This window comes from Schistocerca americana, chromosome 9, assembly GCF_021461395.2.
Source record: "Schistocerca americana isolate TAMUIC-IGC-003095 chromosome 9, iqSchAmer2.1, whole genome shotgun sequence".
In the NCBI taxonomy this organism is placed as follows: Eukaryota; Metazoa; Arthropoda; class Insecta; order Orthoptera; family Acrididae; genus Schistocerca; species Schistocerca americana.
In genome coordinates, this window is record NC_060127.1 from 103,870,874 (window position 1) to 104,015,052 (window position 144,179).

The 144,179-nt window shown below is 43.1% G+C and overlaps 2 protein-coding genes and 1 non-coding gene across 3 annotated transcripts; all 3 read right to left on the reverse strand.

Annotated features, from left to right (window-relative positions):
• Positions 1-5,605: 5,605 nt before the first annotated feature.
• Positions 5,606-62,718, reverse strand: LOC124550705 (cysteine-rich, acidic integral membrane protein-like). Its single transcript, XM_047125427.1, has 3 exons — positions 62,687-62,718; positions 28,287-31,545; positions 5,606-5,719 (listed from the first exon to the last, which is right to left on the reverse strand). Exons 1-3 carry the CDS (start codon positions 62,716-62,718, stop codon positions 5,606-5,608), a joined length of 3,405 nt encoding a protein of 1,134 aa, XP_046981383.1.
• Positions 62,719-111,500: 48,782 nt separating this feature from the next.
• On the reverse strand, positions 111,501-111,575 carry Trnap-cgg. The gene has a single exon. It is a non-coding gene; the product is annotated as a tRNA-Pro (tRNA).
• Positions 111,576-117,719: 6,144 nt separating this feature from the next.
• Positions 117,720-124,888, reverse strand: LOC124551345. The gene is made up of 2 exons (XM_047126376.1): positions 124,813-124,888; positions 117,720-118,819 (listed from the first exon to the last, which is right to left on the reverse strand). Exons 1-2 carry the CDS (start codon positions 124,815-124,817, stop codon positions 118,078-118,080), a joined length of 747 nt encoding a protein of 248 aa, XP_046982332.1. The 5' UTR covers positions 124,818-124,888; the 3' UTR covers positions 117,720-118,077.
• Between the last annotated feature and the right edge of the window lie 19,291 nt (positions 124,889-144,179).

Genomic DNA, 144,179 nt, shown 5'->3' on the forward strand with positions numbered 1-144,179 from the left:
TTCCAAGGATTCCCTTGTTAGTGATTGAAGCATTTCTGTAAAATCCGCATGTCAATCGAACCTTCTTCTTCTGTCAGGAATTTAATTTGTCGAGACATTTATATCTCTTTGTAAGACAAAACATATTGTGAACTGTTTGTCACATGTACGACTGTGACTTGCTACAAATCGCTGCTTACTGGTGTGATTCACGACATAAGAAAAATGATGCCGAAACCCGGGAGATTTCCACGACTGCTGCTGTGAGAACACGATTTATAACATACTTCACGCCATAATACCATGAACAGCTCGCTGCAGCGATTTGTCACGCGACGCAATAAACTCTCTGGTGACAACCGCCTACATACACTGTTTAGTGCAAGTGAATTATCACGCCACATATTTTGTAGTGCCGTTTGTAAAGGTAACTCATTACATTATTGCCCCTCTATACTGCTACTGTAGCTGTTCGATTGGCTCTTTAAACAATTGTCAGATTTTGCGCTATGCCTGTAGATTTTTTTATGACTTGTGCTGCCATCTGTTACTTGTTTATCAGACAACGTACTATCTTGATCCGCTTAGATGACTGCAATCACTTCAGGATGTCAGATAAGGGAAACGCCGATAGCAACCATCAGTTGAAAAGAGTACAGGTGAGAGCAAAAACTAATATTACACGTATTTCGAACAAAGTACACAACTTTAATGACAAAACTACCACTGAAGATTATCAATATTCCAGAGATTGAGTAGAGGACCTATTGTGTACACTATCAGATCTTGATGACAAAATACACGATCTTCCCGATGACACTGCTGATGCGTTAAACCTGACGAATACACAGACGCAGCCAAGCGCGGTGTTGTTCGCACGTCACGGGAAACAGAGGGGAAACTTACGAATTCCATGGCTCCAGCTACCATCAGTGATAAACAACATGATACGACAGTCACTTCAGCTGTTACACCGCCTAATATAAGACGGCCCACTACAAAACTTCAGACTTTTCTGGAAATGTTCAGAAACAATTCCAGCGATCAATTAATCAAGATCCCACGATATCCACCATTCATAAACACATTTTTCTGCGTGGCTAATTGGAAGGGGAACCAAATTATTTAGTTGATGGTATTGGTGTGATCTCTGACATATGAAGCAACCTAGAGAGTGCTCACAGCACGCTGTGGAGATAAAAATAGAATTTATAAGTTCACCTGGATTATTTAGAATCTATTAAAGCCATCGACTTTCCGAATCCAGAATCCCTTAGTTTTGCATTTATGGAGTGCAACCGCCGAATCCAAGCTTTGCGCACGCTCGGCGAAGACTTAAATGCTTATGGTCACGTGCTAGCATGAAAAATCGTCATAACTGTAGCGGCACCACCGTTTAGGATAAGAAAAGTTAGTTTTGTGTGATTTTCGGAGCACAAGTTACAGCCAGGTGCGGGCTGGATTGTAGTGAAAAAAAAAAAAAAAATAGTTCAAATGACTCGGAGCACTATGGACTTAACTGCTGAGGTCATCAGTCCCCTAGAACTTAGAACTACTTAAACCTAACTAACCTAAGGACATAACCCACATCCATTTCTGAGGCAGGATTCGAACCTGCGACCGTAGCGGTCGCGCGGTTCCAAACTGGATTGCAGTGAGTTATGCATACCAGCAGTTACGAAGCCAAATAAAGGCCACAGGGGCGTAGAACTGCCGGAGAAGGCGCACACAGCAGTTTTCATGGCGCAAGTCGCAGGCAGAAGGGGGCCACTGGCGAGCCTAGCATGTTATGCGTACGTGACTCAGAGTGGCGTGATAGCAAAACAGAGGGGCACAGGCGAGTATAAGTAGGTGACGTTTCTAACGAGATTCATTCAAGTGTGGCAGCTTTCCTGGCGACGGCGAGACGTGTCATACCGCCGGGCTACAGGGAGCAACAGATGGGGAGACAGCAATCCACGGTGGGTCGTCGGTTCGACCCTCTGAGGCCCACACGGGGTCCACAGCCAGCCAGCAGCCAGGGTGGGCAACTCTCTGGCTGGCTACTGTGGGCAGTCATCTCAGCTGCCGACACGTGCCGGAGACTTCCGAGGCGAGGGGGCTACAGATTCGGACGCCTGATCACGGGCAGTCATTGTTGCCACTTTCTCAGCTACGCCAGCGAGAAAGAAGCAGCAGCAGGGCCGGCCTACGGCTCCCGACGGAAATGTTGTGGTATCACACGCCAAATGTGGCATATTGACACCAAATGTAGTGGGTGGTTGCCAGGAGGTGTCATATTAAAAACTTGGCGAGAACTTTCCAAATGATTTATTTGTGTCCACTACAGTGCTCCGCTCACCTCGGTCTGCGTCACATGGCCCCTGCAATGCTGAGGAAGCACCCCAGTGGCCTGTGCAACGCAGCGCTGTGTCGTGCCAGCCTTGTACGCCAGCTGCAGAGTTCCGATTATGTCAGGATGGCAGCACCAGCAGCCGACTCAGCGGCCACCATCCTCATTGACTCCGTGTTGCTATCAGGCCTCTACCTGGCTGTATCTTGTGCTCCGAATATCGCACAAAACTAACTTTCCCTATCCTGAACGGTGGTGCCACTACATAACTTTTCCTGATGATATCTGCAGACGCTGGCTCAGCCATGTCAATCAATCTGGTGTTTCAAAAAATAGTTCAAATGGCTCTGAGCACTATGGGGCCTAACATCTGAGGTCATCAGTCCCCTACAACTTAGAACTACTTAAACCTAACTAACCTAAGGACATCACACACAGCCATGCCCGAGGCAGGATTGGAACCTGCGACTGTAGTGGTCTCACAGTTCCGGACTGAAGCGCCTAGAACCACTCGGTCACACCGGCCGGCAAACTGGTGTTTCAGAAGGGGACTTACTTCAGTTGACGGAATTTACAGGAACAGAAATAGACGCAGTGCTTGCTTCGCAGAAGATCTGCTGTGAGAATAAAGCGTTGACTTACACTCCCGTAGCTGCTGCCCTTCATGTCTACACTAATCAGCAACAACAAAATACGGTCCATTTTGCGTCTTTTGCGGAGAACGAGGCCACTGAGGCCAAGAATGTAATAACTGAAAGAAAACAGAAATTGAGCCGGCCAAAGTGGCCGAACGGTTCTAGGCGCTACAGTCTGGAACCACGCTACCGCTATGGTCGCAGGTTCGAATCCTGCCTTGGGCATTGATGTGTTTGATGTCCATAAGTTAGTTAGGTTTAAGTTGTTCTACGTTCTAGGGGACTGATGACCTCAGCAGTTAAGTCCCATAGTGCTCAGAGCCATTTGAACCAAACAGGAAGTGAAAAGTGCTAACCGATGTTTTCTGTACCTAAACAGAAGACATAAAATGTCAGATTGTGCGAAGAAGGGTTGGGAATTTTGTGCTAACTGTAAAAAACCACATCACAAGTCGATATGCGTCGAAGGTACGATGTGTAAGAAAGCAGTACAAAACAACGTCACTTCTGCTAGTAAAATACATGTAACTACACCCACCTTTACCTTCTTGCAGACTTCTCAGGTGTACATCGTAGGACCAACAGGACTAAGTAAACTCACTTCATGTGTGCTAGGCAATGGAAGCCAAAGCATGCTTCATAGCAAATCTGTTAATACAATATTTGAAATTGTCTGCCCAGGACCAATGGCAACTTAGTGTTCGCACATTCGAATCTGCTAATAGCTCCTCACAATGGCGTAGCCTTGTAAGTTTCCAAATTAGAAGAGTGTGGACTAATTCTACGACTTGCATCAACGTGTACAAAAGTGACCACTATTTCACACCTCAGCCCAGGCTCCCACAAGACACGATGGTAGTTCAATAAGTAATTCCCCACATTTTTTTTAAAAAAAGCCGTTAAAAAACATAGTGAAACGTCCTTGCTGGTGCTTCACATTTTGTGTTTGTTCTGTGCACAGGTGAAGTATCGAACCGTACTGGCAAATGGCAGAGCCGTAGTACAGCGTCAAAATGGCGTCTACATAAGACTCATGTTACAAGCAGTGTACTGTTACTGAATTCTTGGGTGCAGAAAAAGAAACTGTGGTGAACATCAATAAACGTTTGTGTGCAGTGTATGGCGATGCTGCGGTTGGTAGGAGTACAGTTGGGCGATGGGTAAAGAAAGTTGCAGCCTCAGAAAATGCAGAAACAGAGCTCCATGATCAGCCACGCTCGGGACGTCCTGTCACAGCCACTGCTCCAGACATGCTGAATCGTGGGGATGCCATCATTCGTGTCGACCGGCGCATTACAACTCGACAATTGGCTCAACAATCGCCGGTCAGCATTGGGAGTGCGTCTGCAAATATCAGGACTGTCGGATTTTCAAAGAGCTGCTCACGATGGGTTCCACGAATGCTCACAGCGGACCACAAGATTCAAAGAAAGGCGATTTGATTTACATTGTTGGAGAATTTTGAGACCAACGGAGAAGCCATTCTGTCACAGATCGTTATTGGGGACGAAAGTTGGGCGCACCACTTTGCTCCGGGAACAAGAAGGCAGTCCATAGAGAGGCATCATCCTCATTCACCACAAAAGAATAAATTCGAGACAAACCCCTCTGCCGGAAAAGTCATGGTGACAGTTTTCTGGGATTGTGTTGGGGACAGTCTCGTCGATGTGATGCCAAGAGGCTGAACCATCAATTCAGAGGCATACGTGAAGACGCTGTATAAACTCAAGAACCGTTTTCGACGTGTTTGAGCGGACAAGAATCCAGCAGAAATCGTGCTCCAACACGATAATGCACGCCCACACACAAGTTGGAAAACACAGGAACACATTGCCAAATTGGGTTGGACATCAGTCCATATTTGCCACCGTTGGACTTCCATATGTTTGGGCCACTTAAATACTCTCTACAGGGAACACACTTTGAAGATGACGAGGGTGTTAGCCATGCAGTGAAAACATGGCTACGCCTACAGGACAAGAGCTTTTAGCAGCAGGGAACACACAACGTTGGCGTACTGCCATAGAACGTGATGCAGACTACGTAGAAAAATAGGATATGGACTAGGCATGTTGATGTATGTTGTTACCAAATTCTGACTCTTAACACTAAATATCTTCTGAGAAAACAAATGTTGGCCATTACTTATTGAACGACCCTCGTATTAAGAATGTAACATATGTTTGCACACTACAGTTATCTGATCCACCGACAGATTCCCAGGAAGATATGCCCATCGAGTTATTAATTGGTAGTGACCATTACTGGAAGATTGTCACCGATGATCTACCTATCCGTATTTGTAAATCCATTGTTATCTTTCCCACCATATTCGATTGGATCTTCAGTGGCTGTAGATCTACCGTCTCTGCCGGCCGCGGTGGTCTAGCGGTTCTAGGCGCTCAGTCCGGAACCGCGCGACTGCTACGGTCGCAGGTTCGAATCCTGCCTCGGGCATGGATGTGTGTGATGTCCTTAGGTTAGTGAGGTTTAAGTAGTTCTAAGTTCTAGGGGACTGATGACCACAGATGTTAAGTCCCATAGCGCTCAGAGCCATTTGAGCCATCTACCGTCTCTGCAAATTTAGCTGTTGTTAACTTTGTTCTTCAGACTCAAATGCCCACAGATGACCAATTCAGACGATTCTGGGGTCTCCATACTAATGCCATAACTGCGCATCATGATGCGGTAAAGACAAATAAAGGTTCTGCCCTCCTTCAAGAATTTCAGGCATGTAGTCTTGTGCAGGATCGTCGAAGAGTCGTTCCTCGTCCTAAGAAACGAAATATTATTTTATATTCTACTAACCGACTGAAAGCAGAAAGTAGATTTCGAAGTTTACATGAAAGACTTCTCAGCAACAATTTGTAATGTCTCTTGCTGCGGTCTCTCCGCGATATTTTCAGAAATTTTTTAAATTACATAACTCAGTACATGTCTCGAAATATCTCTTCTTATCTTACCGATTATCAATGCAAAGTAGTTTCAAGCCCAATTATTCCTTGGAGCGTCCATTTACTCCATGGAGTAGCTTCTCTGCTCTCTATGTTTTCTCTTATGAAAAGAATGAAGGAATTCTTGCGGATTAGTCGTGAAAGAAGGAGGATGTATATGTATGTATTGTTGAGCTAGTCGCCATCTTGATGAGATTCTGTATGAGAAGGAATTTAATACATGAACTAAACTAAAGTAAGTGTGTTCGCGTATTATTTAACTGATTATTATTGACAGTGTCTGCTTACTACGCTGTGTTGCACGGGATCAGTGGGGAACGTCTGATTTACACTGGACGAACCTGCCATTTTGTATGCTCAAGATATCAAATTACTTCAAATAAATAGGCTAACACGGTCTTACCAGCAGATCTCCGGTCTTCCCCATGTGATCACCGAAAGTTAATAATTATTACAAATGTTTCCAGGAGATCGACTGACAATTTTCGTCGCACCGAGACTTCGAAATTGCTTCACTGCCTTATGGAAATGAAGTTAACCTCAATTTAATCAGGATAGAATAGTATTGAACTGTGTGAATGTGATAAGCCTGCTTTGTGAATGAATATTCCTTTAACATACGCATGTTTTTACTATCCTGATCAGTGAAGCTAAATCAGGCCGGTGTGAGAGAGGTTTTTAAAATTTAGATTCCACAAAAATATTAAAAATTCCTTAAAGGACAGTTACCACAGTCTTACGTTGGAGTACATTACAAAGAACCATGTAGACAGTGGCGGCTCGTGAGTATACATTCTGGCTGTTCACAAATTTTTAGGTTCAGATACATTTGGGAGTGTGAAATTAATAGCAGCTGATGTATAACAGTTATGCTTGCCAACAAATTTATACTAGAGCCATGGCGAATAATAATAACAAGAGTAATAATAATAATAATAATAATAATAACAATAAGATGAATAGCTTATTTGACAAAAGAATGAATTGTTCTGTGGAGCCGGCCCGTGTGGCCGTGCGGTTCTAGGCGCTTCAGTCTGGAACCACGTGACCGCTACGGTCGCAGGTTCGAATCCTGCCTCGGGCATCGATGTGTATGATGTCCTTAGGTTAGTTAGGTTTAAGTAGTTCTAAGTTCTAGGGGACTGATGACCACAGATGTTAAGTCCCATAGTGCTCATAGCTATTTGAACCATTTTGTTCTGTGGAATTTTGTTGTTTTGTACACAATTAAGAACAGTTTAGAGCAATAACGAAATCATTTTTAAGCTTTCCCGACTCTCCGTTTCGCATTTCTGTGTAAGCGATAGCTTTCGTGGTTTTCCATTTTTTCGGACAAATGTACACGATGCCTAACAGGTTTATTGGTTCACGAATTTACTTCCAGGCTGAAAATCAGATATTCTTACGCTGCACCCACACACAACAACTTGTCCTAACTGTACACTTCCTTGTTAAATGTTCGCTTGTAGTCACGCTTATTTGATTTCGTCATTCTCTCAAGCAAAGGATCTGTTCTCGGAGACCCTAATTCCTTTGTGGCTAATTTTTCCTTTACTGTTATGTTCCCAGAATGAGATTCTAACTCTGCAGCGGAGTGTGCACTGATATGAAAATTCCTGGCAGATTAAAGCTGTGTGCTGGACCGAGAATCGAACTCGGGGCCCTTGCCTTTAGCGGGCAAGTTCTCTACCGACTGAGCTATCCAAGCACGAGTCACAACCCTCCTCCCAGCTTCACTTTTCTGTTAACATTTAAAATAGATTCAACAGAGTTCAAGTTTACACTGCACACGAAAGCCGATCCCCGCACAGTAAACAATTAACTCCAAACACAAAGTGGCGTTTGTGAAAATGATTGAACTCAAGAAGTAATGTCTACCATCAGGTCCCTTGGCTAGATTACAAATGAGAGGTTGAGATCCATAAGGGCCTGAAGCACACTGCCCTCGATGCCCTATTTAAGTGAATATCAGAGAAACCTGTGATTCAGCCTTTTGCGATTTTTCGTATATACCATGTGACCCTACAGCACAGATAAACCCGACTCACCATAAGATTGGCAAATTTCAGAAGCATGAATAAATGCTACAATGTCACAATCGATGGTCATATACTTTGGGTCCTTATGATTCTTACTGCCTCAAATGGATCACAGTATGATAAAATTCATAACTTAACACTCTATAACTAATTCAGGAACCCACAAAATACACTCCTGGAAATGGAAAAAAGAACACATTGACACCGGTGTGTCAGACCCACCATACTTGCTTCGGACACTGCGAGAGGGCTGTACAAGCAATGATCACACGCACGGCACAGCGGACACACCAGGAACCGCGGTGTTGGCCGTCGAATGGCGCTAGCTGCGCAGCATTTGTGCACCGCCGCCGTCAGTGTCAGCCAGTTTGCCATGGCATACGGAGCTCCATCGCAGTCTTTAACACTGGTAGCATGCCGCGACAGCGTGGACGTGAACCGTATGTGCAGTTGACGGACTTTGAGCGAGGGCGTATAGTGGGCATGCGGGAGGCCGGGTGGACGTACCGCCGAATTGCTCAACACGTGGGGCGTGAGGTCTCCACAGTACATCGATGTTGTCGCCAGTGGTCGGCGGAAGGTGCACGTGCCCGTCGACCTGGGACCGGACCGCAGCGACGCACGGATGCACGCCAAGACCGTAGGATCCTACGCAGTGCCGTAGGGGACCGCACCACCACTTCCCAGCAAATTAGGGACACTGTTGCTCCTGGGGTATCGGCGAGGACCATTCGCAACCGTCTCCATGAAGCTGGGCTACGGTCCCGCACACCGGTAGGCCGTCTTCCGCTTACGCCCCAACATCGTGCAGCCCGTCTCCAGTGGTGTCGCGACAGGCGTGAATGGAGGGACGAATGGAGACGTGTCGTCTTCAGCGATGAGAGTCGCTTCTGCCTTGGTGCCAATGATGGTCGTATGCGTGTTTGGCGCCGTGCAGGTGTGCGCCACAATCAGGACTGCATACGACCGAGGCACACAGGGCCAACACCCGGCATCATGGTGTGGGGAGCGATCTCCTACACTGGCCGTACACCACTGGTGATCGTCGAGGGGACACTGAATAGTGCACGGTACATCCAAACCGTCATCGAACCCATCGTTCTACCATTCCTAGACCGTCAAGGGAACTTGCTGTTCCAAAAGGACAATGCACGTCCGCATGTATCCTGTGCCACCCAACGTGCTCTAGAAGGTGTAAGTCAACTACCCTGGCCAGCAAGATCTCCGGATCTGTCCCCCATTGAGCATGTTTGGGACTGGATGAAGCGTCGTCTCACGCGGTCTGCACGTCCAGCACGAACGCTGGTCCAACTGAGGCGCCAGGTGGAAATGGCATGGCAAGCCGTTCCACAGGACTACATCCAGCATCTCTACGATCGTCTCCATGGGAGAATAGCAGCCTGCATTGCTGCGAAAGGTGGATATACACTGTACTAGTGCCGACATTGTGCATGCTCTGTTGCCTGTGTCTATGTGCCTGTGGTTCTGTCAGTGTGATCATGTGATGTATCTGACCCCAGGAATGTGTCAATAAAGTTTCCCCTTCCTGGGACAATGAATTCACGGTGTTCTTATTTCAATTTCCAGGAGTGTAGGTTTACTGTCAGTGCAGTTGTAACATGTACTGACGTCCTATCTAATTTTACTACAGCATATAGTGAGCGAATTAGCGTACCTGAGGAGTGTGATATCACCTAGCAGGATTTATGCCGAGCGAACGGGGATAAAAGTCTGCCCCAATCTGCTACCACCTGGTGGCACTGATGTGAACTTCTTGTTAATTGGCAAGGGCTAGCTGTGCACATCGTGAACTGTGCATGCTGTTCATCAAATCCGTATGCATTTGCCCTGTAAGGCAACTACGTCACGCGAGTTGCGCATGCGCAAAAGCTCTTTAAATGTGCAGAACTGAAGGTGCACTCACGACCCTGATGCCATGTTTCACGAAGTCTAGAGGAGCAGCAGTGTGGTGGATTTAAGTCCGGTATCTTTCAGACTGCAGCATCTATGTTACGTTTAACAGCATTTAAAGAAAAATAACCAATAAATCGGCAAGGTGTCGAAAGTTAGGTGGACACACGCTCCTGGCTCTTCCAAAGCAGCCGCCACTGCATGTAGAACTCGCTGCTCCTGATGATCCAAGTGGCACCATATTGTACCTTCCACACCATGCAGTTAGGAAGGAGAAACTGTACCAAGAACAGACTTGCACCTGTCGAAAGGATAACACTACCACGTCTCGAACGTGTAGGTGCACTTGTGGGAGCACGATTACTAAGATATTACTGCTACACGGAACGATGCAATGTAGTAGATGAATGCTTCAGTAGTCTTACGCTGAATACGCAGAGATGAGAATCAATGGAAGACTTTCATCTGTATCAGAGTGACAGAATTCATATACATACATCCCTAGATCACCTAACACGGGGATTTCTTGGCAATCAATCCAATCTGCACGTCTTTGGTGGGAAGGACCGCCATGGCTTGCACACCCAGGAGAACGTTGGATATCTGGTACTCCAAATATACCTCATGACCTTCTGTAAGAAAGAAGAAATGTAAAATACGTCACGGCAGTTGCAATACCTCCCAGCATTATAGACATTTCCAAATGTTCCTACCAGAGACTAATTCGTACAACTGGTAAGATCCTTCACTTCAGACGTAAAATTCGTCACAAACATAAACTTGCTGGAGAACTGACAGCAGCCGAGTTCGCAAATGCAAGCACTTACTGGATCAACACAGTCCAACGTCAGCGCTTCATGTGGGAATTCCACGCACTCCCGAATGGTAAACCGATCCCGCAAGACTCTAGAACTGGATGCTTTCATCCATTTATTGAAGATGGACTCATTCGTCTGGGAGGAAGACTACAGTTTGCAGACCTCACCAGTGAGGAACGACATCCATTAGTTATAGATGGTTTACACTGCTTCCCGAGACTCCTCATATCTCAAACACATATTGATCTTCATCACCTCAGTGTCCAACTCGTGTTATCCAAACTTCGGCAAGAATTTTGGATACTGAAAGGTCGTCTAACCATTAAAAGAGCTCTATGTACATGTTTACCATGCAAGATCATGAAGATCTCAAGAGGAAAGCAAATTGAAGCTCCACTACCCACAGCCGGCCGGCGTGGCTGAGTGGTTCTAGGTGCATGACCGCTACGGTCGTAGGTTTGAATCCTGCCTCGGGCATGTGATGTCCTTAGGTTTAAGTAGTTCTACGTTCTAGGGGACTGATGACCTCAGATGTTAAGTCCCATAGTGCTCAGAGCCATTTGAACCATTTGAACTACTGCCCAGAGATCGAAAGAGACCACCTAAGCCCTTTACTGTCACCGCCATAGACTTTGCTGACCCTCTTCACATCAGGACAGGCTTGAGCATCGGAAAGGCCTATATAACACCCTTCACTTGCTCAACAACACATGCAGTATATTTTGCAAAAACAGACATAATGTCTATTGGGATAACAGCAATCAGTGATTTTATGTTACTTTAAATCCGTCTTGATTGCAAATTTTTTTTTATTATTATTCATATGACCGGTTTCGGTTCATTCAGAACCATCTTCAGATCTGATATTTAAGTTACAGGAGTAACCCGTCCAATTCAGCAACATGTGACGTAGCATGTGAAAGTTGCTGAATTGGACGGGTTACTCCTGTAACTTAAATATCAGATCTGAAGATGGTTCTGAATGAACCGAAACCGGTCATATGAATAATAATAAAAAAAAATTTGCAATCAAGACGGATTTAAAGTAACATGCAGTATATCTAAGCTCTGCTCCAGTATGAATACCGACACATTCTTGATGGCTGTATAGAGATTTGCTAGTACACGTGGATTGCCGCAGACCATCTACACTGACAATGCAAAGACTTTTCACACCGCTAATCAAGAATTATCGGAACTATGGAACTCACTAACCACCTCACAGACCGATAGCTTCCTCGCCGAAAACGGAATCACTTGGAACTTCATTGCGCCACAGGCGTCTTAATGGGGAGGATGTTGGGAGAGGGTGGTGGGCACCGCCAAGTGATACTTACGGAAAGTGTTGGGACGATCAAGTGTAACTGCAGAGCAACTCTGTACCATCTTGGTCAGCATCGAAGCTGCAATAAGCTCAAGGCCAATCTCTCCAGATGACGCAGAACCTCTGACACCAGCACGCTTTCTGGTTGGTGAAGGCCTGTTAAATGTGCCCACTAAACCAGAACCTACCGTCACCCAAAATCTGATCAAAGAATTTAAACTACAGAAAAAACTAGCAGACGACTTTTGGAAAAGATGGACCAAAGAATATTTCATGGAGTCTAGGAGCTTCCACGAAGTTACAGACACATCTGCAAGAGGTATTGACTTCCGACCTGGTGCTCTGGCTTTGATTCAAGAGGATGGACGACCAAGAGACATGTAGAAGAAAGGGAAAACAGAAAGATGTGCAGGGAAGAAACGATAAAGTAAGGACGATAATACTGCACATGCCAGGACAGCAGACAGCACGTCCGGTTCAGCTGGTCAGCTCCCTGGAAGTAGGCCAGTGTGGAGAGGATGTCGGGAATTGGAAGTCATCAGGATGTTTATGTCTCTGATTATTGATACTCTTTGTAAGACAGGACATGTTGTAAACTCTTTGTTATATGTATGATCTTTAACCTGTAAATAAAGTGTTGTGTAAAGACTACAAATCGCTGCTTAATAGTACACGATTCACGGCATCTTCATCATCATCTTCTTCTTCTTGTTTATTGTCTGCGACTGGCACCGGTTCTTCGCTCCCAGTCTCCATGTTTTTCTGTCTTGACTTTCCTCCTCGTTCACATCCCGTGCTTTCATTGCCTTCTCTACATCATTTTGCCAGTTGCGTCATGGGGGACCCCCTTGTCTCCTGCTGTGATGGTATCCATCGTAGTAACGTATTTGGAATCCCCGTCTTCATTCATCCCATTCACATGACCAAACTGCACTAGTGTTTTTATTGGATGTCGTCAGATATACAACTATCCATTTCATACTTTGTCGGATTACGGAATTTTTTGTCCTATCCATCCTAGTTCAGCTGAGCTTCGTCTTAAGTAATCCATCTCAGTGGCAAGCAGTTTATTCTGACTTCATATCCATAGAAACTACACTCTATAATACAATACTGTTCTTCTTATTCTTTTTGTTCCACAGAACAGAGTTCATTGCCCTTGTTACAGCTCGTCTCTTATTGATCCTACTAGCGATTTTATCGTTACTTCTGACCTGTTTATTAAGTAATACCCCAAGAAAATTTGCCTTTTCCACTACTAAAATTCCTTCTCCAGCTACCTCCACATTATTTACATTTACCAATCCAAAATTAAAGTACTCACACTTCTCCATGTTCATCTTCAGGCCAGCCTTACTAAATTCCTCTTTAAATGTTCGTATCACACAGTTCACGTCATCTTCACTTCCTGCAGGTACAATCTGACCATCTGCAAAATACGGTTCAGATGGCTCTGAGCACTATGGGACTTAACAGCTGAGGTCATCAGTCCCCTAGAACTTAGAACTACTTAAACCTAACTGACCTGAGGACATCACGCACATCCATGCCCTGCAAAATACGGGGTAAATGCTTGTACTGTACTATCAGTCCCATAACCTCACATTTTTTGTGCCAAGCCTGCATGATTGCTCCTGGGTGTAGTTTAAACAGAGCCGGTGACTGTCCACATACCTGTGCAGATCCCTATTCACTTGAAATTCTCCTGTCAAACTATTCCCAATCATTACTCTCGCTGTGCTATTTTCATATAAACTGGCCATTAAAATTGCTACACAAAGAAGAAATGCAGATGATAAACGGGTATTCATTGGACAAATATATTATACTAGAACTGACATATGATTACATTGTCACGCAATTTGGGTGCATAGATCCTGAGAAATCAGTACCCAGAACAACCACCTCTTTCCGTAATAACGGCCTTGATACGCCTGGGCATTGAGTCAAACAGAGTTTGGATGGCGTGTACATTTACAGCTGCGCATACAGCTTCAACACGATACCACAGTTCATCAAGAGTAGTGACTGGGGTATTGTGACGAGCCAATTGCTCAGCCACCATTGACCAGACGTTTTCAATTGGTGAGAGATCTGGAGAATGTGCTGGCCAGGACAGCAGTCGAACGTTTTCTGCATCCACAAAGGCCCGTACAGAACCTGCAACATGCGGTCGTGCATTATCCTGCTGAATTGTAGGGTTTCGCAGGGATCGAATGAAGGGAAGAGCCACGGGTCGTAACACATCTGAAATGTAACGTCCACTGTTCAGAGTTCCGTCAATGCGAACAAGAGGTGACCGAGACGTGTAACCAATGGCACCCCATACCATCACGCTGGGTGATACGCCAGTATGGCGTTGACGAATACAAGCTTCCAATGTTCGTTCACCGCGATGACGCCAAACACGGATGCGACCATCATGATACTGTAAACACAACCTGGATTCATCCGAAAAATGACGTTTTACGATTCGTGCATCCAGGTTCGTCGTTGAATACACCATCGCAGACGCTCCTGTCTGTGATGCAGCGTCAAGGGTAACCGCAGCCATGGTCTCCGAGCTGATAGACCATGCTGCTGCAAACGTCGTCGAACTGTTCGTGAAGATGGTTGTTGTCTTGCAAATGTCGCCATCTGTTGACTCAGGGATCGAGACGTGGCTGCACGAGCCGTTACAGCCGTGCGGATAAGATGCCTGTCATGTCGACTGCTAGTGAAACGAGGCCGTTGGGATCCAGCACGGTGTTCCGTATTACCCTCCTGGACCCACCGATGCCATATTCAGCTAACAGTCATTGGATCTCGACCAACGCGAGCAGCAACGTCGCGTTACAATTAACCGCAACGCGATAGGCTGCAATCCGACCTTTATCAGAGTCGGAAACGTGATGGTACGCATTTCTCCTACTTACACGAGGCATCACAACAACGTTTCACCAGGCAACGCCGGTCAACTGCTGTTTGTGTACGAGAAATCGGTTGGAAACTTTCCTCATGTCAGCACGTTGTAGGTGTCGCCACATGCACCAACGTTGTGTGAATGCTCTGAAAAGCTAATCATTTGCATATCAATCTTCTTCCTGTCGGTTAAATTTCGCGTCTGTAGCACGTCATCTTCGTTGTGTAGCAATTTTAATAGCCAGTAGTGAGTATATAGGACATTCGTAAATTCCATTTATAAACTTCTAGGACTTGTAGATCAATGTGAGAAAATGACATTTTGAATTCAAATCCATGTCCGGTAACATAGCATTTCCGCGCTACATCCATTTGAATACATGTTGGTAACGCGACGACTGTTTCAAGTAACTGATGAGGTGTGACCCGGTACATCACTTGTTTTACAGTTCCACTCGTAATAGCTAAAGAAATTGCTCGTTGACTTATTGACGGGTTCCCTTCAACATGATGCAGTACGCCCTCTTCCAATTCTGGTGTGTGGCGTCTGCTTGGAGCACCACAGTCGCACAATTTCCTCGAATCCGTTCCGTGATTGAGCGAAAAGCGTATGTCATGGAGTAGGACGTTGAGGCGATCGATCTTAATATAGGCGACGAGCAGCTCTTAAATTACCATGAGCTTCGTCATTCAGAAGGATCATGCCGGTGTATTCTGCAAACCTGTCCTCAACCATCTTGCTCTAACACCCACAAACGCGTGAATGAGGCTCGAACCAGATCAGAGAGCTAGGATGGACGTCAAATGATATCAACCAATCTGACGTAATCACTGCTTGACTACCCTGTGTCCTACTTACCTAGCGAATAGATTTTCAAACGTTTCCGCGCATGGGTTCCTATTCAGAACATTATGTACTCATTCCTATCTACAAGTCCTGTGCGGTACCGTTCTCGCTTCCCACGCCCGGGTTCCCGGGTTCGATTCCCGGCGGGGTCAGGGATTTTCTCTGCCTCGTGATGGCTGGGTGTTGTGTGCTGTCCTTAGGTTAGTTAGGTTTAAGTAGTTCTAGGTTCTAGGGGACTTATGACCACAGCAGTTGAGTCCCATAGTGCTCAGAGCCATTTTTTTTACAAGTCCTGTAAGTTCGTAACATTTCCGAACATTCTGTAATTTCATAACAACCTTTAGCAATCTTTGAACCGACTCCATGTGTTTCAACTATTCCTATAGTTTGTTGGTCGGTACATTATCGTAAGCTTCTTTAGGTCAAGCAATGAATCCCACGTCTTCAATCTTACCTTTGTGCATCTTTCGTGTACGCTGATGAAAAAAAATCGCAATACCAAAATAATGTAGTGTAATGAAATTTCAGAACCCATTATTCTAGGTAACATACTTAAATGATTAACACTGCAAGCTGCAAAATACTAACGCGAATTCTTTACAAACGAATGGAAAAACTGGTAGAAGCCAACCTCGAGGAAGATCAGTTTGGATTCCGCAGAAATGTTGGAACACGTGAGGCAATACTGACCCTACGACGTACCTTAGAAAATAGATTAAGGAAAGGCAAACCTACGTTTCTAACATTTGTAGACTTAGAGAAAGCTTTTTACAATGTTGACTGGAATACTCTCTTTCAAATTCTGAAGGTGGCAGGGGTAAAATACAGGGAACGAAATGCTATTTACCATTTGTACGGAAAGCAGATGGCAGTTATAAGAGTAGAGGGGCATGAAAGGGAAGCAGTGGTTGGGAAGGGAGTGAGACAGGGTTGTAGCCTCTCCCCGATGGTATTCAATCTGTATATTGAGCAAGCAGTAAAAGAAACAAATGAAAAATTCGGAGTAGGAATTAAAATCCATAGAGAAGAAATAAAAACTTTGAGGTTCGCCAATGACACAGCAAAGGACATGGAAGAGCAATTGAACGGAATGGACAGTGTCTTGAAAGGAGGATATATGATGAGCATCAACAAAAGCAAAACGAGGATAATGGAATGTAGTCGAATTAAGTCGGGTGATGCTGAGGGAATTAGATTAGGAAATGAGATAATTAAAGTAGTAAATGAGCTTTGCTATTTGGGGAGCAAAATAACTGATGATGGTCGAAGTAGAGAGGATACAAAATGTAGACTGGCAATGGCAAGAAAAGCGTTTCTGAAGAAGAGAAATTTGTTAAGATCGAGTATGGATTCAAATGTCAAAATGGTTCAAATGGCTCTAAGCACTATGGGACTTAACGTCGGAGGTCATCAGTCCCCTAGACTTAGAACTACTGAAACCTAACTAATCTAAGGACATCACACATATCCATGCCCGAGGCAGGATTTGAACCTGCGACCGCTGTAGCCGCGTATTTGTGTGGTGTGTAGCCATTTATGAAAGAGAAACATGGACAATAAATAGTTTAGACAAGAAGAGAATTGAAGCTTTCGAAATGTGGTGCTACAGAAGAATGCTGAATATTAGATGGATAGACCATATAACTAATTAGGAGGTATCGAATGGAATTGAGGAGAAGAGAAATTTGTGGCATAACTTGACTAGAAGAAGGGATCGGTTGGTAGAGCCTGTTCTGAGGCATCAAAGGGTCACCAATTTAGTACTGGAGGGCAGCGTGGAGGGTAAAAATCGTAGAGGGAGACCAAGAGATGAATACACTAAGCAGATTCAAAAGGAAGTAGGTGCAGTAAGTACTGGGAGATGAAGAAGCCTGCACAGGATAGAGTAGCATGGAGAGCTGCATCAAACCAGTCTCAGGACTGAAGACCACAACAACAACAACACTGCAAGATCACAGGTTAAAGTGGGCACGAGGCAAGCCATTGCGAACGTAAAATGCTGATATATTAATAACCAGTATAAGGCCAGAATGTTGAATGTAAGCAAGCAAACGTGCGTGTTTTGTGCAATGTGTTATGCAGGTGCCGAATGTCAGTTTGAGACATGGAGTTCCATGCGTGTTGTACTTCGCTAGTCAGTACTGAAGTTGTCGTCCGTTGACGTCCCATATGTGTTCGATTGGAGACAGATCTGGTGATGGAGCAGGCCAAAGCAATATGTCGACACTCTGTAGAGCATTCCTGGAATGCTGTTCATGAGTGGCAGCCTAACAGATCGGCTCACCATGTGACGCTACAACGCAGTCCTTGGTATGAATTTTTTCGCTTGCTTAACACAGGCAACTGTTTGTTTACGATGTATTGTCTAGTGTAAATATGTACTGTAAATACTATGTTTGAATTATGTAATATTTAACACTTCCAAGTCAGGGCATATTTAGTTAACGCTGAAGTCAGAGAGATTGTTTTGTCGTGCCGCTGGGCGCGGGAGCGCGCCAGCGGGCAGTAGTAGCAGTGACGCCGTGCTCGGGGTAAGACGTACAGTCGAGTGCTGCTGGTCCTAGCTGTGTTACATCTAACGGCTAGTGTGTGGATCTAAGTACGACGGGAAAGTAATGGTCGGCATATCTGGAAGTTATTATGGATTAATGGGCATAGTGCTGAAGAAACGAGGACTTAAATGTGAAGCGCACTGTGGGCCCGAGTCGCAACAGTAAAAGCTCGATGCCACATTGTGTCGCCGCCGTGGACTTCCGTCGATCCACCGACAACGAGGGAAGTAAGACTACGTAATTTTCGTAGGATAAAATTGTAGGAGGCTTGCCAGTGACTGTGCTTTTGTCTGACAAATTTCTCTTCTTCAGAAACGCTTTCCTTACCATTGCCATTCTACATTTTATGTCCTCTCTACTGCGACCATCATCAGTTATTTTGCTCCCCAAATAGCAAAACTCCTTTACTACTTTAAGTGTCTCATTTCCTAATCTAATTCCCTCAGCATCACCCGACTTCATTCGACTACATTCCATTATCCTCGGTTTGCTTTTGTTGATGCTCATCTTATATCCTCCTCTCAAGACACTGTCCATTCCATTCAACTGCTCTTCCAGGTCCTTTGCTGTGTCATCGGCGAACCTCAAAGTTTTTATTTCTTCTCTATGGATTTTAATTCCTACTCCGAATTTTTCTTTCGTTTCTTTTACTGCTTGCTCAATATACAGATTGAATAACATCGGGGAGAGACTACAACCCTGTCTCACTCCCTTCCCAACCACTGCTTCCCTTTCATCCCCCTCGACTCTTATAACTGCCATCTGGTTTCCGTACAAATTGTAAATAGCCCTTCGCTCCCTGTATTTTACCCCTGCCACCTTCAGAATTTGAAAGAGAGTATTGCAGTCAACATTGTCAAAAGCTTTTTCTGAGTCTACAAATGCTAGAAACATAGGTTTGCCTTTCCTTAATCTATTTTCTAAGATATGTCGTAGGGTCAGTACTGCCTCACGTGTTTCTACATTTCTACGGGGTCCAAACTGACCTTCCCCGAGATCGGGGAAGAGTGTATTTAAAGAGAACCTGATTTGGATCCTCATCGTTACGCTACTGGAGCCACTCTTATGCGACTAGTGCGACATTTTTGAACAGACGTCATTTTCAGATGTAGAAAGACGCCTACCAACTTTCGTCACACAACTCCCTCATGGTGTTGCGACTTTGTTCCGTCAGTGCATTACTTCCATTTGTGAAGACGTTGTCCATTACAGACCTTCATGCTCGCAATCATGCTTGTTCTTCTTACTGCATGTGACTTGTCCCTTTCTCTACTAAAGGGTTAATGCGGCCATGGTGGCTTTACTTCATAAACTGCGCTCTCCCCCCTAAACGTTAAGTTTGCGAACTATACTATGGCACTGCTTCTCTTGCCGCGTACAACTGGCAACGCAGCAATCTCCTGCGTCTGGGCGGGCATGCGCGAGCCGCCAAGATAAAATAATTGAACTATAGATCTTGAAGTATCTTCGTGTACGGTCTTCTAATGAATGGCGCAGCTGCCAGTCTCCTAAAATTACTTGTGTACTACGTGACACTTCCTTATGCATCGATGTTAAGTAACATGTTTTCAACTATGGCGGAACATCTTCTCCATTTAACACTTTTTCAAACAGCCTCCTTAGCATCTCCAACAATTTCGGTGGACCAAACTTCATCAGCTGTGTGTGTATTGATCCACAGTCTGATGCCTTCTTCATCTTACAGCTCCTCACAGCCTGTTGAAGAACTTTTATATGTAAACGTCATGACTCCACCTTCTGCATCCTCACGTCACATCTATGTGAAACTTCACGCCGATTTTCCTAGAACAAAAAATACACTAGTGACCATTAAAATTGCTACACAACGAAGATGACGTGCTACAAACGCTTAAGTTAACCGACAGGAAGAAGATGCTGTGATATGCAAATGATTAGCTTTTCAGAGCATTCACACAAGGTTGGCGCCGATGGCGACACCTACAACGTGCTGACATGAGGAAAGTTTCCAACCGATTTCTCATACACAAACAGCAGTTGACAGGCGTTGCCTGGTGAAACGTTGTTGTGATGCCTCGTGTAAGGAGGAGAAATGCGTACCATCACGTTTCCGACTTTGATAAAGGTCGGATTGTAGCCTATCGCGATTGCAGTTTATCGTATTGCGACATTGCTGCTCGCGTTGGTCGAGATCCAATGACTGTTAGCTGAATATGGAATCGGTGGGTTCAGGAGGGTAATACGGAACACCGTGCTGGATCCCAACGGCCTCGTATCACTAGCAGTCGAGATGACAGGCATCCTATCTGTATGGCTGTAACGGATCGTGCAGCCACGTCTCGATCCCTGAGTCAACAGATGGGTCGTTTGCAAGACAACAACCATCTGCACGAACAGTTCGACGACGTTTGCAGCACATGGACCATCAGCTCGGAGACCATGGCTGCAGTTACCCTTGACGCTGCATCACAGACAGGAGCGCCTGCGAAAGTGTACTCAACGACGAACCTGGGTGCACGAATGGTAAAACGTCATTTTTTTTGGATGAATCCAGGTTCTGTTTACAGCATCATGATGGTTGCATCCGTGTTTGGCGACATCGCGGTGAACGCACATTGGAAGCGTGTATTCGTCATGGCCATACTGGCGTATCACCCAGCGTGATGGTATGGGGTGCCATTGGTTACACGTCTCAGTCACCTCTTGTTCGCATTGACGACACTTCGAACTGTGGTCATTACATATCAGATGTGTTATGACCCGTGGCTCTACCCTTCATTCGATCCCTGCGAAACCCTACATTTCAGCAGGATAATGCACGACCGCATGTTGCAGGTCATGTAAGGGCATTTGTGGATACAGAAAATGTTCGACTGCTGCCCTGGCCATCACATTTTCCAGATCTCTCACCACTTGAAAACGTCTGGTCAATGGTGGCCGAGCAGCTGGCTCGTCACAACACGCAAGTCACTACTCTTGATAAACTGTGGTATCGTGTTGAAGCTGCATGGGCAGCTGTACCTGTACACGCCATCCAAGCTCTGTCTGACTCAATGCCCAGGCGTATCAAGGCCGTTGTTACGACCAGAGGGGGTTGTTCTAGGTACTGATTTCTCAGGATCTATGCACACAAATTGCTTGAAAATGTAATCACATGTCAGTTCCAGTATAATGTATTTTCCAATGAATACCCGTTTATCATCTGCATTTCTTCTTGGTGTAATACTTTTAATGGCCAGTAGTGTACTTTTTCCACTGACAATGACTGGTAGTACTATGATGGAAATTATCACTAGCAGACGCTGGCATTGACTTGATTGTTCTCCATGCCTCACCACTACGAGCCCCATCAATTATCCTCTCTACATATTCACATATTTCTTCCTACAGCTTGTTTCAATTCTTTAACTCATCTCTTTTTACCTCTCTATTTAGTGTCCTTAATCTATCTCTAGTTTGACCGCCATTTACACTCAGGAGAGACAAAGAATCTTCTTTTTTCCTTTCGATCATCTCTGCTATTTCTACATCCCACCAAACTGGTCCCATTTTCTTTTCACAGTCTCCAAATGCTCCTTTCGCTGCTTTGTCGATGCTTGTCTGGCCCTCTTCCTATGCTCATATTCCTCTTCAACTGTTCTCTCCGGACTCTCCAACTTATTTGGCAGTCTCTGTTGGTGTAAGTACTTAGTACTACCATCCCATAAACCAATGATTTTCAACCCTTTTGAATACTTGACACCTTTCGCAATTAACAGCACTACCCGACATCTAGGCTAGCAAAGTGGCCATAGATTTGCTTTTAAATGACGTTTTGGGTTGTCAGAAATGTCCCGTCGGTTGTTTTAACTTCTGTGATAATTCTTCCACGTCTTCGATTCGGTTCGCGTATGGTATGATTATGGATGCTTCTTCACCACAACCAGCACCCTGCGTTCTCGTATGTATTTGGAATCATTGTATCTGTTTTCTTCTCTGAGCCAAAATTTTTGGATTTGATTCGTTTGGTCGGAACATAATTTCCAACGACAGAGGCGTACACTTTGTATAGGTCCCGCAGGCACTGGAAATAAAACTCGGCTGTTTTTCTGTACCAGAAACTTTTCTCCCGCGAACAGCCGATCATTTTCCTCAGTCGCGGATTCGCTCATTTTAGCCACCAGGTCAGGGAAGAATTGTAGGAAGTAAACTTCCTTTCGCATTCCTGCCAAGTTTTGTCGAAAAGCTCGTGGCATTCGGTATCTTGCAAGTGTGCACCGTTAGCTTCCAATAACTTCTACCGCGGTAGGTGGCCTTTTTCTCCATATTAATTCTGCATATAAATGCAGCGTCGTCAGACTTCTGTGTGCAGGATATTAGTCTTTAAGCTGATAGATACGTATGCCCTACCAAAGCGACTTGCCGAGCAATCAGTAATGAACGTAAAAGCAGGCGTGTCACCGTCTTTGTGTTCCCACGTGTCAGTTAAATGGAACTCTTTAATTATGCATTTTAATTCAGCAAACGAGTTGAGATTAGGGACTCGATCTTTGGGACACAGGACACAGTTAAAAATCTCCCGCTGAAATGATATTATGATAATGAACTCCAAAGAGATGGACAATTTTATATATAAAAGCTATGCTTGGTTGCGTCGTTAGCTGCCCCCACATGGAGCTTGTATACACTGGAGAGCCAAAGAAACTGGTACACCTGCGTAATACCGTATGTGGCGCCCGCGAGCACGCAGAAGTGTCGCAACACTACGTAGCATGGACTCGACTAATGTCTAAAGTAGTGCTGGAACGAACTGACACCATGAATCCTGCAGGGCTGTCCATAAGTCCGCAAGAGTACGACGGGGTGGAGATCTCTTTGGAACAGCACGTTGCAAGGCATCCCAGATATGCTCAATAATGTTCCTGTCTGGTGAGTTTGATGGCCGGCGGAAATGTTTAAACTCATAAGTGTGTTCCTGGAGCCATCCTGTAACAATTATGGACATGTGGGGTGTCGCACTGCCCTGCTGGAGTTGTCCAGGTCTGTCAGAATGCACAATGGACATGAAGAGATGCAGATGATCAGACAAGATGCTTACGTACGTGTCACCTGTCAGAGTCTTATCTAGAAGTATCAGGGGTCCCATATCACTCCAACTCCACACGCTCCACACCATTACAGAGCCTCCAACAGCTTGAACAGTCCCCTGCTGACATGCAGGGTCCATGGATTCATGTAGTTGTCTCCATACCAGTACACGGCCTTCCGCTTGATACAATATGAAACGAGACATGTTTCCAGTCATCAATACTCCAATGTCGGTGTGGACGGACCGAGGCGAGGCGTAAAGCTTTTTGTCGTGCATTCATGAAGGGTACACGAGTGAGCCTTCGGCTTCAAAACCCCATATCGATGATGTTTCGTTGAATGGATCGAACGCTGACGCTTGGTGATGGCCCAGCATTGAAGTCTGCAGAAATATGCGGAAGGGTTGAGATGTTGACTGCCAAACACAAGCATCCCATTGCTAGCACTGTTCACATTATTTTGGCTATCTCCTGTAGAAACCAACGAAATCATCACAAACTACGATGGTCACTCCAAAAGAAATGCACACTATTTTTTTTTTTAAATCCATCTTTTATTCTACATGTTTGAAAGTTTTACAGTGTGTAGATACATCCTTTAGGAACAATATTTTCATTTCTCCACATAATTTCCATCCCTCTCAACTGCCTTGCGCCATCTTGGAACCAGCGCCTGTATAGCCGCACAGCAAAATTCTGGACCAACCTGTTGGAGCCACTGTTTGGCAGCGTGCACAAGGGAGTCATCATCTTCAAACCTTGTTCCACGAAGAGAGTCCTTCAGTTTCCCAAAGAGATGATAGTCACATGGAGCCAGGTCAGCATTGTAAGGCGGGTGTTTCAGTGTTGTCCATCCGAGTTTTGTGATCGCTTCCACGGTTTTTTGACTTACGTGTGGTCGTCCATTGTCGTGCAACAGCAAAACAGCCTGCTTTTGCCGGTGTGGTCGAATTCAACTCAGTCCATCTTGAAGTTTCTTCAGTGTCGTCACATATGCATCAGAATTTATGGTGGCTCATCTTGTCGTGATGTCCACAAGCAAGAGTCCTTCGGAATCGAAAGACACCGTAGCCACAACTTTTCCAGTAGAAGGTGTGGTTTCGAACATTTTTTTTTCTTGGGTGAATTTGTATGATGCCACTCCATTGATTGCCTCTTCGTCTCTGGCGAAAAATTATGGAGCCATGTTTCATCACCTGTCACAATTGTTCCAAGAAATTCATCTCCACCATTCTCGTACAGTTCCAAAAGTTCGCTGCATACCGTTTTTCTTGTTTCTTTGTGAGCGACTGTCAACATCCAGGGAGCCCACCTGGCACAAACCTTTTTTAACACTAACACTTTCAGTATTCTGCAAACACTTCCTTGCCCTATCCCAACGTAGCGTGACAATTCGTTCGTGTGGGCAGTACGAGGCCTGCCGCTGCGAGGACAATCCTCAATATTTCCGCGCCCGCTTTCATCACATAACCTGCTCGCCCACCGATTAACTGTAATGCGATCGACAGCAGCATCTCCATACGTCTTTTTCAACCTCTTGTGGATGTTCCTCACTGTCTCGTTTTCACAGCACAGGAATTCTACTACAGCTCGTTGCTTCTGACAAACGTCAAGTGCAGCAGCCACCTCGAAGACGTGCTGTGACGGCGCCACTCACGGGAACAGGTTGAACTGAGTTTTTAAAACAAGCGGGAAGCATGTATCTACACACTGCAAGGCTTTCACACATGCAGAATGAAAACTGTATTTTTACAAAAATAGTGTGCATTTCTTTTGGAGTGACCCTCGTAAAATCGCAGATTCTCCAAAAAGAGATTCAAATTCATAACAGTTCGGTTTAACATAGCTTCAAGCTGTTTGCTCTATTTAAGTTCACTCATACTTGCATCTTCCTGTATTCTCGAAAACACGAGTGCTATTGCGGAAAGCCGAAATAAGCGGTCAGACTTACCGCAGGCTAGCGAGATGGCAGCAGCTCGCAGCAAAGGTAGCCGGTGGGAGCAGACTATGAAATTATAATGAAATCCAGCTGCTTACTGGCGCTGATAGATCAACGGAGAAAATTGAAAAATTGTACCCCGACCAGGATTCAAACCCGGGATCTTCTGCTTACATAGCGGATGCTCTAGCCGACTGAGCCACTCTTTTTTTTCCTTTTTTTTTTTTTTTTTATTGCAGAGGACTGCCAATCCTCTGACCGAACACGCTGAGCTACCGTGCCGGCATCTGGACACAGAGGATAGTGCGACTGCAGGGACTTATCTCTGGCACATTCCTTGTGAGACCCACATTTCCAACTCATTGTACACACACTACGTTTGTAGTGCCCCTGCCCACTATACTCATTACTCTGGCCAGTGTATGTGCCGAATCCCGTAAGAGTTTGAGCAGTGTGAGTGCATCCGCACTGAAGACGACCATTGGCCGGTAAGTCTCATCTACATGAATCTTCATGTAGGAAGCAGACTACGCTACCCGAGGACGACTCACGGCCAGGCCCAACTTCCAAATGTCTCAACCATGTTTCCACAACCTGTACTCGTACGCCCAGTACGTATATTCCAGTACAGAGGAGACATTTTACTTCTCCACGAGACTCAGAGGGCCATAGACTCGGGTTCACAGGTAGACGCCGTGTTTCTTGACTCCCGCAAGGCGTTCGATACAGTTCCCCACAGTCGTTTAATGAACAAAGTAAGAGCATATGGACTATCAGACCAATTGTGTGATTGGATTGAAGAGTTCCTAGGTAACAGAACGCAGCATTTCATTCTCAATGCAGAGAAGTCTTCCGAAGTAAGAGTGATTTCAGGTGTGCCGCAGGAGAGTGCCGTAGGACCGTTGCTATTCACATTATACATAAATGACCTTGTGGATGACATCGGAAGTTCACTGAGGCTTTTTGCGGATGATGCTGTCGTATATCGAGAGGTTGTAACAATGGAAAATTGTACTGAAATGCAGGAGGATCTGCAGCGAATTGACGCGTGGTGCAGGGAATGGCAATTGAATCTCGATGTAGACAAGTGTAATGTGCTGCGAATACATGGAAAGAAAGATCCCTTATCATTTAGCTGCAATATACCAGGTCAGCAACTGGAAGGAGTTAATTCCATAAATTATCTGGGAGTAGGCATTAGGAGTGATTTAAAATGGAATGATCATACAAAGTTGATTGTCGGTAAAGCAGATACCAGACTGAGATTAATTGGAAGAATCCTAAGAAAATGCAGTGCGAAAAGAAAGGAAGTAGGTTACAGTACGCTTGTTCGTCCACTGCTTGAATACTGCTCAGCAGTGTGGGATCCGTACCAGATAGGGTTGATAGAAGAGATAGAGAAGATCCAACGGAGGGCAGCGCGCTTCGTTACAGGATTATTTAGTAATCGCGAAAGCGTTACGGAGATGATAGATAAACTCCAGTGGAAGACTGTGCAGGAGAGACGCTCAGTAGCTCGGTACGGGCTTTTGTCAAAGTTTCGAGAACATACCTTCACCGAGGAGTCAAGCAGTGTATTGCTCCCTCCTACGTATATCTCGCGAAGAGACTATGAGGGTAAAATCAGAGAGATTAGAGCCCACACAGAGGCATACCGACAATCCTTCTTTCCACGAACAATTCAAGACTGGAAGAGAAGGGAGAACCGATAGAGGTACTCAAGGTACCCTACGCCACACACCGTCAGGTGGCATGCGGAGTATGGATTTAGATGTAGAAAGTCGCTTGCCTGACATCGGCTGATAAATACGATATTGCAGTGCCTGTGTTATTCTGATTAAGACCCAAACATGCACATAAGTCCGAAAGGCACTTTGCATCATACTTCGGAATAACACAGGCACTACAATATACTACTTCCAGGTACATGTCAACGATAGACATGAGAAAAGAAACAAAACGAGCCCTGTTTATATAGCATTTATAGGTTCTAGGTTACATCGTCCATACAGCAGCATTAAATATGGTACATTAATACGGTTCTTATCTGTATCTACAGGCATAATAAAACTCAAAATACAAAGTCATTTTATTGAAATATTTTGTTGGAAAGGTTATAGGTAGCAATGACTAACGCAACGTATCTACAGTAGCAAGGCTTTAAAAGCAAAGTTAGTGCTCAAAATGACCAGAAGACCCAAAGAAACACATTTGTGATCTCTCAGGTTTTCGCGGTGTCATTGATTACACTGTGCTTCCCCGTGGCCCGCAGCACACTGTACCTGCTTTCAATGTTTTTCCACTCAGACCAGCTGCTGGATAGCTTTTCCGGGTTTTTACATTGCCCATCTTTCCATTTCTCCACACACTGGCACAGTTCTTCGCATGCCCTGTTTGTTTCTTCAAGTCCAGGACAGCCTAATAGGTGCTGGAGCTCCTTGCAGATGTCTTCCTTTATTTGCTCAACGTGCTTTTGGCCACAATGAAAGAAGAAATGCCCCACAAAGTCGCGGTCATCTTTAATTGCCTTCGGAACCATCGCACCCACTTTGAGTTTGTACATGTCGCCGCCCAAGTCTAGCAGCTTGTTTCTCTCAACAATGTCTGAACATGGCGCAGCAACCGTGTTTGCGACTATCATCCTTGAAAATGGACCTGCACTTCGCTTCAGGGGGGCGTTAGTTAATAACACCAGTGCATAGCAGCTGTAATCCTGTAGTTTATTTTTAAATTTATTGAAAGATTTCCAATAATTGATAATGGCGAAGGGGTATTTCTTATAGGACGTATCATTGGAGTTGTCATTGTAATAGTCATTGGAATTGTCATCGACATTATCGTTCTCATTGTCGGAGAAACAGTCATTAGCATAGCAGTTGGCGTAGTTGTCAGCATGGTCTGTGTCACAGCTGTTGTCATAGTCATCACCATCGTAGTCGGCGTAGTAGTCGACATTGTTGTCGTCACAGTCGTCAGCATAATCATCATCGTCGTCGACATTGTCGCTGACATAGTCGTCGGCATAGTCGAAGCCACAGTTCTCTGCGTACTCAGCAGTATAGCCGTAGGCATAAATGTCGGTAGAGTTGTCAGAATAGTCATTGGAATAGCTGTCAGCATAGTAATCGAGATAGTAATCGGCATTTTCTTCAGTGTCTTTGTTGCCGCTGTTGTCAGCATAATTGTCGACATTGTCGTCGGCATAGTCTTCGGCATAGTCATCGTCATATTCTTCAGCGTAGTCATCGGCATTTTCTTTGACGTAGTCATCAGCATAATTGTCATCACTTTCTTCAGCATAGTCATTTGCATCATCGACACTTTCATCGGCATAGTCATTGACATAGTCATCAACACCGTCTTTTGCAGTGTTATTGGCAGTGTCGTCGGCACAGTCATCAGTGCTGTCATCATTACAAACATTGGCACTGTCTTCGGCACTCTCACTGACCCGGCAATCAGTCCATTCATTATTCCAGTCATGAGAACAGTCATCAGAGCAGTCATTAGCACTGTTATTCGCATAGTCATTGCTATGCTCATAGATATAGTCATTGTCACAATCATCATCATTGACACTGGAACAGTAATTGGCATTGTCATCACTATAGTCATTGGCATAGACATTGGCATAGACATCGGCATTCTCATTGGCTTTCTCATTGACACAGTCATCAGCCCAGTCTTCAGAACTGTCACTGGCAGTGTCATTGGCGCTGTCATCAGCACAGTAACAGGCACGGTCATCAGTCCAATAATCAGCACAGTCATTGACAGAATAACAGTCACATTCATCAGCACAATCATTGGCACAGTCATTGGTACTGTCAACGGCATGGTCATTGGCCCAGTTGTCAGCCCATTCAATGGCGCATTCATCGCCACAATTGGCAGAGTCATAGGCGCATTCATCAGCCCAGTCAATGGCCGAGCCTTTGTCACAGTCATCATCACTGTCATTGGCACAGCCATTATCACTGTCATTGCAACAGTCATGAGTCCAATCATCAGGAGAGCCATCAGCACACTGATTGTCATATTCATTGTGACAGTCATTCCCACTGTCACCAGCACATCCACTGGCCCAGTCACTGAGACAGACCTCAGCCCAGCCATCAGCACATTCATTAGCAGAGTCACTGGAACAGTCATAATTACCATCGTCAGCAGAGTCATTGGAACAGTCATAATCATTGTCACCAGCACAATAACTGGCGTAATCAACAACACAGTCATTGGCATAGCCATTTGCACAGACATTGGTCCATTCATCAGCCCAGTCAATGGCCAAGCCTTTGTCACAGTCATTGGAACTGTCATCATCACTGTCATTTGCTCTGTCATCATCACTGTCATTGGCACAGCCATTATCACTGTCATTGCAAGAGTCATGAGTCCAATCATCAGGAGAGCCATCAGCACACTGATTGTCATATTCATTGTGACAGTCATTCCCACTGTCACCAGCACATCCACTGGCCCAGTCACTGAGCCAGACCTCAGCCCAGCCATCAGCACATTCATTAGCAGAGTCACTGGAACAGTCATAATTACCATCGTCAGCAGAGTCATTGGAACAGTCATAATCATTGTCACCAGCACAATAACTGGCGTAATCAACAACACAGTCACTGGCATAGTCATTCGCACAGACATTGGTCCATTCGTCAACCCAGTCAATGGCCAAGCCTTTGTCACAGTCATTGGAACTGTCATCATCACTGTCATTTGCTCTGTCATCATCACTGTCATTGGCACAGCCATTATCACTGTCATTGCAAGAGTCATGAGTCCAATCATCAGGAGAGCCATCAGCACACTTATTGTCATATTCATTGTGACAGTCATTCCCACTGTCACCAGCACATCCACTGGCCCAGCCACTGAGCCAGACCTCAGCCCAGCCATCAGCACAGTCATTAGCAGAGTCACTGGAACAGTCATAATTACCATCGTCAGCAGAGTCATTGGAACAGTCATAATCATTGTCACCAGCACAATAACTCGCGCAATCAACAACACAGTCACTGGCATAGTCATTTGCACAGACATTGGTCCATTCGTCAGCCCAGTCAACGGCCAAGCCTTTGTCACAGTCATTGGAACTGTCATCATCGCGGTCATCACCACAGTCATCAGCAGAGTCATCAGAACAGTCATTAGCACTGTCATCAGCAGAGTTATTGGCCCAGCCATAAGCCCAGCTGTCAGAACAATCGTCAGCACAGTCATCAGAGCATTTATTGCCACTGTCACTAACGTGGTCATAAGGCCACTCCTCAACCCAATCAGCAAAGTCATCAGTGCAGTCAACAGGAAAGTCATTTGCACAGTCATTGCCACTGTCATCAGCACAGTCATTGGCACAATCATTAAGCCAGTCATCAGCAGAGTCAGCACAGTCATCAGAGCATTTATTGCCACTGTCACTAACGTGGTCATAAGGCCACTCCTCAACCCAATCAGCAAAGTCATCAGTGCAGTCAACAGGAAAGTCATTTGCACAGTCATTGCCACTGTCATCAGCACAGTCATTGGCACAATCATTAAGCCAGTCATCAGCAGAGTCAGCACAGTCATCAGAGCATTTATTGCCACTGTCACTAACGTGGTCATAAGGCCACTCCTCAACCCAATCAGCAAAGTCATCAGTGCAGTCAACAGGAAAGTCATTTGCACAGTCATTGCCACTGTCATCAGCACAGTCATTGGCACAATCATTAAGCCAGTCATCAGCAGAGTCAGCACAGTCATCAGAGCATTTATTGCCACTGTCACTAACGTGGTCATAAGGCCACTCCTCAACCCAATCAGCAAAGTCATCAGTGCAGTCAACAGGAAAGTCATTTGCACAGTCATTGCCACTGTCATCAGCACAGTCATTGGCACAATCATTAAGCCAGTCATCAGCACAGTCATCGGCCCAGCCATTGGCGAACGCGTTGGTCCAGTCATTAGCAAGTAAATTATCATTGGATTTGTTTTTCTTCTTTGGAAACAGGTCAGCTTCCGTGAGTATTTTATGTTTCTTAGACACCTTATGTTTCAACTGCACCAGCAAGATGTATTTTTCACCCAGATTGTCCACGCTGTTCCATGTAACAACGATGTCGTCAAATATGTGCCAAACACTGCGGTTATCGGACGCCAGCTCGAAGTTTGGCAGCTGTTTTGTGAGGCAGCGGAGGAAGACCAGTGCGATGACTTGCTCTTCGTAGCGGAACCCGTGCCCTTTCCTTCGTTTCCTTCGTAATCCTTTGTCTGGATCCCTGCAAAACACAAAGAAAAGTCTTGTTTCAATCAGTCTCTTAGAAAGCTACCAATCATTAGAAAAGTTCAGACCTGTAGACGTTTGATCAGCCATGGCTGCAATTGATTATGGTGTCCGGTTGCAATACTGGAGTGTATCATTTATTTATTGAACACGATCTGATGGGGCATTCACACTTTCTCTAACAACAGACCATGAAGTGCACACATGAAAATTTCTACAAAACACAGTTTGTCAAGCTTCTCAATGCAACGAGGTGTTAACTTCGCTGCTGTTTCCGCTTCAGCCGATGTACAATTTCTTAAGGAGATCGTATCTCAATACTAACTCATCTACAGAAGTTTTATTCTTAATTGTGGCTTATAATTACATCATTTACACTGTTTCCAAACACCTGGAGTGCATACAAGAGATCTAAAAGGAATACTGAAAATGCCTTAGAAATAGTGGTGGGCAGGAAATCGCGTATCTGTTAGAAATCACAGTGACTGAGAAGTCACAGATATCACAGTAGCAACTTTACAGAATCTAACTGCGATTTCAGTCACAGTTTGCAGTCGCAAGTAGTATTTCACATTGAAAGACGTGAGCTATCTATTGGTCGAATTTAGCACTGCTTTCTGCGATTTCCGTGACAAGTCGCAACTAAGAGTCGCAAGTAGCAACTAAAAAGCGCGGTTAACAGTGGCATCTGTTGGCCGGAGTTCGTACTACGCCCATCTCTGCGGTACGCTATGGAGTCTAACTGCGATTTCCGTGACAAGTCGCAACTAAGAGTCGCAAGTAGCAACTAAAAAGCGCGGTTAACAGTGGCATCTGTTGGCCAAAGTTCGTACTACGTCCATCTCTGCGGTACGCTATGGAGTCTAACTGCGATTTCCGTGACAAGTCGCAACTAAGAGTCGCAAGTAGCAACTAAAAAGCGCGGTTAACAGTGGCATCTGTTGGCCGGAGTTCGTACTACACCCATCTCTGCGGTACGCTATGGAGTCTAACTGCGATTTCCGTGACAAGTCGCAACTAAGAGTCGCAAGTAGCAACTAAAAAGCGCGGTTAACAGTGGCATCTGTTGGCCAAAGTTCGTACTACGTCCATCTCTGCGGTACGCTATGGAGTCTAACTGCGATTTCCGTGACAAGTCGCAACTAAGAGTCGCAAGTAGCAACTAAAAAGCGCGGTTAACAGTGCTATCTGTGGGTCAAAGTTCGTACTACGTCCATCTCTGCGGTACGCTATGGAGTCTAACTGCGATTTCAGTGACAAGTCGCAACTAAGAGTCGCAAGTAGCAACTAAAAAGCGCAGTTAGCACTGCCATCTGTTGAGCAAAGTTCATACTACGCTATTCGCTACCGAGTCAAACTGCGATTCCTGTGACAAATCGCAACTAAGAGTCGCAAGTAGCATCTAAAAAGCGCAGTTAACATACTTTTCCTAGTGTCATCTGTTGACCGACGTATGTACTTCGTTATGAGAGCCTTGTGCCTCACGAGATCAATGTGCTGTGTGTGTATGTGAAGGGCTTATTTCAATAGTGGTACAAGTCCATTTTTGTTAATTTTGAGGTATAGAGTCGTAAAGTTAAATGAGTGCTGAAAAATCTGCAGTTGAGATACCAGAAATATTCAAGCATATGGCTTCTTGCTAGAGATGAACCTTTATTTATGTTTGTTTGGATCACTAATTTCAGAAGCATTATAGACAGAAAAGTGTAGGTAATGGACTTGTACCACTATTGAAATAAGCCCTTCATATTATATGACGACATGCACATTCAGCATCAGTTATGGTTGGTCAAATACTGCTGTGACTCTGAATGTATTATATTAATAAGAAGCGACATTGCCTTTTTCTCCTGAAAATATCAAGTAACGTAACAAATGTGTTTGATTCTGCTTCCAATATGACAGTTTTGGTTAATACTCCACATGCCTACAGGACTTTGCAATGTTAACACAGCAGAACTCAGACATCTGTATAAGTGTAGAGAAATGAAAACAGTCATATGAATGCCTCACTTTTGTTCCGACACAGTTCAAGACTCGGGAGAAAAGTTTTACACCTGGTGTTCTACATGGCAACTTCACACACAAGAACTTTTTGCCGACACTACTACCACCTACATAAGTAAGCTTTTCTTGTGTCACTTTCAAGTAATGCACTTAAGCTGTTCCTGATTTAACTGGAAGATCTGTACTTCCCACTTTCATATCAACAGCCTCAAAATGCATATTGTAGACTTCGAGTCTCGCACTGCACTATGTTCATAATGTTTTGCGTCATCGCTTTAGGTACACATCTTGTTATTTAGCAGTAGGAAAGTGAAATTCAATTGAAAATATCGCATATGATGACTTGCTAAAAGCCCAGATGGCGATGGTCAGGCTGTTGCTAACATGAAGAAAGTGATGACAAAGATTACGATGATTTTGATGCATCCAGCAAGTCTTTGAGGTGACATCACAGTAAATGATATGTGAGTAGGAAGAAGGAATAATGAATGGATGAGTGACAATAAGACAATGGAGACAAATGGGTCATTATGCCTTGGTGTGTGGGGATTTGTAGGACTCAGAGAAGGGTGTGTAAATGGAAGTTGGAGCACCAAGGAGTGAAGGTGGGTCAAGAGCCTGGGAGCACATTGGGACTTGGACTGTAGCTGATAGGACAGGTAGATATCAGGATGGATTTCTGGATCGGAGAGAGGGAATCTGTTGAAGTTTTCTTCTTGTAAGACATGGACAGTGTGGAGGTGGAGGGATGGTGAGGTGTGTTTGGATAGGTGTGGCAGTAACCCAGGATTGGAGGTGATTAGGTAGATTAGAGCCAGCTCTATTTTACTTTCACCCTGCTGCAGAAATTTGTTGGCAATGACCAAATTGTTGCTCTTTAACCATGCACTTGAAAAGGTAAAATGAGTGATATTAATGATATAATGATGGTGATACGATCTAAAATTATTTTATAATAAGGATAATATGGCACGATATCCTGCTAGCTGTGGATGGTGGCTGGGAAGTAGTAAATATTGAAGGGAATGTTATATTGAAAAACATTCAGGATATCTATATGGGAAGGAACTTACGAGGGTAATCCCAAAAGTAAGCTCTCCTATTTTTTATAAGTACATAGACCCTGTTTATTTCTACAATGGTTTACATCAATTTACAGCTTGAACATTTAGCTGTTTTTCGACACAATCACCATTTCTGTCGATGCATTTTTGTAGACGCTGTGGCAGTTTTTGTATGCCCATGTCATACCAGCTCGCCGCCATGTTCTTCAGAGAATTATGAGCCTCTTCTTTCACCTCGTCGTCGGAGCTGAATCGCTTTCCGGCCAAATGTTCTTTTAACCTAGGGAACAGGTGACAGTCACTGGGCGCCAAGTCAGGCCTATAGGGTGGGTGGGTGATTATGTTCCACTGAAACTGTTGCAGCAGAGCAACGGTTTGCCGAGCAATGTGTGGACGAGCGTTGTCACGGAGAATTTGTACGCCCTTGCTCCACATTCATCTACATCTACATCCATACTGCACAAGCCACCTCACGGTATGTGGCAGAGGGTACCTTGAGTACTTCTTCTCCGGTTCTGAATTGCCCATTTGAGTTTTTTCAGAGTCTCACAGTACCTGTCAGCTTTAGTTGTGGACCCAGCGATTCAGCTCCGACGACGAGGTGAAAGAAGAGGTTCATAACTTTCTGAACAACATGGCGGCGAGCTGGTATGACATGGACATACAAAAACTGCCACAGCGTCTACAAAAATGCATCGACAGAAATGGTGATTATGTCGAAAAATAGCTAAATTGATGTAAACCATTCTAGAAATAAACAGGTCTATGTACTTATAAAAAAAATAGGAGACCTTACTTTTAGGATTACCCTCGTATAACTAACATTTAGATATTAGGAGATGAGTGGGCTGCCAGTTGGGCAACCAAAAAGTGGATTGGTGTCTTCAGTTGGTATAGACAGGGTAGACTATGGTTGAAAGGAATAGTAATTTCACAGGGATGCATGATCTGGGAATGAAAAGTGATTGAAATTACACTGGGAAATGATGTGGAGAGCTTGTAAATGAAGGGAAGGTGGGATGTATAGATAGAGGCAAGTTTCTCAGGAATGGATCACACAATAACGTATTGGCGCTCAAGTTTATGGCAAACGTAGAACAAGTGCAAGTGTTCTAGGCGTATAAGATGGTGTGGGAAGTACATGAGCTGGTACTAAATATGACGAGGAGGAGGTAATTGGACATGGAAAGTGAGGTGCAGAGAAAGTAATTCCGGATTTGGAGGCAGCGATGGAACTTGGGAGAAGCCAAGGTAAGGACAGAGGTGACGAGGGTTTTTTATTTGTGGATGAAAGGCTGGAATGAGTCAAGCTGGATGCGTCAGGACAATAAATCCTTCCGAAATGCCTCTGCTTTCTCTCAGCAGCTCTTCCAGCAAATCGTACTCCCATGCCCACAAAGGTGAAAGCCTCATCGCCCCTGGACAATGCACTCTATCAGAGAGTAGCAAACTCAGAGAGGGTGCAGGGCGAGCGCTCATAATGCAACTGGGGGACTCTTATTACTGAGAACCCTTGGAGAAAAGCATGGGATAAAAGGACTGTCAACAAGTATGACGACTGGAAACGTAAACTGTTCAAGAGATTTGGAACCAAAGGTCGTCTGAGAATGGTGACATGTCATATAAAACTGTGATCAACAAGACTGAACCTCTACTGACAAAAGCTCAAAAGATTTAGGAGAATACTCAATGATTTATAGTCGAGTACCATAGGAATCAAGAGCATCGGCAGAAGTAGGAATTCTTATAAACAAAAAATGGAAAATGAAGATATAGTCATACTCATACCATCATTGGAAATGACAAATATAAGACTAGTGCAAATTTGGGATTAAGACAAGGATGTACTTAGTCTCCGATTCTTTTTAAAATCTACAGGGTGATTCAAAAAGAATACCACAACTTTAGGAATTTAAAACTCTGCAACGACAAAAGGCAGAGCTAAGCACTATCTGTCGGCGAATTAAGGGAGCTATAAAGTTTCATTTAGTTGTACATTTGTTCGCCATTTCAGCCAATAAAGTTTTTGGTCCCTTTTTCTTCGAAGGTGCTACTGTAACTGAACTACAGTATCTGGAGATGTTAGAGAATTGGCTGTTCCCTCAGCTCGAACAAGAAGCACAACAATTCATATTTCAGCAGGATGGAGTACCACCACATTGGCACTTATCTGTCCGCAACTACCTGAACGTCAACTACCTGAGGTGATGGATCGGCCGCCAGGCAGCCCGTGACAGAGCACTTCATCACTGGCCTCCAAGAAGCCCTGATCTTACCCCCTGCGATTTTTTCTTATGGGAGTATGTTAAGGATATGGTGTTTCGGCCACCTCTCCCAGCCACCATTGATGATTTGAAACGAGAAATAACAGCAGCTATCCAAACTGTTACGCCTGATATGCTACAGAGTGTGTGGAACGAGTTGGAGTATCGGGTTGATATTGCTCGTGTGTCTGGAGGGGGCCATATTGAACATCTCTGAACTTGTTTTTGAGTGAAAAAAAACCTTTTTAAATACTCTTTGTAATGATGTATAACAGAAGGTTATATTATGTTTCTTTCATTAAATACACATTTTTAAAGTTGTGGTATTCTTTTTGAATCACCCTGTATATTGACGACATGAAGAGGCAGTGGAGAAGTAAATTAAGTTTTTCTACCGACGATTTCAACGAAAGGGTGTATTCTATGTCATTTCTCTTTGCTGATAATAGATTTGTGACTGCTGATAGTGAGCTGTGGCCGGCTCGCGTTGATGCCGTTTCTTCTTTGGCATTTTCTCACAATCGAGTGGCGTCTTATTTCTCCCTGAGTTACTACCATAACGAGTTGTTGACTTGCCTCTGTCAGTGGCAGCAGCAGCGTATATCGATACTAGTAGTGCTGTACTATCTTTGGTGTGACCGCTACATTTCCGTGTGGTGGTGTGTGTGGCAGTCGCAAAGACCTTGTAAAAAATAACTAGACTCACTGATGGCGCTGCAGTCGCGGAATAATTTGAACCTTCGGCTGGACGCCATTATAGTGGTTGTAGTCTGATGTGTTGTGTAGTATTGTTGTTTATGAAGACCCTGATTCAACGTTGTATATTTGTTGGGGCGTACATACAGCATTCGTTACTCGTAATTCTACTGTCTGTACGTTCCAATCAAAAGAAGTACAATGGTGAAGAGTTGTGCAGCGATTAATTGTACAAATAAATTCGAGAAAGGAACGAATATTACATTTCACAGGTATGTGAATATTTTAAGCTGTTTTGTATGTCAGTGCACTTGCTTAATAAATGTTTTTGTAACACGGTATTAGCATAATGTCTGTGCATCTATTTGCAGGTTTCCTTTCTCAAAACCACAGCTGTTACAAAAATGGTTACACGCTGTCAGGAGGCAAGATTTCCGACCGACAGAATACCATTTTATATGTTCTGATCATTTTGAAGAAAGTTGGCTGATCGGTAGTGTTTTCATGGTCTAGGTTAGGCTGACACTTGATAATTTGGTCTTGAGTTGCCAAAGCACTATGCCATATATAACGCACTTCTCGTCATAAAATTTAAAGCAAGGTAGAGTCAGAAAATATCTATTAATATAATGGGTAAATCTTCGAGTATTTTAATGCATTTTGCGTACATCTATCGTAAATGAACAACGAAAAATGCTAGGGGTCCAGTACATAACTTTTAGCTACGGCAGATTCCATGTAGTACGTAAGATAAATTCATAAACAGTGACTAGTTGCTTCCAGAATGAGATTTTCACTCTGCAGCGGAGTGTGCGCTGATATGAAACTTCCTGGCAGATTAAAACTGTGTGTCCGACCGAGACTTGAAACTTGGGACCTTTGCCTTTCGCGGGCAAGTGCTCTACCAACTGAGCTACCGAAGCACGACTCACGCCCGCTACTCACAGATTTACTTCTGCCAGTGACTAGTTGCTGTTTGTTCATAAATTAAAAAGTATATTGTAGTAACGTATTTAAATGAGGCATTATGTTTGCGACCTAACTCAAGGGAAGGCATTTTATAACCAAAAGCGATGTATAAACATTCGAACTCCGCGCGTCAGTTTACCACCCTAATGGCCGCCGGCCAGCTATTCAATTTGTCCGCTCTTCACAGTCGACCACTCGTGCGGTTGTGGGGGCCTGGGCAGTCGATTTGTTGTGACGCAGCAGCGAGGAAGTCTCTGCAGCATAAAGGTCCGGGTGGGACCGCTGTTGGTGTGCACGCATGGTCGGATTGTGAGGCGCTGGCTGCGAGAGCTACAAAGTCCGTTGCCCACCGAACCTGGACACTGAAGTTGAGTGATCAGTTAACCTGTTATGAAGCATCAACTGCTGTGACATCTTTTCCTTCATTGCCTGTTGTTGCTTCCTGGCCCGTTTCAGCTAGCAGCATCGTATGGTGTGTTGCAGTTGGCGAAATTTTGCAGCCGTCTTCCAGCATGGTCTTTAACTATTAAATTGGTTGTTACTTATCAGTGAAGTGCACATGTGGTATTTTCTGCCTTGTGGCCGTTAATGCCACAGTTACCTGCCCTGGTCGTTAGTGTAGCTTTCCGGCAGTGCTTTTCCTTGCCGTGTTGATGACGTCCAGTATGGCGTGTAGTTCGACAGCCTTTTAGTTGTTCGTTCATATTTTTTTCTTAGAGTGATTATTGTGCCTTGGCTGTTTTTAGACGCCAATTTGGAAGATGTAGTGCTACTGGTATCTTTGTGCTCAGCTAATACTTTCCATTGTCGTGCCGTTGGTCGGGTGGAAGGGAATTGATTAGGTTGTTGGTCAGTCTTTCAGCCGTCCCTGGGTTGGGTTGCCATCCGGTTATTTAACCTTACGCTTGGCTGCCTGTCTCACCTCACCTTACATTAGAGCTACCTCCTCAGGCCGACCCTTGGAACACTTCTGAGCACCACTGTTCTGTTGGTTTCAGATTGTGATTTTCACTTTAGTCTGAAGTACTGAGCGAGGCCTTCAGCCGTCTATTAACTTAGTTTGTTTTAATTTTAAAATAAGGCCTTCAGCCGACTTAAATTAAAATTTGAAGATTGATTTGTTTAAAAACTAAATTATGAAAGTTTGTTTTATCCGAAATTCTTGTTATTCAGGCCTTAAGCCCTGAGTTGTTCAATGTCCAGTGTGTGGCCTTCAGCCGAGCCTTTATGTGAAATATTTTTAAGATAAGGCCTTCAGCCATCTTAAATTAAAATTTGAAGATTCATTTGTTTAAAACTTTTTTTTTTTTAAATTTGCTGTATCTGAAATTCTTGTTATCCAGGCCCTAGGCCCTGAGTTGTTCAATGTCTTGTGAGTGGCCTTCAGCCTAGTACATACGTGAAATTTTTTTTTAAGTAAGGCCTTCAGCTGCGTGTATTCTTTAAAGCAATTTTTTATAACTTCAGGCCTTCAGCCATTCTTTTTTTTGGTGTGGTTTTGGGCCTTCAGCCCAGGAGGTATCTCAAGTTTTCTTAACTAGGCCTTCAGCCATATTGTTTTATTTTGATCCTTTTAAGGCAATTTGTAATTAAGTGGTTCTTAGGAAAATAAAAGTTTGTGTGTTTTGTGCAACTGACAGTAACTGATTACGGACCCCCCTCCACAACCATAACCTGATCCACTCTACCTTGCAAAACCAGATTTCAACTGGTAGCAGAGCGTGGGTATGATTGTGATATTGCCATTCCAGTTACTGTTAGTTTGAATTTTATTTCTGTTAGTGTTGCACCATATTGTTTTGGTTGTTGATTGTTTCAGGTGACTTATTTTAATGACGGTCAGGCTGTGCCTGGGGACTGACCTGTTGAGGAAGGACCACCTTGTTTATGAGTTGGCGATAAGGCGCCAGCCTATTGAGGGCAGTGTTCCGGACTTAATGGCCCCCTTGCGTGCTACCGTTCTTCACATGGTTGACGTCATACTGGAGGCAGCCTTTGAATTCTTGCTTAAGGCTGTTAGGGGCCTTGAGGGCACCATTTGTGTTTTGGAAGGCATTCAACCTGGTGACAGTCATTTGGACAGGATGTGGGCACAGTTAGTGCATTTAACCAATTGGATAACTGATTTAGGCATGTTAGGTTTGGAGGATCATAAAAAATTAACCGTCGATTTGGGGTCTTTGGTTAATGCATTCCAGTTTAAGCTTGCATGTTTAGAAGAGGATTGAAGAGTGGGACTTGCTATATCAAGGGCCAGCCTGGTGGGTGTTGTTGTTATATCCTCCGTGAAGTTAGACACAGTATTTGCCAAATTGCCTAATCCTCTGGCGTATTTCTTTCGAGATATTACTGAATTAGTTGTAGATGAACTTGAGCAGGTCAAAAACTTATTATGGTTGTTGGTTCATCTTGAACAACATGCTGCTGCCTTTCGCGTTCTGTACCAAGTAGTTTTGTCACTGTTGTACCCATTAGCTAGAGGTGAGTTGCGGAACCTCCTATCCCAAACCATGGCAGAAGGGTTTTCCTTACAGCAATGACGGGAGCTTGTCATTAACCAGTGATTGACCACAGGAGTTCGGAAAGAGCTTTAGTGTCGTTACATTTGGGAGATGCAGCAGGATAAACTGGAGTTACATCAGTATGTCGACAGAGTTCAGACAGCCTGCTTGTTGATTGATTTGCCAGAACGGGAGTTGGTGTCTTGTTCTTAGGGGAATGCGAGTGGCAGATAAGTGGCACTTTGTTTTTAGTGTTCGTCCTTCATCCCGGGAAGAGCTCCATTCCACTGTTGTAGCGATATCTGCGTTTCCGCTTGTGAAGGATCAGGCCACGGGCGTTACCAAGGGAAATTCCGAATTGCCTACATCGGCTGAGGCTGTTAAAAGGGATCCCTGGCGTTGCTTCGTGTGTGGTAGCAGGGCTCATTTAGTGCGCTCTTGCATTCAACCTCATGCACCCAGAGCCAATAAATGACGCCATGGTAGGGCAGCGACCTTGGGATCGAGCCTTTAAACCTTGGTGTATCCGTTTTGTCGCTCTCTCATCGCTCTTGCCTTATATTTGTTCTCGAGTAGGTGGGGAACCAATTTGTGCTCTTTTGGATTCTGGTAGCTCCCTTTCACTATTGAGCTTCGAATGGTTTCTTGAATTTGGCTGGCTGGCTCTGAGAACTATGCGACTTAACTTCTGAGGTCATCAGTCGCCTAGAACTTAGAACTAATTAAACCTAACTAACCTAAGGACAACACACACATCCATGCTCGAGGCAGGATTCGAACCTGCGACCGTAGCGGTCACGCGGTTCCAGACTGAAGCGCCTTTAACCGCACGGCCACACCGGCCGGCTCTTGAATTTGGTCATCTTACAAAACTTCAGTAGGTCTCTTCTCCGGTGCAGCGATGTCGGGTGGCCAATGGCGAGGTGTTGCCTCTGGATGGTTGCATCCGAGGGAGTATATCGGTTGGGGATTTCTCCTGGCCCTTGTCATTTCCCTTGGTCAAGGAGCTGCCGGTCGATTTAATTTTGGGGTGTGATTTCATCAATAAAACTGGGTTAGTCTTGGATAATTTCGGGCACACCTTCTTCTTTATGTTCGCTCCTCGGAGAAGTTTGGTCTCTTGAGTGTGTTAAACGTACTGTGCATCGAAATGCCGGCATCCTGGCTGTTGAGGCTGTGCCTAATGAGTTCGATGTCGTCCCACATCAGGCCTCTCAGTTACAGGATTTGCTACAGAGGTTCCCTGAGCTTGTCAGTAATACGTTGGGCGTTACTAATGTTCTTAATTACCATATCCGTCTATCTAACGATATTCCTGTTAGGCAGTCCCCATATCGCCTCTCACTCCCTAAGGTGAAGGCACTAAGAGCTAAAATATCCAAAATGCTTGAACTAGGGGTTATTAGGCCTTCGACATCTGCCTATGCTTCCCCCGTATTCCTTGTCCCCAACGATCAGGGCGGCATTTTTGGTCACTTGTTGACTACCGGCGCCTGATCACTAAGGCTGTCCTCGAGTTTGTTCCTCTACCTGATGTTCATAACTCCTTTACTTAGTTTGCTGGTGCTAATTGGTTTACTGTTCTTGATTTGAACCAAGCCTATTATCAGATTCCCTTAGCTGAAGAATGTAAACATGTTACTGCATTTTGTACTGACTGGAATCTGTTTGAGTTTAACAGGGTTTCCTTTGGTTTGGCTACTGGTGCAGCCGTTCTTACTCGTTTTCTGGATAATATCCTTGGGGACTTGAAATTAGTCTCTGTGTACAATTATCTGGACGACTTAGTCATTTACAGCCGTTCATTTCAGGACCATTTGGATCATATCCAGCAAGTTTTTTTGAGGTTGCAGGGAGCCGGGTTAATTGTCAAACCCAGTGAATTGACGTTAGCCAGGCAGCAGGTGTCCTTCTTAGGGCAACTAGTATCAGGCGAGAGTATTCGCATCGACCAGGAACGAACTAAGGCATTAAAGAGCTCTGCCTCCGCCCACTGATAAACGTGGAATTGCTAGGTTCATAGGCATGGCGAATTATTTTAGGCGTCTTGTCCGTAATTTTGCTCAGTTGACTACTCCCTTAAAAGAACTGCGCCGGAAAGGAGTGCGTTTTGAATGGGGACCTGCCCAAGAGACGGCGTTTGACCACATTAAGGCAGCTGTAGCCAACCCTCCAGTTCTCGGTTTACCGGACTTCAATAAAAGGTTTATTGTCCAAACTGACGCATCTAACGCGGGTATTTCGGTTGTCCTCCTCCAGGAGTTCGAAGGTCTCAGGCAGCCATTAGCGTACGCGTCTCGTCGGTTCACCAGTGCCGAACTTAAGTATTCCGTCTGCGAGTGCGAGGCGTTGGCCGTTTTGTTCGCTGGAGAAGTACATACACTCCTGGAAATGGAAAAAAGAACACATTGACACCGGTGTGTCAGACCCACCATACTTGCTCTGGACACTGCGAGAGGGCTGTACAAGCAATGATCACACGCACGGCACAGCGGACACACCAGGAACCGCGGTGTTGGCCGTCGAATGGCGCTAGCTGCGCAGCATTTGTGCACCGCCGCCGTCAGTGTCAGCCAGTTTGCCGTGGCATACGGAGCTCCATCGCAGTCTTTAACACTGGTAGCATGCCGCGACAGCGTGGACGTGACCCGTATGTGCAGTTGACGGACTTTGAGCGAGGGCGTATAGTGGGCATGCGGGAGGCCGGGTGGACGTACCGCCGAATTGCTCAACACGTGGGGCGTGAGGTCTCCACAGTACATCGATGTTGTCGCCAGTGGTCGGCGGAAGGTGCACGTGCCCGTCGACCTGGGACCGGACCGCAGCGACGCACGGATGCACGCCAAGACCGTAGGATCCTACGCAGTGCCGTAGGGGACCGCACCGCCACTTCCCAGCAAATTAGGGACACTGTTGCTCCTGGGGTATCGGCGAGGACCATTCGCAACCGTCTCCATGAAGCTGGGCTACGGTCCCGCACACCGTTAGGCCGTCTTCCGCTCACGCCCCAACATCGTGCAGCCCGCCTCCAGTGGTGTCGCGACAGGCGTGAATGGAGGGACGAATGGAGACGTGTCGTCTTCAGCGATGAGAGTCGCTTCTGCCTTGGTGCCAATGATGGTCGTATGCGTGTTTGGCGCCGTGCAGGTGAGCGCCACAATCAGGACTGCATACGACCGAGGCACACAGGGCCAACACCCGGCATCATGGTGTGGGGAGCGATCTCCTACACTGGCCGTACACCACTGGTGATCGTCGAGGGGACACTGAATAGTGCACGGTACATCCAAACCGTCATCGAACCCATCGTTCTACCATTCCTAGACCGGCAAGGGAACTTGCTGTCCCAACAGGACAATGCACGTCCGCATGTATCCCGTGCCACCCAACGTGCTCTAGAAGGTGTAAGTCAACTACCCTGGCCAGCAAGATCTCCGGATCTGTCCCCCATTGAGCATGTTTGGGACTGGATGAAGCGTCGTCTCACGCGGTCTGCACGTCCAGCACGAACGCTGGTCCAACTGAGGCGCCAGGTGGAAATGGCATGGCAAGCCGTTCCACAGGACTACATCCAGCATCTCTACGATCGTCTCCATGGGAGAATAGCAGCCTGCATTGCTGCGAAAGGTGGATATACACTGTACTAGTGCCGACATTGTGTATGCTCTGTTGCCTGTGTCTATGTGCCTGTGGTTCTGTCAGTGTGATCATGTGATGTATCTGACCCCAGGAATGTGTCAATAAAGTTTCCCCTTCCTGGGACAATGAATTCACGGTGTTCTTATTTCAATTTCCAGGAGTGTATGTGGCTGACAGAGCGGTAGCCCTTTTCTTTGGCTCTCACATGACGTTGTGGCACGGTAGTGCTACGCGCCTTACCAACCTATTGCTGGAAGCCCTTGCACCACACTCTCTCTCGACACCTATCCAGCTTTCGCCCTTCTTTTACTTCCGCCACTTTTTCCTCGAACTGAGCTGCGTCTGTACTGTGATACTGACAGTGCACTTGATATCCACGAAGGTGATCTATGGTTTCCTTGAGCAGCATAGGTTGAGGGGGAGCATCCCCACATTGACTGGCGTGCCGTCGGGCTCTGGCGTACCCACTGGCATGGGCCTCCATTGGCCGCCATATTCTCCGGAGCTGACCACATGCGACTCCTTTTTTTGCAGTTACATTTAAGACAAGGTGTACAGCAATAACTTCAAAACCATTGCTGAGCTGAAGACATAAGTGTCCAAGGAAGAGAAACGCAACTGAAATCACTCAACAGAGGAAAGTCCACTGGACCTGACGGGATACCAATTCGATTCTACACAGAGTACGCGAAAGAACTTGCCCCCCTTCTAACAGCCGTGTACCGCAAGTCTCTAGAGGAACGGAAGGTTCCAAATGATTGGAAAAGAGCACAGGTAGTCCCAGTCTTCAAGATGGGTCGTCGAGCAGATGCGCAAAACTATAGACCTATATCTCTGACGTCGATCTGTTGTAGAATTTTAGAACATCTTTTTTGTTCGCGTATCATGTCATTTCTGGAAACCCAGAATCTACTCTATAGGAATCAACATGGATTCCGGAAACAGCGATCGTGTGAGACCCAACTCGCTTTATTTGTTCACGAGACCCAGAAAATATTAGATACAGGCTCCCAGGTAGATGCCATTTTCCTTGACTTCCGAAAGGCGTTCGATACAGTTCCGCACTGTCGCCTGAGAAACAAAGTAAGAACCTACGGAATATCACACCAGCTGTGTGGCTGGATTGAAGAGTTTTTAGCAAACAGAACACAGCATGTTGTTCTCATTGGAGAGACGTCTACAGACGTTAAAGTAATCTCTGGCGTGCCAAAGGGGAGTGTTATGGGACCATTGCTTTTCACAATACATATAAATGACCTAGTACATAGTGTCGAAAGTTCCATGCGGCTTTTCGCGGATGATGCTGTAATATAAAGAGAAGTTGCAACATTAGAAAATTGCAGCGAAATGCAGGAAAATCTGCAGCGGATAGGCACTTGGTGCAGGGAGTGGCAACGGACCCTTAACATAGACAAATGTAATGTATTGCGAATACATAGAAAGAAGGATCCTTTATTCTATGATTATACGATAGCTGAACAAACACTGGTAGCAGTTACTTCTGTAAAATATCTGGGAGTGTGCGTGCGGTACGATTTCAAGTGGAACGATCATATAAAATTAATTGTAGGTAAGGTTGAGATTCATTGGGAGAGGCCTTAGCAAATGTAGTGCATCAAAAAAGGAGGTGGCTTACAAAACACTCGTTCTACCTATACTTGAGTATTGCTCATCAGTGTGGGATCCGTACCAGATCGGGTTGACGGAGGAGATAGAGAAGATCCAAAGAAGAGCGGCGCGTTTCGTCACAGGGTTATTTGGTAAGGTTGATAGCATTATGTAGATGTTTAGCAAACTCAAGTGGCAGACTCTACAAGAGAGGCGCTCTGCATCGCGGTGTAGCTTGCTCTCCAGGTTTCGAGATGGTGCGTTTCTGGATGAGGTATCGAATATATTGCTTTCCCCTACTTATACCTCCCGAGGAGATCACGAATGTAAAATTAGAGAGATTCGAGCACGCACGGAGGCTTTCCGGCAGTCGTTCTTCCCGCGAACCATACGCGACTGGAACAGGAAAGGGAGGTAATGACAGTGGCACGTAAAGTGCCCTCCGCCACACACCGTTGGGTGGCTTGCGGAGTATAAATGTAGATGTAGACAGCTGTTCAGGAGGTCATCGACAGCATCGATGTTCCGACAAAAGGGTCACGAAGAATTTTACTAATCGCCTGAACCACATCATCGCCAATGATGGCAGGCATATCTAACATGGTATAAGCTAAATCCGAATATCTGTAGTGACGTTTATGTGTTGAATAAAGTGTGTGCTCGCCGTAGTTTGCAACTAATTTACTTTTTTTTCTTTTTTCTTTTTGATGGAGTTCAATAACTGTAAACCTGTATGTGAGTTGCTCGAAAACTTCTTAAAAATAAGACAAGAGACAAGAGTATCATCAGGAGTGCTCCAAAGAAAATTTAGAATAGCAATAAATATAATATTATTTTTAACTGTCATTAAGTCTATCCTGAAGGTTTCTGTCTGGAGTATAGCCTTATGTGGAATCAAAACGTGTATGGCAAACAGCAGAGGTAAGAAAAGAACAGCAGCAAATCAGATGTGTTGTTACAAAAAATGCTGATCTTTAGATCCAAAGACCAGGTAACTCATGAACACATGTGACATAGATTTGGGGAAAAGAGAGCTGCATGTTAGAATTAGAGGAAAAGATCTGCAAATCACAGTTAAGTGCCTGGCAGAGGGTACACTGAACTACTTTCATCACCATCACCTAATAAGGAACTGTAAATATGGTAGTGCAGTAAAGTGTCGGGAGTAAAAATTGTAAAGTGACAGCAGGGGGTTGAATGTAACAAGCTAGTTTAGTTACAAGTCGGTTGCTGGTTTCCAGACGAAACGAATGTTACTGGGGGGGGGGGGGGGGGGGGGGGCGATGTAACACCTACAGCGCCTCTCGCTGTTGAAATAACAAAAATAGCTCCCAAATTAGCTCCCATGTCCTTAAACTATCAATTCACAAAATGACCCAAGTCCCTCCACAAGTAGTAATTACGAAAAATAAATAAAAAACAAATAGAGGGAAATATCTAGTATAGAAAGCAAAAGAAAAGAAAAGGAAAATTTAATTATAAATTTTAGAAACATGGGAGGGGGGGAAAACAGTAGAAAATATTAAAATATTAGTTATTCCAATACGTAAGAAAATCAATATTATAGTCATAGAACGTAGGTCTGGGATACCAAAGATAGTGTTTATTAAAGTATAAATAGCCATACGTTATAATTACGATACTCCAGTCTCTAGTCTGTTCTAGTTCGGAAGTTATTTAGGACGTACAGCTTTAGAGAATAACAATTGGGACTTTATTAAACAGGGATCAAGAATAGATGGTGACGAGATTGTTTTTGAGGATTGTCAATTCAAGACTTTAATTTGGACGTTTATCAGATTAGATAAACGGGAAGGTGAATACTAATCTCTTTGGCTTTAATGTCAATTCATGTGAATATTTAAACGTTTTACTGAATTGAAAATTTTAACCAGGTTCGGGCTTTGAATTGTGATAGTGGGAAACTTTAACTTCACGCGACTAGTGATCATAGTTAATGACAGTTTGCGGATATTAAATAGAAATAACTTATTTACCGAAAGTGACAGGATATTATCTAACATCTCTGATGCTAGCGGGTATCCTACTTAGGCATCTAATTAAAGAACTTATTTGAATGAGATCGTATGAGTGAACTTATTTATTAATAACTCTTGTCAGTAAACTGACGTTGTTAATTTGAAACATAATACAAATCTTGAACATTAATTTAACTTAGATTAATAAACGTTAAGGTTTACGTGATCTATGCCAAGAACAAACTAGCGATTCGTAACTAAAACAATTGAACGAAAGGTTAAAGTATCGTCGTCTGTAAACATTGGTAGTTATGCTACTAAAGATTTTTTCTCTCAGAGTTGGGAAGACTATACGTGTAGTGACCCACGTTTAACATTGGGTTTTAAAAGTAATCAAACTGATACTTAGCAGGGACAATATTAAATAAAAGTAAAACCCTTCAATGACAGTCAATGTGCAAAAAATAAAATCAAACTTGCACCTATTAGACGAAAAAGCGAAAACAGAAAAAGGGCTGCTACAGGAGTCATATAGTTTACGTATCTCCAGAAATAGTTACCCAACGTGACGATACTTACTTATTATCAGAAGGTGAAATTGTTGCAGGCGAATTCTCTAAGCACGGCATCCTGAAAACAAAAAAGTAAGAATAAATCATTGCTTTTGCATGCAAACTAAAGCGTTGCCATTTGCACTTTGACAATCCCATCTTGCAACAAAGGGCTGCTCTACTTCTTTGAGCAGTACTTAGTTAGGGTGCTTCTAATCACTAGTGGTTCCTATTTCCATAAATTTCTCGGTGTCCTCTCCGCTGTTTTAGCTCTCAGCGTTTCAACAAAATGAAGTAGTATATCTACATATGACTAGTTTAAATGAAATGGACGTGTGCACTGCTGAAACCACTACTTAAAGACAAGATTTACTGCTGATTTTATGGCGGCGTACATATCTAATTAAGAACTGAGGGGGCCAATTTTCAAGTTGTCACAGAAAGGGTTAAATAAAAACATTTTAGGATAGACACTGTTTTATTATTTTAAAAATTACATCTAGATCTACCATGACTAACTTGATGTACATGACTACTGTGCAAATCACAGTTAAGTGCCTGGCAGAGAGTGCACTGAACTACTTTCAACATTATTTCTCTACCGTTCCACACCCTAACACTGTGCGGGAAAAAATAACGCTTAAGTTTGGAATTTTTATGTTTATTATCTACCAGTGTCGGTTGTTACAATCATTTCCATGGAGAAAACTGTGAGGTACAAATAACAACTATAGAATATATGCAATCATCATAGCAAATTGAGGAATTAAATAAAGTCGTTTTTAAACCACAGTACTTACACACTGCGCATTAACGGATTGACCATACATTTGTCATATTTGAGCCATAGAAGTGTAGAAAACATATAATTGTTACTGGTATTTACGAAGCGTGTCACTTAAGGTTGTTAATTAAAAGTTACATAACGGATTACATTTATTCGTGGAAGCGCGCTATTAAATAATAAATAAATTCCAGAATGAGATTTTCACTTTGCAGCGGAGTGTGCGCAGATATGAAACTATGAAACTTCCTGGCAGATTAAAACGTAGCGCTGGACCGAGACTCGAACTTGGGACCTTTGCGTTTCGCGGGCAAGTGCTCTCTCTACCAATTTTTTTTTTTTTTTTTTTTTTTTTTTTTTTTTTTTTTTTTTGCAGACGCTCTATCCATCCTTTATTCCAGCAATCCAATTTTTGTTTAATCACTTTTGTTTTTTATTTATTTATTTATTTTTAGGATGGGCAGGACGTGGTACACGCCGCACTGGCAGTGGGGTCTCTTCACGGCACTGCCATTGCGTCGAGGCCCAAACCCCTCCCACCCCTTTTTTCATGTTCCCTTTTGGGTCATAGCACTAAGTGTGCAGAAATCTTAACTCAAAATTCCCATTCTCCGATGTAAGAAAGACAAAGAAACCTCTTCTCTGAGTAGAAACTGAGCACTGATAAAAACTTAACAATTCTTCTCGAATCACACAAATACGTTGGAAGTCGAACACGAGTAATTTTGAAAAAATGTTTTGAAAAAAGAAAAAAAAATGTAATGGAAGCAAGATAATAGTAAATAATAATAAGAAACCAAGTGACTTTTAATTTTCTTCTGTTCGTTCAAGGTGTTGTACTGGTTCCACATATTTAACCACACCCATTCTTTCAAAAATGATCTTGAGCATGTTGCCGTAGTGCTTCTTGTGGTTGCGATATGTGCTGATTTTTGCATATTCACACTTCATGTAAACGCAGAATTCTATCTCCGTTGTCTGACCCAAGTTTGTGGATGACATAACTAACAAATTTTCCCAGTAACCAACTAATGGCGTTGGTTTTTAATTTCGGGAAGTATGTCATGTCTGGTCTCAGGAGGAGTGATGGCGTTATATATTCCGTAGAGGATCTGGTGAGAAAGGCGATTTGTTGTCTGATCCAATTCCAGTTATGCATATTGCCACCGCAGGTGAATCTGTGGCTGAGTGTATCCACCAGATTGCATTTTCCACAAAGGTGTGTCTGGTTTAAACCGATCCCATATAGTCTCTCGTCGGTGCTGATGACATTGTTAACTGTTTTGTACCATGCGGAAATAGCGTCTGTAGATAGCCCGGCATGGTTGATGTTCCGCCATACAGCTTTCCAGTCACAATTTGGGAATTTCGCTTCAATTTTGTTTCTGCCCTCATTTAACTTGCTTTCAAGTATGATGTCGCGCGCTGTGATACGTGTGTTGCTTCTGATTTCGTCACTAAGATAACTTGCTTAGAGGAAAAAGTTCCTCACATACTGCAGACGGGCATTAATCCTTCGCACATCAATCGGTGCTTGCAGGCTATGGGGTGTCACAGCCTCAAAGAGCTTTGCGATTATACATTGTGGAAGTTCTCTGAGTATATGGAAAGTCCGTTTGAAGAACAGAGTAGACGCTTTATTGCGAATATCCACCAAACCGAGGCCCCCGTTTCTGACATCCAGTATAACGGTAGTCGCACCAACCCTGAATATGTCTCCTCGCCATAAATAATTGGTAACAGTGGACATGATCCCTTTCGCTACTAGTTTAGGGATTGGAAATACCTGTGCAGTGAAATACGCTTTAGACAGAACGCAGGAGTTGATGAATCTGACTTTTTGCACCAGGTTCATAGTTCGATGGATGTTCTCCATTACAGCACCATGAACTTTCCTCCTAGTTTCCGTCCAGTTAAAAGCAGCCATCCTCATCGGGCATGCCATTAAGGTCATTCCCAAAGTTTTATGTTTGTTGTCTTGTTTTGCCCATGCCAGTCGAAGGTGATCTAGGCCCCGTAGATTCAATATTTGAGTTTTGTTTTCATTTGTTGTCGCTCCCGACGCTAGACAATACCTTTGGATTTCTCTTTCCAGTGTAACTGTCTCCTACTTATTCCTTATTACAACGCCCACGTCATCAGCATGAGCTCGTATGACAGTTTCCTCTCCACTCAATGTTATGCCTGTTAGTCTTGCGTGGACACTGCGGAGAAAGGGCTCTAAAGGTACGGAAAATAAAAACATAGATAAGGGACTGCCCTGTGGAACCCCTCGCCTTATCTGTATGGGTTTAGATGTTTGGCCATTGATTGCTATTTTCGCATTTATACCTGTTGCAATATTTCTTAGCATGTTGACAATCTGGGGGTGGAAAGCCATTCTTGGCAGCGTCGCAAAGAGGTATCTATGACTAACACGGTCAAAAGTTTTGCTGAAATCTATAAAGATTAAAGCACATTTTATACTTATCACTGAGGTAATTGCAATGACGTCTCTGTATGCAGATAGACTTTCGAATATCGTTCTGGTCGGAGAAAAAGATTGATGATGATTCAATATTTTGTTGGAAAAGGCAGAGAGTCTTTTGTTGACAATACGCGAAATTATTTTGTAATCAGAATTTAGTAGCGAAAGAGGCCGAAAATTGTTTAAGTTGTTTTTGCCTTTACTCCTAGGAATCATTACTATTTTACTTTCCTTAAGCTCTGCAGGGACCGTTTTTCCCTTCAGGGCCTCGTTTGCCATGGAAGTGATCTTGTCCCCAATTATAGACCAGTAGCGGGCATAAAACTCCACAGGGAGGCCATCAAGTCCCGGAGATTTTTTGAGAGATGAGTTACGCACTGCCTCATGCACTTCATCTTTAGTAATAGGTGACAGAATGTCAGCGTTGTCTGTTCCCGACAACTGTGGACCTAAAATAGTGAGAAAGTCCTCGAGAGCTGCATCTTCCACTGTGGTAGGGGCATATAAGGTTTCATAGTACCTGTGGACTTCGTCCAGTATTTCTTTCTGGCATGTGAGCCTCATACCAGCATGCGTCTGGACTTCATCAATAAAAGTTAGACGTCTGTTTTCAGCATGCCGCACCAAGTGATACAGAGAAGCTGTTTCATCTGCTACGACTGATGTGGCTTTCGATTTAATTTTGAGTCCCTCCATCTGTTGCCGTTTAATGCTTAATCACTTGGCTTTTATTTTTTTGATATCATTCAGACGAATTACGTCATGATGGGCCTGTTGATATAAGTCTCTTAAAACTTTATAATAAAACTCCATGGTATTCCTCAACTCCCTGTGCCTCGCCTGCATGACAACTTTCCGCAGCCTTGGTTTAGCCCTCCTAGTCCACCAGTCAATGACTGTTCGGTGCTTGTCTACTGTGCGGAGGCACATAGTCCACGCTACTCTTATTTCCTGTTCCAGTTCTTCGTCAGTTAAAACAGAGATATTTAAATTCCATTGGCCTCTGAATCGACGGGTTGGCTGTACACTTAAATTAAAGCAAGTGAAAAGTGTACTGTGATCGCTAAAATACACGGGAATAGTTTCAACGTTTAATAAATAATTTTGCAAATTCGGTGACACGTAAATTCTATCTAGTCTGCTGCGGGAATGGCTGGTTATATATGTGAACCCGACTGACGACGGGTGCTGAAGTTCCCAAACATCCTTAAGGTGTAGATCACTTATTAACTTTTTTAACTGTGGCGAGTAGTTGAAATTGGGTTGTTGATCTTTCTGGTTTAAAACAGTTAAAATCTCCACCTGGTATAAGAGAACAAGGATTTTTCCTCAATAAATAAATCAGTTCATCTTGAAAAAACTTCGCACGATCCAATTTGTGGGAATTTCCTGATGGGGCGTAAAGGTTAAGCACTGTCACATCGAAAATTTTTATGCCTATGGCTCTTCCTGATTCTAGTCGTTCGATTTCAGTCACCGGAATGCCTTCCCTTATAAGAATGGCTGTACCGATATTGGCTTCCGTAGAAACATTAACAATTTCAAAAAAGCCTGGTACCCGAAATTTCGTTATCGCAACTTCTTGTAGCAACGCGATATCTGTCCCAGACTGGTACAAGAATTCTTTTAGTGTTGCCAATTTCAAGGGTGACTGTATTTTATTAATGTTAATAGTAGTAATGTTATAACCTTGCATCACAGACATACCAGAAGATGCTATTTGGGATGAGGATCGGTATGATTATAGCAGCAACGTGCTTCTCTACAAGGCACGATCTTTACAAGCTGTGTGCCCATTACATGTACTAACTTCCTAGAAAAATTTGCACTGCTTTCAAACAAAGTGAATGAGAAGAAAAGTATCCTGAAATCCTGACAATGCATTGCTATAAGTCACTGTGGCCCTTCTCTTTCTCCTCTTCAGTGTAGGCCCTGATGACTTCATATTTAATGTTCTTTTTCTTGATGTCTTTTTTCTCTGGTGTGGCTTTCGCTTGATGACGCGTGACAGCAAGACCCGGTGTCGGTCGCAGCCGCCGGCGGTGGCTAAATGGGGCAACGGCCGTGGCTTGCGAGTCGTCAATTTTTGGTTGCGGGGTGGTGTCTGTTGTGTTGTCTTGCTGGCGAGGCGGTGATGCTTGTTTATTTCCTCCTTCGGCGCGGGGTTGCGCTTCGGAGTCAGCAGGTCGTTTACTTGGTACTTCCTCGTACTGTTCGCACTGTATGGGCTGTGCACTCGATGCGGTTATTGCAGCTGTGACCTCAGGCTCAGGGTCACATTTCCGTGAAAGGTCACTACCAGCTGCGTCACTATCTGTTCGTGGCGGTATAAGTCCTTGTGCGGAAGTGGGAGCCACATCGACCCGCATTCCATCTCCTTTTTCCACTTGCAACAGATCTTCAGGACTGGGCTTCGGCCTCCTGGCAACGGGTGTTTCACAGGAAGAGTCCTCATCAACATTTTTTTCAGTGTCCTCTAGGGGACGCTTTTTAGTGGGAATCTCTCTGTCACGGAAAGGAATTTCAGCAGTTAATGCAGGTTTTGAAGACGGAAAGTCATTAACATTAAGTGCAACATTTTCAGAGGCAGTAACAAGATCCACGACAGCCGCCGGCTCTGTTGTGTTACTGGCTGGCAACAAATCGTTGAGTGTTAATTTCCGGCGTTGCGTAAGGTTATTTGTTAGCACAAAAACACGGCGAGGGCAGTCCTGACGGAGGTGACCAGACTCGTTACATACATGACATGTAGGGGTTTGTCCTGAGTACATAACATGCGCCTTGTGCCCGTCAACAAAGATGTGGGAGGGAATGTTTGCCTTCACTCCCATCTCCACGGAGCGAATGCCGTTAAAGCACTGCAGCTTGAAATGCGAAGCCCAACTTTCGTTGACTATTTGCCTGACAACCCCATACTTTGAAAGGACATCTTTAATTTTCGAGTTGTCTACTTCTGTGGGAATATTCAAAACCCTAACATTCCTAATTACAGACTCGGAATTTCGGAGTTTTACAGTACTTTTAGTACCATCGCGGTGTATAAATTCCGTTTCATAACGAAATTTTGCCAGAAAGCGGTCTACACTTACGGAATCGTTAAACTTTACAAAAATGCAGTATTCATCAGAGTCTATCTGCATGGTATGAATAGATTCAGAATGAAGGCCAATTACCTCGGTAATTCAGTCGTGTATTTCAAGTGCAGATGGCTGTACTCGACGGGTGTACTTGTCGAAGGTGAAAATCACGGTGTTTTTTCTCACGGAGTTTGCCATGGTGTTCTGCAGTGATGAAATCTCGGACAACGCCGAAATCCCAACGGCACTACGTAGAAAGACGACACGAATGAAGACCAAATGCTCAATTGATAACGCTTAATTCACGTGCAAAACGCCAATAAACGATCACGAAACACGAAAACACTGGTGTAAACACTGAACGTTCACGGAGCAAACTTGAGGAGCGTGCGACCGCTGCGACAGCTAAAGCCAGACTGCTGAGCTACCCATGCACGACTCCCGACCTGTCCTCACAGCTTCAAGTCTGCCAGTACTTCGTCTCCTACCTTCCAAACTTCACAGAAGCTCTTCTGGTAGAACACTTTCCCGCGAAAGGCAAAGGTCCCGAGTTCGAGTCTCGGTCCGGCACACAGTTTTAATCTGCCAGGAAGTTTCAATAAATAAATTGCATATGCTAACTTCAGTGACCCATATGTAAAATAGTACCCATAACATCCAGACAGATATGTCCAGAAGTCTACATGTGCCTGACATAGATCGGTCTGTAGAGATTTTACTGTCAGCTAATGGTTACCACAAGGGCAAAACAGTTCTTTAATGAGATTAGTTAGCCACTTTTAACACAATTTTAAGCTTCTCATATTTTATTGCCTTTTTGATCTACGTACATAATAACTCCATCGCCAGTTATCACTGTTATAACACTTCTTAATATTCTGCTCCGTTACAGCTCTTTTAATTGACTTCTTTCACAATGTTTAGTGTAAATAAATACATTCTTTTTCATTTCTGCAACACTAAAGTAGATATACCGCACTATAACCGGTTTTATACTTACGTTGTTGGTCAGAAAAAGGACTCTACGTCATTTCTGTTGCTGTAATCTTGAGCTAGACTAAATAACATTTGTAACCTTGTAGGCATTCACACTGCACATGTGTTTCAACTTGATTTTTTCGACGATCACATAGTTTTTGTACCTTCCACAGTTATAGTGCATCAGTTATTAAGTGTGGAGTTATCACCATATGTACACTCCTGTTATTGTTCGAAGACATGATTGTAAGAGTCGAAACCGCTAGATAAAAAATATTAAAATTGTACAACTGATGAGACAAATATAATTTTTCCAGATTATTTAACAACTAATCACGTCCGAGAAGCTCTTTGAAATCTCTCAGTGCGATCTCTGATTTCTCTTATTTTATTACGAACATAATTTCTGTCTATGTAGGTGGGCTTCAACTAAATATTTTCGCATTTGGAGTAGAAAGTTATTAAAGCTTCGTCAAGAGATCTTGGCGCAACGAAAAACGCTTTTATTTTAATGGTTGCCCTTCAACTCTGCCTCCCCTATATCGCCATAATACAGAACGATCTGCCCTTCTCTGAACTCTCTCAATGTCGTCTGTCATAACTATCTGGTAAGGACGTGACACGACAGTCACTTGTTGTCATTTGGAGAGAGAAGTTTGATCCCGGATCGCGCTTTAAGGGCGCGCGTCGGGGCCCGTTGAGGCCAACCCAACCAGGCAGCGGGAAAGAGCGAGATGGAAGACGGCGGCGAGCGAGTGGTCAGAGGCAGATCGCCCCACGTGGAGCTGTCAGCTTCAAAGGCCTGGCAGTTACCTGACGTCAGGCTGGTTCATCCAACACCGACTGAAAGGGTGCCTCGGCGCTTGTTGGTGACGTCACGTCAGCTAGGCACGGCGTACGCCAGGTCTGCTGCAGGCAGAAACGCCTAGGCGTGCTTGTCACTACAAATCTCTTATTTTTGGACAAAATGTTTGGTATTGTTTTGGATTCTGCAGTTTTATTTAGACGAAAGATTTTCTTACTATCGTAAAGCTACAAATGAAGATCATAGTTCTGTATTACTGAGTCCTGTCGAAACAAACGTAGATCAATATGAGAAGATGCTTTGCCCCATTGCAAGCTTCGGAAATTTTTCATTCGAGTAACTATATTTACTTGATCCATTTCATTATCTAAACTTACTTCAACCCCCTTACAATGAACTCGTTTCTTTTATTTATTTATTTTCGTTTGACATCGTCACTGGAAATGTGAACTAATTTACATGTGTAAATGTCCAACAGTTGCCAGTCATTAGATTACAGTCGTTTTCAACTAAAGGAATTCTAAAAAGGAAACAAAATAGCTTCATACATTAAAAATACTGCTGAGCTTAAACTTTTTTAAACATGCACATTAGAAAAGATAAATATTCCCCTCTGGCAACTGAAAGGAGAAACTTTATAATATAAAAAAATTTTATTTGATAAAACAAGTATCTCTCTTTTGCCTCTTATTCTGTCCCCCATCCCCTCCCTCAACGTGTACAATCGCAAGATATTTCATTAACATTCAGTGCTCCTCACCCCATAGTCAACCAAGATACCTAAAGAAGAGCAACAATATGTTCACAGTTTCTTGTAAAAGCAACCCACTACAAACGTAACTTCCTCAGATTTAGAAATAATGTAAATAAGCACGAATTCTGTTGCTGCTGGACCATGAAGTTGTTTTTGTATGTCAATCCTTAAAACAGATGGAAATGTAAGGTCAGGAGTACACTATCTGTTAAGAAGTGTAATGAATTGCACAATTAATTGATTGCAGAAATTTCTCAGAAAAATGTGTATTGGTCAAGTACCGCCAATAGTTTCACATTTTCCTGTGTCAGAGAGGGAGACACCACCATTAAGAGTATGCCTGAAACAGACATGGCGTTCGCCGTACCTAGCTGACGTGACGTCACCAACAAGCGCCGAGGCCTTTCTTTGAGTCGGTGTTGGTTTATTCCGTTTCAGCGCTCGGCTTTAAGACAATGCTTTGTCCACGTTTGCGTTGATTACATACAGATGTGAAATACTACGACAAAGTACGAGACGGCAAATGAAAGAGAAGTTTGAGACGTATTAGCGGAGACGCTGACGCGATTTATAAGATTTTTATATCGACAGGTATTGAATAAACAAAACTGCTATATGTGCAATTTACTGAATAGAACTTTTGAAACACTACGGGTCCAGACTAGAGCGAGTCACGGGCTTCAACAAAGGACATTAAACACTTTCTGTCCTTCTGGACATCGACCGTGCCCTTGAAAAACTGTGGCACAACGGGTTGCTATACAAACTATTTGAAACAGAACTATCAGCAAAAATTATAAGAATAATAAAATCCTGTCTAACAGACAGAACTTGTATCGTACGCGTAGGAAAAGAAAAATCTGGAGCTTTTACACCACAAGCAGGAGTACCCCAAGGAGAAATACAGCCCCCCTTACTGTACACACTACACACTACATACTGCTGACATACCAACACTTGAGACACAAACGGAAACCGTAGGTCTGTATGCAGATAATACAGCCTACTGGTGCACAGAACTAGGGACAACCACTGTAAAACGAAAGACAAAAAACTACCTTAAACGAGTAGAGCAATGGATGACCAAATGGCGAATTCGCCCCAACCCCAACAAAACACAAACAGTTCTCTTCCAACACGGACATTTGACAAAAAAACGACAGCAAGACAACGACATTCAACTATCTCTATGGAACACGCCCCTCACACTCAGCAGCTCAGCCAGATACCTAGAAGTACATCTAGACAGACACTTTAACTGGAAAACACACCTGTATCACCTACTAAACACAAAACGACTCAAACAAAATTTATTAAGACAGGTACAAGGACGCTTCCGTGGCTGCAGCGACGAAACAGCTCTACATACTTATAAAACATTCATAAGACAATTGCTAGAGTACGTAGTCGCCCCACCCGGGGAAATACAGGCTCACAACGCGGAAAAACTCTTCAAAACAGAGAGAAGACTAATTCGCAGCATCACCAAATTACCTCCCACAACACCCAGTAACGAAATGTGCACAATCACAGGTGTAGAACCATTGGAAACCAGAATGGCCAAGCTCAGGGTGAGATAACGGCAAACACATACTCTACACAAGGCCAATCTTGGACGATATACTCACTATAAACGACACAGAAAACCGAAAACCTAAGGACAAATAGATACCACCCTAACAGATAATAGCCCAAAACACAGCCAAAACTTTCCCTGACCTCGTGCCAATCCTGCAACCGCTAATCGAAAACACAACACCAACCTAGGTAGACGAATGAATAATGGATTATCCACACACACATCACAACGACACAGACACACACACACACACACACACACACACACACACACCAACACAAGAAACCAGCAAACAGTCTAATCAACACAGAACACCTGACAATACCGAACACTCGCCCCTCAAGGATCAATTACACTTGAAAATACCTAAGGAAAAGACGCGACATCACCTATAAATGAACTCTACTGTATTCAAAACATACTGTATAGCAACTACGCTCGGAATCTGACATCTACTACAAATTGCCAAAATATATGTATAACGATTACGAAAATCAGCCATGTAACTTACCACATCAATACTATCAAATTGCTTATATATTACATCCCATCTATACATCTTCAATTTGTTTGTACATGTCTGTACTTATACTACCCATTATTATTATCCACGTTATATGTTTTTTTTGTTTTTCATTGAAACCTATCCTATAATAACCTTTCCTTAAAAAGAAAAGAATATATTGTAATAAAATTGCAAGCCATATATGACGAATGCACTTGTAAGAAAAATAAATTGTAATAAAAAATAAATCGTATGTAAAACCCCTCTGGGGTTACGAAAATGAACCATGTAACTTTCCACATCAATACTATCAAATTACTTATAAATTACATCCCATCTATACATCTTCAACTTGTTTATACATGTCTGTACTTATACTACCCATTTTTTATCCACATTATATGTTTTTTGTTTTTCATTAAAACCTATCTCATAATAACCTTTCCTTAAGCCGGCCTGAGTGACCGAGCGGTTCTAGGCGCTACAGTCTGGACCCGCGCGACCGCTACGGTCGCAGGTTCGAATCCTGCTTTGGGCATGGATATGTGTGATGTCCTTAGGTTAGTTAGGTTTAAGTAGTTCTAAGTTCTAGGGGACTGATGACCACATCAGTTAAGTCCCAGAGTGCTCAGAGCCATTTGAACCATTTTGAATCTTTCCTTAAAAAGAAGAGAATATATTGTAATAAAATTGCAAGCCAATATGACGAATGCACTTGTAAGAAAAATAAATTGTAATAAAAAATCATATGTAAAACCCCTCTGGCTGAAAAGGGACGCAAGCATGCCCTAAAACAACTCCAGGACAGAGTTCTGCGCGCCTTTGCCACGCCGGACCCGTGTTGCTCGAAGTCACAATGTTAAGGACTTCGTGGCCACTTCTTGATAAACTGGCTGTTGGCTTCTGTGTCGGGTTCTTCGGCCGACGTTCGTCTGATGATTTTTCTGACGTTTCGCCGGCACGGGTGGCTGGCACTGTCAAAGTTTCACCCTCCATTGCTGGCGGTGGACTGCGTCATCTTCGTCCGTCTCCTCATCCTGCTCCCTCTCTTTGTCAATCACCACCTCCCTCCCTCTCTGTTCACCTTCTCCTCCCCCCTCTCCATCCATCTCCTCCTGCCCACTCTCAGTCTACCACCTACCCCCCTCCAACTTTCTCTGTCCCTTCTTCCCTCCCTCCCTCTCTCTCTCTCTCTCTCTCTCTCTCTCTCTCTCTATCTATCTCTATCTCCTCCTCCCTCCCCTCCTCTCCTCTGACCACCATCTTCTTCCCGTTTTCTGTGTCCATTTCCTTCCATCTCTCTGTCCATCTCCTCTGACCTTGAACCTTGCTTATTGTTAATGCAAATTCAGATTCTGTAATATTATCCTAATCAAAAACCAGTAACGCAATTTTGTCATATGATGACATGATGGAGACCGTGGCTGTTGTTTGAAGACAAATGTTGATGGCGTTAGAACAGCAACCAGCCACAAATTTCTCATTGAACACTTAAGATTTTTCACTGAGATGATTTCTACCACGCACCACATGTTTTGATACATACAAAGAGCTTACAAACAATTTACGTGTGCAACAATAAAAATGCAGTGGGAATGCATTTACATCTGCTGGACGAATTTTATGAAAACAAACACTCGAAACCGAAGTTTCACGACAATTAATCTATAAAAAACACACCACATGTCATAAAGAAAGCATGTAAACTGTCTGAGGAGGAATCACAACGATTCGAAACAGGTAACAGTAGCCTTTGAATAAAGGAGCTGAAACTAAAGTTGTGGCTGGTTGCTGTTCTAACACCAAAAACCAGTAAGCCATAAATACAAATTTCCTGTTTGCTAAGAACGTTTCGTTATTGTATATTCTATATACATATTTATGTTTTAAGTATATGACCTGTAAATGTCTAAACGTTTATGACAGTAACCTGTAAAAATTTGAAGAAAATCAGAAAGGTACATCTTGAGATTTTAGGTAACAACGTTTTCCATTTATACATTAAATATGTAAATTAATGTATTAACTGTACTGAAAATATACTATATTAAAGAATGAGTTACCTAAAAACACTGTCGCATGAGAGTCCAACGTTGTATCAAAATTTCAAATCAAATGGTCAAGAAATTCTCGATATTAACGATTTTGAACAAACTAGCGTTTGTCTCCATATTTTCGCTGCGCAATGACTGTTCCATAAAATTTCGGGCGTGCAGCTGCATAAATTTCACTTCTGCTGCACGCCCGAAATTTTATGGAACAAACTAACATTCACATTTTTATAGAATTTCCCCTTTTATTGCGTATAAACCAGATAAGGTTCCAGTAGATGTATAGAAACATGTGAGTATTCGATTCAGTGTCGTGTAAAATTTCTGGCCGAGCGGTTCAAGGCGCTTCAGTCCGGAACCACGATGCTGCTACGGTCGCAGGTTTCAATCCTGCCTTGGGCATGGATGTGTGTGTTAGTTAGGTTTAAGTACTTCTAAGTCTAGGAGACTGATGACGTCAGATGTTACGTCCCATAGTGCTTAAAGATATTTGAACCTTTTTTTTTTTTTTTTTTGTAATATTTCAAAGTTATACGTGAAGAACTTCCACGGATTTCAGATTTTGAAGAAACGAACATCTACGTTTGTATTTATATAAAAACTGTAAATTTTCCTTACTCCAAATCTCCGACACTTTCAACCTGCTACTCATGCTAAGGCTCACGATGGCAATTTGCTCACCACGCCCTTTCCTAGGATCATAAAATTATCAGAGAACAATATACTTGCATTGGCTCCTCTTCATACGATCGTATAATTTTTGGATAACAGTAAACATGCATATGGCGACCCTGAATCTAGGTTCTCGTTAACCGTGCGAATCCTCTGAGAAACAGGAAGAGACAGTAGGATGCTTACCTCATGCTTTTAGTATCTTCATGCTGCTTCATCCTCAGGTTTTCTATAAACAGTAGGTCGAAGTATCCATGTCAAAGCTAATACACAAGACAACACAACTGCGGTACATGGCTCATCAGATGTGTCGCCATGTAAGTTAGCTTTACATGGGTGTTCGACCTGCTATTTATTAGGGGAGCTGAAGATAGGGCAGATAGTCTGAAAGCTGATAGTGTAAAGACTTCAGTCACTAAATAACTAGACAACTGTAGAAGTTACTGCAACAATGAACATTACCATAACACTTGTGGATGTCCCATCAGCAAAAACTTGTGATACATTTATTCCAGATGTCAAAGAATTCAATTGCATGCGATACTATTGCATGAACAGCGTTGGTAGAATGGGTTTAATCTGAAGTGTTTATGTATTTCGTATTTTGAGGAACGTTATTCAAGTGTTACTGTCTTTTTTATGGTTTTGGTGACCGTATAAAGACAGTATGATGTTCATTTTCAGAAAGTGAAGGGATTTTGATGCTGAATGTGACGATCTATGGCAGGAGCGTGAAATTCAGTTGTATTAGGTGTTCGACCGCTTAAAAATTTCTTTGTTAGTTTGCTTTGTCGCTTTGTAAGGATGATTCTTTGTGCCAATAAAACTAAAGAAAAAGACAATGCCTACTCGTAACCGCTCAAGAAGCAGGTCAAGGGGGAGGGAGGTGGGGGGAATACGGAATTAAATGTGGAAGGTGATCCGGCAGCAATACGAACGCGAAATAACAGTTATGATGTAGAATAAGAGGCGTTAAAGAGTTGTTGTTGTTGTAGTCTTCAGTCCTGAGACTGGTTTGATGCAGCTCTCCATGCTACTCTATCCTGCGCAAGCTTCTTCATCTCCCAATATCTACTGCAACCTACATCCTTCTGAATCTGCTTAGTGTATTCATCTCTTGGTCTCCCTCTACGATTTTTACCCTCCACGCTGCCCTCCAATACTAAATTGGTGATCTCTCGATGTCTCAGAACATGTCCTACCAACCGATCCCTTCTTCTAGTCAAGTTATGCCACAAGCTCCTCCTCTCCCCAATTCTATTCAATACCTCCTCATTAGTTATGTGATCTACCCATCTAATCTTCAGCATTCTTCTGTAGCAAAACTCCTTTACTACTTTAAGTGTCTCATTTCCTAATCTAATTCCCTCAGCATCACCCGACTTAATTCGATTACATTCCATTATCCTCGTTTTGCTTTTGTTGATGTTCATCTTATATCCTCCTTTCAAGACACTATCCATTCCGTTCAACTGCTCTTCCAAGCCCTTTGCTGTCTCTGACAGAATTACAATGTCATCGGCGAACCTCAAAGTTTTTATTTCTTCTCCATGGATTTTAATACCTACTCCGAATTTTTCTTTTGTTTCCTTCAGTGCTTGCTCAATATACAGATTGAATAACATCGGCGAGAGGCTACAACCCTGTCTCACTCCCTTCCCAACCACTGCTTCCCTTTCGTGTCCCTCGACGTTTATAACTGCCATCTGGTTTCTGTACAAATTTTAAATAGCCTTTCGCTCCCTGTATTTTACCTCTGCCACCTTCAGAATTTGAAAGAGAGTATTCCAGTCAACATTGTCAAAGGCTTTCTCTAAGTCTACAAATGCTAGAAACGTAGGTTTGCCTTTCTTTAATCTTTCTTCTAAGATAGTCGTAGGGTCAGTATTGCCTCACGTGTTCCAATATTTCTACAGAATCCAAACAGTTCTTCCCCGAGGTCGGCTTCTACTACTTTTTCCATTCGTCTGTAAAGAATTCGCGTTAGTATTTTGCAGCCGTGACTTATTAAACTGATAGTTCGGTAATTTTCACATCTGTCAACACCTGCTTTCTTTTGGATTGGAATTATTACATTCTTCTTGAAGTCTGAGGGTATTTCGCCTGTCTCATATATCTTGCTCACCAGATGGTAGAGTTTCATCATGGCTGGCTCTCCCAAGGCTATCAGTAGTTCTAATGGAATGTTGTCTACTCCCGGGGCCTTGTTTCGACTCATATCTTTCAGCGCTCTGTCAAACTCTTCACGCAGTATCATATCTCCCATATCTTCATCTACATCCCATTTCCATAATATTGTCCTCAAGTACATCGCCCTTGTATAGACCCTCTATATACTCCTTCCACCTTTCTGCTTTCCCTTCTTAAAGAGTATCACGGTCAAATTTTGTGACAGAAGTACAGAAGCGAGAGCAGTTCATTCTCCTGTACCTCCTTCCACCTTTCTGCTCTCCCTTCTTAAAGAGTATCACGGTCAAATTTTGTGACAGAAGTACAGAAGCGAGAGCAGTTCATTCTCCTGTACCTCCTTCCACCTTTCTGCTTTCTCTTCTTAAAGAGTATCTCGGTCAAATTTTGTGACAGAAGTACAGAAGCGAGAGCAGTTCATTCTCCTGTACCGCAGGTAACGACGTTTAGGGTTCTGGAGCCTGAATTCGCAGTCGTCTGGGCTACGCTAAACTTTTGGCCGTTTGCAAGCCTCTCCACTTGAAGTTTACGAAAATTCGAGTAATATGTCTGGCTTTGCAACCATGAATTCCTTCACTTTAGAGACGCAGATGTGTGAACAGGGGAAGCTGATGAATGTGTCTGCTGGTCATTAATCTCTAATGGTATGTCTATCAGTCTCATTACCAGTTTACATGAAAAATTACAGAAACGGAATGAGAGCCTGGAAGGGGAATTAGAGAAACAGAGTGAGAGTCTAAAAGGAGAAATATAGAAACAGAACGGAAGTCTATAAGGAAAAACACAGAAACAGAATGAGAGTCTACAAGGAGAAACAATGCAGCAGAACAAGAAACTAAAAGGGGAAATGAGGGAATGTCGTGAGATAGGCGAGAAACTTGCGAGGAAAATTGATGAGGTACAGGTCTGTCTTGATGTAAAGTTTCAGAATATGATGATTCAAATTCAGGAAGGATTAACTGTGGAATCTGAGAAAATTTGACGAAGTCGAGGATGAGCTGAGTACTATGGAGCAGCAACAGACAAAGATACGAGATTAAGTTATGAGACACATGGATAAGGCACAGAAGGATTCTGATGAGCTTAGGGAGAAGTGCCAAAAAGATAAAGAGGAACTCTTGATTCAAATCCGTGGTGCATCATGCAAGTATGGTCAATCATTAAAGGACAGTGTCGTGGCAAATAGTGCCATAATACAAAATCTGGAAGATACATTCGAAACTTTGAAATTGGAAGGCGCCGAAAGGAATCTAAATATGAAGGTGAAATTACTAAACAAGCAGGGCGTATAGATGAACTAACAGACGTGGTCGAGCGTAGAAACAGGACAGCTTCAGTATTGATGGAAGGTCTGAATGAAGGAGCACCATGGCCATGTGTTGTGAAACAGACAATAGCTAGGACAGCCAAAGGATCGTGGAGCTTTTCCGAATGTAGGTGGACGTAGGAGAGACGATGAATATGATTCAGTAGATAAAGAGAAATGTAATAACAGACCAGATTATAGGAATACCACATATGGGCGAATTAAAGGCAGGAACCTTTGAGAACTGTCACACTGTCCGGACTTTGTTACAAGCATTTCATGTCAGTGCAGAAGTTCAAGGTGTTCCGAATCTCTTCGAGTTGAATCCACTGAAGGGCTGTTTGGGACGGTTCCACTATAGGTCTTCTATCAGCCTACTGGTCAGAAGTGGGTCAGGACAGAGTAAAGCATCGGATCATTATGCTTCCAAAGCACAACAAGAGCGATTTTTCCAGTTCTACCAAAATTTTTCGAACGTACGGTCTAACAGAATCAATTCTTGTATGATCCATACAGTCCTGCAGAACAGCTCTGGATACGTGTAACAAAACTATCGGTACACCTTTGACACATTGTATTGCCAGATGCTGTAAAGATGATATTGAAGCTTTCAGGACACTGCTACAAGAACTGGAATATGACATAGATCAGAGTACATCATGTAATGGGCAGTGGCAATGCAACAAATATGCTTCATCACCACAAGAGTCAAATCGTGGCAGGAGTAGCAACAGAAGCAATTATAGGACATGCAAGCATGATCGTTTTGATAATGGACATTATCAGATCAACTGAACAATTGAGATAGGGGTAAACAGCATAGAGATGGACACAGAGAAATAACAAACAGGTCAAGACAGACCTGGCTAGAGAATGGGAATCATGACCGGTATAGGCAAGAGAGAGAAAATAATAAAATGATTCTAGTTCTGTCCCAATAGCTGGACGTGCATGCTAATATCTCGGTATTGTTATATAACATACGGTGACCAGTATCCAAACAATGTTCGGCAATAGCAGATCTACGTGGCTGCTGTAATCGTGTGTGCCGTTTACGTCAGTACATCGGTCCTCCACGGTCCTGACAGTCTGATCAATGTATGCCATGCCACAGCTACAACCGCCTTACGCAAACCAAGATCATCTTTAACAGAACCCAAAAGCACTCTAATTTTAGATGGAGGTCGGAAAACACATTTCACTTCGTATTTCCATAAAATACTACTGATCTTGTTGGAAGTGCTTCCTGCGTAAGGCAGAAAGGCGGTCACTGTAAATATTACCTGGCTGAATTCCCGTAAGTTGTTTGAAAATTGTATACGCCAGGAGAAACTCACGCACAAACAAACCTCCAACACTTCCCTACACTGTGAATCCGATATGTGACTTATCAGATGTTAATCAATGATGATGGGTTGATGCTGGCCGAGAAGCCTACACCGGTACGCAGCTGCGGCTGCCGTGTAGCACCGCTCTACAATGTCAAAGAGAAGCAAGATACGCACTACTGAGAGAACGTACCCTTGCATGGCAAATTTCGTAAATAGATCTCGCCGCGACGAAAAACTTCTTTGCTTTATTCTTCGCTTTAATGACTTCCATCGCAACTCGCGTATCATTTCTGCAATACTCTCTCCCCTATTACGTGATAATAGCTGCCGTTTTTTGCACCCTTTCGATGTCCTGCGTCAATCCCAACTGGTAAGGATCCCACACCGCGCAGGAATATTCTAACAGAGGACGAACGAGTGTAGTGTAAGCTGTCTCTTTAGTGGACTTGTTGTATCTCCTAAGTGTCCTGCCAATGAAACGCAACCTTTGGCTCGCCTTCCCCACAATATTATTTATGTGGTCTTTCCAACTGAATTGTTCGTAATTTTAACACCCTGGTACTTAGATGAATTGGCAGCTTTGAGAATTGTACTATTTATCGAGAAATCGAATTCCAACGGATTTCTTTTGGAACTCATGTAGATCACCTCACTCTTTTCGTTATTTAGCGTCAACTGCCACCTGCCACACCATACAGCAATCTTTTCTAAATCGTTTTGCAACTGATACTGGTCTTCGGATGACCTTACTAGACAGTAAATTACAGCATCATCTGCGAACAATCTAAGAGAACTGCTCAGATTGTCACCCAGGTCATTCATATACATCAGGAACAGCAGAGGTCCCAGGACGCTTCCCTGGGGAACACCTGATATCCCTTCAGTTTTACTCGATGATTTGCCGTCTGTTACTACGAACCGCGACCTTTCTGACAGGAAGTCACGAATCCAGTCGCACAACTGAGACGATACCCCATAGGTCCGCAGCTTGATTAGAAGTCGCTTGTGAGGAACGGTGTCAAAAGCTTTCCGGAAATCTAGAAATACGGAATCAACTTGAGATCCCCTGTCGATAACGGCCATTACTTCGTGCGAATAAAGAGCTAGCTGCGTTGTACAAGAACGATGTTTTCTGAAACCATGCTGATTACGTATCAATAGATCGTTCCCTTCGAGGTGATTCGTAATGATTGAATACAGTATATGCTCCAAAACCCTACTGCAAACCGGCGTCAGTGATATAGGTCTGTAGTTCGATGGATTACTCCTACTACCCTTCTTAAACACTGGTGCGACCTGTGCAATTTTCCAATCTGTAGGTACAGATTGGAATTAAGACTTGGAACGCGAATGGTATTTGTAGCTAGACAGATGGTACATTCCGTTTCGGAAATCGTTAGGAAATTCAATATTTGGAGATCAACAGTGTGCCGAGAATACCAAATTTCAGGCATGGACAAGGCAGCGGCCAACGCCCTGTACTTAACGACCGAGGTCACCGGCGTTTGGGTAGAGTTGTCAGTGCTAACAGACAAGCAACAATGCGTGAAATAACCGCAGAAATCAGTGTGGGAAGTACGACCAACATATCCATTATGAAAGTGCGGCGAAATTTGGTGTTAATGGGCTATGGGAGGTCGACGACCGACGCGAGTGCCTTTGCTAATAGCACAACATCGCCTGCAGCGCCTGTCCTGGGCTCGTGACCCTAGACGACTGGAAAACCGTGGCCTAGTCGGATGAGTCCCGATCTCAGATGGTTCGAGCTGATCTTAGGGTTCACGTATGGCGCAGATCCCACGGAACCATGGACCCAAGTTGTCAACAAGGCATTGTGCAATATGGTGATAGCTCTATAATGGTGGGCGGCTGTGTTTAAATGGAGTAGACTAGGTCCTCAGGTCCAACTGAGCCAACTGAGACCGTCTGCAGCCATTCATGGACTCCATGTTCCCAAACTACGACGGAATTTTTATGGATGACAATGCACCATGGTACTGAACCACCATCGTTCAAGACTGGTTTCAAGAACCTTCTGGCCAGTTCGAGCAAATGATTTGGTCACTCACATCGCCCGACATGCATCTCACTGACCATTTACGTGACATGACCGAGAGTCAGTTAAAGCACAAAACGCTGCACTGCCAACACTTTTCTCGTTCACGGACAGCCTGAGGCAGCATGGCTCAGTATTTCAGCAGGGGACTTCCGGCGACTTGTTGCATCTAGGCCATGTCGTGTTGCTGCTCTACATCAGCCAAAAGGAGGTCCGACACAGTATCAGGAGGTATCCCATGACTTTTGTCACCTCAGTATATAATATTGTGTACTATGTACAGAAGTCTGGAGACGACGTTTGATTGTAACAGCAAAAATGCACCCTGTCACAAAGCAGCATCTGTGAATCAATATTCTGCTGACAATAACATTCCTGAAATGGATTGGCCTGCCACAGTCCCTACCTGGACCCAATGGAACACCTTTGGGATAAGGTAGAAGTTGACCTTGTGCCAGATCCCAGAGTCCCACGTCACTACCTTTTTTGGCATCAGTTCTTGAGGAGGAGTGGTCTGCCATTCCTCCACAGATATTCAGACACCTCACTAAAAGTTTCCCCAGCAAATTTCAACCCATCATAAAGGTAAGGCATGAACACACCCTGTATTGACGTGCACTAATACACTGAAGAGCCAAAGAAACTGTTACACCAGCCTAATATCGTATAAGGCCCCTACGAGCACGCGAACAGTTACAACTTCTAGCCTATATTTTTTTTTGTAAACTGGGAAATGTAATCCCAAAGTTTGTATCACATACGGACGTAACACTGAAGAGCCAAAGATACTGCCTAATATCGTATACAGTCCCCGCAAGCACGCAGAAGTGCCGCAACACGACGTGACATGAACTCAACTAATGTCTGAAGTAATGCTGGAGAGAACTCACACCATGAATCCTGCAGGGCTCTTCATAAATCCGTAAGACTACGACGCGTGGAGATCTCCTCTGCAAGGCATCCCAGAATACTCAATAATGTTCATGTCTCGGTGGTTTGGTGGCCAGCGGAAGTGTTTAAACTCAGAAGAGTGATCCTGGAGCCATTTTGAAGGAATTCTGGACGTGTGGGGTGTCGCATTGTCCTGCTGGATTTGCCCAAGTCCGTCATAGTCGTATCTAGACGTATCAGGGGTCCCATATCACTCCAACTGCACACGCCGCACACCATTACAGAGCCTCCACCAGCTTGAACAGTCCCCTGCTGACATGCAGGGTCCATGGGTTCATGAGGTTGTCTCCATACCCGTACACGTCCATTAGCTCGATACAATTTGAAACGAGACTCGTCCGACCAGGCAATATGTTTCCAGTCATCAACAGTACAATGTCGGTGTTGATGCACCTGGGCGAGGCGCAAATCTTTGTGTCGTGCAGTCATCAAGGGTAGACGAGTGGGCCTTCGGCTCCTAAAGCCAATATCGATAATGTTTTGTTGAATGGTTCGCATGCTGACACTTCTTGATGGCCCAGTATTGAAATCTGCAGCAATTTGCGGAGGGGTTTCACTTCTGTCACGTTGGACGATTCTCTTCAGTTGTAGTTGGTCTCGTTCTTCCAGGATCTTTTTCTGGCCGCAGCGACGTCGGAGATTTGATGTTTTACCGGTTTCCTGATATTCACGGTACACTCGTGAAATGGTTGTACAGGAAAATCCCCAGTTCATCGCTACCTCGGAGGTTCTGTGCCCGATTGCTCGCACGCCGAATACAACACCACGTAGAAACTCACTTAAATCTTAATAACCTGCCGTTGTAGCAGCAGTAACGGATCTAACAACAGCGCCAGACACTTGTTGTGTTATATAGGCGTTGCCGACCGCAGCGCCGTATTCTGCTGTTTACATATCTCTGTATTTGAATGCGCTTGCCTGTACTAGTTTCTTTGCCGTTTCAGTGTATGTGTCCAAATGCTTTTGATCAGATAATATATGTTCATAACCATTATACCCACCCTGTGTAATACGTGAACAAAACGATAGTCATAACGGTTTTAAACAGCCGAACTCGAAGCTATACAACGTAGGGCCACAGCCAGTAAAAACTCTTCTGTGGAGAACATTAAGCAGCTATTAGAGATTTGTTTTGAAAGTGAAACATACCATTCATTTGAAGAAAACCTTCGTACTAATTTGAATGACTGAAATAGTGACTGCAGGAGTCTAATTATTTTTAGATACAGTAAATGTACTGCGTATTAATCTCCTTATGTGAGGATCCAAAGTCTCCACGTAACTTCTAAGTGCTTAAACAATTTTTTGTTTCCACCATAGGCTGAAGAAATTTTTTTATGCACATAAACTCTATTACATTTCTAGCCGCTTTCGGCCTACGATCATTTCCAAATGGCTGCAATATCAAACATCAACGAATGTGAGACATTAGATTTATACACTTCTGTTCCCACGTAACACTAAACTGTTTTCCCATACAACGTCACACATTTCACCTACGCAGCTGTAACTAATGTAACAGCTGTTGTAAATGGTGTTAGTGTAGCGTTGCGAAGAAACCTTTGTAACTTGTATAAGCTCGTAGAGTTTTGATGCTGCAAGCATTTGAAAATTACTGCAGATCGAAACTGGCCAGAAATATAATAGAATTCATCTGTATAACAATATTTCGACAGCCTACGGTAGAGATAAATATGCATTTAGCTTTCAGTTCTATGTACTAATGAGCGTGTGTGTGTGTGTGTGTGTGTGTGTGTGTGTGTGTGTGTGTGTGTGTGCTCACTAAAATAACAGGTCGCTGTATAACTGAAAGTGTAAAGGCGAACTGTGTTGTATGTGAAGGTACGCCTGCAATGAGGATTATCTGTAATTGTATGTATTTCTGTGTAAATGCATGTATGCAAATCCTTCACTGAAAAAGCTCACTGCGTGGAAAACATGTTGGTAGTCTAGTAAATATTATGTTCCATTCCAATGCTTCAAGCTAATAATTTTTTGATTCCCATTAATACAACGTACACACACCCGATACCGAACCTGGCATTCCGAGTTCACATACCTGTTATTGTCGAGGTGCTAGACGAAGTCCTAACGGCATAAGATTAACTGTGAACAATATGTCAATAACTTCCTCCTACTTTATTCACGATAATCTAATCTAATCGCTTGCGCCTATCAACTCCGGTGACCCGATCACCATTCCACCCGCATCTTACTAGATAAGAACAGAAAGCAAGACTGCACACCGAAGAAGAGACACAGTGGAAAAGTTGTGAAAGTAATAATTCTCTCGCGTTCTCAAACTAAGCGAATAACATCACAAATACTTAAAAGCACGAGTTTAGAGGTGTTCATGGTTTTACTAATGACCGCCGGTCACTAATTTCCTCCTGTTTTATCAATGACAATCTAATCTTGCCGTCCTTGCCTATGACCTTCGATGGAGATTTGGGGGGCGTGGCACATACCATGGCTTCGAGTGTTTTACACATATCTTGAAACACAAGAAGACAAAAGAAGACAATGCAAAAGTGCACGCCGAAGAAGCGATACCAAAAAGATGAAAGTATGTAGTGAAATTAAAATTTCTCTCACGTTTATTAAACCTACTCAAATTCCACGTGTGTATGTACTAGAAAATATGTGTTTATATCACCGTTCACATTTGGTTTTATTGACATAAAACATGTTCAGTGGTCTGCAATGAACATTATTTATAAGTTTGGTTTAATTTCTAGAACTAAAAACAGTTCGTTACAATAGATGCTGATGTGTGACGCTTACGGAAATGACGACTCTAGGAATACAGTACAGCCCACTAGATATCGCTCACAGTGGGATTGTGAGGACAAGTTTAGAATATTAACAGCACGCTCCCAGGCATTCATTCAAATGGCTCTGAGCACTATGGGACTCAACTGCTGAGGTCATTAGTCCCCTAGAACTTAGAACTAGTTAAACCTAACTAACCTAAGGACATCACAAACATCCATGCCCGAGGCAGGATTCGAACCTGCGACCGTAGCGGTGTTGCGGTTCCAGACTGCAGCGCCTTTAACCGCACGGCCACTTCGGTCGGCTGGCATTCATTCATACGATCATTCTTACCGCGCTCCACGCGTGAATGGGATAGGAAGAAACCCTTATAACTGGTATAATGAGACGAATCCTCTGCCATGCACTTCACGATGGTTTGCAGAGTACAGATGTAGGTGAGGTGTTGATGTAGATATAGTGGTGACGAGTCATCTCCCCAGAGCGATCAAAGAACCCACAGTAATGACCAGACGATTGTAGTTCCGCCAGGTCACAACAAAAGTAATTACATTTACAAAAATCGCCGGCCGAGGTGGCCGAGCGATTCTAGGCGCTTCAGTCTGGAACCGCGCGACCGCTACGGTCGCAGTTTCGGATCCTGCCTCGGGCAAGGATGTGTGTGATGTCCTTAGGTTAGTTAGGTTTAAGTAGTTCTAAGTTCTAGGGAACTGATGACCTAAGATGTTAAGTCCCATAGTGCTCAGAACCATTTGAGCCATTTACAAAAGTATCCGTGTTTTACAAGGTCGCGTGAGCTATAAGAATTGACGGATTATGAGGTACCATACAGAATTTTTGCGTGTCAGTAAAGTGCGCGTCGCAATTAGAACAGACAACGACAAATGCGTGAAATATGTGTTAACATTCTCTTGGTTTCAGCGAAGTAAGTTGAAATTACACTCATACTTGAAAGTACACTCCTGGAAATTGAAATAAGAACACCGTGAATTCATTGTCCCAGGAAGGGGAAACTTTATTGACACATTCCTGGGGTCAGATACATCACATGATCACACTGACAGAACCACAGGCACATAGACACAGGCAACAGAGCATGCACAATGTCGGCACTAGTACAGTGTATATCCACCTTTCGCAGCAATGCAGGCTGCTACTCTCCCATGGAGACGATCGTAGAGATGCTGGATGTAGTCCTGTGGAACGGCTTGCCATGCCATTTCCACCTGGCGCCTCAGTTGGACCAGCGTTCGTGCTGGACGTGCAGACCGCGTGAGACGACGCTTCATCCAGTCCCAAACATGCTCAATGGGGGACAGATCCGGAGATCTTGCTGGCCAGGGTAGCTGACTTACACCTTCTAGAGCACGTTGGGTGGCACGGGATACATGCGGACGTGCATTGTCCTGTTGGAACAGCAAGTTCCCTTGCCGGTCTAGGAATGGTAGAACGATGGGTTCGATGACGGTTTGGATGTACCGTGCACTATTCAGTGTCCCCTCGACGATCACCAGTGGTGTACGGCCAGTGTAGGAGATCGCTCCCCACACCATGATGCCGGGTGTTGGCCCTGTGTGCCTCGGTCGTATGCAGTCCTGATTGTGTCGCTCACCTGCACGGCGCCAAACACGCATACGACCATCATTGGCACCAAGGCAGAAGCGACTCTCATCGCTGAAGACGACACGTCTCCATTCGTCCCTCCATTCACGCCTGTCGCGACACCACTGGAGGCGGGCTGCACGATGTTGGGGCGTGAGCGGAAGACGGCCTAACGGTGTGCGGGACCGTAGCCCAGCTTCATGGAGACGGTTGCGAATGGTCCTCGCCGATACCCCAGGAGCAACAGTGTCCCTAATTTGCTGGGAAGTGGCGGTGCGGTCCCCTACGGCACTGCGTAGGATCCTACGGTCTTGGCGTGCATCCGTGCGTCGCTGCGGTCCGGTCCCAGGTCGACGGGCACGTGCACCTTCCGCCGACCACTGGCGACAACATCGATGTACTGTGGTGACCTCACGCCCCACGTGTTGAGCAATTCGGCGGTACGTCCACCCGGCCTCCCGCATGCCCACTATACGCCCTCGCTCAAAGTCCGTCAACTGCACATACGGTTCACGTCCACGCTGTCGCGGCATGCTACCAGTGTTAAAGACTGTGATGGAGCTCCGTATGCCACGGCAAACTGGCTGACACTGACGGCGGCGGTGCACAAATGCTGCGCAGCTAGCGCCATTCGACGGCCAACACCGCGGTTCCTGGTGTGTCCGCTCTGCCGTGCATGTGATCATTGCTTGTACAGCCCTCTCGCAGTGTCCGGAGCAAGTATGGTGGGTCTGACACACCGGTGTCAATGTGTTCTTTTTTCCATTTCCAGGAGTGTATTTCTACATGAGAAAGTGGTAGTTTATATCACTGAATCAGTGAGTTTTGGCTTTTTTTATACACTGCCGGAAACAGAGATCACAACATCAAAAAATAATTAATGTAGAGCAATGAAATTATGGGAATATATTTGTCTTCGTAGTATATTCAAATGATTAACAACGCAAGATCACAGGCTAATGCAAGTCTGTCGCAAATGTGAAACGTTGGTGGACCAACAACTAGTGTTACCGCCAGCATGTTGGATGGAAGCATGTAAAGGTGCTTGCATTTTGTTGTACAAGTCTGCCGGATGTCAGTTTGTGGGACAGAGTCCCTTAATACAGGGACGGTTAATGCTGTTTACCAATGACGCTAGTGTTTTCGTCCGATGGTGTCCCAAATGTGCTCGATTGGTGACGGATCTGGTATCGAACAGGTAAAGGAAACGTGGCGATGTATGACAGACAATGTAGAGCTTTTCCATTTTGTCTTACAGGTGCTTGACGATGATAAGTAGTCGAAATTAGCAAAATTTCAAAGGAAACATGTTGACACTATGTAGAGCATGCTGGGTTACAACAGCGGTATGTGGGCGAGCGTTATTCTATTGGAAAACACCCCTTCAGTGATGTTCACGAACGGCAATACTCTGAGGTGTGGGGGGTTATTCTGTTATTCTGAGCAACGGATTAATCTGAGATGTACCCTTTACCCTGTGGCTCCTGCGAGATGAAATTTCCACCCCCACACTACTACAGAAGTCAGACAGACGCTCCTAACGTTATAAAGAGAAATGCCTGAAAAACTTTCAGCAATAAATGTCTTCTGGAGTCGTCCGCTGTAAGGAAAGGACACAAAAATTCACAAAATTTCTTACATAACTAGTGGGATACTTGGGTACTGGAGTAGTGCTAGTTAGTGGAAAAAAACATGGAACTAACGAAAGTTATTATTTATTTTGCAAAAATTCTGAGAAATCACAATGGCACTTTTAGTTGTGAATTGAACAAGTTACATCCTGGTTCTTTTCGGAATGTGAAGTTACCTCTCAAGGATAGGATTCGCTAATGAAATTTCTACACAAAGTTTAAGATGGTAGTTAACTTGGCAGAATGGCTGAGAGGCACGCCTACGCAACTTGAATAATTAGCCTTTAGAATGTTGCTAGGTATGGTCGAGGCTGTCGCATGTGAAATGCAATGAAGTGTACTGTTGTGGAGGAAATATGGGGCTCGCAATAGCTGTAGCGTACAATACCGTTAGCTGCCATGACTGCTGTCAGCGCCCTCGCTGCTGACAAATAAGAGAACTCTCGTTCTATCTGGATTGACCTTCGCAATTCAAACTCTCCCTATGCCTTGATGAAGTCAAGGATTCCTGACCTTCGCCAATCAAACTCTCCCTATGCCTTGATGAAGTCAAGGATTCCTATTCGCCCTTAGTCTAAATATTGCCGCAGTACACCGGTCAGATAACCAATCCACCGCGATGCCACTCAAAATTCGCTCGCAGGCGTTTAACTGTAACTCTGTCCGTTCACACCGCACAATAAGTGTGTCGGCCAACACAGTCAACAACGCTTAATCGCAAGGACTCAATATAGAGTAGCACTTCGATTCGCTCTCAACAGAGGTGCTCTCCCAGTGCAGTACTGAGGAGAGACTTGTTCCTCGCTCTTTGAGTACACGTACGAGCGCGCACGCTCTCGTTACGTGTTCTCGCTCCAAGAGCGACAACGGAACGGCGACTCTCCACGCCAAACGTGAAGGGGTATGTCTTTCGGTCTCTTCCATTATTCATTTAGCTCAAGGCGTCAGAAATATCGTCTGCCAATCAGCATTGCTCTTCTAAAAGGGAGAATGACGTTTCGTTTAAGGCGACCAACCTGGAAGCCTGTAGCTTTGGCACTTGGCGTTTGCTGTCTCCCTGTGAAAATCTCTGAAACTGCGTGCTATGTGTAAAGAATGCGTTGGCTGGCCGCTCCCACACAATGTAGCGGAATTTGCTTTTAAGCCGAACACAGGGTCGTTCCCCCCCTTTCCACTCGGGCCCACACTGTCCGCTACGGGCGGTCACCGGCCGACACGGGCCGGGTCGTCCTCTGAAGGGCCTGGCGTCTCGCTGTGCGGCCTCTCTCCCGAACTAAAAGCTCCTGTGACCGTCGTGTCTGGAATGTATGTGTGTACGCCAGCCTCGAGTATTTCAACCGCGGTGCGCTCACTTGCCAATTGCATATCGTTTACATGAATTTATACAACACTGACTTTATCTTATTGAGTTTGGGTTCGAATGAAGCGTCTCGATGTGCGGAGATGATTGTGAGGTCGGAATATGTAAGCAATGAAGGTCAGGAGACCACGACGTCTTACAACACAACAGGTCGAATCGACAGACTGACGTACAAATTTGCAGCCAGGTTGCGTGGGATAACCACGAGAGTATTCCTGCAGTCATACAAAATCACACCTCCGACAATAACTCCAGCTTGCAGACAAATTGGTTGCAGGCGCTCATCTGACCTCTTCCTAAACAACACACAGCCATCACTGGCACCGAGGAAGACCAAGCTTTTATCAGAAAACACAACACACCTCTACCTGGCCCTGCAGTGACCCCTCGTTTGACACCACTGAAGTCGCAAAAGCCGGTGGTTTTGGGTCAGTGGAATGGACGGTACAGGGCATCTGACTCGGAGCTGTCCTTGAAGTAACCGATTTGTAACAACTGATTGTGTTACTGTGGTGCCAATTATGCTCAGATTGTTGTTGCAGGTGCAGTACTATACGCCAGAGCCATACCCCGTACACGACCGTCTTCCTTCTCGGTAGTGCCACGTGGGTGTCCGGATTCCAGCCTTCTCGTGACCGTACATCCAGTGACCACCGCTTGCCAGCAGTCATGTACAGTGTTTACATTCCCGCCAGCTACTCACAGCCGTATTCTATGACGTCGTTCAAATTTAGTGAGCTGTTGATACTTGCGTCCTTGTCGCATTAAAGGCGTTCTTGACTAACATCAACGCACTACGTCCAATCCCAAAGTTAACTAAAGCTCGCGAGCGTTACAGCGTGTATTTAAAGCAAACCTGATTTGCATCCTAATAGTGTCGCCACTAGCGGCACTCTTAGGCGACTGGTGCGAAATTTGAAGAGACTTCATCGTTCAGATGTAGAGACACGCCTGCCAACTTTCGCCTATGTCCCACAAATCCTTGGTGTTGTGATTTTTTTTCCGTCATTGTATTTGTTTCACGATAATTCATGTCTCTTGGTTATATAGGGTGTTACAAAAAGGTACGGCCAAACATTCAGGAAACATTCCTCACACACAAATAAATAAAAGATGTTATGTGGACATGTGTCCGGAAACGCTTACTTTCCATGTTAGAGCTCATTTTAGTTTCGTCAGTATGTACTGTACTTCCTCGACTCACCGCCATGATTTCATACAGGATACTCTACCTGTGCTGCTAGAACATGTGCCTTTACACGTACGACACAACAGGTTATTCATGCACGATGGAGCTCCTGCACATTTCAGTCGAAGTGTTCGTACGCTTCTCAACAACAGATTCGGTGACCGATGGATTGGTAGAGGCGGACGAATTCCATGGCCTCCACGCTCTCATGACCTCAACCCTCATGACTTTCATTTATGGGGCATTTGAAAGCTCTTGTCTACGCAACCCCGGTACCAAATGTAGACTCTTCGTGCTCGTATTGTGGACGGCTGTGATAGAATACGCCATTCTCCAGGGCTGCATCAGTGCATCAGGGGTTCCATGCGACGGAGGGTTGATGCATGTATCCTCGCTAACGGAGAACATTTTGAACATTTCCTGTAACAAAGTGTTTGAAGTCACGCTGGTACGTTCTGTTGCTATTTGTCTCCATTCCATGATTAATGTGATTTGTGTGTGAGGAATGTTCCCTGAAAGTTTGGTCGTACCTTTTTGTAACACCCTGTATACTAATGCTTGCGATAGAAAGTATAACAACTTGTTCGTTAATCTAGTAGAAAAATAATCAAAAACAAATATTATCCTTACGACTCACGGGACTGCTTTCTCACCGCTTGGGGGGCTAGTTTCGCTCCAGTTGTCAAACGGTGACAACTTTCGCAGCACTGAGTTTCGCGACTGTATGTGTTAAGTTGTGGAAGTAGTAGCGTTATTGTTGAATAGAAAAGACGTTATTTTCCGCATATTTGTGAGCAATGCATTACGTTTGTCTATGTTGAAGATCTGCGTCTTGCCACAGTCGAGGCCTACGAGAAACACAGGCCACGGCGCCTACGTCACGAAAGTAGTCCTGCGCTCGCTCGCTCAAAGCAGCAGACAAACTACACCACCGGCCATTAAAACTGCTACACCAAGAAGAAATGCAGATGATAAACGGGTATTCATTGGACAAATATATTATACTAGAACTGACATGTGATTAGCTTTTCACGCCATTTGGGTGCATAGATCCTGAGAAATCAGTACAAACAACCACCTCTGGCCGTAATAACGGCCTTGATACGCCTGGGCATTGAGTCAGACAGAGCTTGGATGGCGTGTACAGGTACAGCTTCCCATTTGCAGCTTCAACACGATACCACAGTTCATCAAGGGTAGTAACTGACGTATTGTGACGAGCCAGTTGCTCGGCCACCATTGACCAGACGTTTTCAATTGGTGAGAGATCTGGAGAATGTGCTGACCATGACAGCGGTCGAACATTTTCTGTATCTAGAAAGCCCCGTACAGGACCTGCAACATGCGGTCGTGCATTATCCTGCTGAAATGTAGGGTTTCGCAGGGATCGAATGAAGGTTAGAGACACGGGTAGTAACAAAACTGAAATGTAACGTCCACTGTTCAAAGTGCCGTCAATGCGAACGAGAGGTGACCGAGTCGTTTAACCAGTACCATCACGCCAGGTGATACGCCCGTATGGCGATGACGAATACACGCTTCCAATGTGCGTTCACCGCGATGTCGCCAAACACGGATGCGACCATCAAATGGTTCAAATGGCTCTGAGCACTATGGGACTTAACTTCTGAGGTCATCAGTCCCCTAGAACTTAGAACTACTTAAACCTAACTAACCTAAGGACATCACACACATCCATGCCCGACGATGCGACCATCACAATGGTGTAAACTGAATCTGGATTCATCCGAAAGAATGACGTTTTGCCATTCCTGCACCATGTTCGTCGTTGAGTACACCATCGCAGGTGATCCTGTCTGTGATGCAGCGTCAAGGGTAACCGCAGCCGTGGTCGCCGAGCTGATAGTCCATGCTGCTGCAAACGTCGTCGTACTGTTCGTGCAGATCGTTGTTGTCTTGCAAACGTCCCCATCTGTTGTCTCAGGAATCGAGACGTGCCTGCACGATCCGTTACAACCATGCGGATAAGATGCCTGTCATCTCGACTGCTAGTGATACGAGGCCGTTGGGATCCAGCACGGCGTTCCGTATTACCCTCCTGAACCCACCGATTCCATATTCTGCTAACAGTCATTGGATCTCGACCAACGCGAGCAGCAATATCGCGATACGATAAACCGCAAACGCGATAGGCTACAATCCGACCTTTATCAAAGTCGGAAACGTGATCGTACGCATTTCTCCTCCTTACACGAGGCATCACAACAACGTTTCACCAGCCAACGCCGGTCAACTGCTGTTTGTGTACGAGAAATCGGTTTCAAACTTTCCTCATGTCAGCACGTCGTAGGTGTCGCCACCGGCGCCAACCTTGTGTGAATGCTCTGAAAAGCTAATCATTTGCATATCACAGCATTTTCTTCCTGTCGGTTAAATTTCGTGTCTGTAGAACGTCATCTTCGTGGTGTAGCAATTTTAATGGCCAGTAGTTTACGTTTCTACACCTGTTAACGTGTAAGTAGGCGTGTCCGTTGAAACGAAAACTGTATCTTCTACTGGAATCCGCTATTATGCATTCTTACTCTTATTAGTTCTATAATGATGGGAAGTCCATGGGCCTACTTGTAATTTGTTGCGGCTGTACTGGCGTACAATAAAATAAAATCATGCTAAAATGATTATCAGTTGCATAAGGCACCACTTCCAGCATATAATGGGTACCGTTCAGCAGAAGAGTCTAAATGCTATCAACACGCTGTTATACCATTTATATCGAGTATTGTTCATAAATTTTGCTGTTGTACTGTTTCTCAGTAAGACTTCATAACAGCAGAGTCCAGTGGAAGATGCAATTCTCGTTAGTACTGACACGGCCTGCTGCGAGTTAACAGGTTTAGAAACGCATTTTGTTTGTTGAGCTGAGCGAGCGAGCGGGTTCAGGACGTACTCGCCGCAGCCTGTCTTTCTCGTGGGCCTCGTGCCACAGATTTCTGACGTTAAAACTTGTTTATGAACAGCAGCACTATCTGCTAAATGTCTCACACCGGTCTAGAACCTATCCAGCAAATCTTTTACCTATACCGCAATTTTTTATTTTTATTTTTTTTGTTTTTTTAATCATAAGTCTTCTGAGTCATTTGATGCAACCCTGCACGAATTCCTCTCCTGCGCCAGAGTAGCACTTGCAACCTACTTCCTCAATTATTTGCTGGATGTATTCCAGTTCTGTCTCCCTCTACAGTTTTCGACCTCTACAGCCCCCTCTAATACCATGGAAGTCATTCCCTGATGTCTTAACAGGTGTTCTATCATCCTGTCCCTTCTCCTTGTAAGTGTTTTTCTCGTATTCCTTTCCTTTCCTATTCTGCGCAGAACCTCCTCATTCCTCACCTTATCAGTCCACCTAATTTTCAACGTTCTTCTACAGCACCACATCTGAAATGCTTCGATTGTTTTCTCTTCCGGTTTTCCCACAGTGCATGTTTCACTACCATACAATGCTGTAGTCCAGACGTACATCCTCAGAAATTTCTTCCTCAAATTAAGGCCGGTGTTTGATATTAGTAGACTTCTCTTGGCCAGAAATGCCTTATTTGCCATAGCGAGTCTGCTTTTGATGTCCTCCTTGCTCCGTCCGCCATTGGTTATTTTACTGACTAGGTAGCAGAATTCCTTAACTTCATTTACTTTGTGACCATCAATCCTGATGTTAACTTTCTGGCAGTTCTCATTTCCGCTACTTCTCATTACTTTCGTCTTTCTTCGATTTAGTCTCAATCCATATCCTGTATTCATTAGACTGTTCATTCCATTAGGCAGATCATGCAATTCTTCCTCACTTTCTCTCGGGACAGCAATGTCATCAGAAAAAAGGGTCCAGATGTCTCTGAGCACTATGGGACTTAATATCTGAGGTAATCAGTCCCCTAGAACTTAGAACTACTTAAACCTAACTAACCTAAGGACATCACACGCATCCATGCCCGAGGCAGGATTCGAAGCTGCGACCGTAGCGGTCGCGCGGTTCCAGACTGTAGCGCCTAGAACCGCTCGGCCACTCCGGCCGGCAATGTCATCAGCGAATCGTATCAGTGATATCCTTCACCTTGAATTTTAATTCCACTCCTGAATCTTTCTTTTATTTCCACTATTGCTCCTTCGATGCACAGACTGAACAGTAGGGGCGAAAGACTACATTTCACTCTTACACCCTTTTTAATCCGAGCATTTCGTTCTTGGTCGTCCACTCTTATTATTCCCTTTCGGCCCTTGTACATGTTGTATATTACCCGTCTCTACATATAGGTTACCCTTACTTTTTCTCAGAATTTCGAACATTATGCACCATTTTACATTGTCGAACCCTTTTTCCAGGTCAACAAATCTTATGAACCTATCTTGATTTTTCTTTAGTCTTGCTTCCATTATCACCCGAAGCATCAGAATTGCCTCTCTCGTGCCTTTTCCTTTTCTAAAGCGAAACTGATCGTCATCTACCACATCCTCAATTTTCTTTTCCATACTTCTATATATTATTATTGTCAGCAACTTGGATGCATGAGCTGTTAAGCACTTGTCTTCTCTTGCAGACTTCGGAATTGTGTGAATGATATTTTTCTGAAAGTCAAATGGTGTTTCGCCAGACTTATATATTCTACATACCAACGTGAATAGACGTTTTGTTGCCACTTACCTAATTATTTTAGAAGTTATGTTGGAATGTTATGTATCCCTTCTTTTTCTTTGATCTTAAGTCCCCCAAACGTCTCTTAAATTCTAGTTCTAATAGTGGATCCCCTATCTCTTCTAAATTGACTCCTGTTCCTTCTATCACATCACACAAATATGCTCCTAATAGCGTCCTTCAATGTACTCTTTCCACCTATCCGCTCTCTCCTCTGCATTTAACACTGGAATTCCCGTTGCACTCTTAATGTTACCACCCTTGCCTTTAATTTCCCGGAAAACTATTTTGACTTTCCTGTATGCATAGTCATTTCTTCCAACAAACATTTCTTTTTCGATTTTTCACATTTTTCATGCAGCCATTCCGCCTTAGGTTCCCTGCACTTTCCTATTTATTTCATTCCTCAGTGACTTGTACTACTGTATTCCTGAATTTACCTCAACATTTCTTTGTACCTACTTCTTTCATCGATCAACTGAAGTATTTCTTCTGTTACCCATTGCCCGTTTTACTGATGTCCATTCCTCTTCAACTGTACTACCTACTAGGCTATTCTTTATTGCTGTCTCTACAGCCTTAGAGAAAGTCAAGCGTATCTCGTCTTTCGTTAGTACGTCCATATCCCACTTCTTTGCCTACTGATTCTTCCTGACTAATCTCTTAAACTTCAGCCCACTCTTCATCATTACTAAATTGTGATCTGAGTCTATATTTGCTCCCGGTACGCCTTACAATCCAGCATATGATTTCGGAATCTCTGTATGACCATGACGTAATCTAACTGAAATCATTCCGTATCACCAGGCCTTTTCCAAGTATACCTCCTCCTCTTGTGATTCTTAAATTATAGCGGTCCTATAATCCTCCATTGGTATACATCTGCAGCTACTTTCTACATACGAAGATTTCACCGCTTGATTCTGTGTTCTACGAAATCCTGAACCCTGTGTCAAAACTGTTCCGATTTTTCACAAGCACGTATTTTGTTCTTTAGATGACAGTTCAGAATGGTTCCGGATGCCTTCCGAAACTCAATGAGATCACCTGGGACACCGCTGTCTACATCCTTCTGCGTCTGCCGAAGACAGCGATGTATGTTTCCCAAGGTTCCCCTAGAGGATGAGTCCATGCAGATGTGCGTGTTAACACTAGCAATACTAACGCATTTTCCACGACAGACGTTACCAAGGAGGGGGCGGGGAGACTGGGTGTTTTTGGGGCTAATCTAAAAAAGCTCATAAAAACAAAAGTCGTTAATGATTGTTGACTTATATTTACAACATAGTTTTTAAAGAGGTACTGATATGTACGGTCCAGAACAGCAAGTGTTCTGGCACACTATTAACAAAATCAACACGTTTTCAGTAACGCGTACTACCAAGCTGGGGTCTTTATGACCACAACAAAAAATTTGAAAAATGTAATTTTCGTTAATTGTTGTGGACTTTTACTCACAACATACTTTTTAAAACCATGTTGATGTGCAAGTAAAGTCCTGAACCTTAAAATATTGAATTTGACATTCATTGTGCAAAGTGACAGCTACCACTAAGACTAAAATTTTTGTGTCAGATTTAATTGAAATATTCCACAGTTTCCTTTCTGGTCAATGGACTTATTCCTAATTTTTTCCAGCTAGCAGATTACACCCCAAAAGGCGATTTCGGAAGATACCCCCTTCCACGTGCCACAGCCTCATTATTAGAATCAAAAAATTTCGGAGTCACAAATTTATTTAGATATGAGAGCTGGTGGAAATCACACAGCGTAAAATCTGCTAACTGATTGCACATTTCCTTCTCCACCTCGATTAATACACAGCAAACACTGTGATAGGCGCTGCACGGGAAACAGATTAGGGGGTTCCCCACATGATAAACTTCAAGTATTATTTAGCGAGTCAGATACGTTTATCTGTGCAAACATCAGAACCTTATGAGAGGCCAGATACAGAAGCCTGAGAAACGCATTCCTTTTCCAAACAAATTTATTTTATGAAATGGTTTTTTTACAACAGTTGCTGAGTATTCGTAGTGTGGATTGTGAGTGACAAGTTGTAAACGTGTATCGGCTCAGGGTTTGAACTTAGGCCCTTACTTTCCCAGCATACTATAATCGCTGTCTACGTTTAGCAAGCTGTTAATTTTCGTTGTACCTTACATAAAAGTCTGAAGAGACAAAGGGGCAATTACAATGATGAGATGAATGAAGAAAATCGGCAAAGCTTGTGTTGTTGACCTGTCTTCAACACGATGATGCGTGACTTTGGAAAGATGATGAATCAGTTTTGTGTGTCAGATTTAACTTTGCAATAAAATGACGTTTATACGTCGGTATCGGACTTTGTTCTCATATTATTATATGAAGATAGGTTCGTTTCCAGGAACGTGGCCGGCCGAAGTGGCCGAGCGGTTCTAGGCGCTACAGTCTGGAACTGCGCGACCGCTACGGTTGCAGGTTCGAATCCTGCCTCGGGCATGGATGTGTGTGATGTCCTTAGGTTAGTTAGGTTTAAGTGGTTCTAAGTTCTAGGGGACTGATGACCTCAGAAGTTAAGTCCCATAGTGCTCAGAGCCATTTGAACCATTTGAACCAGGGACGTGTTGTGAGCACATGGGGTTGCAACGATGGCGGCCGATCCACTGCATTATCCTATTCAGACGACCGACAACGAAAATTTGCTGATTATTAACTGAGTACAAGGAGTAAATTGAATCACAAAATGAATAAAGTAAATGTTCATATTATTCCAGTTCAGCTTATCTAAATGAACATCGTAAGAGACAGCTTTTATTACAGCCGTTCGCTGTGACGGCTACGACAGAAGAGAGAGAATACAAGACAATATTGAGACCACGCACGTAAAAAAGGAAAGGGGTTGTCATTACGTCATAAACTTGAAGCCGACGTCCGCCATCTTAAGTGGCCCAAAACATTATGTTCATCTCATTCATACTTCCCCGTGACGTCACTCTGACGTGCCCGTGCATAGTTTCGGTCATGATGGGTGCTTTGATTATTTGGAGGCGTAGTTATGTAACTAAAAATCAGGTTGCGTCGTTTACGAGTATACTAATCGATCCATCGTGACCTTAAGTTTAAAGGAACCACATTTAATTCCTAAGCAATATTGAAGAAATATTTTAAGGGTGTAAGCATTTGAGACCATTTCCTTAATATTATTTAAAACATTGTGCAGTGCTGGAAAATGATTGAAAAATTAGCCTATATCGTTTTTTTTTACTCTGTAAATAGCTATTATTGGCTACAAACTGAATGAGGCATCATAGTTAATATTTCAGAGTGAGAAGATGTGTAAAGTACAATGAAACTAATGCACTGACAATCTGATAAAACACGAAATCTATTCTGCATGGAGGTATGCTTCTAGGCAGTTCTGTTTCTCTGACATTTAAATAAGCATTCACTTTGCTGACATCCACAACACGAGATAGCATGCCTTGATTCTTTCCTCATTTCACACGTTTATGGCTAACAGAGAACAGGCAGGTAAATCGTTTGCAAACGTGAATATTCAAAATGTTGTGCATACGAGCTGAAAGCTGAAAATGTAACAAACAAGAAGCAGTGCTAGCAAGCAAACAACCATTGGTTCCGAAGTTCCACCTTCATTTGCTATCGAGGCAAATACAGTAAAAGTGTAATTAAATGGATTACGAAAGCAACCTCCCCATATCACATACTTCTCTTCTTGGGTATTCGAAATATATCAACAAAAATATGTTACATTAACGAGATCAAATGTGTCGTATTACTTGAACAAATACACATTCAAAAACAGAAAAACGTTCGAAATTGCCTCCCTCACACTATGTTATTCATGTAAGCACTAAGCATTTGCATTTAAAACAGCTGTTGCGCGCACACGACAGAAATAATGAACAAGAAACAATCGCAAACAGCAGTTTACAAATGTTTTAGGCTATTTAAGATGGCAGCAGGCCCCGCCCACCACTGACGTCAAAACATCATACAGCGTAAGTCTGTAGCGCTATCTCTCTTCTTTCTTTACTTCCATACTTGAGACCACAGTCTAAGATATGTTAGACTGTGCTTGAGACACTAGCTTTTCTCGTGAAACAAAATCATATCGTAAACAAATCACAGAACATCTCCGAGATTGGGCAGATGTAATACCGCGGACATACGTTACTAGACTGGCAAATGCGCATCTTTTACTGAAGCCCTACGTTTGGTTAGGTAAGATGGCGGCGGCAAGAAGTCTGTGTATGGTACTACTAAAAAAAGTATACTCTGTTCATCATAAGAATAAATCTGATGTAAACATTACACAATGTATTCTTCCGCGTTTGCTTGAATCTCATTGGACTTCGTTCCACGCGGAGCTGAAGGCAACCTGTGACCAGCATAGAGTAGAAATATCTCTGGAGTGAGCATTGCGTCCTGCGCATGTTGTCAACATTAAACTGGAATTGTCACGTGATCTAGGGACGACGTCGATTGTTTAGCGCCAATTCGCGTCCGCCATCAGGTAACGTCACGTCTCGTCACATAACACCAAAACATTCTACAATACCTTTCGAATGGAGGCATTCAAACAGGTCGTCAACGGAACGTCACGTCATTTCACGGTACGTCAAGGTTTCTCGGGAAGAAAATTTTAACGGTACCAGTCTGTTAACATCTTAAGTTAACCTATTTTCACCGCGCTCATTCTCCTTATAATAGTGGATTATGTACTGTTGTATCCTCATAATGTTTATTTTGTAATAGCGCTTTTTTTTGTGACAAATTGGAGATGTTCGATGACGACTGGGATATTTTTTCCACTTTCTTACACAACCGAGGTCGTGTATCTGAAGGCGAAAAGTTATTTAGGTTTTACGATAACACAACGGCGCTGACGCCCACAATGTATATGTATAAGAACATAAGTAGACGAAGCAAATTCCACCATATGACATTTTAAGCTAAAAAGTCAGCGTTGATGAAGGGGTAAAATACAGTTGTTTATGACGTTATTAATTAAGTAAGAAAGAACAATGGATAAGTTTAACAGGCTTCATTAATTCGTTTGAAGCTTTCTTTGATGTGTACGAATGTACATATTTTCCCTAGCAAATAATTGTCGATGTTTTGAAACGTTGTCTCACTTCTCAGTAATTTACCAAACAAAATTGATCAAGAACATAGGTTATAAAGTTTGCTTCGGCCATTGACAAATTTTGTCGTTGTTAGCTCCTCAGTTCTGATACTATACGCTAACATTTTATGCATATTGGGGGTGGTGACTCAAAACCCCAATTTCGCCGTTCAGTACTGTGTTAAGCGACTTGACGAGATGTGACATGAAAGACATAGTAAATACATGCTGACGTGAAGCTTCTGTGACGTCATGCTCGTTCATTTTGCTCTTGAAAGCTAAGAGCCCAATTTATTTCCAATATCAGACGTAAACTGCTATGGTGCCTGCAAACTTCTATACTAAATTCACAGCACTTACGAAGGGAATCTGTCTTTACTAGCGATATGACAACATTCAAAATTTATAGGGCAAATGACGGACCAATCTACGGCGTCCCGAGATCACGTGACCATTGTGGCAACGTATGTTGACAACACAAAATCAATTCTGCGCTTCTGAATGCTCGCTCCAGAGATATTTCTACTCTATGGTGACCAGCACACATAAGTACGATCATAAGGATACGTTATATGTTGTGTTACACTCAGATCGACTGAACGATAATGCCGGACAATTTCTGTATCGGCGAAGTTAAACTTGGACAGCACTAGCCAGTCAGCTGGTTCCACTAACCTGCAATGATGTGAGCAGTTGCAGTTCAGACGTAAAAAGAGACGAGCGGAGAAACAATATAGTTTCGAATGTCATTTAATTTTTAAATAGAATGAGATAATATTTGGCAAACTCCAGCACTATCGCGCGCTTCTTAGGTGAACAGACGGAAAGCATAAAATGCTCACGTTCTCACCTGACATAGTAGTCTAATTACAAACAAGAGTGATGAAAATTCGTAACTTAAACACAGGGTAATTTTAGTGAGCGCGTTATTTGTGATGCAAAAGCATGCTTCAGGGATTTATCCGTACTGTTGAATACTGAAGCCATTAATGACAGTCAATCTGCTGGTAATCTCTTAGCTCCTTCCTTATTCGAATCCGAGAAATACAGTTCAACTCTGTAACTATCATCTGCTACGTTGGTAACGAGTCGGTCAACAACAGAATCCACGAAGCCAACCAGGTGCCTCATTTTCTCCTCATTTTTTTATGACGTGCCATTCTATATCCCGTCAACGTTCAGCAGTGACATGTGAAAAAGCTGCGTGCCTTAGTTCCAGTACGTCTGGCATTTTAACAGTCTTGTTATTTCTCGGGCCAAATCCCTAACCTAACCTAACCTAACTAGGTTGGGTTGTTGGGTTGTTTGGGGGAAGGGACCAACAGCGAGGTCATCGGTCTCATCGGATTAGGGAAGGACGGGGAAGGAAGTGGGCCGTGCCCTTTCAAAGGAACCATCCCGGCATTTGCCTGGAGCGATCTAGGTAATCACGGAAAACCTAAATCAGGTTGTCCGGACGCGGGATTGAACCGTCGTCCTCCCGTGCTAACCACTGCGCAACCTCACTCGGTCGTTAACTAGGCTCCAGATTAGTTCTGTTGGGTTCATATTTTAATGGTACAGCGGCAAATGTCAAAATGCAGCATTTGCATGGCGTGCTCGATGCTGTGTAAATGGTTGTTTTTCGTGTTTCTACGACAAAAAATGGTTCAAATGGCTCTGAGCACTATGGGACTCAACTGCTGAGGTCATTAGTCCCCTAGAACTTAGAACTAGTTAAACCTAACTAACCTAAGGACATCACAAACATCCATGCCCGAGGCAGGACCACAACAATAACAAGAATATATATTAGAAAGGAATACAGGAATTTCGCGTGCAATACGTAATAGGAAACTAGATGACGTGCCTTATTCATAAAAAATGATAAATTTTACAACTGCGAGATGCAGGTATTTCAGATTGAACGAGAAAAAAAGGCGAGACCTAAACGAGAGAATCATAAATTGCGGTAAGCTATCTAATCAACTACGCTACCGAGGCTTACAAGCAATGTGTATTTGTGTCTCAACTGCATTTAACACAGTCCCTCGGAAGACTTCAGAGGCGAATTGTCTCTGTAAATTTATGAAAAATATTAAGAAATACCTATTTCTCGGCACTTTTATACCGTGTTCCAATACGGAACAGGAAGCAGCGCCAGCAATTTTCATACTGCGTATTAACAGCGTGACAATCAGAGCACAACAGTGCAGAGACTGTGACTGTACACGATTTTTGAAATAAAACTAGGTAGCTAATGCGTGGTTAAGAAAAACGTTGATGGCTGTTAATACATTTGAAGATCTTAAAGTTAAATTTTACATAACTTAGTACTATATAATATACCTAATACATAAGTAGGACCTACTTCCAAGAGCGTAACAACACCAGTGTAGGTGTGCTACAGCTTCTGACCCGCGTTCGTGTTTGTTTAAATGAGGTTTGTTCTTATGATGAACGGAGTATACTACAGTTTCCTGAAATGAAGTGACGTTTCGATCTTTACGAAGTGATGTAAACAAGTTCTGGTGTTGAAAAAACATCTGCGTACTAGTTGAGTTTAACACATATGCTGTAGAATCGTGTTACGAGAAGAACATCAAGTTCTATATACACACGTTTAGAGCAGACTGCAGGTTTCGTAAGAACACTCAAACGAATACAGACATTTGCTATCAACGACAAGTAGCGCGTTCTACTTATAGGAGCTCTTTCATAACAAGTATAACATTCGAATAAAGGCCGGAGTTAATCAAAACAGGTTTAAAAAACATCGTTAAGCTACGTCTGTTACTGCTAGATTTATTAAGATCCTCAAAATAAACATAAACTGTAAGAGAAACTGTAATGTTATTATACAGGCTTACATAGAGTACAAAAGCAAAAATACATAAGATGTTTCAACTTACGCTAGCACTGTGACATGCTCTCTTCAAAATGGTTCAAATGGCTCTGAGCTCTATGGGACTTAACATCTGAGGTCATCAGTCCCCTAGAACTTAGAACTACTTAAACCTATCTGACCTAAGGACATCACACACACCCATGCCCGAGGCAGGATTCGAACCTGCGACCGTAGCGGTCACGCGGTTCCAACTGACGCGCCTAGAACCGCGCGGCCACACCGGCCGGCCATGCTCTCTTCCTTTTCTGTTCTGTCTGTTACACGAAAAATTACAACCGAACACGACGCATGTACTGATCACTAAGTCAAAACTCTAGAGATAACGTAGTTAATTCCGTTTATTCCCATTTATTACGACTGCTTTATCAGCAAACAAGCTCCTGTTTACACACCCTTTGCGCTCGCCGCCATGTTGCGATTTTAAAGTGCTGGCTGAAGTGACAACAGTGATACTGTACACGGTATTGCCAGTCTAGTAATACACTGAAGAGCCAAAGAATCTGGCCCTCGTCAGTACTCCGAATGCCGGAACATGACGTGGCAAGCACTCGACTAATGTCTGGAGCGAACTAACGCCATGGATCCCGCACAGTTGTCCATAAATCCGTAAGAGTACGAGGGGGTGGAGATCTCTTCTGAAGCCGGCCGCGGTGGTCTAGCGGTTCTAGGCGCGCAGTCCGGAACCGCGCGGCTGCTACGGTCGCAGGTTCGAATCCTGCCTCGGGCATGGATGTGTGTGATGTCCTAAGGTTAGTTAGGTTTAAGTAGTTCTAAGTTATAGGGGACTGATGACCACAGATGTTAAGTCCCATAGTGCTCAGAGCCATTTGAACCATCTCTTCTGAACAGCACGTTGCAAGGCATCCCAGATATGTTCAATAATACTCATGTCTGCGAAGTTTGGGGCCAGCGGAAGTGTTTAAACCTAGAAGAGTGTGCTGGAGCCAGTCTGTAACAATTCTGGACGTGTGGGGCGTTGCATTGCACAGCTGGAATTGTCCAAGTCCGTCAGAATACGCAATGGACATGAGTGGATGCAGGTAATCCGACATGCCTATGTAGGTTCCACCTACCACAAACGCATCTGGACATATCAGCGATCCCATATCACTCCATGTACATACACCACACCATTACAGAGCTTTCACCAGCTAGAACAGTCCCCTGCTGACATGCAGAGTCCATGGATTCGTGGGTTGTCTCGATACCCGTACACATCTATGTACTCGATACAATTTGAAACGAGACTCGTCCGCACAGGCAACATGTTTCCATTCATGAACAGTACAAGGTCAGTGTTGACGGGCCCAGGCAAGGGATAAAGCTTTGTGTTGTGCAGTCATCAAGGGTACACGAGTGGGCGTTCGGCTCCTAAAGCCCATATCCATGATGTTTTGTTGAATGGTTCGCATGCTGACACTTGTTGATGGCCCAGCATTGAAATCTGTAGCAATTTGCGTAAGGGTTGCCCTTCTGTCACGTTGAACGATTCTCTTCAGTCGTCGTTGGTCGCGTCCTTGCAGGTTCTTTTTGCGGCCACAGCAATATCCGAGATTTGATATTTTACTGGATTCCTGATATTCATGGTACTCTCGTGAAATAATCATAGGAGAAAATCCGCACTTCATTGCTACCTCGAAGATGCTGTGTCCCATTGCTTGTGCGCCGACTGTAACGCCACGATTAGACTCATTTAAATTTTGATAGCCTTACATCGTAGCAGCAGTAGCCGATCTAACAACTGCGCCGGACGCTTGGAGTCTTATACAGTATTGACACTTCGGACGGCAGCGCCGTATTTGCCTGTTTATATATCTCTGCAAGAATGCACAGGCCTATACTAGTTTTTTTGGCACCTCAGTGTATGTCCGTGTGTGATACAAACTGTGGGATTACATGTCTAGCGGTCAGAGACACATTTGTACTGGAGTTTTCCTACGTCACAAACGCACACGGTAAAAAGAAAAAGAAAAGGACTTTCACACATCACATAATTTAGCTTACGCTGCCAGTAAGTTTTTATTTGTTGCAGTAAGTAAGCTAAAATCTGTCCTAAGATACATAACGATACGTGTTGTCTTCGTTTATCGGCGTCATTGTTCCGTAGTTGCAAAATGGTTCAAATGGCTCTGAGCACTATGGGACTTGACATTTATGGTCATCAGTCCCCTAGAACTTAGAACTACTTAAACCTAACCAACCTAAGGACATCACACAACAGCCAGCCATCACGAGGCAGAGAAAATCCCTGACCCCGCCGGGAATCGAACCCGGGAACCCGGGCGTGGGAAGCGAGAACGCTACCGCACGACCACGAGATGCGGGCCCGTAGTTGCAGATATACAATTTGTATAGGTTGAATATCGGCTTTTACAACTTTCATTAAAGTCTTACTAAGATCAAAAGCGTTTCTCTTTATTCTAACGTATCTTCAGTGGCCACTGTAAAAATATGTTTTTTTTTTTCTCTTACAATTCATGTGCAGTTAGCACTTACCACTAGAAACAGTATTGATTCTTATTGTTAAGACTTTTTGTTTTTTACGTCATTCTTCCTCTTCCGCTGTATATTCATTAGATTTTAGCACACAGAACATTTACCAACACTAAACATATTTACATTTTCCACTGCCACTCGCCATTTCCTGTGTTTTGTTATGCAGTTGTGGGATGCGTTCGCCTTTCGTTTGTTCTGCCAATCATGGAAGTTGTAACACTTACCATACATCGATTAGAAGTAGGTTTACATCATGTACCTCTGCATCTGCAGTTATGGAGTGTATATTCTTTGTTATTTAAAGTCATGGATTTGTGACAGGAAATTTAGAGTTTTGTAATGTATGTATGTTGTTGTAGTCTTCAGTCCTGAGACTGGTTTGATGCAGCTCTCCATGCTACTCTATCCTGTGCAAGCTTCTTCGTCTCCCAGTACCTACTCCAACCTACATCCTTCTGAATCTGTTTAGTGTATTTCTCTCTTGGTCTCCCTCGACGATTTTTACCCTCCACACTGCCCTCCACTACTAAATTGGTGATCTCTTGATGCCTCAGAATATGTCCTATCTACCGATCCCTTCTTCTAGTCAAGCTGTGCCACAAATTTCTCTTCTCCCCAATTCTATTCAATACCTCCTCATTAGTTATGTGATCTACCCATCTAATCATCAACATTCTACAGTAGCACCACATTTCTAAAGCTTCTATGCTCTTCTTGTCTAAACTATTTATCGTCCACGTTTCGCTTCCATACATGGCTACAATCCATACAAATACATTCAGAAACGACTTCCTGACACATAAATCTATACTTGATGTTAACAAATTTCTCTTCTTCAGAAACGCTTTCCTTGCCATTGCCAGTCTACATTTTATATCCTCTCTACTTCGACCATCATCAGTTATTTTGCTCCCCAAATAGCAAAACTCATTTACTACTTTAAATGTCTCATTTCTTAATCTAATTCCCTCAGCATCCCAATTTAATTCGACTACATTCCATTATCCTCGTTTTGCTTTTGTTGATGTTCATCTTATACCCTCCTTTCAAGACACTGTCCTTTCCGTTCAGCTGCTATTCCAGGTTCTTTGCTGTCTCTGACAGAATTACAATGTCATCGGCGAACCTCAAAGTTTTTATTTCTTCTCCATGGTATTTAATGCCTGCTCCGAACTTTTCTTTTGTTTCCTTTATTGACTGCTCAATATACAGATTGAATAAAATAGGGAATAGGCTACAACACTGTCTCACTCCCTTCCCAACCACTGCTTCCCTTTCATGCCCCTCGACTCATAACCGCCATCTGGTTTCTGTACAAATTGTAAATAACCTTTGCTCCCTGTATTTTACCCCTGGCATCTTCAGACTTTGAAAGAAAGGATTCCAGTCAACATTGTCAAAAGCTTTGTCTAAGTCTACAAATGCTAGAAACGTAGGTTTACCTTTCCTTAATCTATTTTCTAAGATAAGACGTAGGGTCAGTATTGCCTCACGTGTTCCAACATTTCTACGGAATCCAAACTGATCTTCCCAGAGGTCGGTTTCTACCAATGTTTCCATTCGTCCGTAAAGAATTCGTGTATTGAAGCCGTGGCTTATTAAACTGATAGTTCGGTAATACTCACACCTGTCAACACCTGCTTTCTTTGGGATAGGAATTATTATATTCTTCTTAAGTCTGAGGGTATTTCGCCTATATTATACATCTTGCTCACCAGATGGTAGAGTTCTGTCTGGCCTGGCTCTCCCAAGGCTTTCAGTAGTTCTGATGGAATGTTGTCTACTCCCTGGGCCTTGTTTCGACTTAGGTCTTTCAGTGCTCTGTCAAACTCTCCCATTTCATCTTCATCTACATCCTCTTCTATTTCCATAATATTGTCCTCAAGCACATCGCCCTTGTATAGACCTTCTATATACTCCTTCCACCTTTCTGCTTTCCCTTCTTTGCCTAAAACTGGGTTTCCCTCTGAGCTCTTGATATTCATGCAAGTGGTTCTCTTTTCTCCAAAGGTCTCTTTAATTTTCCTGTAGGCAGTATCTATCTTACCCCTAGTGATATACGCCTCTACATCCTTACATTTGTCCTCTAGCCATCCCTGCTTAGTCATTTTGCACTTCCTATCGCTCTCATTTTTGAGACGTTTGTATTCCTTTTTGCCTGCTTCATGTACTGTATTTTTGTATTTTCTCCTTGTATTTTTCTATTTTCTCTCCTTTCATCAATATCTCTTCTGTTGCCTAAGGATTTCTATTAGCCCTCGTCTTTTTACCTACTTGATCCTCTGCTGCCTTCACTATTTCATCTCTCAAAGCTACCCATTCTTCTTCTACTGTATTTCTTTCACCCATTCTTGTCAATCGTTCCCTAATGCTCTCCCCGAAACTCTCTACAATCTCTGGTTCTGTCAGTTTATCCGGGTCCCATCTCCTTAAATTCCCACCTTTTTGCAGTTTATTCAGTTTTAATCTACAGTTCATAACAGATAGATTGTGGTCAGAGTCCACATCTGCCTCTGGAAGTGTCTTACAATTTAAAACCTGGTTCCTAAATCTCTATCTTACCATTATATAATCGATCTTCCAGTATCTCCAGGCTTCTTCCATGTATACAACCTTCTTTCATGATACTTGAAGCAAGTGTTAGCTATGATTGAGTTATGCTCTGTGCGAAATTCTACCAGGCGGCTTCCTCTTTCATTCCTTACCCCCATTCCATATTCACCTACTACGTTCCCTTCTCTTTCTTTTCCTACTATCGAATTCCTGTCACCCATGACTATTAAATTTTCGTCTCCCTTCACTATTTGAATAATTTCTTTTATCTCATCATACATTTCATCAACCTCTTCATCATCTGCGTAGCTAGTTGGCATATAAACTTGTACTACTGTGGTAGGCGTGGGCTTCGTATCTATCTTGGCCACAATAATGCGTTCACTATGCTGTTTGTAGTAGCTTTCCTGCATTCCTATTGTTTTATTCATTATTAAACCTACTCCCGCATTACCCCTGTTTGATTTTGTATTTATAACACTGTAATCACCTGATCAGAATTCTTGTTCCTCCTGACACCGAACTTCACTAATTCCCACTATATCTAACTTTAACCTATCCATTTCCCTTTTTAAATTGTATAACCTACCTGCGGTATTAAGGGATCTGCCATTCCACGCTCCGACCCATAGAACGTCATTTTTCTTTCTCCTGATAACAATGTCCTCCTGAGTAGTCCCCGCCCGGAGATCCGAATGGGGGACTATTTTACCTCCGGAATATTTTACCCATGTATATATGAATAAAAGAAAATTGATTTGTTAAAATAATAAATTTTTATAATATGTGTACATTTATAAGAAAGACAAAGTTTATTGGAAGCTGGTTCATTCTTAGGGCACTTGTATTTGTTGTATATGAAAGATGTAGTGAAGTCCCTCCAAAACGGAAGTGTCATGGCGCGATGAAAAGGTGGTTTTGTCGGCCGAACTGGGCGGCTCGTTGGTGTGAACGGTGCGCAGTTTGTGGCTAGCCGTAGCCCGGTACACGTCGACGGTGCCAAGAGAGGCAACTGGAAGGTGCTTTGCAAAGGATTGTTGCCTCGAATGTGGATTTGGCTATTATTTGACATTCTCGGCAAAAAGGAATGGCTCTAAAATGTTGAGAATCCGACGCCAAGAAGATATTTTATAGAGTATTCGAACATCAAGAGCCGTGGGTACAGTTAGCCGCCATGTCGCTTGCCGCCAAAACTTCGCTACTGCTTTACTAACTTCATACATCCACCTACGTATATGGGCATGGACCAGTTAATTTGTGTGTGTGGTTTTAATAATAGTCCAAATGCTGTAAATTTGTGTCCGGAACTATATCTTCTATCCTGATAACGAACCTAAGCAGGGTCCTCTCCTAAGTGCTACGAAAACCGAGTATCCTGTTTTAAATGAACGACTCTTGCATTCAAGTGTTTCAAGGTTTTTTTTTTTTTGTCAAATATGAAGGAGTAGAAAAAGGTAAAGTTAAAACCACAAAAGTGAAGTTAGGATTTTGCTAAAGTACTCTTAGTTTACAGCAAAGTATAGTTTTGCAGGAATACAGTGCTAGATTGTGTAAATGTTACTGTCTAAAATACCTGCTCCACAGGTGGTAAAAAAGACAAATAAGCTAAGCTCATTTTAAAACTAGTCGTGTTTTGATTTCTATCGTGAATGGTTCCTTTTTCGAAATTAATTGAGCTCAGTGTTGAATTTTTTTGTCTTGCAAAGTAAATTATGAACTACTCCAAGTGAAGTGAAAGATTACCTTTGTTTGAATTAGTCGTTTTTTACTGAAATAATCATAGCGTTTGACTAGTAACACTATGCTAGTTTATGGGTCCCCATCATATTCTGCACATATTAGAAAGATAATTGGAGTATTACTGCTCTAAGGAAAACTTAAATATGTAGTATGAGTATAAACATTGTATTAATGATATTATTTATCTTTATTTGTGTTTTTACATGTCAGTTAAGATAGGAGCCCTGGATGTCCAAATTTAGCTCTGCACTTCATGCAGTAACATTTCAGTAATGGTTTCGGTAATGACCTTGAGTGTAGCTCTTATTAGTATCAGTTTGGTACAAAATTGCTTTCTACACTTACTGGTGTGTGCGTTAGTGATAACTGCTGCTACACACAGCTCCGAGTGCCCTGTGTCAGTTTGTATCCTGTGCGCTATTCACAGGGAAATATCAACGAAACTAACTTTAATAACCAATGTTCAATTTTCTTAAACATATACATCCAAATTAATGTGCCTGATTGGGCTGGCGATCGTTATTTTTTTTTTTTTTTTTATTCACACACGATTTTTACCACTCTCATTTACTCCCAAACTCCGTTTAATTTTTCTGTTAATTCCACCATATTCAAAATTATAGTATGATACATTTTTCCATTAGATACACGTGCACTTAAAAAAATAAATACATACATACTGATAGTAATAATAATATAAAATGTACACACACACACACACACACACATTCACACGAGTCGACAAATATAAACACACATACAGCAATGGCAGACGCTTCCACCACTGCCAGAAGAAGCAAAATATGAATGCATCTTGCATTAGCAAAACAAAACACGGAATGGCGAGATGACAGTGGTTCTTCACAATACAAAAACGTAAATATTTGTAGTTGTAGTGAAAGAGCTGTGTGCTGAAAACTAACACATATGCGTGGAAGAACAAGAAGAATGACGTAAGCAACCCAAAAACTGTGAGTAACAATAAATAATCAACACTGTTTATACACTATGTGATCAAAAGTAACGAGACACCTCCAAAAACATATTTTTTCATGTCAGGTGCATTGTGTTGCCATCTACTGCCAGGTACTCCATATCAGTGACCTCAGTAGTTATTAGGCATCATGAGAGAGCAGAATGATGCGCTCCACGGAACTCACGGAATTCGAACGTGGTCAGGTGATTGGGTGGGTTGTGTCATACGTCCGTAAGCGAGATTTCCACACTCCTAAACGTCCCTAGGTCCACTGCTTCCGATGTGATACTGAAGTGGAAACGTGAAGGCACATGTACAGCACAACAACTTACAGGCCGACCTCGTCTGTTGACTGCCAGAAACCGCCGACAGGTGCAGAGGGCCGTAATGTGTAATAGCCAGACATCTATCCAGACCATCACACAGGAATTCCAAACTGCATCAGGACCCACTATAAGTACTGTGACGGTCAGGAGGTGAGAAAACTTGGACTTCATGGTCGAGCGGCTGTTTATAAGGCACACATCACGCCAGTAAATGCCGAACGATGCCTCGCTTGGTGTAAGGTGCGAAAATGGCTCTGAGCACTATGGGACTTAACATCCGAGATCATCAGTCCCCTTGAACTTAGAACTACTTAAACCTAACTAACCTAAGGACAACACACACATCCATGTCCGAGGCAGGATTCGAACCTGCGACCATAGTGGTCGCGCGGTTCCAGACTGCAGCACGTAGAACCGTTTGGCCACACTGGCTGGGGAGCGTAAACATTGGACGATTGAACAGTGGAAAAACATTGTGTGGAGTGACGAATCACGATACACAATGTGGCGATCCGATGGCAGGGAGTGCATACGGCGAATGCCCGGTGAACGTCATCTGCCAGCGTGTGTAGCACCAACAGTAAAATCGGAGGCGGTGGTGTTATGGTGTGGTCATATTTTTCATGGAGGGGGCTTGCACCCCTTGTTGGTTTGCATGGCACTATCACAGCACAGGCTTATATTGATGTTTCAAGCATCTTCTTGCTTTCCACTGTTCACCTCTTCCTAATGCACGGCCTGTGGTGGAGGGGTTACACGACAATAACATCCCTGAAATGGACTGGCCTGCACACAGTCCTGACCTGAATCCTGTAGAACAACTTTGGGATGTTTTGGAACGCCGACTTCGTGCCAGGCCTCACCGACCGACATCGATACCTCTCCTCAGTGCTGCACTCCGTGAAGAATGGGCTGCCATTCCCCAGGAAACCTTCCAACACCTGATTGAACGTATGCCTGCGAGACTGGAAGCTGTCATCAAGGCTAAGGGTGGGCCAACATCATATTGAATTCCAGCAGCTAGCCGGAGTGGGCGAGCGGTTCTAAGCGCTTCAGTCTGGAACCGCGAGACCGCTACGGTAGCAGGTTCGAATCCTGCCTCGGGCATGGATCTGGGTGATGTCCTTAGGTTAGTTAGGTTTAAGTAGTTCTACGTTCTAGGGGACTGATGACCTCAGATGTTAAGTCCCATAGCGCTCAGAGCCATTTGAACCATTTTTGAATTCCAGCATTACCGATCCAGGGCGCTACGAACTTGTAAGTCATTTTGAGCGAGGTGTCCAGATCACTTTTGATCACGTGGTGTAACAGCAAGTTAAAGCATGCGAACTCTTCACAATCCTAGCAACAAAAAAAGTAAAAAAAAGAAAGTATATTGTTACAGTGATCACTGAAGATGTTTGGTCTTAGTAAGACTTTCATTAAAGTTGCAACAGACGATTTTTGTCTCATACAACTTATACATAAAGATGTCGTTGCAAACGATAGGCGCAGACATAATAATGGAAATTTTGTCAATCTGTTTTCTACATAACATCATGTAAGCGTCGCTTATTGGTTAGGCCTTTATGTCTGTTCTGACTGGCTGACTGCTGCCTACAAGGCAGTACCAGCAGCGATCAATGATGGAGGGAAAAGTGAGCATCATGTTGCCACTCCCTCCAGCCATCATTGCCAGTAGATGGATCTTAATGCCGCTGCTGCTTCCTAATTCAAACACCTCCCCATTTGGTCTCACGAGACTGGTTGGACCTGTTCCACAAGTCCCTACCCCAGAAAAAATCTTAGGAGATACTGTGGAATCCAACTGGGGTCCTTCTACAACGATGGCTGTGACACTAACCAATTTTTAAGACACCACCGTTTTGTTTTTTTAAAAAAAAGAGAACCTTCCCCGCTCCCAAAGGGTGTGGGGGGGGGGGGGGCGGGAGGGAGTGGGGGCAACGTGGGCAGGGATCACAAACTGAAGCCTGGCCGCCATGTCCCATTCCCATCCTCCAGGAACCAAGGAAAGCATAGTGAACGTGGAGTAGAGAACAGTGACATCGTTTATTTATTTATTTTCATTTTCTTTCGTTTTTTATTTTTGTTTATTTATTTACGTGTCTTGTTGTTAACATGAATGCCATCGAGAATAGCAGGAAACTGGCTTCGAGAGTAGGAGGGTGCAGCTAGACGTCAGACTCATGGAGACTATCAGTTTTTCCGAGAAGAACATTCCGATGACCATCGAATATATGGGTTCAAGTATGGAAAAGTCGAGGATCAATTCTTCATGACAGGACACCCCAGCTCTGGGGTAGGTTAAGAAAGACACTGCAAAGGAAATTGGAGAAAAATTGTCTGTATTTTGGGTTGCAGACAACTGCACTATGGCGTTCATTAAGAAACTACCAAAAATCAAGGATACTTTTCTCTCCATCAGCAAGCAAACAGTGAGCTTCGTATCCACAAATCCACTTCACAGAGTTCGTCTTTGCTTGTGGGAAGCATCCGGCGTCCGGAAAGAGGAGCAATTGAACAGGTATCTGATAAGGTGTCTTACGGGCACCAAGAACCAGACACCTCTCGCCGATCTGTACACCAGGCGGTGCTCGTCTTTGTCTAAAACATCACAGGTGACACACAATGGGGTGTCTGTGACGTGAACCCTGTGAAGGCATGACCAGCATACTTGCTTCCCATTGACAGTAAGGTGCCATGCAGAGTGGGTGTCAGTGTCAAGACAAGGAGCGCACACCGATCACGAAACGTCATGCTAGTCTATGTGGGGATGTTTCACCTCAACCTATGCTGCTGAAGGAAACCATAGATCGCCTTCGAAACCATAGATCGCCTTCGGAGATGTCAAGTGTGCTGGCAGTATCATAGTGCGGACGTAGCTCAGTTCAAGGAAAGGGACTTCTGGAAGCTGGACAGGTGCTGAGAGGGAGTGTGGTGCAATGGCGCACAGCAATAGGCTGGAAAGGCACGTAAGACTACAATACGGCGCCACAACGTCATGTGAGAGCCAATGAAAATGGCTACCACCCTGTCAGGCACATGATACAGACTTAAACTGCCCCTGCACCTCGGTGAGGGTCTTGTACCCCATCTTGAACCGCAAGCTGTGGCAGACAAATGAAGCCAATGCCGCTAGCATGCGGCAGGCTATGGGTGGCGGAGTAGTAAGTGTCTGTGCCACGTAGGGGATACGTGACGCCAAATATACATTTACGTATTGTGCCCGTTGCAGAATGCTCATAAACGGCGATCTAAGAGCCCAGCTCGTAGGTGGGAAAGTAGACGTCGGCAGTTGGGGCCCATTGTCCTAAGCTTAGGGTAATTTCAGCTACACACAAAGAAGCAGCACTGTCCATTCGACTATGAAGGCTATTTTCTACACGAATTGACGAAAGTGTAATGTCAGCCTATATTATCTTTTTTAGGTTTCCATACCTCAGTCGGTAAAAACGGAACCCTTATAACATCACTTTCGTGTCCGTCTGTCTGATTGTTCAAAACTTGCTTTCTCAGGCACGGGTAGACGTGCCAAGTTCAAATTTATGCCACGTATTAAGGTTTACGGTCCCTTAGCGATGTAAAAAGAGTGAAGCTTATAAGCCAATGCAATCAAAACACACGACCATTAATGTTACATATTTTGATACTTGTAAACTCACTCATCAGAACATACAGTGCGCATCCCATTGACCTAGAATCATCAAATTACCAAAAAACCAGGTTTCACACTACAACAAAATAAAAATATCCTAAAATTGTTAATTTGTAATTACATCACACGAATTTTTGTATTCAGCGTGTCACTACAGATATTAGGATTTAGGTTATGACATGTTTGGTATGCCTGCCATCATTGGTGATGTTGTGGCGCAGACGAATAGCGAAATTTGGCCTGACCCACTGAAGTGTCGGAACTGTGATGCTGTCGATGACCTCCTGAATGGCTGTTTTCAGCTCAGCAACGAATTTGGGGTTATTGCCGTACACCTTGTCTTTTACATAGCCCCACAAAAAGGAGTTCACATGTCTTCACGTCTGGAGAATATGGCGGCAAATCGAGGCCGATGCACGTGTAACCCAGAGCCAGAGTGCAATCCCCAAATTGCTCCTCCTGGACATCGAACAGTATCCTGCTTCGATGGGGTCGAGCTCCGTCTTGCATGATCCATATCTTGTCTAAATCAGGGTCACTTTGGATAATGAGCATCAAATTACCTTCCAGAACCTTCATGTACCATTCGGTAGTCACTGTGCCATCAAGAAATAGCGTTCTGATTATTCCGTGACTGGACATTGCACACCAGTCAGTCAGCCGTTGAGTGCGAAGAGACTTCTCGATTACAGAATGTGGATACTCAGTCCCCCAAATACGCCAGTTATGCTTACTGACGTAGCTATCCAAATCAAAGTGGGGTTCGATGCTTTACACCGCGCCTGGGTATGTCAATACCAACATTGGACTATTGAAACATGTTGCCTGGTCATATGAGCCTTGTTTCAAATTTCATTGAGCAGATGGACTTGTACATGTGTGGAGACAGCCTCATGAACCCGTGGACCCTGCATGTCAGCACGGGACTGTTCGAGCTGGTGGACTGGTTGAGGCTCTGTAATGGTGTGGAGCGTGTGCAGTTGGAGTGATATGGGCCATGATACATTTAGATACCACTCTGACAGGTGACATGTACATAAGCATCCTGTCTGATCACCTGCATCCATTAATGCCTTTGCGCATTTCGACGGGCTTGGGCAATTCCAGCAGGGCAATAAGACACCCCGCACATCCAGAATTGCTACAGATTGGCACCAGGATCACTCTTCTGAGTTTAAACACTTCCGCTGGCCACCAAACTCCCCATTACTGAGCATATCCCGGATGCCTTGCAATGTGCTGTTGAGGAAAGATCTCCACCCTCTCGTACTCTTGCGGATTTATGGACAGCCCTGCAGGATTCATGGTGTCAGTTCCGTCGAGCACTACTTCAGACATTAGTCGAGTTCATGCCAGTCCCGTTGTGGCACTTCTATGGGCTCGCAGGGGCCCTACACCATGTTACGCAGGTGTACCCATTTCTTTGGCTCTTCAGTGTATAAGCCCAGGACAACTTGCCATGCAGGCAACAAGACGGGAGTAGAATATGGTCGATGTACTGCTGTGCTGTAAGAGGGCCGTGGATGACAAGCAAATAGGTTGTCCTTGTTGTCGGGCTGTGAGGCGGGCGACAGTCAGGTTGCTGTCCCACTGCTGTCCAGAGCGTCTCCAGACTTGGCATCGCTGGTCATTGGGACACAAAGCCGGACTCACTACTGAAGGTAATTCTACTGGAGTCAGTGAGATTCCAGACGAAAGACGTGTCTGGAGACCCCTTGGACAGTGGTGGGATACCAACCCGACAGTCGCCCGCGATACGGCCCAACAACCAGTAGTGACGGTCTGTGATGCCATTTCTTTTCACAACGGGAAGCCTTTGGTTGTCATCTGTGGCATTCTTACAGCACAGCAGAGGCCCTCAAGGTCGCCGGGTCTCTTCCCAACTGAGAACGTTTGCCATATTATGGCAGGACCCTTCAGCCACTTCAGGATTTTGTGTATCTGAAGCGCCAACTGGACAAAATTTGGCACGGCGTCCCTCAGGAGAACATCCAATAACTCCATTAATTAATGCAAAATCTAATAACCGCCTGCTTAAGGCCCAGAGGTGGACAAACACGTTATTGACTTGCTCAGTTGGTGAAGGAATTTCTCTTTAATAAATAATCTAGTTTTTTCGAAACTATAATCATTTATTAGCCTGCACATCACATCTACTGTTTTTCGTCGCCCGCATCCCGTGGTCATGCGGTAGCGTTCTCGCTTCCCACGCCCGGGTTCGATTCCCGACGGGGTCAGGGATTTTCTCTGCCTCGTGATGGCTGGGTGTTGTGTGATGTCCTTAGGTTAGTTAGGTTTAAGTAGTTCTAAGTTCTAGGGGACTGATGACCATAGATGTTAAGTCCCATAGTGCTCAGAGCCATTTGAACCATTTTTTGTTTTTCGTCACATTCGGATAAATCTTGCGTGGTGCGTTTTTTTTTTTCTTTTTTTCTCAGAGTGTAATTATTTGAGGAAATTAAAATAAGTCAACTACTTACTGCTGTGCTAACATTGTTCTGTACTTGGTAGTAGGTATTCAACACTTCTATTGGGCTAAAATATTTGTTTTAGTACATATATATGTTCCCAGTCTCGGCCCGGCACACAGTTTCAATCTGCCAGGAAGTTTCATATGAGCACACACTCCGCTGCAGAGTGAAAATGTCATTCTGGAAACGTCCCCCAGGCTGTGGCTAAGCCATGTCTCCGCAATATCTTTTGTTCCAGGAGTGCTAGTTCTGCAAGGTTCGCAGGAGAGCTTCTGTGAAGTTTCGGAAGGTAGGAGACGAGGTACTGGCAGAAGTAAAGCTGTGAGGGCGGGGCGTGAGTCGTGCTTGGGTAGCTCAGATGGTAGCTGGCATGGTAGCTCAGTGTTCGGTCCTAGTGCTGCTTGCCCTCTCTAATAAAAAAGGAAAACTGAGTAAAGGAATCAACGATCAACTTGAACGCCGGCATGGTAGCTCAGTGTGTTCGGTCAGAGGGTTAGCTGCCCTCTGTAATTAAAAAACTGAGTTCATGGGTGAAGGACGAACTTTAACAAGCGTCACGGACGTCCGCCCCGAACAAATACAACGAGAAATAACGAGAAATATGAGATTTAAAAAAAGGGGAGAGAGAGAGAGATCGTAAGGCACTAGTCAGCGAAAGGCAAAGGTCCCGAGTTCGAGTCTTGGTCCGGCACGTAGTTTTAATCTGCCAGGAAGTTTCAAATATATATTTCTTGAACATATGGCCAATATGTTTATAGTTTCAACATAGCCTCACTTATACAAATGTATGACATATTAAACGACATTCGAGCCCTTGTTGCTTTCTCTTTTAGTGTTGGCAGTTTGAAAACATCTTCACTTTGAAAGTCGCTGTCCCTACTCATCAGCGTAGTTTGTGCCTTCCAACTGTTGTAGCACACAACAGATAGCTTAACAGACCTCTGCTAGATATCTCCGTACGTCATTAGGTTCAAATGGCTCTGAGCACTATGGGACTTAACATCTGTGGTCATCAGTCCCCTAGAACTTAGAACTACTTAAACCTAACTAACCTAATTATATCACACACATCCATGCCCGAGGCAGGATTCGAACCTGCGACCGTAGCAGTCGCGCGGTTCCTGACTGAGCGCCTAGAACCGCTAGACCACCGCGGCCCGCTCGTCATTAGGCCAGGTATGAGTACTTAGTAGTTATAATTAAACTTTCGCTACTTGAGACAGCTTTATAGGAATGACGTTCAGACTGTGCGCTGTAGCGTTTGCGTTGTTAGGAGTGTTACCGTCCGATCCACGGTTACGTGGGGTTGAAACACAAGCATCAGCGTGCATTCCAGTTGCAGTCAGTCAAGGTACACTGATGAGCCAAAACTTTATGACTCGGATTGTAAAACAGTTAAGATAGTTAGACGCCAGGAAGGCATCTGGCCCAGACGGTATCCCCGTAAGACATAATGCTACAAATATAGCACCATTCTTATCCGTCATCTATCAGAGATCATTGGAACAGCGGAAAGTTCCACGGGACTGGAAGAAGGCCCAGGTCATAGCAATCTATAAAAAGGGTAGAAAATCGGATGCACAAAATTACCGTGCAATTTCGCTGACATCGATTTGTTGCAGAATCATGGAACATATTTTGCGTTCAGACATAATAACCTTTCTAGACTCTGAGAAGCTCATCTGCAGAAACCAGCACGGTTTTAGGGAACAGCGGTCATGCGAGACACAGGTAGCCATCTTTGTGCACGATATACAACAGGCTCTAGATACCGGCTCCCAGATTGATGCTATATTTCTCGATTTTCGAAAGTCGTTCGACTCTGTTTCGCACTGTGGCTTGCTCCAAAAAGTGCTCGCTTACCATCTATCCGATGACATATGCGGTTGAATAGAAAGTTTTCTAACAGACAGGGAGCAATATGTCGTCCTGAAGGGGGTGACTTCAACAGAAACAAGCGTAACTACAGGTGTGACCCAGGACAGCGTAATAAGTCCGCTGCTTTTTACGATTTACATAAACGATCTGGTTGATGGTATTGACAGAGGCCTTAGACTGTTTGCAATTATGCTGTAGTCTACAGGAAAGTAGTATAACACGAACATATCAATGAGGATTTGCAGAAAATTAATGCGTGGTGTAATGACTGGCAGTTATCTCTCAATATTAGTAAGTGAAACCTACTGCGTGTAACAAGCCGAAAATCCCCATTAATGTACGAGTAGAAAATAAATGCCCAGTCTTTGGAAGCGGTTAAGAGATTGAGAAGGTCTAAAAGAGAGTGGCAAGATTCGTGACTGGTACATTTAGCCATCGCGAGAGGGTTACAAACCTCATAGAAAGTTTGAAGTGGGACACACTTGCAGATAGACGCGCTAAACGAAAGGGGCTGCTCACTAAATTCCGAAATCCGATCTTCATCGAGGATGTAGAGCATATATTATTACCACCAAGTTTTAAATCGCCCAATGATCACTATTCAAAGATAAAGGAAATTAGAGCTCGTACTGAGGCGTTCAGACAGTCGTTTTCCCTCGTGCGATCCGCGAGTGGAACAGAGGGGGGAATATGGCTTTAGCGCCAATTGTGCCCTCCGCCACACATCGCTTGGTGGCTAGCGGAGTATATATGTAGATTTAGATGTAGACTAAATGCTTAATAGCTTCTTTCTCCGTCTTTCGAACGAAATACATCACTGATTCTGTGTATCAGGGACCCGACAGTTTGCCGGTAGGTTTGCGGAAGTAAGCGGCATTAGATGGCTTCAGAAAGGCTTTTCAACAGAAAATGCTATATACGCTTTCACTGATCAAATATTAAATGCTCTGAATAACCGGACATCACCCGTTGGTATTTTTTGTGATCTCTCAAAGGCCTTTGATTGTGTAAATCATGGCCGGCCGAAGTGGCCGTGCGGTTAAAGGCGCTGCAGTCTGGAACCGCAAGACCGCTACGGTCGCAGGTTCGAATCCTGCCTCGGGCATGGATGTTTGTGATGTCCTTAGGTTAGTTAGGTTTAACTAGTTCTAAGTTCTAGGGGACTAATGACCTCAGCAGTTGAGTCCCATAGTGCTCAGAGCCATTTGAACCATTTGTGTAAATCATGGAATTCTTTTAGATAAGCTAAATCACTATGGTTTGAGGGGGGCAGTGCACAAGTGGTTTAATTCATACTTAACTGGAAGAATGCAGAAAGTTGAAATAAGTGGTTCATGTAATGTTAAAACAACAGCTGATTCCTCAAACTGGCGGGCTATCAAGTACAGGGTCCCACTGGGTTCTTTCTTAGGTCCTTAACTGTTCTTGATATACATTAATGACTTACCATTCCACATTGATGAAGATGCAAAGTTAGTTCTTTTTGCTGATGATACAAGTATAGTAATAACATCCAAAAACCAAGAACTAAGTGCTGTAATTGTAAATGATGTTTTTCACAAAATTATTAAGTGGTTCTCAGCAAACGGACTCTCTTTAAATTTTGATAAAACACAGTATATACAGTTCCATACAGTAAATGGCACAACTCCAGTAATAAATATAGACTCTGAACAGAAGTCTGTAACTAAGGCAGAATTTTCAAAATTTTTAGGTGTGTCCATTGATGAGAGGTTAAACTGGAAGCAACACATTGATGGTCTGCTGAAACGTCTGAGTTCAGCTGTATGCTATTAGGGTTATTGCAAATTTTGGTGATAAGAATCTCAGTAAATTAGCTTACTATGCCTACTTTCATTCACTGCTTTCGTATGGCATCATATTCTGGGGTAATTCATCGTTGAGTAGAAAGTATTCATTGCTCAAAAACGTGTAATCAGAATAATTGCTGGAGCTCACCCACGGTCATCCTGCAGACATCTATTTAAGGATCTAGGGATCCTCACAGTAGCCTCACAGTATATATATTCACTTATGAAATTTGTTGTTAATAATCCAACCCAGTTCAAAAGTAATAGCAGAGTGTATAGCTGTAACACCAGGAGAAAGGATGATCTTCACTATGCAGGGTTAAATCTGACTTTGGCACACAAAGGGGTAAATTATGCTGCCACAAAAGTCTTTGGTCACCTACCAAACGGCATCAAAAGCCTGACAGATAGCCAACCAACATTTAAAAATAAATTAAAAGAATTTCTAGATGACAACTCCTTCTACTCATTGGCTGAATTTTTAGATATAAATTAAGGGAGGGAAAAAAACAACTTAAACATTAGTGTCTTGCAATATTTTGTGTAATGTAATATCTTGTACAGACATCTTTTATTAACCTGACACATTCCACATCATTACGAAGTGTCGTATTCATGATCTATGGAACAAGTATTAATCTAATCTAATCTGTCTATGCACAGGTGATGTAATTCGCGTGAATAACGGGCCACCGGTTTACGTAAGCGGTGAAACCGCCATAAGCGACCCAGATGGGTTCCTGAGGACTTACATCAGGCGAATTTGTTTGCCGAAACATTGACGCGACTTCGCTATAACGCCCTCAAAACACTGCAGCACGGTTGTGTCTCCGAGACACAGGTAATTATACTGCTGAAAGATCGTATCGTAGTGTAACACCTACACAAGGCAAAGAAGCAAGTGACGACAGAAGAGGGGAAATCAATGTTCTTGCTGTTGCTCTAGTCGATCCGCACGTTAGCTCCCGTGCAATCACACCAGGAACTGGCATAAGCCGGGTAGGTGTCCTATGCGTTCTCCATCGATATAGGTTCCATCCCTAGCACAGCTCTCTCTCCATCAAGAGCGGCATGGAAACCATTATGTTATTCGTGTTAACTTCCGTACATGGGCATTAAGACAGGACAATTACGATGTATCATGTACCTTGTGTAGTGATGAAGAAACATATGCCAATTATGGCCAAGTAGACCGCCGAACTATTGTTCTGTTGACGATCCTCGTTGGCTTCGTCAGGTGAAACGTCACCATCCATGGAGTGTAAACGTGTTGTGTGGGATAATGAATCATCACCTTGTGTGCCCGTTTTTTCATAGATGGAACACAGAACGCACACAAATACAACAGCCTCGAAGTAGACCATCTTCCACGGATGCTAGAAGACATTCCCCTGCAAACTCGGAGGAGCCTGTGGTACCAAGATGGTGGCTGTGCAGCCCACAGTGCACTAAGTACTACAGCATGTCTTCACTAATTGTTTCCAGATTGTTGGACTGGATACAGAGGGCCTGTACTTTGGCCGGCTTCTTCCTTGGATTTGACATCGGTAGACTCTTTTCAGTGGCGGGCGGGGGAGGGGGGGAGCGGGGGGGGGAAGATGAAAGCGCTGTCTGCAAGAACATACCAACTACACCAGACGATATGCAACGACGTATTACATCAGCTTAAATGCTAGCACGTCGTCCCATACGAGACCGGAAGCATGTACTGCCGCTGCCGGTGGTCTATCTGAACATAACTTGTGATGGTCAGTCGTCTCGTTGCTAGTCAGATTCCACGTATCTAGTGTATGCATTTGTGTTTTTCTTTGGTATGTGCTACCACAGGTATTTCAAAAGCATCAGTGTGGAAACTTTCGAAAATACGATATCTCGTAAACTACTCACACAAGAATCCTGCAGAAAACACCACTGACATTCTAATTCACCCCCCCCCCCCTCCCCCTTTTAGTTTGTTAATGTCAACAGGTATTGTTCCCAGAATGAGATTTTCACTCTGCAGCGGAGTGTGCGCTGATATGAAACTTCCTGGCAGGTTAAAACTGTGTGCCGGACCGAGACTCGAACTCGGGACCTCTGCCTTCCGCGGGCAAGTGCTCTACCAACTGAGCTACCCAAGCACGACTCACGGCCCGTCCTCACAGCTTCACTTCTGCCAGTACCTCGTCTCCTACCTTCCGAACTACTTCGCACGAGAGCTTCTGTAAAGTTTGGAAGGTAGGAGACGAGGTACTGGCAGAAGTGAAGCTGTGAGGACGGGGCGTGAGTCGTGCTTGGGTAGCTCAGTTGGTAGAGCACTTGCCCGCGAAAGGCAAAGGTCCCGAGTTCGTGTCTCGGTCCGGCACACAGTTTTAATCTGCCAGGAAGTTTCAGGTATTGTTCCATTTAAAAAGTGTATGTTTGAAAGAAAATGTACTTCATAGGTGTAGTACTTAGTGCACTGTGGGCTGCACAGCCACCATCTTGGTACCACAGGCTCCTCCGAGTTTGCAGGGGAATGTGAAACTGTAGATCAATGGCACTTTCCATTGCTGCAATATTTGTGGCGCAAGTTTTAAGTGATTTAACCTGTATAATCACTGCAAAGAAACTTCTAAAGAATCAGAGACTGCTGTGAAATAGGCATAAAACGTCAGCATCAGTCTATAGGTAGAAAGACACTGAGTGAAACGCGTTGTCAGGCAAGAGAACAATGCCTGGCATGGAAGTTTCAGTGATTCACATAGCAGAATATGGTCAAATGATCTTTCACGAAACCCAAAGAAATTCTGGTGATAAGTAGAGGCTGTTAGTGGCACCAAAGTTAGTGTCCTGTCACTTATGGATGACACTGGAACTGAAACTGAGAATCAAAAGCAAAAGCACAAATGCTTAACTCTGTTTTAAAAAAAATTGTTCTTTAAAAAAAGTAGAAACTAGGAGTGCAGTGCCAATTTCATCCTCGTACCACTGAAAAGATGAGTGAAGTAGATATTAGTCTCAGTCGTGTTGAGAAACAGCTAAAATCGTTCAAATTGAACAAAGCCCCAGGGCTCGATGGAATCCCTATCAGATTCTCCACTAAACTCGCGGCTGAATTAGCCGTTCTGTTAATTATACTCTATTGCAGATCCCTCTAACACAGCACCATGGAAACACCACACAATGCTACAGAATTAAATCAACAGACAGAAGAATGCTACGAAGAATATCAAAGATAGCCTACGAACGGACATCGACGCTTCACACTATTCTTGCAACCGACTCCATGGAAAAGAGAATAATAAAACAGCTGGCCTCATATGGCGACAACAGAATACAGACAAACGGGACACATCAAAGAACTTATCATGAAAACATCATTCCAGTTTAACTTACCAAAATACAAGTACCTATTTCCAACAGAACTAACAGCAATAGCAACAGAGAAAATCAACCCCAAAAAACACAATGAACTAGAACAAACTACAAGAGGGAAACAACTACCACAACACCTACAAAGCAACGACATATGAAACAAAAGAAGTCAAAATAAATAGAAACGATGCACGACCCTGGCTGAGGTTTTAGAGGGTTTCCCTCAGCTGTTAGGCGAATGCCAGGGTCGTGTATTTCCCCCACCCAGGAGAAAAAAAGTAATAGTATAAGTAGAAAAGGAAGCTCACATACGTGATGACTGGGTGTTGTGTGATGTCCTTAGGTTAGTTAGGTTTACGTAGTTCTAAGTTCTAGGAGACTGATGACCATAGATGTTAAGTCCCATAGTGCTCAGAGCCATTTGAACCATTTGAAGCTCACATAATAGAAAGTTCCCTACCCAACCCAACAAATAAAGAGTGCCACAACAGCAAACCATAAGTCTAAGCTAAGGCTCCAAAGGACATTAAGTCCTCCATGAGCCCGCCTGCACCCATCTGGTGAAAGAATGAAAGTTAAAAAAAAACTGTGCCCAGTAGCTGGAGGAAAGCACCACAGGTCGCACCTCTCTATGAGAACGGTACCACAAGTGGTCCACAAAACTACTGTGCAGTATCCTTGACATCCATTTGTTGTATGATCCTAGAATATATTCTGAGCTTAAACATAATGAGGTATCTCGAACTGAACAGCCTCCTCCACGCCAAACAGCAGCTATCTCTAAATCTTAGATAATGTGCAACCCAACTCGCACTTCTCTCACATCAAATGCTGAAAACAATGGATCAAGGCTGTCATGTAGATGCTGTATTTCTCGATTTCTAAAAATCATTTGACTCAGTGCCATACCTACTTTTACTAACGAAAATATGGGGTATCAGACGAAATATGCGATCTGACTGGAGGTTTCTTGGTAGGAATGTCGCAGAATGTTATCTTGGATGGTGAGTCATCAAGATGTTGAAGTAATTTCGATTGTGCCACAGGGAAGTGTATTTGGTTCCTTGCTGTTCATATTGTATATTAATGACATTGCACACAACATTAATAGTAACCTCAGACTTTTCGCAGATGATGCATTTATCTACAACGAAGTACAGTCTGGACGAAGCAGTACAAATATTCAGCCAGACCTTAATAAGATTTCAAAGTGGTGCAATGACTGGCAGCTTCCTTTAAATGTTCAAAGACGTAAAATTGTTCACTTCACAAAACGAGAACCATAGTATCCTATGAATACAATCTTAGTGAGTCACAGATAAAGTTTGTAAACTAATACAAATACTTGGGTGTAACACCCAGAAGGGACACGAAGTAGAACGATCACCTAGGTTCAGTCTTGGGTAAAGCAGGTGGCAGACTTCTGTTTACTGGTAGAATACTAGTGAAATACAATCGCTCTGCTAAGTAGATTGTTTACAAATCACTCGTGCGACCCATCGTGGAATATTCCTCAAGTGTGTGGGTCCTGTACCAGATAAGACTAGGCAAGGGATATTGAACGGATACAGAGAAGGGCAACACGAATAGCAGCAGGTTTGTCTGAACCGCAGGAGAATGTCACTGACGTGTTGAAAGAACTGAACGGGCAAACTCTTGAAGATAGATGGATGCTGTTCCAAGAAAGTTTACTCAGAAAGTCTCAAGAACAGGCTTTTAACGATGACTCTGGGAATGTACTGCGACCCCCAACATATCGCTCCCATAGGGATCTGAGGACAAGATTAGATTAATTACAGCACACGTAGAGGCATTCATACAATCATTTTTCCCACACTCTAACCTAATCTACGTTTAAAGAGGTTCTGAGGCAATTTCTTTTTGCCATGTCATTTTACAGTTTGGAAGAGTTTATGAAACACAGTGAGAAACTGGCTTAAAATAAAATAAGATGTATCATCATATAAATTGAACATTAAGCTGTACATTCTTATCACATATGTAACTCTTTTAGTGTTAACTGCTTATATTTAACTCTCTGGGTTATATGACCTTTTCATATTTAATTTACTATGTTTTAAACTTTGTAATCTGTAGGCCTAAGGTTTCTCATTTCATCATATTGTGACAGATCATTGTAGTAGTTACGTAACTTTCTAATCTTTACTTATAAACATACAGAATAAGTACTTGTCATTGACAATGTAAAAATTGATGCACACTACATCCGTGTGAAATTCTCACAGTTGGATCCATGGTGTAAGAAATAAATAAATAAAACGGAATAAAGCTCTAACAGCTGGTAGAGTGGTATATACCCTTCTGCCATGCACTTCACAGTGGCTCACAGAATATACATATAGGTGTAGGTTGAATGTGACCCACATGTGCTTTAAAGGCGTATGAACAAAAATAATTTACGTACTTTTAAATCATGATAACTGTACCATTTCTTAGCTGGATATACGTTTACAGCAATTTTGTAAAAATTCGTATACACAACAACAAAATATTAAGATCGGCATATCAAACGTGTTCGATAGCTGGAGACTTTCACATACACACAGTTTGGATTGGTTTATTTCTTGGACTCCGCAGGTCAAACCTTTGAGACGTTAACACAACGAGCTGATATTTTTGTTCAACCACTTTGGTTAGTCTGGTTGATGCCTGTCCTTCAAAGAGATAGCCCACTCTCCCGCAGCTTTGTTAGGCGAGGTAGTATAAGTCAACTTCCGCCAAGCTATGCCGAGTTTATCTGTCCTCTCCCCTGCACACCTTAACCTAACACCACGCAAATTAGCCTCGCTACTGTAGTCGTTTACCTTGCACCCTGAGGCGTCTTTCGATTTCTCAGGCTAATAGATAAGTAAAAGAATATTTTTTATGTACTGTTTATTCTCTTCGTTCCCTTGGTATGCATATATAGGTATTCGTTCATTTTTCCCCCCTTCCGTAAACAGACCGATGTTTCGCGGATGCAGACCTTCCAGTTCTTGGTTTAAAACCAGGGCGCAGCGCCTTGCAAGGTAAAATTCGTGTGCTAGTTTACAACTGGTCGTACAGAGACAGTGGTTACTTCTACAAATCAAAAAGATATGTGCTCAAGTGTGATGATAACTGGGTCCACAGCCTTTGTGAAATTTTTGAATGATATCATTCTCGTCTTTGCCTGTTAAAACATTTATTCCTATTGCAATTTCGACGTGTTGTCATTTTCAAGGGCTGTGAGATGTTGTAACCCACTCAGTAATACAAAGCTGTACCGTGCTGTTTAAGAGCATTTGCACGAGGTGTTGAAAATTTATCAGTTGTTCCATATACTATCTACATTACAGAGGTGGTGAAATAAAAATGACGTAAACACTGATGTTTAAATTTCGTATAGTAGGCGTCTTAAGTGGGTCACAAAAGCTGCAAATACCGCGCCTACTACACGAATTTAAAAGTCGTTGTTTACATCACTATTTCACCAGCTTGTAATGTGTATAATATACAGAACAGCTAATAAATTTATGCCACAGCGTGGCATAGTTTTGTATTATTGGATGGGTTACAACATCCCCTGGTACTTGACAATGACATGTCTTAATAATGTTATAACAGTCATAAGCTAACTCTTATAGATGTAGAGTATTAGTTCATATTTGTGTAGATATAGTTTGTTACCATAAAATAATCCATTTTCTGAAAGTCCTCGTTTGTGGACCTCAGGTAATACATATTTGCTCATATCTATTTGGTCTTTGATAATGCAATACTGAAATAACTGTTATTTGTACACTCTACATCAATGCATGTAATATTGTCCGACGAGCAATTAGCAGCTCTTTTAATGGCAGCAGTGCGGAATTATCTGATTAGGAAGATGACAATTTCTGCTCAGCTTGATGAAATTAACTGGTAAACAATAAGAATGTTAAGATTCCCTGCTAGTAGCTAGAGGAGGACATCCTCACACAGTGAATTGCTCTAACAGTGAAGATGTGGGTAAAAAGCCAACAAGAGCTATGTTGCAACAAATTTCAGAAGTTAGGTTCTAAAATGATGGCCAACAACAAAAATTTGTTGAGGCAAGGAATGCTTCAATAAGCGGGAAACCTGGCTACAATTTCAGGGTAAGAGACATGTCCATCAAAGGTGGAATGTATATATATATATATATATATTGTGAAGAATGTATTGTTGTGTACCTTATCATAAAACGTAAAGTAAAGATTTATTTACTGGCAATAGCAAATTATTACTTGCCACAAATTACTGTATGATTATCATTTTCTAGCATTTATGAAGTTGTTTTAGAACAACATAAAAAACCTGTGTTGGAAATCACATATTTCGTAAATATCAACCTTAAGAATCATATTTTCTTTGTGAATTAGCGTATTCAGTTTACTGTTTTAAATAAAATATATACGTTGCTGAATAAAATGTTTTTACTAAAGAAAGGAGAAAAATAAAATACCAAGCAAAGGCTAGTACGTTTTCACAATAAGATAAACTTGCAGTCTATATAGGTGGACCTCCATTAATGCCATAGTGAATCATCAAAAATATATTTCATTTGCACATGCATTTATTAGTTTGATATGATTATCATTTTCTAGCAGTTGAGGAGTCGTTTTAGAATACCATCAAAATCCTGTATTCAGATCACATGTTTCATAAATATTAACCTTAAGAATAATATTTGATATGATTATCATTTTCTAGCAATAGAGGAGTTGTTTTAGAATACCATCAAAAACCTGTATTGAGATCACATATTTCATAAATATTAACCTCAAGAATAATATTTTCTGTGATAATTAGCATATTCAGTTTACTGTTTTAAATAATATGTATATATTGTGGAACAAAACAGTTTTATTGAAGAAAAGGAAAAGAAATTACAAAGCAAAGATTATTACATTTTCATGATAAGTGGAAATTGAGGTCCATATTGTTGACCTTCATTTATGCCTTAGTGAATCATAAAAAAATATTTCATTTGCATATGTGGCCTACTTGTTTATTAGTTTGCTGGAAAATATGAAAAGAAAAATTTCCTGAACTTTTTTTGTCTTAGAAGTAAACAGGTTATTGGCGCTAGGCTGCATCATACATATAGGTAACCATAAAAATCAGTCTACGATATATGTTCTTACCTGTACCTACAGTCATAACAATACTGAAACACAATTTCATTGAATTACAATTTTTGAGGGGGGAGGGAATGAACGAATCTAAGCTATTTAATTTGGTAACCTTTCAAAAGCAAAGGTAACGAAAAAGATTACCAGCAGACTCATAAAATAGTACACAAACTAGATTTGTACCGGTTTTCAATGTCTTCCCACTCAGACCAGCTGCTGGTTAAGCGCTCAGGGTTCTTACATTGCCTATCTTTCCATTTCTCCACACACTTGCACAATTCCTCGAATGCATTGTTGATTTTATCATCTCCAGGAGACCCTAATAGCTGTTTGAGTTCCGCGCAGATGGCGTCTCTCATTTCGTTGACGCCCTTCTGACTGCAAAACATGAAGAAATGATTCATAAAATCGGAGTCAAAAGTAACCTCCTTTGGGTTGAGCTGATAAATTGATCCGCCAGTGTGCAGTAGGTCTGCGCCTACAACAGACTTTGCCTGTCGCACGCAGAAACAATCCAAGGCATTTTCGTGCAGGGCGAGGTTCGTTGAGATCACCAGCGCGTACTGCCTGCCTCCCAGACCCCATTTAATGGTCCTATAAGAAGCCTCGTACCTCCTTATGTTGAAATCGGGTTTGTTGTCACCTTCTGAAAATAGGTCTCCTCTTCTGATCACACCAGACGTCTTATGCTTCACTTGCACGAGCAAGGAGTGTTTATCTTGACTTCCGTTCCAGGTGACTACGACGTCGTCAAATTTACCCGCGTCCAAGCTGTCGGAATGAATTGCAAAGTCGGAGAGCTGCTTCCTGACACAGCGGAGGAAGACCAGGACAATCACCAGCTCTTCGTAGCGGAAACCGTGCCCCTTCCTTCGTGCTCCATCGTCGGAGTCCCTGTAAAGGACAAAGAGGACACATGTTTAACAATTCTAATAGTAAGGTCCCAATCGTTAGACGAGCTGTGGTGGTCAGTTTAATGTTTACTGATTGCAGTATCTTAATTTCTACTTGAGGGCGTCATTAGAATACTAAATAAATGGAATAGGAGCGCCTTCCACAACAGTCTAATTAGATTTAGCACAATCATTTACTTTGACAAAAAAAGGGACATTGGACCACGACTATAAAGGGTGGTCAATTGATCGTGACCGGACCAAATATCTCACGAAATAAGCGTCAAACGAAAAAAACTACAAAGAATGAAACTTGTCTAGCTTGAAGGGAGAAACCAGATGGCGCTACGGTTGGCCCGCTAGATGGCGCTGTCATAGGTCAAACGGATATCAACTGCGTTTTTTTTTTTTTAATAGGAACCCCCATTTCTTATTACATATTCGTGTAGTACATAAAGAAATATGAGTGTTTTAGTTGGACCACTTTTTTCGCTTTGTGATAGATGGCGCTGTAATAGTCACAAACATATGGCTCACAATTTTAGACGAACAGTTGGTAACAGGTAACAGGTAGGTTTTTTAAATTAAAATACAGAACGTAGGTACGTTTAAACATTTTATTTCGGTTATTCCAATGTGATACATGTACCTTTGTGAATTTATCATTTCTGAGAACACATGCTGTTACAGCGTAATTACCTGTAAATACCACATTAATGCAATAAACGCTCAAAATGATGTCCGTCAACCTCAATGCATTTGGCAATACCTGTAACGACAGTCCTCTCAACAGCGAGTAGTTCGCCTTCCTTAATGTTCGCACATGCATTGACAGTGCGCTGACGCATGTTGTCAGGCGTTGTCAGTGGATCACGATAGCAAATAATGGGCCATTTTGTATAATTCTCTCGGTTTGCACATTAAAAATACTATCACTGAAGGTACTATTCTCGCTGTAGAGCACCTTAGAGGTCTCTCTCATTCCCCATATACCATTTGATCCCAACCAGTTAACCAATCCATTTTAAGCGAGTTCAGTCCGCAATCAAGGTTTTGTTTACAATAACAATAACTCAAGGTCAGAGGCAAGGGGGAATCAGGGATGGTGAAGAGCGGGAGGCAGGATGAAATTGACATACAGAGGGGAAAGGAGAAATGGAGGGAGAGGGGGAGGAGGGGGTGCACAGAGAGAGGGGGGACGAGATGGACGGAGGGGAAGCAGATGAGAGAGGACGGAAGGGGTGGAGATGAACAAAGAGAGCGAGGCGATGCAGATGGACGGTTAAAAGGTGGAGAAGGACATTAGATTGTACAGTCTGTTAAATAATCTTGTGGTCGCCTTAATCAATAGAAAATTTATTTGAGAGCAAGCTAAAGCATATACATTCATGATACACACTCAAGTGCCAAACAAACGGGTATAGGCATGCGTGTTAAAATACAGACATATGTAAACAGATAGAATACTACACTGTGGTCGGCAACGACTATATAAGATGACAAGTGTCTGGCAAAGTTGTTACATCGGTTACTGGTGCTACAATCGCAGGTTATCAAGATTTAAGTGAGTTTCAACGTGACATTATAGTCGGCGCACAAGTAATGGCACACAGCATCTCCGAGGTAGCGATGATGTGGGGATTTTCCTGAATGACAGTTTCACAAGTGCACTGTGAATATCAGGAATCTGGTAAAACATCAAATCAATCCGATATCGCTGTGGCTGGAAAGAGGATCTTGCAAGAACGGGACCAACAACGACTGAAGAGAATCGTTCAACATGGCAGACGTGCAAGCCTTCCACAAATTGATGCAGATTTCAAATAATGGTTCAAATGGCTCTAAGCACTATGGGACTTAACATCTGAGGTCATCAGTTCCCTAGTCTTAGAACTACTTAAACCTAACTAACCTAAGGACATCACACACATCCATGCCCGAGGCAGGAGCTGCAGATTTTAGTGCTGGGCCGTCAAAAAGTGTAAGCGTGAGAATCATTTAACGCAACATCATCGATGTGAGCTTTTGGAGTCGAACAATGATGTACCCTTGATGACTGCGCAACACAAAGCTTTACGCCTCACCTGGACTCGTCAGCACTGACATTGGAGTGTTGATGACTGGATTGATGTTGGCTAATCGGATGAGACTCATTTTTATCGAGCGAATGGACGTGTACAGGTACGGAGACAACCTCATGAATCCATGGACCCTGCATGTCAGCAAGGGGCTGTTCAAACTGCTGTATAGCGTGGAGTGTGTCCAGTTGGAATGATATGGGACCCCTGATACATCTAGATACGAGTCTGAGAGGTGACATTCACATAAACATCCTGTCTGATCACCTGCATCCATTCATGTCCACTGTGCATTCCGACGGACTTGGGCAACTCCGCCAGCCGGAGTAGCCAAGCGGTTCTAGGTGCTACAGTCTGGAACCGGGCGATCGCTATGGTCCCAGGTTCGAATCCTGCCTCGGGCATGGATGTGTGTGATGTCCTTAGGTTAGTTAGGTTTAAGTAGTTATAAGTTTTAGGGGACTGATGACCTCAGAATTAAAGTCCCATGAAGCTCAGAGCCATTTGAACCATTTTGGGCAATTCCAACAGGACAATGCGACACCCCACACGTCCAAAATTGCTACAGAGTGGCTCCAGGAACACTCTTCTGTGTTGAAACACTTCCTCTCGCCACCAAAGTCCCCAGGCATGAACATTATTGAGCCCGTCTGGGATGCCTTGCAACGTGCTATTCAGAAGAGATCTCCACCCCCTCGTACTCTTACGGATTTATGGACAGTCCTGCAGGATTCATGGTGTCAATTCCCTCCAGCACTACTTCAAACACTAGTCGAGTCCATGCCACGTCGTGTTGCGACACTTCTGCGTGCTCGCTGGGGCCCTACACGATATTGGGCAGGTTTATCAGTTTCTTTGGCTGTTCAGTGAATGAACAAAAGCAAAATGCAATTGGAATTAATAATATGCCCAGTCACCCACAGTGTCGATAATTGCTTGGTATCTCCGAGGTGTGCTTGAAAACAAGTTTTCCGCATATTCATGTGGATGAGACCTGCAAATGCCTCTAATTTGCGTTGACAGCTGTTTCAACATGAAGATCTGTTTTCCATGCAACTTATTTTTAACATTTTCCCTTCTCAGTAGGATTAGCAACATGTGCCTGGCCGGCCGAAGTGGCCGTGCGGTTCTAGGCGCTGCAGTCTGGAACCGCGAGACCGCTACGGTCGCAGGTTCGAATCCTGCCTCGGGCATGGATGTGTGTGATGTCCTTAGGTTAGTTAGGTTTAACTAGTTCTAAGTTCTAGGGGACTAATGACCTCAGAAGTTGAGTCCCATAGTGCTCAGAGCCATTTGAACCATTTTGAACATGCGCCTGTGAGGGCCAATCCAGTAGCTGCACGCCTTCCTGCTTTTTCCAGTCCGCTGCAAAGCCTGCTGTGTTGCTTCGGATAATTGTGCTCCTACAGTATCCAATCTTCATTTTTGTCGCAAGAAACAGTTTGGCTGTCGGCACCCAATATCTCTGATAAATTTGTAGCATCTTCTATGCATTTAAACTGTCGCCAAACACGTGCAAATCTCAGTCAAGAATTCAAAGTAAAGCTTTATGGACACTGCATGAAGGACAAAGGTTCCCTCTGGTACGCTGTGAAAGAACTAAGGCGATATCTTTTACCAAATGTGTGTAATGCCAACCACGCTATTACTTAACAGACTGTGTGTACAATTCCAGTAAAAATTTAGCAACTGCAAAGCACTACCGGGTTCACTAGTTATACAGTATACACTGATAAGTCAAAACATTATGGCCACTGCCCAACGCGACCTTGGATGCCCCCTGTTGGTGTTGTGGTCACGTGACGCAGTAACAAAAGCATGTTAGTGGAGCAGACACGGACGGGGGTTCGCCCTAGAGAAGATATGGGCTACAAATGGGGACTTTGGCAAAGGAAAGATTATTATTATGCAGAGCCTGTGAGCGAGTATGTCGAAAACGGCGAAACTGGTCGAATGTTCACGTGCTACTATCGTGAGCATCTACGGAAAGAGATAGAAGGACAGTGAAACTACCACTAGGCGCTAAATGGTTGGATGTATACGACTCCTTAGAGAACGTGAGATTCGGGGGCTTGTCCGCTCTGTAATGTAGGATAGATGGTGATCTGTGGCACCCAGGGGCGGTGGCAAGGGGGTGGGGGGGGGCTATGGGGGTATACCCCCCCCCCCCCCCCGCCCCTCCCAATGGAGTATCATATTACACTGGATAAAATGACTTCAGAAATCAGCGAATATATTACTTCAACAGATTCAATCTTTTATAATTATGTAGCAATATAGGCTGCAATGTATTTCAAAGACATTTTAACAAAAGAATAAGAGTGGCAAATAGCTTACTATCTAAAGCAATAAATTTCATTTAACTTAAAATGGGCGTCTTATTATTTATTAATATACACTGGATGTACAGTAATGTACGAGTACCACTTACAATAATCAAGAAAGCTAAATAGTCTGGGTATGCCTACCAACACTTAAATTGCTGACCCCAGACAAAAACTTCGAATTCGCCAGACATCTAGGTCAAATGGTATTATTTTCCGGGGCACACACATTCTGTAGACACGATTTTACCCTAAACTCCAAAACAGTTACCAAAAACTATTTTAAGCAACACCAAATTTTACCAATTTATCGATGGAGTACCCCAACTGTCCTCTCCTTTTGTTAAGGGATGTTCCATTCCCCCAAACCCCCTCCCCCGCCCACCTCACGCCATTAGCATACCCCCTCCCCCCTTGACCGACTTCTAGAACCTCCGGAGCACACCGTTCGTCGTACACTGTTGAATGTTGAACTCAACAGCAGTCCGCCCATTTGTGTACAAATGTGGACCCAACGACATCGTCAGTTACGATTGCAGTGAGCATGGGACCATTGGGATTCGACCGCCGATCAATGGAAGACTGTCGACTCTTCCGATGAATTCACATTTTTTCTACACTAGGTCGAGAGTCGTCTCCACAAATGCCGCCATCGAGCTGAACGGCGGCTCGAAACGTGCAGCGCGGCAGCGACGTGGCCTGGCGGCAGCAGTACACTACTGGCCATTAAAATTGCGTCCGAAGCTCGTGGTCGTGCGGTAGCGTGCTCGCTTCCCACGCCCGGGTTCCCGGGTTCGATTCCCGGCGGGGTCAGGGATTTTCACTGCCTCGTGATGACTGGGTATTGTGTGCTATCCTTAGGTTAGTTAGGTTTAAATAGTTCTAAGTTCTAGGGGACTGATGACCATAGATGTTAAGTCCCATAGTGCTCAGAGCCATTAAAATTGCTACACCAAGAAGAAATGCAGATGATAAACGGGTATTCATTGGACAAATATGTTATACTAGAACTGACATGTGATTACTTTTTCACGCAATTTGGATGCACAGATCATGAGAAATCAATACCCAGAACAACCATCTATGGCCATAATAACGGCCTTGGTTCAAAAAGGGTTCAAATGGCTCTGAGCACTATGCGACTTAACTTCTGAGGTCATCAGTCGCCTAGAACTTAGAACTAATTAAACCTAACTAACCTAAGGACATCACACACGTCCATGCCCGAGGCAGGATTCAAACCTGCGACCGTAGCAGTCGCTCGGCTCCAGACTGTAGCGCCTAGAACGGCTCGGAAAAACCGGCCGGCTCTTTAGCATCGCTGGATGACATTTCCCAACGTGAGTTCTTATGTAAAACTTCATCTACTAAGTCCCCTCTAGAATATCTACAGCAGTGTAACATGAATTGTGAAACAGCCTGTAGAATAGGACTGAAAACCGCGATCCGCACCAATTCTCGGATCGGGCCGGAGTTTAACGACTATTGCTGTAAAGGTTCCGTTTTTACCAAGTGAGGTACGAAACCCTAAAAAAGTTGAGATAATAAGTAGGCTTACATTTTATCGCTTCAGATTAGTACACCATACGCACCCCATACTGAACTTGGTCCTGGGAGATCGTACACCTGTTGCTGATGAGACGGTAGGCGTAGTATTAGCAGCGCAAGACGAACACTGTACCAGGTGTCAGTAATTTCTCCCATATTTATTCACGATGCCCTAATCCTGGTGATTGCGCGTATCACCTTCGGGGAACCACACTCCATTGCCTCGGGTATTTTGCTAGACAAGAAAATACCGAAGAAGCGATTAGGAGTAAAAACAGTGAAACTGACATATCTATCGCTCTCTCATACTACATGTAGAAAATCATAAAGTCTCAAAAGTACGAGTTTGTCCTGGTTTCGTGGAATTACTAGCAGCACAAGTTCCCCCTGTTATATCCATGACAAATTAATCTTATCGTTTGCGCCTATCACCTACTAGTAACCACACTTCTTTATCTCAAGTATCCCACACATACTTCCCTAGATAATAAGAGAAATAAAACTCTACAGCGAAGAAGTGGTTCAGAGGAAATGCAGTGAAACTAAAATTTTTCTCGTATGCTCATAGTACATGGAGAGAAACATCAAGATTCAAAAGTATGACTTTGTGCTGCATTACTAATAACACAAGGTCAATAAGTTCCCCTTGTTACACCGATGATAATCTAATCTTATCGTTTGCACCAGTCACATTCGCGGAACCATACGTCGTTGCCTCAGGTGTTCTCACTTACCGATTATTCACCAGCAAGTGTTAGTTAGCGGATGCTACGGGTCCCGCGCATTACGGAGCCCTCCGTCTGGGTGTGAAAAAAAAAAAGTCGAGTTGCATATGAATTTTAATCTACCTGCTGTCCAGTAGAAAGACGATGGTGTCCACATCTACGATTAGTAACAATTTTTGCTCGTTTCTGTTAAAGTGAGCGCTAGCCGCACCGTACATTATGTGTCATAATTTCACAACAAAGCAAAGCTTACAGGGGAATTCCCTAATCGTAATAAACAAATCGATTAGAAAAGGCTTCTATTGATTACTAATAAGAAAGTAATTAATCGATCCCGTATTTATTTCTATGTCTATTACTACAGTCGTTCATTCTTTCTACAGTATATTTAATCACTTAATAAAAGCAAGTCTTCTGGTGCAGACTGTATACCAATTAGGTTCCTTTCCGAGTATGCTGATGCATTAGCTCCATACTTAAAAATCATATATAGCCGTTTGCTAGACGAAAGATCCGTACCCAAATACTGGAAAGTTGCGCAGGTGACACCAATATTCAAGAAAGGTGGTAGGAGTGATCCACTAAACTACAGACCCATATCGTTAACGTCGGTATGCAGCAGGATTTTAGAACATATATTGTGTTCGAACATTATGAATTACCTCGAAGGAAACGGTCTATTGACACACAGTCAACATGGGTTTAGAAAACATCGTTCCTGTGAAACACAACTGGCTCTTTATTCACAAGATGTGCTGAGTGCTATTGACAAGGGATTTCAGATCGATTCCTTATTCCTCGATTTCCGGCAGGATTTTGACACTGTACCACACAAGCGGCACGTAGTGAAAGTGCGTGCTTACGGAATATCGTCTCAGTTATGTGACTGGATTTGCGATTTCCTGTCAGAGAGGTCACAGTTCGTAATAATTGAGTCATCGAGTAAAACAGAAGTGATTTCAGGCGTTCCCCAAGGTAGTGTTATAGGCCCTTTGCTGTTCCTTATCTATATAAACGATTTGTGAGACAATCTGAGCAGCCGTCTTCGGTTGTTTGCAGATGACGCTGTCGTTTATCGGCTAATAAAGTCATCAGAAGATCAAAACAAACTGCAAAATGATTTAGAAAAAATATCTGAATGGTGCGAAAAGTGGCAGTTGACCCTAAAAAGTGTGAGGTCATCCACATGAGTGCTAAAAGGAACTCGTTAAACCTCGGTTACACGATAAATCAATCTAATCTAAAAGCCGCAAATTCAACTAAATACCTAGGTATTACAATTACGAACATCTTAAATTGGGAAGAACACATAGAAACTGTTGTGGGGAAGGCTAACCTAAGGCTGCGTTTTATTGACAAGACACTTAGAAAATTTAACAGATCTACTAAGGAGACTGCCTACACTACGCTTGTCCGTCCTCTTTTAGAATACTGCTACGCGGTGTGGGATCCTTACCAGATAGGAGTGACTGAGTACATCTAAAAAGTTCAAAGAAAGGCAGCACGTTTTGTATTATCGCGAAATATGGGAGAGAGTGTCACAGAAATGATACAGGATTTGGGCTGCAAATCATTAGAAGAAAGGCGTTTTCCGTTGTGACGGAATCTTCTCACGAAATTCCAATCGCCAACTTTCTCCTCTGAATGCGAAAATATTTCTTTAACACCGACCTATATAGGGAGGAACGATCAACACGATAAAATAAGGGAAATCAGAGCTCGTACGGAAAGATATAGGTGTTCATTCTTTCCGCGCGCTATACGAGATTGTATTAATAGAGAATTGTGAAGGTGGTTCGATGTACCCTCTGCCAGGAACTTAAATGTGATTTGCAGAGTATCCATGTAGATGTAGATGAACATTTCTTACAGCACTTCGGATACGAGGCACCTAGATTGAAGCTTGCTTTCTTGTTGCTAGACTACTGTAGTTTCGCTGTTCATGAGTTTATATGTGTCTTTTATTCCTTGCTGATGTATGAAACAAGCGAAAAACCCTCAGACTTCAATAAGAATATAATAATTCGAATCCTAAAGAAAGCAAGTGTTGACAAATGTGAAAATTACCAAACTATCAGTTTAATAACTCACGGCTGCAAAATACTAACGCGGATTCTTTACAGACGAATGGGAAAACTAGTAGAAGCCGACCTCGGGGAAGATCAGTTTGGATTCCGTAGAAATGTTGGAACACGTGAGGCAATACTGACCCTACGACTTATCTTAGAAGCTAGATTAAGAAAAGGCAAAACTACGTTTCTAGCATTTGTAGACTTGGAGAAAGCTTTTGACAATGTTGACTGGAATACGCTCTTTCAAATTCTGAAGGTGGTAGGGGTAAAATACAGGGAGCGAAAGGCTATTTACAATTTGTACAGAAACCAGATGGCAGTTATAAGAGTCGAGGGACATGAAAGGGAAGCAGTGGTTGGGAAGGGAGTGACACAGGGTTTTAGTCTCTCCCCGATGTAGTTCAATCTGTATATTGAGCAAGCAGTAAAGGAAACAAAAGAAAAATTCGGAGTAGGTATTAAAATTCATGGAGAAGAAATAAAAACTTTGATGTTTGCCGATGACATTGTAATTCTGTCAAAAACAGCAAAGGACTTGGAAGAGCAGTTGAATGGAATGGATAGTGTCTTGAAAGGAAGGTAAAAGATGAACATCAACAAAACCAAAACGAGGATAATGGAATGTAGTCAAATTAAGGCGGGTGATGCTGAGGGAATTGGATTAGGAAATGAGACACTTAAAGTAGTAAATGAGTTTTACTATTTGGGGAGCAAAATAACTGATGATGGTCGAAGTAGAGAGGATATAAAATGTAGACTGGCAATGGCAAGGAAAGCGTTTCTGAAGAAGAGAAATTTGTTAACATAGAGTATGGATTTAAGTGTCAGGAAGTCATTTATGAACGTATTTGTATGGAGTGTAGCCATGTATGGACGTGAAACATGGACGATAAATAGTTTGGACAAGAAGAGAATAGAAGCTTTCGAAATGTGGTGCTACAGAAGAATGCTGAAGGTTAGATGGGTAGATCACATAACTAATGAGGAGGTATTGAATACAATAGGGGAGAAGAGGAGTTTGTGGCAGAACTTGACTAGAAGAATGGATCGGTTGGTAGGGCATGTTCTGAGGCATCAAGGGATCACAAGTTTAGCGTTGGAAGGCAGCGTGGAGGGTAAAAATCGTATAGGGAGACCAAGAGATGAATACATTAAGCAGATTCAGAAGGATGTAGGTTGCAGCAAGTACTGCACAGGATAGAGTAGCATGGAGAGCTGCATCAAACCAGTCTCAGGACTGAAGACCACAACAGCCACAACAGCAACAGCAACTACCACTTGGGAGGAAACCCTAGAACGCCTGCAAGCGTCTATCGCTTCGCTGCTATCGCCTGATCAAGACCATAACACAGGATACGCCCTTTACAAATAGTTAACGTGGGTACGTCCAAACAATGCAGCCTACATCTGCGGCTACTGAAGCAAAAGCCCAAGTACTTGACCGTCTGGGAAGAATATAACGGAAGAATATAACCGAAAGACTTCAAGACGATGCAAACGAAATACAAAGTATGACAATTTCAGCGGCGCTGCTACTTTAGATGAAGTTGGTGAAAATCAAACGCCTGAACAACGTTTTGAAAGTCAGGTGTTTATTGTGGTAACTGATAGTGTGCTGCCTGCATTAGCTGAATGCGTGGAAGCGTGCCACCAAGTGATGAGTGTACACTACTGGCCATTAAAATTGCTACATCACGAAGACGACGTGCTACAGATGCGAAATTTAACCGACAGGAAGAAGATGCTTCTCAGAGCATTCACACAAGGTTGGCGCCGGTGGCGACACCTACAACGTGCTGACATGAGGAAAGTTTCCAACCGATTTCTCATACACAAACAGCAGTTGACCGGCGTTGCCTGGTGAAACGTTGTTGTGAAGCCTCGTGTAAGGAGGAGAAATGAATACCATCACGTTTCTGACTTTGATGAAGGTCGGTTTGTAGCCTATCGCGATGTCGTTTTATTGTATCGCGACAATGCTGTTCACGTTGGTCGAGATTAAAAAATGGTTCAAATGGCTCTGAGCACTATGAGACTTAACTTCTGAGGTCATCAGTCCCCTAGAACTTAGAACTACTTAAACCTAACTACCCTAGGACATCACACACATCCATGCCCGAGGTAGGATTCGAACCTGCGACCGCAGCGGTCGCGCGGTTCCATACTGTAGCGCCTAGAACCGCTCGGCCACCCTGGCCGGCTGGTCGAGATCCAATGACTGTTAGCAGAATATGGGTTCAGGAGGGTAATACAGAATGCCGTGCTGGATCCCAACGGCCTCGTATCACTAGCAGTCGAGATGACAGGCATCTTATCCGCATGGCTGTAGTGGATCGTGCAGCCACGTTTTAATCTCTGAGTCATCAGGTGGGGACGTTTGCAAGACAACAACCATCTGCACGAACAGTTCGACGACGTTTGCTGCAGCATGGACTACCAGCGCGGAGACCGTGGCTGCGGTTACCCTTGACGCTGCATCACAAACAGGAGTGCCTGCGATGGTGTACTCAACGACGAACCTGGGTGCACGAATGGCAAAACGTCATTTTTTCGGATGAATCCAGGTTCTGTTTACAGCATCATGATGGTCGCATCCGTGTTTGGCGACATACATTGGAAGCATGTATTCGTCATCGCCATACTGGCGTATCACCCGGCGTGATTGTATGGGGTGACATTGGTTACACGTCTCGGTCACCTCTTGTTCGCATTGCCGGCACTTTGATCAGTGGACGTTACATTTTAGATGTGTTACGACCCGTGGCTCCACCCTTCATTCCATCCCTGCGAAACCCTACATTTCAGCAGGATAATGCACGGCCGCATGTTGCAGGTCCTGTATGGGTCTTTCTGGATACAGAAAATGTTCGACTGCTGCCCTGGCCAGCACATTCTCCAGATCTCTCACCAATTGAAAAGGTCTGGTCAATGGTGGCCGAGCAACTGGCTCGACACAATAAGCCAGTCACTACTCCTGAAGAACTGCGGTATCGTGTTGAAGCTGCATGGGCAGCTGTACCTGTATACGCCATCCAAGCTCTGTTTGACTCTATGCCCAAGCGTATCAAGCCCGTTGTTACGGCCAGAGGTTGTTTTGGGTACTGATTTCTCAGGATCTATGCACATAAATTGCGTGAAAATGTAATCACATGTCAGTTCTAGTATAGTATACTTGTCCAATGAATACCCGTTTATCTTCTGCATTTCTTCTTGGTGTAGCAATTTTAATGGCCAGTAGTGTATTTAGAATACTTCGACAATTTAACTATTTATAAGCAGAGGAGATCATGAAAAGAATTCCAGTTCTCGTCAGTGCTTGCCCAGACGATTTTGAAGTAAGCCTACGTGCAGTTGCTGGAGCTGCTCAAAACGCATGTGTCTTCTGTTATTGACGGCGAAGAGACAAATCCCTGCATTTGTGGTGTTAAGAGCTTTTATTGGAAAGTTCATTAGGATTGTGGTTCGCAAATGTAGAAATAGTCTTACGCATTTACTTGTCTTTGATTAATGCCACCTATAGTGGAGAACTTCCTGTTTCAACACTAAAAAGCATTAAAAATCAGTTCAAGAACACCATGGGACAAGAACGTCTAAATGACCTGAATGAACATAAAATGAGATTTGTTTGGAGATATTGATTTGATTAGTATTATCTAACTCTGCCCAAATTAAACCGCTAATTTTTTTTTCAAACTGCTGTTTCATTAATATGTTAAACTCTGATGCCTAATGCAAACCAAGGGCCTCTTCTGATCATCTGCTAGGACTCCTCTGCGTTCGCTAATCCGGCACTGGGTGTTCCCATACATATTTTGGTAAAAAAGAAAATAGGACAGAAAACTGAATAGCGAAGAAGCGACAGGAGGAAATGTAGTGAAATCTAAATTTCTCTCCATCCTGTGCAAAACGAAGAAAATCAATAAGACTAACAAGCATGATGTTGTGTGGGATTCACGAAGCTTCTGCTGAAGATCCGATGATGGCAACGTGGTTTACTAAAAGCGGCCATCACAATAAATGCTGTACAATAGCGATCTTGGCTATTTGAAGTTTTACTCTTGTTTCTGCAATAGAAGTTAATTCTGTGATGGGTAATGATTTTCTCCAGATCCAAATGCTCTTTCTTGGGAAAAAATCAGCAATTATACACTGAAGAGTCAAAGAAAGTGGTACACCTGCCTAATATTGTGTAGAGCCCCAGTGAGCACCCAAAAGTGCCGCAACACGATTTGGCATGGACTCGACGTATGTCTGAGGCAGTGCTGGAGGGAATTGACACCATGAATACTGCAGGGTTGTCCATAAATCCGTAAGAGTATGAGGCGTGGAGATCTCTTTGGAACAGCACGTTGTAAGGCATCCCAGATATGCTCAATAATGTTCATGTCTGGAGAGTTTGGTTGCCAGGGGAAGTGTTTACATTCAGAAGAGTGTTCCTGAAGCCTCTCTGTAGCAATTCTGGACATATGGGGTATCGCATCGTCCTGCTGGAATTGCCCAAGTCCGTCGGAACGCACAATGGACATGAATGGATACAGGTGATCAGACAGGATGCTTACTTGTTGGTATAGTATATAGATGCATCGGGGGTCGCATATCAATCCAACTGCACACGCCCTACGCCATTATAGAACCTCCAGTAGCTTGAACAATCTCCTGCTGACATGCAGGGTCCACTGATTCATGAGGTTGTCTTCATACCCTTACACGTCCATCCACTTGATACAATTTGAAACGAGACACGTCCGAGCACCAACATATTTCCAGTCATCAACAGTCCAATGTCGGTGATGACGGGCCCAGGCAAGCCGTAAAGCTTTGTGTCGTGCAGTCATCAACGGTATGCAAGTGTGGCCTCGGTTCCGAAAGCGCATATCGATGATGTTTCGTTGAATGGTCCGCACACTGACACTTGTTGATGGTTCAACACTGAAATCTGCAGCAATTTGCGGAAGGGTTGCACTTCTGTCACGTTGAACGATTCTCTTCAGTCATCGTTGGTCCCGTTCTTGCAGGATCATTTTCCGGCCGCAGCGATGTCGGAGTTGTTTTTTTTAATCGGATTTCTGATGTTCACAGTACACTTGTGAAATGGTCGTGTGGGAAAATCCCTACTTCATTGCTATCTCGGAGATCCTGTGTCACATCGCTCGTGTGCTGACTACTTCAAAGTCACTTAAATCTTGATAAGCTGCCATTTTAGCAACAGTAACCGGTCTAACAACTGCGCCAGACACTTGTTGTCTTATATGGGCATTGCCGACCGCAGCGCAGTATTCTGCCTCTTTACATATCTGTGTATTTGAATACGCATGCCTGTACCAGTTTCTTTGGCGCATCAGTGTATTATGAATGCATAAGTGCGTTTGACCGTGGAGGTGGTTTGTGATGTGGTTGACTTATCCCATACTGGGACAGCACGCGCATGACGTCATTACACGAAGACCATAACCTCAATCAGTTGAATGGTGAATTGGGCTTGCAGGTAGATTACGGAATAAATATCAGTTTTTCTTCATTACAGCTATTTCAGCCAGCAATGTTGTAATATAATGGGGAAGGCTAATCCAGAGATGGACAGTATGGGGAAACAAATGCCAACGTAAGTGTAAGGACAGCAATAAGAGAACCGTTCAGTTACTCTGGAAGTAAAATTTTGTCAACCGATCTGACTAAAAACCCTAAGAGGTTGTGGTCCTGTGGATAATCAACAAGCGGTTCGAAATCATCTATTCATTCATTCGCAGAGCATACTGGCATCGAAATGGAAGATAACAGAGAGAAGGCCGAAATACTGAGTTCCGTCTTTCTAAATAGTTTCACCGAGAAAGAGTGTAACACGATCCCTCCTTTCAATCGTCGTACGAACGTCGAAATGGCAGATATCGAGAAAACCGATCGCGGGATAGAAAAACAAATCGTTTAATAGGGGAAAAGGACTTTGGACAAGATGAGATACCTATAAGACTCTACAAAGATTATGCGAAAGAACTTGCTGCCCTTCTATCAGTAGTTTACTGTAGTTCGCTGGAGCTACGAGGGGCACCTAGGGACTAGAAAAAACTACAGTTCACTCCAGTTTTTAAGAAGGGCAGCAGCACAGATGCACACAATTGTAGACCTATATCGTTGACTACAGTCTGTTGTAGAGTTATGGAACTTGTTTTATGCACAAGAAGTGTTACGTTTTTCGAGACCGAAAATCTCCTCTATAAAATTCAACACGCATTCCGCAAGCAGAGATCTCTTCTTCCATGCAGTCCACAGCGCTGTAGACAACGGCACACAGGTTGATGCCGTGTTCCTTGAATTCAGTAAGACATCTGACACCGTCCTGCACACCCGTTTAGTGAAAAAAATACAAGCTTATCGAGTAACAGACTAGATTAGCTACTGGTTTCCAGACTTCCTTGCAGATAGAATTCAACACGTTGCTCTTAACCGGAAAAAAAGTCCACAGGTGTAAGGGTCGTCATTTTTTTCTGTTCCTTAATTGCTTCACAATTCGTAGTGGTGTGTTCCGTCTATTCAATCAGTTGCATAGACAGAACACACGTTCTCGAAAGATGTAGAGGTAACTGCCGGAGTACCCCAACAAAAACTCACAGCAATCCAGAATTGATTAATTATTTCAAAAAATACAAGTTAGTTTTGAAACTGGTCGTAAAAGAGACAAAAATTAAGGAATATGACAAATATATTATGAAGACATCAAAAAAAAACTAAGTCCATGTGGAAAGCTGTGCAGGATCATACGGGGAAGAAGACAACTCACAAAAATATTGTGATATCACATGATGGCAAGATTGTCACTGACCCTAGGGCAGTTTCAAACAGTTTCAATTCTTATTATGCAAATTTTGCTGGAAAATTAGTGAAGGAAAAATTTGGAAATCCACCTAATACAACATGGAAAGAACTTTCATCTATCGAAATAAATAATATATCCATGTTCCTCAGTCCAGTAAGCCCAACAGAGCTCCTAAATACCATTAATTCACTGAAGAGTAAGTATTCAACTGGTATTGATGATATTCCAGATTATATAGAAATAACAGCAAGAAAAATCTTTCGCCTTTGTTGGACATATGCAGTTCATCCTTATCATGTAGTGTCTTCCCTCAGCAACTGAAAATGGCAAAAGTAATACCCCTATATAAAAAAGGTGATCATCAATGTATGGGTAACTATAGGCCTGTGTGTCTATTGTCAGGGTTTCCGAAAATTATTGAAAAAGTGTTCCTTTCAAAACTAATTACATTCTTCAACAAGAATAATATTATTTCTGGATATCAACATGGCTTCAGACCACAGCGATCAATTGAAACAGCCACTTTCAATCTGATATACAATGTCTTAAATGCAGTGGACTACCACAGAAATATCTCAAGTTTATTCTTGGACCTAACAAAAGGAAGTTTGAATGGTGTGGTGTAAGAGGTGTGCCAAATCAGTGGATTGAATCATATTTGGAATATCGCTCTCAGGTAACTGAAATTAAGTACATGGAAGATAATGAACTCTACGTACACCTTTCAGAACCTTGTGGACTAAGTCATGGTGTTCCACAGGGCTCCATTTTAGGTCCCTTTCTTTTTTTGGTCTACATTAATGATTTCCCATCACATGTTAGGGATTCTGAATCAGAACTGTTTGCAGATGACATCAGTCTATTGATTGAAATGAATAAAGAAGAAAATCTTACTGCATCTCCAAAGATATTACAAAGAGAGTGTCTGAATGGTTTACCAGAAACAGGCTAATAGTTAATCCCCAAAAAACGGTACTCATGAATTTCCACACTGATCCACAACCTGCAATATGTATAGATAACCAAAACATTAGTGCTGTCAATGAAACTAAATTTCTTGGGATTCATATCCAGGAGAATCTTAAATAGAGCACTCATATCTCATCCCTAAATTCAAAACAAGCAAAAATGAGCTATGTAGTAAGAATTCTCTGCAACAATACTAGTGTAGAAACAGTTAGGGCTGTATACTTTGCTCATGTACATTCAAAACTGAAGTACAGTATCATTTTCTAAGGAAATGTACACCAGGTCATAATAGTTTTCAGAATACAAAAGGCTGTTATAAGAATAATGAAACGAGTGAGCAGCAGAAAACCATGTAAACCTTACTTTAAAGATCTAAAGATCCTACCCCTTCCCTGCATTTATATACTGGAAGTAGTTATGCATGTAAAAAAAAGCATAATGAGAAAAGAAAACCTTTTTTCCTCAAAACAAAAGTGTCCATGATTACAGTATCAGGTCAGACAGTGACATACATGTTAATCATTGTAACACCACATTATGCCAAAAAGGTATATATCATGCAGAAATAAAACTTTACAACAGATTACCAAAACATATAAAATCTCTTCCTGAACTACAAAGCTTTAAAAAGTCTGTGACAGTCTAGCTTCTGAAAAACTGCTACTATTCAATCTCACAGTATCTTATGCAAGAAAAATGTAATTTGTATCTTTAATTGTAGAAATAAGTTATGAATATACAGTATTTCAGAAATTTGTAATTATTAACTGTATAGATCCAATTTGTCATAAAAATTTAAATAATGTATGTTTGATGTTTGAAAAAACCGATAGCTAAAAAGGTTTTCTGTCCAATATCCTGTGTACAATATATGTACTGAAAAAGAGATTTATATGGACAAATAAATAAATAAAAGTATAATAGGACCATTGTTGTTTACAATGTATAATATATAAATGATCTAGCTGAAAACGTTGAATGTTCTTTAAGACTGCTTGCATACGATGCTGTCGTCTATAACAAAGCAGCAACGCCAGAAGACAGTATCGATTTGCAGAATGACCTGTAGAGGATTTGTGAATAGTGCAGGCTCTGGCAGTTGATCCTGAATGTAAATGAATGCAACATACTTGCATATGTAAGAAAAGAAAACCACCACCGTAGAGCTACACTATTGATGATAAACTGCTGGAAACAGTATATACCGTAAAATATCTAGGAGTAATTATCCAGAGCGACCTTAAGTGGGATGACCACATAAAACAAATACTGAGATGCCAGACTCTGATTCATAGGAAGAATCTTAAGCAAATGTGACACATGCACGAAGGAAGTGCCTTATAAGGCGCTCATTCAACCGATTTGTGAGTGTTGTTCACCAGTGTGGGATCGCTAGCAGGTAGAACTGACAGAAGAGATAGAGCAGATCGAACAAAGAGCAGCGAGTTTCGTCACGGAATCATTTACCTGGCACGAGAGCATTACTGAAATGTTCAACAAACTCCAGTTTCACACGCAACAAGAGAGGCTCTGTGTATCATGGAGAGGTTAACTATTGCAATTTCAAGTGAACATTTTCTGGGAAGAGTTGGACAACATTCTAGTTCCTCCCGCATACATCTAGCGTAATGACACAATGAGAAAATTCGAGAAATTAGAGCCAATACACAGGCTTACCAGACAATCATTCTTATCACACACCATTCGTGAGTGGAACAGGCTAGGGGTGGGCGTAGTTTGTACTTCCACCACACACCATTAGATGGCTTGCAAAGTACGATGAATATAAAATGTGAAACGAACTGATATTTTATGCCACATGTCATGTTGCTGTAAAATTATCGAAATTTTACCAACAAAATTTTTCATATAAAGGTGCTGAATTATGTATTGTAACAAGTATACATTGAAACAACTATAAATAAAAAGTTTCGAATATGTGTTCATTGTTGGAAGAATAGATGATACGTGCTACGCTCCAGTGTAATAAATTCATGTGGCATAATTGCCTGGGAGTCACTCAAGTGGAATGTTCAGCCGCCACCATACGTGAATAATTCACATTTCATTCATTTATTATGGGATCGCATTTTTAGGTGGGATTATAGGATTATTAATCATTTATTGGTTGATACTGGATGAAGCAGACAAAGGGTAATACAAATGTATAAAAAATGAGATCGAGTGCAAAATGGCCAAGCAGAAATGGCTAGAGGACGAATGTAAGGATGTAGAAGCATGTATCACTAGGGGTAAGACAGATGCTGCCTACAGGAAAATGAAAGAGACCTTTGGAGAAAAGAGAACTACATGTATGAAATCAAGAGCTCAGATAGAAAACTGGTCCTAAGCAAAGAAGGGAAAACAGAAAGGTTTATTTATTTATTTATTTATTTAGCCATCCGTGGACATTTTAAAATGTATGGATGTTGTCAGCTGCGTACATTCATATATTTATACAGTCTGTTGTTACATGTAGTTAAACATTGTGGCATATAAGTTATTTACAATCATTTTTGCTCCTTATCAAAATATTGTGAAACAAAAGCTATTTACAATCATTTTGCACTAAGGAATTCACTTATAGTGTAAAAGCAGTGTTCCTGCAAAAACAATTTAAGATTTTTCCTAAAGCGATACATGTTATCTGCTTCTTTTATTTTCTGCGGCAGTTTGCTATACTGTTTTACACCTTTATACAAGAAGCTATTTTGAGTCTTATGTTTATTCTTCCTGTCTAGGTGAAGACAGTGACTTGTTCTTGTACTATAGTTATGAAAACTGCTATTTGTGCTATAATTTTCTGTATTTTTCTTGATGTACACTATGGTTTGGAATATGAATTCACAAGGAACAGTTAGAATTTCTAATATTTTGAAAAGTTCTCTGGGGTGGGCCCACTTACTGTGTTTTGTAATAATTCTTACTACTCTCTTTTTCATTTTAAATACTGTTTGTAAATTCTAAGCACTGTTTCCCCAGAAAATAATACCATAACTGATTATTGAATGAACATAACTAAAATATACAGTTCTCAAACATTCACTACTGCATGCGGATACAAGGACTCTAAGTGCATAACATGTTGTGAATATCTTTTTCGAGAGTTTCATAGCATGTTCATTCCACTTCATTTGGCTGCCAATGTGCAACCCTAGGAGTTTTGTTGTAGGTACATCATGTATGGAAATGTTATCTAGTTTAAAAATTTAATGGACTCTGTTTTCTGTTCATTCTAAAGCATATTGTATTTGTTTTCTTTACATTGAGAGTTACTTTGTTTTCCTGAGATCATTTGTGAACATCCCTCAGCACTTCAGTAGAATTTTCCAACATTTGTGCTGGTGTCTTACTGGTGATTACTATGTTGCTGTCATCCACAAACAATATCTTCTCTTCATGGCTGATATCTTGTGGGAAATCATTCATATACACCAGAAATAATACAGGGTCTATTACACTTCCTTGAGGGACCCCAATATTGATATGTTGTGGATCAGATATATGTTTCTCAATGTACTTTGATCCACTGGAGACATGTGTGATATCTACTGACTGTACCATGTTTTCTAGATATGAAAGAAACCATTTGAGAACATCTCCCCTTACTCCTAGTGCCGCTAATTTATGCAACCGCTTCTGGTGGTCAACTGTATCAAATGCCTTGGACAAGTCTAGGAAAAGGACAGTTACATAGCTGTTCTCATCTAGTGCTTCTAAAACTGTTTTTGTAAATTGTGCTATTCCAGATTCTGTACCACTACCAGGAAAGAGTACACAGAGGGTCTGTACAAGGGTGATGTACTTGAGGGCAATATTATTGAAGTGGAAGAGGTCGTAGATGAAGATGAAATGGGAGATATGATACTTCATGACGAATTTGACAGAGCACTCAAAGATGTAAGTCGAAACAAGGCCCCAGGAGTGGACAACATTCCATTAGAACTACTGATACCCTTGGGAGAGCGAATTATGACAAAAGACTTCCATCTGGTGACCAAGATCTATGAGACAGGCGAAATGCCCTCAGACTTCAAGAAAAATATAATAATCCCAATTCCAAAGAAAGCAGCTGCTGACAGGTGTGGAAATTGCTGGACTATCAGTTTAATAAGTCAAGGCTGCAAAATATTATCACGATTTCTTTATGGAAGAATGGAGAAACTGGTAGAAGTCGACGTTGGGGAAGATCAATTTGGATTCCGTAGAAATGTTGGAACACGTGAGGCAATACTGACCCTGCAACTTATCTTAGAAAACAGATTAAGGAAAGGCAAACCTACGTTTCTAGCATTTGTAGACTTAGAGAAAGCTTTCGACAATGTTGACTGGAATACTCTCTTTCAAATTCTAAAGACGGCAGGGGTAAAATACAGGGAGCGAAAGGCTATTTACAATTTGTACAGGAACCAGATGGCAGTTATAAGAGTCGAGGGGCAAGACCAGGAAGCAGCGATTGAGAAGGGAGTGCGACACGATTGTAGCCTATACCTGACGTTATTCAATCTGAATATTGAGCAAGCAGTAAAGGAAACAAAAGAAATTTTGGAATAGGAATTAAAGTCTAGAGAATAGAAATAAAAACTTTGAGGTTTGCCGCTGACACTGTAATTCTGTCAGAGGCAACAAAGAACTTGAAAGAGCAGTTGAACGGGGGGGGGGGTTAAAAATCGTAAAGAGAGACCAAGAGTACAGTAAGCAGATTCTGGAGGATGTAGGTTCCAGTTGTTACTCAGAGAAGAATAGGCTTGCATAGAAAGGAGGATTTAAGATGAATATCAACAAAAGCTAAACTAAGATAATGGAATGTAGTCGAATTAAATCAGGTGATGCTGAGGGAACTAGATTAGGCAATGAGACACTTAACCAGCCGATGTGGCTGAGCTGTTCTAGGCGCTTCAGTCTGGAACCGCGCTGCTGCTATGGTCGCAGGTTCGAGTCCTGCCTCGGGCATGGTTGTGTGTGATGTTCTTAGGTTAGTTAGGGTTAATTAGTTCTAAGTCTAGGGGACTGATGACCTCAGATGTTAAGTCCCATAGTGCTTAGAGCCATTTGAACGATTTGAATTTGAGACACTTAAAGTAGAAAATTAGTGTTGCTCTTTGGGAAGGAAAATAACTGATGATGCTCGAGGCAGGGAGAATATAAAATGTAGACTGGCAATGGCAAGGAAAGCCTTTCTGGAGAAGAGAAACTTGTTAACATCGGGTATAGATTTAAGTGTCAGGAAGTCTCTTCTAAAAGTATTTGTATGGAGTGTAGCGGATTATGGAAGTGAAACATGGACGATAACCAGTTTAGACAAGGAGAAAATGGAAGCTTGCGAAATGTGGTGCTACAGAAGAATGCTGAAGATTAGACGGGTAGATCTCATTACTAATGAGGAGGTAGTGAACAGAATTGGGAAGAAGAGAAATTTGTGGTTCAACCTAACTAGAAGAAGGGATCAGTTGATAGGAGATATTCTGAGGCATCAAGGAATCATCAATTTAGTACTGGTGGGAAGCTTGGAAAGGGGGGGGGGGGGGGGGTAAAAATCGTAAAGAGAGACCAAGAGTACAGTAAGCAGATTCTGAGGGATGTAGGTTCCAGTAGTTACTCAGAGAAGAATAGGCTTGCATAGAATAGAGTAACATGGAGATCTGCATCAAACCAGTCTTTGGACTGAAGACCACAACAGCAAGAATACTGGGTAACGTCATACTGACATCACTGTAGAGGAGCATGCTTTGAGTGTGATTTTGTGCTGGCTATGACAGCTAGGCCAACATGGACCTTCACAGTCCCCGTGACTGACAAGGAACAAGTGCTGGAAGTAGGGTATTTTTATGGCTCTGAAAAGAGAACGCTGGGCCCTTACTGCTGCACCGCTGTGGGATCAGTGAAAAGGGGCTTCTCGCCATGGACTTGTGGTTGCTAAGATGGCAGGGACCAGACGATGGTGAAAGCATTAAGGTTTTAGAGATAGCGCCTTACAAGTGTCGCGACCAACACGAGGAATGCAAATGCTCTATCATTCCAAGTTCACTATTTATACAACATATTTCACATGTAAAAGCAGCCAGAATTCCTGCAAGACCGACCTAGTTAATTTTGCAATCTCACAGTCACTGACCCACCATTATTAGCGAGTTGAACATTCGGTCGTTTCAGTAGTCTTCTATGTCAGAAGTGCTCGCCAAAGTATTCCGTAAAGAACACGGAATATGCCACGCGGAATTGTCTCTACGACCAAAAGATCACACGCTTATAAAACTTCAACTAATTAGTCCCGAAACATCACAATTTCCTCAAAATGTTTGTAACTTAAACCGCTTCAGTTACGACACATTCTATCTGAAACGATATCACTAGCTCTTCATTTTACTTACTATTTTCACGGAGACACCTAGCACGGTGTTACCCAGAAGCAGGTTAGCGAGCGACTCTCTCGATTCTCCTCTCCTCTCTGACTATCTTATTATCACCACTGGGAACTGCTTCATTCTGATTGGCTATTGATCTGAATGACCAATCAGAATGATCCTCTAAGACCATTCTCGTGCCAAAACTTGCCTTAGCCAACCACTAATCAGACAGTCATTGACGTCATTACAGTTTCAATTTCTAATATATTGTTTAATAAAATAGAACGAAATGTAAAGTACCAGTATTCTTTAAATTAATATAGAAACATTTTCTGCTTCAGACTTTTATCCTGGCCGCTCTCTTACAAAATCATGCACACATCGACGTACGTCATCAGCATCGTGGTTGCAACACAATTTTCCCACAATTCAGTTTTATAAGGTTTTACATAAAATGACATTAAGTTTTAACATATGTCCCACATACACTCCCTCATTCATTCCCATGTATTCACACAACAAAATAATAAGCAAATAATAATTTTGAACAATTTTTGTACTACATAACGTAGAGTAATTAAAATTTTGAAAAGAAAATTCCAGTTAAATGATTTTATGTACTGTGAGCTTTGTTATGACTTCAGATGATAATAACAGACATTTGGTTATTGTTCTTAACTGAGTTTTGAAACATAAGTGTCGTTTTTAGCATATCTAAGTAATTTTCTCAATCTCTGTAACTATAATAGATAAAAATCTGAAATTTTGACAGAATCGCTTCCTTAATAACAAAAGATTGCGTATCAAGTTTGAAAGAAATCAGATGATAATTACTATGGTTTATTTAGATTCACAGGGGGTATGAATTTGCGTACTGACTGAATGTTACCTGAGACCTTTCTCAAGACTGATAGCGTCAGCTGTGCTGTGAGGCAGAGCAAAGAAAAAAAGTAGCCATCCTGAAGCCACCCTGCTACACAGCTGCCTGCCTTACTGCATCGAATGTTGTCTCGTAGTGTAAAGGTTTTTTTTAAATTACCGCTACCAGTCACATACTTTGTCAACTACTGTATTACTTATTTATCTAGCGTCATGTTTCGAGGGCTAAACCTAATCTTCAGCCTAAATGGCATTACAAAAACAACTTTACAATAAGGTCATACTGATGTTACATAGTCTTTTCGTAAATGCTGTGGTCATCTTTGTTCTTTTAGCGTGGCAGTCTCGTTGTGATGTGTTGTGATGTTTCCATTTCCGTGGCTCTCTTGGTCACTGTTCACAAATTGTCACTAACGCAGCAGTAACTTGGAAACACGATCACAAACAGTTCTGTAGTGAGGTGGACAAGATGGTGGGACTGCCACGCCACATATCCAGTGCATGGTCATCTATTCTTTTACACTTGAGCCATAGTTCCTCTACAGGCCCATCTCCTGTGCTGAAAGCAGTTACCATACAGCATATTTATCAAACAAAAAAATGTGTGAAATCTTATGGGACTTAACTGCTAAGGTCATCAGTCCCTAAGTTTACACACTACTTAACCTAAATTATTCTAAGGACAAACACACACATCCATGCCCGAGGTAGGACACGAACCGCCGCCTCGACCAGCGGCCCGGTCCACAACTGCAGCACCTTAGACCACTCGGCTAATCCCGCACAGAATTTATCAAACAAACACACTGTGCACAATAAGTATAATTTGGAAACAACACGGTTCACAATCCAACACCACTGACACAATTGCAGAAAGTGTTATTGAAAATTAATTGTGAGTTCACAGTCAGTCACTGAAAAACAGTCACTGTAATAACTCTCGCACATGGATTTTAGATAAAACTCGGCACCTTTTACAACTTGTGGTTTGTGCTAACTCATCTTCATACATGGTGCATTAATTTCAGGCACAGATTTTGCTCATATCATAACATCCCTAGGGTAGTTCCAATATATAAAATGGGAGATATAGACTCACCTTCCAGTTACAGACCAATTTCCATAGTCCCAGCTTTTTCTAAAATATTGGAATGTGTAATTTACCAACAGCTATCTGTTTATTGTGAAAAATTAGAAATAATTAGTAAATCCCAATATGGTTTTAGGAAAAAGTTGTCTACTGTGGATGCTATAGACTTTGTAGTCAAATACTTACATCAAGTGTTTGAGGATAAGGGCTATGCTCAACTCACATTTTGTGATTGAAGCAAAACTTTTGACTGTGTAAGGCATAAGCCACTCCTAGAAAAACTGGAATTCTATGGCATTAGACATAACAGCCTTAAATTAATAAAATCATATCTTCAGAATCGTAAGCAAGTTGTTTGTGTAGGGAAAGAAATATCGAGTATAGAACAAGTCAGGGTAGGTGTTCCGCAGGGGTCTGTACTGAGCCCCTTTTTATTCCTAATAATGATAAATGATCTGCCATCATTTATCAAGTCCACCAGTGTGTTGTATGCAGATGATACAACATTTCTTCATGCT

Coding starts and splice junctions, on each gene's coding strand:
- LOC124550705 (XM_047125427.1), bottom strand. CDS start 62,718: ATGAAGCAGCATGAAGATACTAAAAGCATGAG. Junction 31,546..62,686: donor GAAGATACTAAAAGCATGAG/GTAAGCATCCTA, acceptor TGTGTTTTGCAG/GGATCCAGACAAAGGATTAC. Junction 5,720..28,286: donor TCGACTATGCCGACGACTAT/GTCAGCGACAAT, acceptor TTCGTTTCTTAG/GACGAGGAACGACTCTTCGA.